Source organism: Molothrus aeneus, chromosome 23, assembly GCF_037042795.1.
Source record: "Molothrus aeneus isolate 106 chromosome 23, BPBGC_Maene_1.0, whole genome shotgun sequence".
Taxonomy (NCBI): domain Eukaryota; kingdom Metazoa; phylum Chordata; class Aves; order Passeriformes; family Icteridae; genus Molothrus; species Molothrus aeneus.
Genome location: NC_089668.1, coordinates 3,293,803 through 3,433,124, shown reverse-complemented (window position 1 = coordinate 3,433,124; position 139,322 = coordinate 3,293,803). Strand labels below are relative to the sequence as shown.

General features: G+C 51.1%; 6 protein-coding genes across 9 annotated transcripts; all 6 read left to right on the top strand.

Annotated features, from left to right (window-relative positions):
• The first annotated feature begins 83,423 nt into the window (after positions 1-83,423).
• Positions 83,424-89,983, top strand: CSF3R (colony stimulating factor 3 receptor). Of its 3 annotated transcripts, none has more exons than XM_066564849.1 (16): positions 83,424-83,526; positions 84,294-84,389; positions 84,666-84,965; positions 85,041-85,164; positions 85,239-85,408; positions 86,077-86,231; positions 86,399-86,558; positions 86,786-86,862; positions 87,094-87,307; positions 87,475-87,663; positions 87,844-87,945; positions 88,211-88,357; positions 88,544-88,684; positions 88,809-88,899; positions 89,035-89,116; positions 89,295-89,983. In XM_066564849.1, the coding sequence occupies exons 2-16, from the start codon at positions 84,320-84,322 to the stop codon at positions 89,676-89,678; spliced, it is 2,406 nt and encodes an 801-aa protein (XP_066420946.1). In that variant the 5' UTR covers positions 83,424-83,526; positions 84,294-84,319; the 3' UTR covers positions 89,679-89,983. The 3 variants fall into 3 exon arrangements, with proteins under 3 accessions (XP_066420946.1, XP_066420948.1, XP_066420947.1); XM_066564850.1 differs by lacking the exon at positions 83,424-83,526 and adding an exon at positions 84,205-84,210; XM_066564851.1 differs by lacking the exons at positions 83,424-83,526; positions 89,295-89,983 and having other exon boundaries at positions 84,168-84,389; positions 88,997-89,099.
• Positions 89,984-90,362: 379 nt separating this feature from the next.
• Positions 90,363-97,509, top strand: MRPS15 (mitochondrial ribosomal protein S15). Its single transcript, XM_066564862.1, has 8 exons — positions 90,363-90,487; positions 91,357-91,419; positions 92,001-92,076; positions 92,796-92,844; positions 93,340-93,424; positions 94,533-94,591; positions 96,567-96,758; positions 97,324-97,509. Exons 1-8 carry the CDS (start codon positions 90,412-90,414, stop codon positions 97,462-97,464), a joined length of 741 nt encoding a protein of 246 aa, XP_066420959.1. The 5' UTR covers positions 90,363-90,411; the 3' UTR covers positions 97,465-97,509.
• Positions 97,510-99,207: 1,698 nt separating this feature from the next.
• On the top strand, positions 99,208-110,870 carry OSCP1 (organic solute carrier partner 1). Of its 2 annotated transcripts, XM_066564702.1 has the most exons (11): positions 99,208-99,357; positions 101,138-101,167; positions 105,395-105,549; positions 106,258-106,425; positions 106,782-106,862; positions 107,425-107,528; positions 108,189-108,317; positions 108,833-108,902; positions 109,431-109,570; positions 110,116-110,179; positions 110,497-110,870. In XM_066564702.1, exons 1-11 carry the CDS (start codon positions 99,246-99,248, stop codon positions 110,611-110,613), a joined length of 1,170 nt encoding a protein of 389 aa, XP_066420799.1. In that variant the 5' UTR covers positions 99,208-99,245; the 3' UTR covers positions 110,614-110,870. The 2 variants fall into 2 exon arrangements, with proteins under 2 accessions (XP_066420799.1, XP_066420800.1); XM_066564703.1 differs by lacking the exon at positions 101,138-101,167 and having other exon boundaries at positions 110,497-110,868.
• A 4-nt stretch (positions 110,871-110,874) lies between these two features.
• Positions 110,875-112,298, top strand: LSM10 (LSM10, U7 small nuclear RNA associated). Its single transcript, XM_066564704.1, has 2 exons — positions 110,875-110,922; positions 111,726-112,298. The coding sequence occupies exon 2, from the start codon at positions 111,731-111,733 to the stop codon at positions 112,100-112,102; it is 372 nt and encodes a 123-aa protein (XP_066420801.1). The 5' UTR covers positions 110,875-110,922; positions 111,726-111,730; the 3' UTR covers positions 112,103-112,298.
• A 1,053-nt stretch (positions 112,299-113,351) lies between these two features.
• Positions 113,352-135,520, top strand: STK40 (serine/threonine kinase 40). Its single transcript, XM_066564701.1, has 12 exons — positions 113,352-113,425; positions 119,378-119,490; positions 121,388-121,507; positions 122,444-122,529; positions 122,979-123,122; positions 124,272-124,499; positions 125,321-125,373; positions 128,209-128,324; positions 131,383-131,527; positions 132,188-132,307; positions 132,580-132,664; positions 133,314-135,520. The coding sequence occupies exons 3-12, from the start codon at positions 121,396-121,398 to the stop codon at positions 133,530-133,532; spliced, it is 1,308 nt and encodes a 435-aa protein (XP_066420798.1). The 5' UTR covers positions 113,352-113,425; positions 119,378-119,490; positions 121,388-121,395; the 3' UTR covers positions 133,533-135,520.
• A 665-nt stretch (positions 135,521-136,185) lies between these two features.
• On the top strand, positions 136,186-138,720 carry EVA1B (eva-1 homolog B). The gene is made up of 3 exons (XM_066564947.1): positions 136,186-136,264; positions 137,483-137,599; positions 137,681-138,720. The coding sequence occupies exons 1-3, from the start codon at positions 136,186-136,188 to the stop codon at positions 138,091-138,093; spliced, it is 609 nt and encodes a 202-aa protein (XP_066421044.1). The 3' UTR covers positions 138,094-138,720.
• Positions 138,721-139,322: the final 602 nt, after the last annotated feature.

The following is a 139,322-nucleotide window of genomic DNA, read 5'->3' as shown; positions in this document are numbered from 1 at the left end:
TCTAAAACCCAGTTTCATTAATAGTTGTATGAAGGGAACAACACCCTTGAAAATAAGGCCACAAGTGCCCAAGGGAGAAAAATTACAAATTTTTTTTTGTAAAAATCACAAAAATTTTGTAATTAAAAAAAAAATAATTACAAAATACCGCCAGTCACTGGTATAAATCATTTATCCATGTGCCCCAGCCCAGCATCACTCTGGTCACTACATTTCACTCCAGCTGGGACCATCTCTGCTGAGCAAATGCAGCCCCAAGGCAGGGGAGGATCAGCAGTTTCCTGGCTTTGTCCAGCTGATTCCAAGCCTGGATTCTTATGAGCTGTGTGCTGGTGTAAGAGGAGCTCAGGAAAGCCCAGCCAGGAGCACTCCTGCAGCTCATGCTGTACCAAAGCAATATAAAAAATATATATTACTCCAAAGATGGAACAGAGAAGCCATTGGTGCTTTGTCCATCTCCTGAGCTCCAATCTGGTGCTGGATGTCAGGCTTTGATATCAAGAAAATGGCAAAAGAGATTTACATATTCCTTCTGCTGACATTCCTATTTCATCAGGAAAATTCCAAATGTCTCTTAATTCGAGTCAGTATAATCTACTCTAAAGATAAAAGCACTCAAAGGCTTTTGTTCTGAGTATTAATATGATGGTCACAGGTCTCTAATTTACTGTAAAATATGAGCAAACAGACAAACTGGATCAGTCCCCAGAGAGCAGAAGGCAGGCAGCCAATTCCAGCTTCAGACAAGGAGAGCTCCATGCCCGGGATCTGTCGAACACCTGCAATACATTGATTGCACTTAAGCAGCCACCATTAGAATGTTAATGCCATCCCTGCCTCCAAAACACGGGATTTTTCACACACAAAGCACGGGCTCTTCGGCGTTCTGGGGTTGGGTTTTGTTGGTTTTTTTTTTTTGCTGTATGAAGTAAATGGAGCAAGTGATTTTTTTCCTTTAACTACAGGCTGGAAACTCCGTTCCTGTTACACTGACAGCAATCTATTCGTTAAGGAAATCAAGTTTTTATTCACTACAGGAGGGGAAAGAGATACTTAAAGCTTTTATGTCTGTTCATTCTCTATTAATGATAAACATTGGAAGCCTGGCTAGGATAGATCATCTTGCACTTATTGCTGTGAGTATATTAAGCATTAACAGCAGCAGAACAGTAATTAAACACCAGATGCCTGAGCCCACTCTGCACACCTGGGCTGGGCAGGAGCAGGGGGACCCAGTGCCCCCAGAAGATGCCAACAGAGTCTGGGAACCCCTCAGCCTCCCTAATGCAATATATGGTGGGGATAATTCGTGCTATTAATGTACGGTATGAAAGATCGTTTCTAACACCTAATCCTGGTGGGAAGACCAGCAGCACCCCCGGGGATCAGCTCCATGGAAAGCAATCGTTGTTGCAGCACTGCTTCTCGTGCTGGAATGAAATTTTAACTTGTCCATTCTGCCATTACTGCGTGGTTTTTTTCCTACTGGTTTCTTCTACCAGTTATTGCCTCAAACTCAGGCTCCAACATTCCAAACATTTATTTATGCTGCCACAAGAAATGTTCAGTGTATTCTGTTTGCATCATGTTTTCCTTTTCCTCCCTTATTCAATGCTTCCAGATTTATTTAATATAAGTCCCCTAAAGCATACCAGGCTTGTTTTCCCTTTGGAAAACCTCAGGACATATTTGGTTTATTAACCATCTTAGATCAAAGCAGTTAATTTATATTAGTGTAAATAAAATACACAGATTACCTTAATGAAAATCTGAAATTTAATTTGATTTTGCATAATACATAATCTGAAAACATCTAAGTTCAGCCTGGATTTTCTACTCAGGCTCAACCATGCCCACGAATTCCCTTATCATCAAAAATACTTAGAAGACCACAAAGAATTTTTTAAAATAAAATGCATATTTCCATTCTGTCTTTTAAGATTACTCTCCCTCCCAAAAGAGCTTTTCTAAGCAACTTTCCACAGCTTAAAAAAGTTCTGTTCAGTTTAAATAAGTGTCCACACATTCTGATGATTATCTGAAGTTCCTCCAAACTGCTGTGGGGAAAAAAAAATAAATCAGATTGAGCCCAGTGTGCATTGTGTCTCTTAAAAGATCCAGCTCCCAGGTCCTGGGAGAAAAGCTTAAAAAGAGATTTTCAAAATTCCAATCCTTCTGCCAAAATGCAGCCAACACACTGGGCTTTGATCCCTGTTAGTGCCCAGCACCCTCCTCTGGAGCTCCAGCCTGACTGTTCACATCACACCAAAACCTCCAGCAACCCAGCCAAAAATCCTGCTTAGTCTGATGCCAAAGCCAGTTTAGAATTTTATTATATCACACATTCAGTCAAGGAGGAATTAAATGCCATTTTTCTGCTTTGCTTACAGAAATCAGTCGTTTCCAGAAGATTTTTTTGTTTAGGAGCCTCTGCAGCAGTTGGGTCCTCCAGAGAGGTGACAGCAGCACCTGGGGGAAGGTGCCACGTGCTGACACACATGGGGACAACCTGATAAAACAGGACTGGAAACCTCTGTGACACAAGATAAGGCTGCTCCAGTTTCACCCTGGTATTTTCTGAAAAATCCCTTCACCAGAATTTCTTCTCCTGGGAAGCTTCAGCTTCTCCCTGTTTTGCTGCTCTGGAATGTGATTTGGAGATTGTTTACCCAGCATGAATTGTTTTTATTTAATGGCCAATCACAGCCAGCTGTGTCAGACTCTCTGGTCAGTCATAGGTTTTTGTTATTCATTCTTGTCAAGCCTTCTGTCTGTATCCTTTCTCTTTCTTTAGTATAGTTTTAGTATATAATATAATGTAATATAATGTAATATAATATAATGTAATATATATATTACATTATATATAATGTAATATATATATTACATTATATATACATTATATATATTACAATATATATAATATAATGTAATATAATATAATGTAATACAATGTGATGTTATATAATACAATGTAATGCTATGTAATACAATACAATATAATACAATGTAACATAACAAAACATAACATAACATCAGCCTTCTGAAAACATGGAGTCAAATTCTCATCTCTCACCTCTTCCTGGGGACCCTCACAACCCCCACGCTCCAGCAGCCAGGTAGCCCAGCCCCAGCCCTGCCTGCCAGGCTTCCTCTGGTGGATGTGCCACAATCACATCCCTGCTCCCTCCCTCCCTCCCTCCCAGGGAGCACTGCCAGCTCAGCTTGAGGGCTGCAGGGCTTCTCCCCACTGCTGCTCACTCTGGCACTGAGCACATTGATGCTTTGTTTGTTCCCTTTTTCTTTGAGCAAAGATGATGATGGTTTTCTCTAAGTGAACTACAAGAACTCCAAGAAGAGGACTCCATTCCAGCTCTGCTGGGTGCACCCTGCAGGACACACCCCAGGAACCAGCCCTGGGAGGAGCAGCAGCTGCCAAATTATGGTCATTTCAAACAGCAAACTGTTCTAAGAAAAGGTAATCGCCTTATTGATGCTCTTGCAGGACTCCAGCCTGCAGCAGTTTCACCTGTCTCTTATGAGATCTGGATTCAGAGCATGTCTGGGGGTGAACAGAACTCTGGCACTGAGCACATTGATGCTTTGTTTGTTCCCTTTTTCTTTGAACAAAGATGATGGGGATTTCATCTAAGTGAAGAGGATTCCAAGAATTCCAGCTCTGCTGGGTGCACCCTGCAGGAGACACCCCAGTAACCACAAACACATCCCTGCTCCTGCCCTCCTTGGGGGCTGCAGGGCTTCTCCCCACTGCTGCTCACTCTGGCACTGAGCACATTGATGCTTTGTTTGTTCCCTTTTTCTTTGAGCAAAGATGATGAGGGTTTTCTCTAAGTGAAGAGGATTCCAAGAACTCCAGCTCTGCTGGGTGCACCCTGCAGGACACACCCCAGGAACCAGCCCTGGGAGGAGCAGCACCTGCCAAATGGTCATTTCAAAAAGCAAATTATGGTCATTTCAAACAGCAAGCTGTCTTAAGAGAAGGTAATCTCGTTATTGATGCTCTTGCAGGACTCCAGCCTGCAGCAGTTTCACCTGTCTCTCATGAGATCTGGATTCAGAGCATGTCTGGGGGTGAACAGAAGCAGAGTTCATCTGGTTCCTACTCTCAGGCAGGTATTCTTGAAAACTCCAGCCTAATCTTCACGTTATTTGCTTTATGAAACACTCTGAAAGAAATCAACTTTGCAAGGACTTCTATCAAATGTACATATTAGCAGTTTTCCTTGTGACCTATTTCTCAGGCATTCTCATGTCAGAGTATTTATAGCAGTTCTGCAGAAAGGACTGAAATTAGAAAAACTCCCTGAATAGAGCACCAGGCACATTGTGGTTCTTTTTATTATTTAAATGCGTTCCTTTCACTCCAAACAGCAAAATTAAATAAGGAGGGAAAAGAAATATTCTAGCAGTGAGAACATTCCGAGGGACTTGCATTGCTATCAGTGTCCACATCTCTATATTCATGCACAGAGGCAATGGCAATGCAGCAATTCTATCTGGCAAACCCAGTTAACTCTCATCCATAAAATGTGCCATTTAAATTCCAGAAGGGCTAATGAACAGCACAGGAGAAGAGACCACAAGAAAAAAAAAAACACAATAAGCAATTGGAAGCAGCTTTCAATGACTACAATGTACTTCTCTTCCCAAACCTGCTCTGTGGGTTTGCATTTGCTGGAGGTGTGGACACCTGCCAGTTTGCTGGAGCAGGTAAGGCAGTGGAAGCCATCAGCCATCTGTTCTCATCCCACACACAGCCCAAAAAACATCATAAATATGCAAAGAACCACAGACCCCCCCCAGGGAACGGCTGGATAACAATAGCTTTAATTTTTCATTTGTTTATTTGATTTGCTGTAATGAAGGAGCTACTGGAGCAACATCTGAAACAAGTGAAATGCAGCAAATGAAACTTTAGGGCAAAATACATCTCTTAGAAGCAAATCTGCTTGTGTTTGATTTGGGGCTGGTTTGGGTTGTTTGAGTTCACACTCTTTGCTCAGGCATCAGCCCCACAGTGCCATGGACAGGGCTCTGGCTTTGTTTAACTCCTGGATTTGAGGGACTCAGTCAGTCTGCAAGGAGACATTTCCATCAAAACATCTGATTTAATGCTCAGAGCAAGCTGGAGGAGCCACTGCCCCAGCCCCACTGAGTGATGTATCACATTTTGTTATCAAAGATGTTGAAAGCATTTTCCCCAGATCTTTGCAATTCAATGGCATCAAAAAGCATAATTACAACTGGAGGGCAGGGATGGATGGATTGATGCAAAATCACTCCAGCAAAACCATCATAATTATTATAAATGACAGGAAGCCTGGGGTAGCCAGCACTGCCATGGAGAAGAGAAGCAACCACAGAAAAAGGCCTTCAGAACAACTTCAAAAACTCCATTTTTTCAGAGAAACAAGGGAGAGAAAAGAGCCTCCAGACTCCTCACCCACCCTTAGGAGCTTCTCACTGTTACAACCAACCAGCAAACACTTACTAAAGGTATTTGCCCAGGAATGACCATCAACGTGATCTTCTTGGACAATTGCTGCAGGACACTGAAGATGATGGGACCGGTTTAATGTTGCCTGGATTTTGCAGGAATAAAAATTGTGTGACTTTTGGGGAATCCGCCTTTGAGGAGCAGAGCAATGACAAGATCCCCCTGCTGGCAGGGGACTCTGAGAGATGAGACAAAAACTCCCTCTGAGCCCCAGCACTCCCAATGTTTCCAAGGGAGCTTTAATGCATCTTACTTCAAGCAGCAATTCTGAAGAGGAAACAGCAATCTTCATTAAGGATTAGGCAAACAATTAACTTATTATGTTCAATCTTTTTAATGTGTGTCTGGGTACACAGGAACAAAAACAAACACAGTTTAAGCACAATACAAGGGGAACACCTATGTTTGTTTCCTCCTTCCAAATGAGCTCCTGGTTTTGCCTTTGTCTCCAACTTAAAACTCTGAAGCAGGTTGATTAATTGGGAAATAATAGAAGAAGTAAGTCTTCCCAGTAAGTTTAAGGGGGCCAGGATTTCGTCCTGCATCACCATCCTTTGGTCTACACATGCTCAGAGTACTCAGCACCCTCACCCTGAGGCCAGATGGGCCTGGCCAGGCTGTAACAGCTGCTTTAATTGTTCTTAGGTCATTAACATGTTTATCTATTCAAGATCTGGTTTCCAAGGAGCAGGTACCACACTGCAATGCTGAATATGAAGCATCAATTTCAGCATAAAACACAGGAGCCACCTTCAATCACCCCCCTCCTCCTCATTCCTTGCTGCTCTGTGTAAAAAAAGGCACTAAAGCAGCAGCAAATGCCTGGTGTTTTCAACAAAACTTTGTCACACTCTAAGATTCTGCTCTAAGCTTTTCTGTCTGTTTTATTTTATGGCACTTTTAATGAGAGGTTTCAACAACACCATCATTAAATGAAAAGGAAAGAAATAGGAAAAAGAAAAAGAATAATTAAATTTTTTAAGATTCTTTCTGAAGGAAAATGGCACTATATCATTTTAAATGTTTAAAATCCAGCTGACTCCAGCATTTCTGCTGATGACTTCAGCAACTCACAGAGCAATTTAAAGAAATTAAGGCAGCTGGGAAATACAGTCTATAGTAAAACTACATAGATTATCCTATTTCAGGGGAGAAACAGCACAACAGATGTTTTTAACTACTGAGGATCTTCCATAAGTCACACATTTGTGTGGAGTTTGACACCAATCCCCACCATTGTGGGTCCCACAGGACAGAGACACCAACACCTGGGACTCCTTCACCTGTGGAAACCAGGCACAGAGAGGGGGAAGAGTCTCACTGCAGCAAATGCATCCAAGGCAGCTGCAGCTCATGCTGAAAAGTGCAGCTGCTGCAAACACCAAAGCCCCAAAGTGCTTTGTTCTCACCCTGCTGCCAGGGCCACAGAACCACTCCCCTCTCCAGGTGCTGCTCCTGTGAGCCAGGCCAGAGAAGGACACCCTCAGCCACTGGAAATACACATTTATAAGGCCTGGGGGTGTTGCTGTCTGTCTGTCCATCTCTGGAGGGCATGGGAAGCACCAGCCCCACGTGAACTCAAGCCATGGATCCCTGCCTCTGACTCCAAATCCATGACTGACCCCATGGAGGACACAGCCCTCAGCTGCACCAAGGGAAGTTCAGGTGAGATGTTAGAAAGAAATTCTTCACTGAAAGAGTGATGGAAAAATGGAATTTTCTGCCCAGGGAGGGGTGGAGTCACCATCCCTGGAGGAGTTTAAAACCAGACTGGAGGTGGCACTCAGTGCCAGGGTTTTGCTGATGAGGAGGTGTTAGGGCATGGGTTGGACTTGATGATCTCAAAGTTCTTTTCCAGCCTAGTTCATTCTGTGATTCTGTATTGTAAATGCACAGCGAGCCCCATGGCAGGAACGATGCATCTGACTCCGTGTTGTCAGAAGGCCAATTTATAACTTTATTATATTATACTATACTAAAGAATACTATACTAAAGAATACAGAAAAGATACTGAATGCTAAAAAGATGATAATGAAAACTCCTGACTCTTTCCAGAGTCCCGGCACAGCTTGGCCCTGATTGGCCAAAGAGTAAAAACAACCCACAGCAGAACCCAATGCAACAATCACCTGTGGGTAAACAATCTCCAAACACATTCCACATGAGCACAACACAGGAGAAGCAAATGAGATCAGAATTGTTTTCCTTTTTAAACACATTCCACATGAGCACAACACAGGAGAAGCAAATGAGAGAAGAATTGTTTTCCTTTTTCTCTGAAGCCTCTCAGCTCCCCAGGAGAAAAACCAGGGTGAAGGAATCATGTTCAGAGAATGTGAATGCCACAATTCTGTGTCACAGGGGCTGCACCTGGGACCCCAGAACCACCAGTTTACAGCTCCCAGGCTTATCCTGCCCATGCCAGTCCTTTGTGGCTTTTTAAAATCCCCAGTCTGAATTTGTCCAGGTCTGGAGAGGAGCCCCAGCAGCAAGAGAAGGATGCAGCAGACCTGTTTTAGCAGCTAAGTGCACTGTCTGTGGCTGCCAAACAAAACTGGCATGCTAAACTGTGAGCTCCTGGAAAGTGCTGAAGTACATCACTGCCCAAGGAATGCTCCCTATCCTAATGTACCCCTCCATTCTGGAAGGATTTTTTGCAGAAAGGTGCATGCAAGGTTGTCCAAGGTAAGAATAAATTATGAATGTGATGCTTTACCAAGGAGGGTGATAAAACCTTATGGTTTTATCCCAAAAGGGATTCTGGGAAGAGACCCCAGGGTTGAAGGGATGCAGGCACTCACTCATGCTCCAGAGTGAGCATTTAGTTTATTTAACTCCCACTGAATACCCCAGTACTGCTGTTTTCCAAGGAGAAAAGCCCAATAAGAATTTGTAGGACTTTGGGGCAGGTGCTCAGCTGTGGACAGGCTGAGCTCACCTGAACTGCAGCTGCTCCCTGAGAGCTTTGTCCAATTCTCTAAAACTGAGATTTGTTACCTGTAAGTGCAATGAAGCTTTGGAAATCACTATGGAAGGAACTCCCAGACCCCAAATCACATGGAAGCCACAGGCAGGATCAAGTGCAGGTGATGGGATTAAACCTTTTTGGGTTTCTCCCACCTGGTTGGGTTGGAGGGTGCCCTGATGGGAATCTGCTGACATTTATTCCCCTTAACCCTGCAGAAATGTTGTGGAAAGTTCTGGCAAACTTTAACAACACAAAGCACTTTTCCCTTTTCTTCCCTCTGAGCTTTTTAGGCACTCATCCACACTTTATTTACGGTTGTGAGGCTAATAAAGCAGAAATACTGCCAGTTGCTGGTGATGGAAATGGAGATCCTCACACAACAAGGTTCCCTGGTGTTTTGAGCAAACATGAAACACAAGTGAAGGGTCTGATGATAAAGCTGAGTGTTGGCACAGGGCAGCCCTGGTTCCACCTGCCAGGAGAGAGGGGAGGGGGAAGAGGGGCACCTTCCTTAGCAGAGGAGATTAAGCAATTAAACCATGCTAGGCTGGAGCTATGAGAGCTTGAAGCAAGGTGCTCAGCCTTGATGCTTTTTGGGCTTTGATGCTTTTAAGTTCAAGAAAGAAGTCTGGGCTGGGGGAGAGAGGAGGGAGGAGCAGAGAGAAGGGAAAATAAAAGAAATGTGGAAGCTAATCCCAAGCACAGTGAAAAGGTCATGTGCTTCGATATGAGTAATTAATTTTCTTAGAGCAATGTTGAAAAGGTTAACCTGATTTATGGAATGCAATTTAATTTAAAATGTGTTGTGTACCTTGTTAAAAGGGTCCAATTATGGCCCCTAATTCTGTGGACTGACACAAGTGACATGGTCTGGTAATACCCTGGTGTGAGTAAGGGGAACACGTGTCAGTCAATAATTAGACGTGGCCTATCGAAATTTGAGGGGGAAGGAAAACTGGTAGAAATGCTGAGAGAATATCTGTTCTCTATGCCCAGGGCCCACAGTGTCCCCTTGCAATTTCCCGCTCTGTGGAGCACTTGGTGATTCATTTTGAGGCAGGTTTGTGCTCAGAGTGGTTTATCATGGTGCTTGGAGACAGGAGTAAAAATGCCAGATTTGTACAGGTCAGCCCACGCTGCTCCTTGACCTTCATTCTGGTAAATCTTCTTGCAAAAACCAAACTAAACACCACCCTCCTTCCCTGGTGACTTGCTACAGCAAGAGGCTGGAAAAACTCCCAGTGATGCTTGTACAGAGAATTTAGTAATAATCTCAATAGCACAGGCTGCAGGGACCCTGGGTGAGAAGGGCTTGACTGAAAGGGAGAGGAGGATGGAAGAAACTCCTCTCTGTCCTCTATAACCCCAACAATTCTTGTGTTCCCTCCTGCAAACAAAGCTCTTCCCCACCTTTACCCAGAGCTAGTTTATTTTGCCATCGCCAAATTAGCTCAGGAAGCTGCATCTTGTGATAACTTCATTATGTTCTATTGACTTCTCTGGGAGCTGAAAGGAATATAATGGCAATTTCCCATAATGGATAACTGGCCAGGGAAATGGCCATTCCCTCCTCGACCCTTATGCAGTCAAATCACTGACAGACATTTCATTTTCTGATGTGCATGTTGGCCTCTTATCAAGCTTTTTTCACCCAAAGAGGATTCCTCCTCAGAGGAACATGAGGATTAGGATCAGATGGGGAAAATGCAGTTAGAATTACCAGAATATTAAAGGGGCAACTGTAATTTTTCAGCTGCAAGGGGACACTTCAAGCAAATTACCTCAATTAAGAGAATAAGAATCAGGGAACTGCTTTAAATTGAAAAAACATTCAGATGGGATGTGTGTGTCTGTTTGTCATCAGGGGCTTAATATTTACTTCTGCTGATGAGACTTTGTCATGCTCTATTACAATTCATAGACTCGTGTTCCCAAATTATGTGCACCAAAATGCTTTGATTTATAGGGTATAAGTCCCTTTTCTCTGTGAATTCCTTTAATATTGTCATAAATGTGGTCAGTGATGCTTATCTCACGGTATTAATGTGCCTCATTTAATTATATTGTCTTGCTCAAAAAGTGCCCTTAGTTTGAAGGAAACTACAAATTGTTAACTTTTGGTAAATGCACATTTCTCACTGGAGAATGGTGAGAGCTGGTGCCTCGTGCAGGCAGCAGTGGGATGGATGTTTGGGAAGGGTCACAAATACACAGAAGGCTCTTGGGTCAGCAATAACTCATGTCCTTTCAGCCTCTGCTCCTTGTGGGAGCCCCAGTTCTGTGCTTTGTCCCACATTCCCTGCCCTGAGGCTGCTCCTGGCTCTCATTCCCATATTTTAGGCTCAGGAAGGTGTGATTCTCTATTGATTACTTGATCTGTGTAATTACAATCAAAACCACGGGGATTTCAAGCCTGATTGACTGCAAAATAGAAATCTATTGGCTTGGCTGGACTCCTAATGACCAGGATTAGGAGAGAACATGGTTTGGGGCTGCTCTTTCTCTGCTGGATTGGTTTTGGAGATTGACAAGGTTTGTGAGGGAAGGCACTGATCCCAGCAGAGCAGGCTGGGGGGGTTTGTCTCCCTCATCCCTGCCTGTGGCTGTGCTTGTGGCATCCTGATTTTGTGACCCTTCTGCAGGACCTGCTGCCTACAGGAGTCAGGAACAGAGCCTGGAGTAACTGCAGCGCAGGCCAAGCGAGAAATCCAGTTGAAACCCCCTCTCCCAGATGTTCTTGGCATCCTTCTCCAGCTGGGTGTCCTCTTGGCCAGCATGTGAGCTCCCAAAATAAGTCCAGACCCTGGAGTTTTGTCTGTCCCCACCCTCAGAAGCTGAAGGAAGGAGCAGCAGCAGGCAGGGAAAGGACCTTTTTCTTTTTTAAAATAGGTTTTCATTTAAAAGATGCCAGAGCCAGCAGATTAGTGTCTTGACTATATAGGTTTCCTACAGATAAGGCAGAGAAATTGATTTCAATTACCAAAGTGGATAGACAGGCTGCTCTGCTCTCCCCAGGATTGTTAACCCTCCAGAGGCAAGGAGTGAAAACCAGGAGGGGGTTTGGAACCTCAAGCCATTTCCTCAGGAGCAGCTGTGCCTCTTGCAGCATAAATCCTCACAAAGGGAGAGAGCTAAAGAAAGGAGGTTTATTTAAGGATGTACAATGATCCTTGTGATACTCTGGGATTTCAGCAAGCTTTCAGATCCTTCAGCGAGGCTCTGGAGGCCAAGGGTTAAAGTGGCTGCAGGGATTAAAGGATTCAGTGCCTTTCAAACACCAGGCTCACCTTTTCCAAGAGCAGCCTGGCTGCTGGGAAGTTTTCCTGGGAGGTTCCAGGGCTGGGGTAGGGTAAGGCTGTGCAGTGGATCCGGGAGGAATTTCTGCATGGAAAGAGTGGTCAGGCATTGGGGCTGCCCAGGGAGGTTTGGGGTCTCATCCCTGGAGGTGTCCCAGGAGGCCTGGATGTGACACTCAGTGCGCTGTGCTGAGGACAAGGTGGGGATTGGGCACAGCTTGGACTCTGTGACCTGGGAGGGCTTTTCCAGCCTCAGTGACCCCGCCCCGGGATTTTGGGTGTTTACACCTCAGGTAATGACAGTGCTGGTAATTCACACACCAACACCAGGGGTTGCATGGCTGTTTCTGCACCCTGTTCCACCTCCTGTACCCTGCTCCACCTCCTGCAACCCTCTGCAAACCTTCACCCCCCCCCCCCCCCCAAATACAGGCCAGGGGTTCATATCCCAGCAGATTTTTGCAGTCAGCAATGGGGCAGGATTTGATTTTTTTTTTTTTAATTACTCCCTTATCCCACACCTTTCTGGCAGCCACAGTTACAAGAACCTCCTCCAGTGGAACTCACAGCATCACATCTCCTTACTGCATCCCAGCTGGGTGGGGAGCAGAATCCCAGAGTGTTGGTGGGGTCCTGCCCTGCTGCTGGGCACCTCCTGTGCTTGGGGCACAGCCCCAGGGGACCTTTGGCACCTGGGGAAAAGAGAGGATGGAGCTGCCAGGGGGGGTGTGGTATTTGCTGGGTCTCCAGAATGAAGGAGGAAATGATGAATCTGACTCCATGTTCTTAGAAGGATAATTTATTATTCTATTCTATTCTGCTATACTAAAACTATACTAAAGAATAGAGAAAGGATACAGACAGAAAGCTACAAAGAATGATAATGAATCTCCTGACTCTTTCCAGAGTCCTGACACAGCCTGACCATGACTGGTCATTAAGTTAAAACAATTCACATGAAACCAATCAAGCAGTGACCTGTTGGTAAACAATGCCCAAACCACATTCCAAAGCAGCAAAACACAGGAGAAGCAAATCAGATAATTCTTGGTTTCATTTTTCTCTGAGGCTTCTCAGCTTTCCCAGGAGCAGAATCCTGGGCAAAGAGGATTTTTCAGAAAATGTGATGGTGACAGGTGTGGACAGAGGCAAAGGGAGGAGCTGGTGGGACTGGGCAGTGCTGAGGGACAGGAGCAGGAGCTGACATTTCCTTGGCACGTGTGAGGAGAGGGCCTCCAGTGCATGCTCAGACCTGTCCCATCAGCTGCTCCTGCATTTACACACCCTGCAATTCCTGAGCTGGCTCTGTAATTGTGTCTGCAGGGTGCCTGTTTCCCTTCCCTCCTCAAATCCAATTTGCTCCTTTTTGCAGCTTGGCTGCTGCCTGATAATGGGCACCTTGCAAGAGGTTTTTCTGCTATTCACTCGCTGGGTCTCTTTTGTCCTAGCACAGGGAAGTTTGCCCCTGTGGGTCTCACAGTTGGCTTCTCAGCTGGGTTTCACACAGGCTTTTATTGCCAGCAGCATCTGCTCTCCCCTCCAATTACTCCAACACATTTCTTTGGTTCTTTGCCTTGCTGGGTTCACCAGCAGCTCCTGCCCTGGCTGAAGTCCCCAGCAGACTCCCCCCAGTGCCTCCAGGTATTTGGGGGGTCTGGCTGTGGTTAGAAATCAGATGTTGCACATTGTTACATCAGAACAGAAGCAATTCAGTGGCCTTGCATGGCAGCAAGACCAGTGTGATAAGCATATTTAAGCAATCACAGGAAAACCCAGCATATAAATAAGATTTTATTTCAGGCCACGGGATACATTTGTTGCTGGAAGCAGCTCAGCAACTGCAGCTTTTGTGTCCTTTCAAACACAATTGCGCAATTTCACAGAATCACCCTGTGGTTGGTACTTTACATTTGTGTTAATGCAGACAGCCCTGTCCTGTGTGCACACAGTGTCCTCTTCTCTTCCCTTTTGCTTTCCCCAGAGCTTGGGATGCTCCCAGGGTGGGGATGCTCCTGCCATGCCCCTGTGGCACAGCTGCACCCAGGTGTGGCCCCAGGCAGGTTCCCAGGGAAGCTGCAGCACAGCAAACAACATTTCTGGAGGTGTCTGGGTAGTTTTTTTTCCTCCCCTAACAAAATTATTTCTGACGTACTGGAAATGTGAATGTACATCTAGATAGAGAAATGTTTAGTTTATATCATGTCTTAAGCTCAAAATAAATGTTTTCCATTCCCAGCAGTGTTTTCTGCAAGGAAAACCCAATCATTCTCTTCACAGCAGCTCAGTTATTTTCCATCTCACTCTGTGGACAGCTCCTGGATTTCAGATTAGGATCTCCTGCTTGAATGCTGAGGGAGGAGGTGGCAAAGAATATGTCAGTGGCAAATACCCTCAACTTCCTCCCCTGCAGCTGTGGGGAACATGATGGGACCTCAGTGATATTGCAATGAACTTTCTGGAAGAGCCAGAAGTAAATTTTACTGAGGTCGAGGTCCTTTGAGAAGGCAATTGGTTAAAACTGGGTTTAATGCCCAACCCAGGATTTCCAATGCACTTGCAGATTTTTCCCCCTTTCCTCTTGGCTGCTGGCATCATTAATGCCAGGATTTAATATGACAGAACTTTAATTGTACAGGACAAAGGCGTCTGGTTCCCTGCTCCACTGATCAATTCCAGCTCATAAATCGTAGCAGGAACAAAACTCTTTAGCAATGCTGACAATTAAGTAACATCCTGATAAACATCCCCTTTTGTTTTATTTAAATGAAAATGCCTTTATTTCCACAGAGTGGTATCTTGTAACAATAAGATTCACTGTCCCTGAAGCTTGGTTAATTAAACACAGTATTTGCAATCTACCAAAACAAGCTGTTTTATGCAAGCTGATAACAGGGTTTCCGTTTCATAATGTGAACAATTGGGTTATGCAAATGCCAGGATTTTAAGCCCCTGTGATCTGTTTTTGTTGCCTTATTATCTGTTTCTGTCTACAAACACCAAATATAGACATCCCAATTAAAGCAGCTAAATGCCATTAAGTCCAACTAAAGATGTTTTTATCAGTTAGGAACTTCCCCCAATTTAATTAAAAATAAGGTTTGAGATTGGCCTTTCTTAACCTAAACTCCACTCCCACACTTCCATCTATTTGACTGATTCTCCCTCTAACTCCCCTGTGGGTTTTATTCCTTGGTGAACCCCTCAGAGGCCTGGTGGGAGGCAGTTCCTGAGCCCAGGTGGTGCTCACCTGTTGGCAGGTGCCCTGACCCCTCCAGCAGCTCTGGTGGGCTGTGCTGGGGGCTTGGGGAAGGACCAGGAGCTGGATGTGAACGTTAAACCTGCCCAGGTGATGTCCCTGGTGGGAAGCCATCCTGCAGGGCTGCTCTGATGCGTTTCACATGCCTGCTCTGTGGGGCCCATCCCACAGCCCCAGGTAGGAAGCAGGAAGGGAATATTACCATGGAATAGAAGGGAATAAACAGAGCAGAGTCATTGCTGTTGGCTCCTGTGAGCTCTCAGATGTTTGTGCTCAGACCATGGCTCGCTTGGAGTTTGCACATCCTGAAGCTCACTGGGGAGGTTCACATCCCTGAGAGCTCAGCTGGGCTGTGCAGTGCCATAATATCACCATGGAAGAGAAGGGAATACACAGAGCAGAGGCATCCTGGTGCAGGTGTTGGCTCCTGTCAGCCCTCAGATGTTTGTGCTCGGACCCTGGCTCGCTCAGATTTTGCACATCCCTGGGAGCTCACTGGGAATGTTCACATCCCTGGGAGCCCACCAGAGCCAGGTGTGGATGTTAAGATGAACGTTTGATAAGAAAGTTTCAGCAGATATTCATGCTTGGCAGAAAGCTCTCTGAATGTAGAACCTGAGAACAGAATAGAGATGGAAGCAAGTTTCGATATAGAAGAAAATAGATGTCTAAATTGACAATTGCTGAGCCAGTCATTACTGGACAACCTAAAAAGCAAATGTTGAGCTGGAAGAGGGTTTTATGACTAGAGCAATGGATATGTTGACCACAAACAAAAAAGATGGTTTTACCAAGCAGAAATAGTTCTTAGGAAAAGCAGAAAGATACCACAGGCACACAAACGTGCCAATGTGGCAAGCAGAAAAAAGGTCTAAGAATGTTCCACTGCAAGAAAACTGAAAAACAACTTTAAGCTTAAACTGTAGCATACTAACTCATGTGATTGGACAGTAATGACCATAATGTGGTAATAATAGCAGTAATGATAGGCTGTAGGTGACAGTAAAGGTATTGATGGGTTTTTAATGTATTAAGATGCTCAGCAAAGCAAAATATATAATGCAATGTAACCAGAACTAAAGGGTCTTCAGGCTTGCCTACAGCTGTAGGTGTGGCTGTGCTACCAAAGACCTGAGACTGCTGCAACACCTTCCACACAATAAAGAGCATTTTGAAGAGCTGCCTGGAGCCCCACATCTCTGGTCTCAGTCTCTTACTCATGGGAGTCTTTTTGTTCCTCCAGGGCCCAGCTGTTGCTAACAGAGACCTCCCTTCCCCTCTGGCTGTTCCTGCTGTGCAGCCCCCACTCCCTGCCCAGGGGATGAGATCAGGTATCTCTGACTGGAGCCAGGGGTGTGCAAGGCTTTTTGTGATGGGGAAAGCTCTGAGCTCTCAGCTTTCCCCAGGAGGATGTAACAGATCCCCCGGCGGCATTCAAAGCTTTGTGCTGCTTCCAAAGTGCAGTAATTTAACTTTATATCAGCCATGTTTGCAGCAGCTGTCAGTCACCATGACAACAATATTAACACTCGTGATGGCTTTGTTGTGAGCACCAGAGAATGCAATATTCTGCAGGGAAGAAGCAGCAATTGCTTGAGCAGTTGCTCACAGCCCAAGTGATTCTGTTGAACTGGGAGAGGTTCAAACTGGATTTTAAACATACAAGAAAAGGCTTGCTTTTGGAGTATAAAATGACTTGAATTAACTTCAGTCTGACAAGAGGAAGCAAAGGGAATCACTGGAATAAATATGTGTGAGACTGGAAGATTAGAAAGACACATTCCAAAATCTCACAGAAATGCAAACTCCCTCTTTTTAAAGGCACTGCCTCTGGAATGGCAATTTACATTTCTTTAAACTTGGGGAGGGGGAAGGAGGGTGATCTAAAGGGAGTTTGCCAGCCTTGTGGTTCTTGTCTTATACATTAAACAGTTACTCATGGAATAGCAAGGGTAGCTCTTAGTCTGTATCCTCTCTAAGAATTAAAACAGGGAAAAAGTGTCCTGGGTTTCAAACACTGGAGTTTGTCTCTTAATCAATTTTCTTTTATGGGGAAAAGCAAATCATTCTCTCTCTCAATATTTAGTATCTTTACTGTTTCTAACCTCCCTCCTTCCCCTCCAGAGATACCCAGCATTAAGATAAGGCATTGATTGTCTACACTGGGAAATGCATTCTAGTTAATTAGTTCATTATTCCTTTTTTAACATAAGATTGATGACTTATTAAGCTATGGTTAATTACAGAGTTTATTACTTTGAAAATAAGGACAACTTCACAACTTCAGCTGATTCTGCTCTTGGCTGATCTGGATTTCTGGCAATGCTGTGTCCTGGAGACCTGTGGCTTCCCTTTGCACCCTATTCATAGAAACCAAATTTTGGGGTCTGCAGCTTCACACTTTGGGGCCTGGTTGAGAAAACATGCCTGTGACCTTGCAGCTGCTGGTTTTCCCTGCAGGTCCAGAGCTGGGATCCCCCAGAACTTTAGCAGTGTGTTTCAGGAGCCTCTGCAGCTCCAGGGCCCCAGTGAGGAGCAGAGCTGGAGCATCCCCACAGGCCAGCAGCACTGGGAGCTCCACCAGGAGCCCCAGCCTGATCCATCAGACAAAGAGAGAGCACCAAGCACCAGCTAAGTGAGGGAAGGAGTTTTGTGTGTCCCCAGCGCACACCCTACCTCCAGCTCCCAAAAATGTGTGACCGTGTTCACAGGGGTTTTCAGATGAGGGAAGAGACAAGGATTTGACTCCATACTTCAGAATTGATTTATTATTTTGATATATTGTTTTATTATTTTGTAATAAATTGTAAATATATAATATTGTTGTTATTGTTATTTTGATTTATTATTTTATTATGTATATTACATTAAAACTATACTAAAAGAATAGAAGAAAAGGTTTCATCTCAGAAGGCTAGCTAAGCTGAGAATAGAAAAACAAGAATGATAACAAAGGTTTGTGGCTCGGACACTGTGTCCAAGCCAGCTGGGCTGTGATTGGTCATTAATTCCAAACATCCACATGAGCCAATCCCAGATGCACCTGTTGCATTCCACAGCAGCAGATAATCATTGTTTACATCTTGTCCCTGAGGCCTCTCAGCTTCTCAGGAGGAAAAAAACCCCAAAGAAAGATTTTCATGAAAAGATGTCTGTGACAAAAATGTGCCCGGCCAGCAGAGTGTCCTGGTGACAGCCAGGGCAGAGATGGGCGATGGAGGCTCAGGGAGTGCCTGCAGACCCCTCCAGCACACAAAAGCTGACATTGCCAGGGGCAGAAATACCCTAAATTTTGTCAAACAACCCAGCCAGACTAGCAGGGAGTGCAGGTCCGAGGTGCCCATGGCTTCAGCAGCACCTGCTACGATTTTGGGAGGAGCTGTGAGCCCAGCCTGACAGTGCAGCAGCAGCACACACAGGGATGCTGCTGCCTCCTGCCGAGGCAGGGCACAGCAACAGTTGGTAACCACGTTATCAGCTCCAAAACAGGAACTTTTCAATCTAAAATTAACACCAAGCAGGCTGAAATGCAGAGAAGTGCAACGTGGATCTGGCGGGTCTGGGCTGTGGGGACATGGGCAGCGTTATTGCTCTGGGCTTTCAGCTCAGCCATTCCTGCTGTGTGTGGGGTGTCTGTGTGAGAGCAGCACCAGTTTAAGGGAAAATTAAAATGTGATAAACATCTGTAACACCAAGTGTGGCACGGGAGGGTCTGCAGAGCAGCAGGGCTGTCATCAGAGGAGAGAGGCAGAGGGACAAGCCAGGAGTGAGGGTGGATTTCTCTCCCTGCACATTTCTGGAGCAGTGGTGCTCCCTCCAGGCTGTGTGTTGGCTGAGACAAGGGACAGGCTGCAAAGCCATTGCTTTCTGAGCTATGTGTGGAAGAAGCCAAGAGGACAAAGTTGTAGCAAGCCCATATTTCCTCACTGTCAGTACTCCAGGTGGTGGAGGAGCTGCGAAGGAGATGCTGCAGCCTCCAGCTCTCTCCTTTGCATCCTCTGCTGTTTCACTATCAGGACCACAATTAGCCATGAACCCCACTCCTGCCTTGCGAAAATGTCAGCTTCCCAACATCCCTGAGAGAACAGATTTTCAAGAAAAACACAGATGTTAAATCAATTCCTCCATCTTTCCGCCCTCCCATTTTTTCAGGCTGCTAACATTGTCCTTTTGGGAATGTACTCATGAACCATAAACATCTGTTGGTTTGCTGCAAACAATTCCCAGCCTTTAGCTGAACATCTCCTCTCTCTCTTTACTCCCTCCCAGCAGCCAGGCTGGCCACACTGGGATGCTGTGACATGGGGGACAGGCAGAGGCTGACTGACATTTTGCCTTTAGACATGAAAGAAGTGTTTGTGGTTTGTTTTCCCCCTCCAGAGGCAGCAGTTTAGAGAAAAAGAAATTAAAGGAGCAGAAATAGCTCCAGTGGCAGCTGATGAGAGTGGATTACAGGATGCAGAAGTTATGGAAATGTCAGTAAGCAAGCAATGGGGTGACAGTTTTAGTGCCACCTGCCTGTGTCCTGCTCAGCACAGGGGGGTTGTGGCCATTGCCACCACATGTCCCATGTCACTGCAAGAGAAGATTCCAAAGATTCCACCCCTGGTTTGTGCCAGCAGAGATGCAGAGAAGTGATACCACTAAAACAGGCACAGGTTTTGTGGTGCCAGCCCAGCTGAGGAGGCACCATGCCCCAATAACCTCCTGGGCACCTTGGAACATCCCAGTGCCCTTTGATCTTCATGCTTAAATAAACAAAATTTGCAATTTCCACCCCCAAGCTCTAAAATCAATTTAAATTTTCATTTTTTGGGGGGGGCCAGGAACCACCATTTCTACATCTCAGATCTTGGTGCATCCTTCAGGCAGGCAGGAGGAAGAGCAGGGAGAGAGCTTCCCTCCAGCTTGGGAATTCAAAGGAATGTGTTCAAGCAGGGGCTATCAGGTCTTGGTTTCCAGCTGTAAAAATCAGAAGCCTCTGGGGGTTTCTGGATGTTTTCCAGCTGCCACCTGCTTTCCTCTATTGTGCATCCTTTGTCCCTGCCAAAAAAATAACTCAGCTGTGTGTCTTTTCTTGGTTTTATGAAGAGTATTGTTATTGGTTTATTTTCTCTTATTTTCCAGAAACATTCAGGTTCAAGGATAAACTGCCATTCACGTAGGAAGATTTAGTCCCTCTTCATAAAGTTATATATTACAAGTGAAAGGGAAACAAGCATGGGCTGGCAGCAGAAAATTGAATTAGCTCAGCAGTACACTACACAAAATAAGACAAATTTTGTACAGAAATATAATTGAAGCTGCATTATTTATCCTCCCTTTTTGGGTTATTTGTCAAAGTGAGCTGCAAGTTGCAAATTAAAAGAGCTATTGATTTTAAAGTTGTTTTTAAAGTATTTTCTGCATTCAGATCCTTGGAAACAATTATCTCAAAGTGGTGCCAAATAGCCAAATCCTTATTGGTGTTGGGTTCACAGACATGATGTTCCAGCCTCTCTCCATCATTTGTGGACATTCAAATTACTCCTTTTTGGTAGAATCATAGAAAAATAAATCATTAAAGTTAGAAAAGACTTCCAAGAGCATCGAGTCCAAGCTGTGCCCAATCCCCACCTTGTCACCGAGTGCCACCTCCAGGAATTCCTTGGACAGCTCCAGGGATGGGCACTCCAAACCCTCCTGGGCAGTTCCAGGCACCCTTTCCATGGGGAAATTCCTGCTGGTGTCCACCCTGGTGCAATTTGAAGCCATTTCCTCTCCCCCTGTCCCTGTGCCCTGGGAGCAGAGCCCAGCCTGGGGCTGTCCCCTCCTGTCAGGAGCTGTGCAGAGCCACAAGGTCCCCCCTGAGCCTCCTTTTCTCCAGGATGAACAACAGAAATTTCTTTTTCTGGGAAGAAATGGGTGCAAGGTGGGATCAGAAGGGTTTGTGCAGGTGTGTTGCTGAGTACAGCATCAGCACCTGCAGGAAGAGCTCTGTCTGTCCTGGAGTGTCCTGGAATGTCACCCAATGTCACCCAGAGGGAGCATCTGCTCCTGCCACAGCACCAACAGCACAGCCCTGGCAGAGCTCAGCCCAGGGTCGAGGTTTTACCACTTTTACATTGCTGTTAAACTTCCCTGCTGCATTGAGAGGGCAAATGTCCCATCAAATCACATCAATCATTCTTTTCACAGATCCCCACAGAGGACAAGGACCAGGAAATGTAGCCCAGCTGTTTTCCCTTCCCAGTCTGGATGGATAACAAGGTGCTGGCACACCTTTCCTGCCTTGCCTGTGCTTGTGGCATGAGAGATTTGGGGACAGTTTGGAGAGGGGGTATTGCTTTTGTTTTGCAAAATAAACAGAAAACAGCCCTTGTGACTACAAAAGAAAAAACCAAAACGCATTAAAAAATCCATCCCAAGCAGCATTTGAGCCATTCTCCATAGGCCCTAGGAGCCTCTTACTGTTTGAGTTAAGGCTCCTTATATAAAGTTTATGGGTCCCAGCGGGGTGTTTTGAGTAGATTACATTCACACCAGCTCATGCAACGCGGGCGTGAGCAGTCAGTAAATCAGGCAGCTTAGCTTGGGAGCTGCTGCTTGTGCTGGCAGTGGTCTCAGGGCTGGGATAACACCTCCTGTTATTAGCTGACAGCTGGTAAACAAAGATCCTGCTCTGGTACACATTGTCAGGGCTTTTACAACCTCAGCACATGCACAGAGCTGGGGAAAATGCTGCTTTCGTAAGGACATGTGTCCCTGCAATGGGCAGAGTGTGCCTGGTTGTGGGAATGCTGGGCTGGTTTCACTGGTTAAATCCAAACCCTAAACCTTGCCTCAACTGTAACCCCAACCCTAACCCTTACCCTAACCCTAACACTAATCCTAACCCTAACCCTAACCCCAACTCTAATCCTAACACTAATCCTAATCCTTACCCTAAACCTTACTCTAACCCTAACTCTAAACCTAACCCCAACGCCAACCCTAACCCTTACCCTAACCCTAACTCTAACCCTAACCCTAACACTAATCCTAACCCTTATCCTAACCCTAGCCCCAACCCTAACCCAGACACCAGGATCTTTCTGCCCTCTGAGGTTAGGGAGGTCAAACTGGCAGGGAGGTGAGTCAGGAGAGCTCAGATCTACTGCAGTTCTTGCCACCACATGGCAGAGATCCTGGTCAGTGAAATTGATGCTTCCAGATTCAGCTTTTTAGTGCTGTGTACTGCACCAGCCTAGAGCCCGTGGTTCAGAGGGATGACAGGCTGGTGTGCATCCCATAAACTCCAGACTGGGACAGCTGATGGGTGCCACAGGGCCCTGAGGAGGATCTGGTTTTGCTGGCCAGAAATCAGGCAGAGGTTTCACTTCCTGGAGACCTCTCTCTCTGTCAGTCGCTTAAACACCAATATCTTGCTTTCAAATTCATGCCCCCATGTCACACACATCTTTTATAGAAAATCCTTTCCTTAGGATTTTTCCTCCTGAGAAGCTGAGAGGCCTCAGGAACAAAATGTAACCAATGGTTATCTGCTGCTGTGGAATGCAACAGGTGCATCTGGGATTGGGCTCATGTGAATGTTTGGAATTAATGGCCAATCACAGTCAGCAGGCTCAGATCCTCTGGCTGAGCCACAAGCCTTTATTATCATTCTTTCTTCTTCTGTTCTTAGCCGGCCTTCTGATGAAATCCTTTCTTCTATTCTTTTAGTATCATTTTAATGTAATATATATCATAAAATAATAAATCAGCCTTCTGAAACATGGAATCAGATCCTCATCTCTTCCCTCATCCTGGGACCCCTGTGAACACGGTCACACCCCCATTTGAATTTAGGCATTTATGGCTCTCAGGTTTGAACATCAGGACTCTGAGCATCTCCTGTCTTACACCTCCCCCCAGCACAGTTCCTGTCCTATCCAGGAGCAGGAAAATGGGAGCTTGCCAGCTGGAAGAAATGCCTTTAATATGAAGGCACAAAACCAATTTCTTTGACATGTGGCAGCAGTAGGGATGTGATTGGCCAGGGAAGTCATCAGCAAGCAATTCTTCCAGTGGCGGATTGTTTAAGTCAACTGCACACTGATTTATTTACTGTGTTCTAATTACTGAGGGAAATTGAGGGGAAGTCTGGTATTAGCAAAATCCCTCAGCTTATAATTACCCCATTCACAGGGTTTGGGTTTCACCACAACACAATCCCACCACTACTCACGAGCACTTCAGCATTTAATTAAGGGCAGATAAAACTGGAGTCGTTGCCGTTTTCCATTCCAGCTCTTGCACAAAGCAGCTTAGGAGAGGCAGGAGAGGCTGAACGCTGAGTGTCTCCTCTGAAAAGCCAAGGAAACATAACACAAAGCAGTTCTCTGTCTCTTTCACCCACTTTCTATGGCCAGAACTGTCTGAAAAAGGCGTATTTTATGATTGGCTTTTCGCAAATATTAAAATTAATATTATATGTGTTATGTTAGAAAGCTATGCTGTATTAATTTTCTTAAGTAGTGTGTTAAATATAGTTTTAGGTTATAACATAATGTTAAAATAGAAATTATGTATGGGGGATATTTTTTTTTAAATAAAGGAATGAGGTACTCACACCAGAGAGCAGCCACAGGACACCTGAATCTTTCAGAGAAACAGAATTTATTGCTCTCTTATCAGAAGAAACGAAATTCTTCCCGCCTCCTCAGCCTTGAAGAGGATTCAGAGGAAGAAGTTGACACTGACCAGACAGAATCCTGTGTTTGAATGGAATTTATGCATCATGTATGAGGTGTATGAATATGCAACAGGTTATTGTTTTTAAGGGTTAATCCTCTGTTAACGTGGGTCCTTTTTCAGGCTTATTTTGCCCAGAAAGAGGTACCTGGACTGTCTGTAACTCTTTGTTTCTATTGTCTCATATTGTCCTAAATTCTAATAGTCCAAATTTTTATTACTCTAATTATATTACTATTTTTATAACCATTCTATTACTATTAAACTTCTAAAATTTTAAAACCAAGTGATTGGCGTTTTTCACAGCTGGGTAAATCTGGTGTGTCAGATGAAGAGAGCAGCAGCTCTCAGAGGCAGCAGCAGGAGCATCCCTGGGGCAGGGGTACCCACGGGGCTCCTGCCCTGCAGCACCCTGAGGAAAACAAAATATTCTGTGCTGTTCTGGAGCCTGAAACATCTTTCCTTTTTTAAGAAGTCGGGAATTTGAAAGATGCAGCCTGGGCCTCCGGAAGAGAAAAAAAAAAAAAAAACAAACCGAATATTTCTACATTTAAAAATGGTTTTGAAGTTCTGAATTTTTAGAAGCAAAGCCCTGAAATGCTCTGTAAAGCCTTTTCTGTGGGGAAAATCTGCCAGAACAGGCAGTTCCGAGCAACCCTGTAATTGCCATGAAATAAATAAACAGGCCTTGCTTATCAGTATCTGAAATAAATTTTGAGAAAAATAACATTTTAAGATACAGAAGCATATCTCTGTTTTGATAAACACCTCTACAAGTGGCACATTCCTCCTCCCTCGGGGTCTGTCCTTCCCCACTCGTCGTGTTCTGCATTCATCACCTGGGAGTGAATCTCCTCATAATTTAGATCCTGCAGCCGATAGTTTATGTGCAGCAGCGTCGCAAATGGAAGCTCCACTTTGATTTCCATTATGCATTACCTTGTCTGACTCCCTTTTATTGTACAGTGGAGTAAATGACCTCCCAGATATTCAGGTTCAGATGTGGATGTGATGGTAAATTTAAGTCCTGAAATTCCCATCCACTGATAAAATTGTATAATAAAAAAAATCACTTTCTTCTGCTAATATCTGCTTTTGGCTGTCACATCAGCGTTATGGCTGGATTGTATTTTGTAATATATCAGCATGGAATCCAATTGTTGTGTGCTGGTTTCTCTTTTGAAAATAATACAGCACAGGCTGAAAAATCAGTATATGAGTCGTCCTGCTTTTATTTCTATCAGCTTTACATGAACTTGAGACATGATTGTTGGTATCAAATTTGCCAAGTATAACACTTAATTAACTATCTTTCCTCTTAGTATTGAACACCACCTTGAATAAAATCACCCACTGTTGTTCTGCTCTTCTAAGTTCTTCTAAGCCTTCTGATGTTTACATTCTTGTAATGAACTTTCTCACGCCGTTTTATGTAAATAATTATTGTTTTACATTCTTTTCTGGAGGAAGAGACATTTGATGAACTGTTGGTTTGTCCAGTGTCATTGGAGAGGTGACACTGTCATCCTCCAATCCACTGTCACTTTTGAAAATCTATAAATGTTAGAATCAGAGATTAAACTTCCCTTCTTTTTACCTTGGAGGTTCCAGTGTCTGCATGGTTTTATTTTGTGTCCTATAGCAACAACCCACCTTGGATCCAGGCTTGGGAAGGTGTTTTGGGAAAGGATGTGCAGTCACACACCCCTGGAGGTGTCCAAGGAACTGCTGGATGTGGCACTCAGCGCTCTGGGCTGGCTCATTGCAGGTTGGATTCGAGTTCTTTTCCAGCCTAAATAATTCTGGGGTTCTGATCCAGCCCCACTGGAGCCAGGGCTGCTCCTGCTCCCACCCAAACCCTGAGCCCACAGCCAGTGTTATCCCACACAGTGTGCTTGTTAGAGCACACACACACACACACCTATGCAGCATTTCTCAGTGGCTTTAGAGGGCTAATTTAATGAATGGCCCTGATTGCTGAGCTTTGTATTTGTGTATGAACAGCGTGGGAGCTGCTCAGTGGGGCTGCCCAGGAGCCCTGGCTGCTGCATTAGAGAGCCCAGAGCTCTGTTATTACGTGGATAAATGTTATCACGTTCATCTCGTGTAGAAATTTATCCAGTTTATGCTGCAACGGAGAAACATTAGTCCTGTAAACTCAAGTAATCTTTCTTCAGAGAACAACTACCCAATTACTAACATTACTTATTGAATTGGTTGCTTTCTCTATTAAAGGGGACACGGTGCCAATCAAATCAGATAATTCAGCCACAAAATCAATGGCACCACATTTACTCAATCAAATGCATTGCTCAGTATCTTATATCCATATGAAATTAAAGAGATGGATGTGCCAGCTGCACACTAGAATTGGGCTTCAGGACTTTGGCACATGCAGGTTAAAAAGAAGGAAATCGATGAGCAAGAGAGAATGTATTTGACATCAGTCACTGCCTTTAATACATTAATTTCTTCACTAGATTAATCAACTATTGATCATCCTTCAGCCTTCCCAGAAGCCAAGCATGTGATCTCTGCTGAGCAATCCCTGTCCAAAGCCTCTGGACGCAGGGATGGAGCATCCTGCCCAGGGTCTCAGGGTGCTGTGGGTTACAGATGTGGCTCTGGAGCAGCACAGTCAAATCCCAGCTGTCCATGTCCTGAGCTGGGTCTGGCTTGTGTTACTGTCATATTTTATGAAAAATCCCTTTGCCAGGATTTTTCTCCTGAGAAGCCTCAGAAAAGAAATGTAAACAATAATTATCTGATTGCTTGGAATGTGGTTTGGAGGTTGCTTACCAACAGGTGCATCTTTGATTGGTTCCATGGGAATTGTTTTTAATTAATGACCAATCCCAGTCCAGCCGTGTCAGAGTCTCTGTCAGTCATGAGTTTTTTATTATTCATTCTTGCCTTCTTGCCTAGCCTTCTGATGTCTCCTTTCTCTTTCTTTAGTGTAGTTTTAGTACATCATTTTCATATGATGATATGATATATAATATAATATAATATAATATAATATAATATAATATAATATAATATAATATAATATAATATAATATAATATAATATAATATAATATAATATAATATAATATAATATAATATAATATAATATAATATAATATAATATAATATAATATAATATAATATAATATGTATCAGCCTTCTAAGAACTTGGAGCCAATTCTCATCTCTCACCTCATCCTGGGACTCACAACAACACTGCAGTAATTAATAACCATAGGCTTGAGCCTGGTTTATTGGACCAGGAGGTTTTTTGGGCCCTTCAGTGGCCCTGGCAGCCTGTGCAGAGCTCTCTGAAGCTCAGTGTGGTGGGTCCTGGTAGGTTTGCCATCTCTAGGTTTGGCCCAGCACCCACCTGGAGACTTTTGGTGGCCAGCATTGGGTGAGTGGGCCACCAAAAGTCACCAAAAGTGGGCCAGGTTTGCTGCTTCAGCCTTGCTTCAGTGATGGAATCACTGCAGGGTTTGTGTGTGCTGTGCCTGCACTGGGAACAGAACTGGGCTCTGTCCTTCTGCAGACGAGTGGAGACTTGATCCTTGCCTTTCCCACTCCAAAATGAAGTGCTCAGAAACCATCTGAATGGGAAATCAAAGTGCCTGCACATACGGGGAGGGCAAGAAATCATCACTTATTTGTAGGCAAGCGACAATTTTTAATCTCAGCTTTGTGAAGGATCTGATTTACACCAGAACCGCTTATCTCTGTGCCCTTGCTGCCCTTCTGCTTCCCTTTCTCAGCACTGTGCCAACAACACAGCTGCTGTTTGTCTCTGAGAAAAGAAAAGAGACGGGAGGGGAAGGAAAAAGACATTATAAAAATACATTGTAAGTTACCAGAATAGAAACAGTCCAAGCACTGTGTCCTACTTTAGAACATGCTGATGCAAATAACAAGGAGCAAGTGCTTGGGATTTGTAACTGGAGTGGCTTTGGTAAGACACAAATATCCCTGTTCTGCCCTGAAATCAATTCTACAAGGCTGAGGATTGCCTGGGTTTGAGTAGAGATAAAATTAATTAGCAAAGCAAGAGGCAGAGCTCGAGCTGGTTTGACTGGCCCAGTGTGTTTCACATCAACAGCAGCCCCAGGGGCCCTGGGGGGGTTATCAAAGGGGATGTGACAGCCACAATTGCTGCCATGTGGAGATCCTGCACCACAGAGCCGGGCAGGTTGTTGAAACTGTGATTTTGCTGGGAACACCTGCTGCCAGCCAAGGGAATTAAGAAATTCCCAGAAAATAGAAAAAAAAACGTGACCAGGCCATGGTCACACTCTGGACTTGTACTGATACCACAGGTGAAGTAGAGCAGCCTCCTTGCTCTATCCCCTGGCTCCTCATCCATCCTGGGGCAAAAAATTGGGTCCAGGAGGAAGTTACCCACACAAAGGCAGCCCAAAACCAGTTCAGGGAAGCTCCTGAACAAAGGGGACAGGCCCTGAACTTCCTACAGACCTCACTCACCATGATCTCACCCCCTGCTCTGCCTTGTAGGACACCAGCAGGCAAAGACTTTCCTTCCCTGGCCTTTTAGAAAGGTTTGGGCTCGGTGGGGATTCTGCAGGTGCTGGGGCCCTGCCCGTTCATTAATGTCAGAGCTCTGATCGATCTCCGAGCTCTCATCGACAGCAGCACCAGCACACCAGGCCCCGGTGAGGAGAGCAGGAAAATGAACACAGACACATCTCTAATAATCACAGCTCCTCTTGGAGGAAACAAAGCTGCTTTTTTTTCTTCTTCTTCTTTTTTTTTTCTTTTTTGCTTTTCCAAAAGCAGAGGCAATAAACCCAAAGAATCGCTTTCCTGATTTCAGTTTTCCGATGCGTTTCCTGATTCGGTTTTCAGAATCGGTTTCCTGATTCTCAGTTTTAGATGGGTTTGACTGGGAGAAAAGGTTCCCTTGCAGAGCTCCAGGATGGGGAGGTTCTGAGTAAGTGAGCCCTTTTCTTGGACCTCCAGCTGGGATTTTGGGAGGTGAGGTGACTCTGTAAACTAATATTTCATGATATAAAGGTGAGGTTGCAATTCTACACTGGAGACAAACTGAGATACAAATCTAGTGGGAACTTCTCTACAAAATATAATCCTCACTTGCCTGGGTAAATCACCTTTTGTTCTCTCAATATGTGTAAATATCACCAGAAATACTCGGATGGGAGGTCAGAGCACAGAGCTGGGACAGGCTTTGGGAGCAGGAGGGGGTGGGCACAGGGATGAGCATGGACATCCCCACTCATGCAATCTCGTTTGTAAATAGGAATGGAGCTTAAGGATTGTAATTCTGCAGGGAGAGCTTCTCTGCTAATTGCCACAGTTTTGTTCAATTGACTGTTTGGCAAAGTGCCCTGTGCTTATCAAAACAATTAAATCCCAAATATCCGCTGCTGATATGTGGATTTTTTTTACAGGAATTGAGGTAACAATGTCACCAGGCAGCTCTGGTGGCTTTCACTGAGTGTCCCCCCTATTTTCCCTGGGCTGGAGCCTAACACAGGGCTGTAAGATAACCTCTGAGCAACTTACATCATTGTTGGAAACCTGGAAAAAAACCAACATGCTCGTATGGAATGTTCCTGAAGTGTCACAGACACAGGTGACTGAGTAGTTTAACCCTCCCTGCTGCCAACGTGCAAGTTCTGCTTTGGGTAACACCTCCCAAATTATTCAAGTTCAATAATTTAAAATAAAACTTCTTCCTGCAATTTCAGCGACTCAGTGGAAGTGTCTTGGTTTGCAGAGTTGAGGATCACACCAGCTCCCAAGGGAGTTGAGCTGTTTGAGTTACATCAGTTAAGCAAGGACCCATCTCTGGATGCAAACTCTGTCCTCAGGCAGTGCTTACTAAATGTGAGATTTATCTTTTGGTCAAATTTAACTACTCACTAGAAATTGCAAGTAGTGGCAGAAGACAAGAGGAAGAGCATCAGGACAGATCCAGGATTGCTGGAAGGGATGAGAGCCTCTTACATGCAGAACAGAGATTGTTTTCTTAAAATGCAGCTCCAATCTCATGCTGATATTGGGCTGCTATTACACAGGATTTGGTAAAACCCAGCTATTTCTCTTCTGCTGCTTTTATTTGTGCTGTGCAGAGCACATTGCTTCCTTCTGCTTCTCTGGTTATCCAAGTGCCAGGCTTTAAAATAAGGAAAATGCAAGTGATGCCTTAGGATTCCAGCTTTTCGATTTTTTATGTATTTGTAATCCTGCAGTTCTTTAGTGTATAACTCCAAACTCCACACACAGTGGGAGCTGCTGCTTTCCCATTTGGGGCAGACACAACAATTCCTCTCCAGGCCTGGCAATCAAGGACACCTCACTGCCTCAGGCCCCAGAGATGGAAACAAAAGTGAGTTGGGGGCAGCAAACTTGGGGTCAATGACTTCATTAGCTGAAGCTGTAATTGGAAGATTCACTCCCCAAAATGCAAATGGCCCAAACTTATAAAAGTGTGAAAAGCTGTGACCCATTGTCCATTTTGGGTGTAGCCCTTAGGGGTCTTTGTCTGCCCTAAATGTACCTGAAGGCCCTTCAATAAACAGAACTGCTTTTTATTTATAATTTTGTCTGGCCTCTGTTTTTAGGTAGCCAGAAAAGGCAGCACAAGGAGCAGCGGCCACTCTGGCCCTGGGGCTGATGTTCAAGGGCTCAGCAGAGGAGCTGCAGCCCTGACCCCACACCTGCTGGTGGCCCTTGGTGGTTGGGGCAGGTGCCAGGGGCTGCAGGTGCCACACGTGGATTTGTCAGGAAAATTAATCCACAAACACCAGAGGTTTATGTCCAAAAAGGAGACAGAGGAGTCCTGGAACTTCATTCTAATCAAGGCAGAAGCCATGGGGCATTCCTCTGGGGTCTCTCCAGTTTTTGGAGGATGCAGCCTCCTTTTTATCCCAATTTCCCAGCTGCATTTCCCTTCTCTCTTTCCCCATTTCTGAGGTACTTGAGAGGTTCAGACTCCCCAGAACACCTGATCCCAAAGATTCCCCTCTAATGTACAACCCTCCCTTTTAATTTTTAATTTTTATGGAATTTAGGGGTTTTTCTTCCTCATTGCTTCTTTCACCTTTCAAAGTCCAATTTCATTTATCACCAAACCTACAGTTTATTTGTAAAAGCAAATATCTTTTTCCATTCATCAATCAGCAGAATCTTTCCCATTGTTTCTTTTATCTCCCAGTGCTGGTTTTATCTACCAGCAGACCCAGAGCTGCTTTGGAAAGACAAATCCCTCATTGCTCTCAGTGCTATCCCCGGTGCTGTCACCCCCTTGTTCAGGGCTCTCTGAGCCCCCGGTCCCCCGGGAGGCTCCTGCTGTGCAGAGCCAGGGCAGCCGCAGCAGCAGCAATAAGGGTGATAGATAACCTCCAAGGTGCTTCCCGACAGCTTTTACAATGCTTAATGAGGTAAACTAATTGTAAATTGTGGCAAAATGGGGGACTTAACGACACTTCAGCTCTTGAAAGGAGTTTAAATACTGAGGATTTGGCTAGTACTTGTAGGGGTTGGGAAGCAGTGGGGAAGCCCTGGAATTCACCCAGACAGGATCCCAGTCTCCCGTGAACTCCACATCCCTTCACCTCACATGAATTCCCTTCCCGCTGCACACCAGATGCAAAAATATTTGCTTTTCGTTTTGGGGATTCCAAAATCTCTGTGGTGTCGCAGACATCTTTCCTGAAAAATCCTTTCTTTAAGATTTTTCCTCCTGACAAGCTGAGAGGCCTCAGGAACAAAATGTAAACAATGGTTATCTGCTGCTGTGGAATGCAACAGGTGCATCTGGGATTGGTCCATGTTGGATGTTTCTAATTAATGGCCAATCACAGCCCAGCTGGCCCAGACAGAGAGCCCGAGCCACAAACCTTTGTTATCATTCTTTCCTTTTCTATTCTTAGCCAGCCTTCTGATGAAATCCTTTCTTCTATTCTTTTAGTATAGTTTTAATATAATATATATCATAAAATAATAAATCAGCCTTCTGAAACATGGAATCAGATCCTCATCTCTTCCCTCATCCTCAGACCCCTGTGAGCACGGTCACACTGCGGCTGCAGAGCACGAGGAGTGAAGAGCTGCCTGTGCCAGAGCCAGCATCCCATGCCCAGCCCTGCCTGTGGCCCCTCCTGCCTGGAGGGTTTGGAATCTCCCTGTCCTGGGGTCTTGACCTGGGACCAGGAGTGCCACCAGAATGGGAAGCATCTTCTTGTCTGAATGATCCCAAGGAATAGGAGCCTTTTCTCACTTTCTCTCTTCTGTTGAAATTTAACTGGCTGCCTGACAAATCACTGAATGAGAATAAAATCACAGCTAAGAATCCTGAAATCTGGAGCAAATTCATGTCATATGTTCCTGCTGAACCAGTGCTACCCCTCGGTTACACATCACCACCCAGCCCCATCTGGGAGACATGAGCAAACTTTTGATATTGTGTGATATGAAATATTCACACTGGCTTTGCAGCAGATGTCAGTGGCTGCAGCAGCTCCTCTGCTCTGGGTTCATTCTTCTGCTTCGGTGAAATTTGCTTCTTTTCCCACAAAATCTGTGAAAGCTGCAGCTGCTGTGGACCTGCAAACAAGGAATAACATTCCCTGGCATTGCAATTCAGAGCTGAGTTTGCTTTGCAGCTTTGCTTTCCATATCTGCAGCTTGGGAGAGGAAGTTCTGAGATGTCACCTGCCCAGTACAAGAGGTAAGCACTGGCAAAGTGTCCCCAGCCTGGACATGTCAGTGTTCAGGAGCACATAATCACAGAATGATTCTCTCCAGGTGCTTTTATTGAAGAGCTCTGGGTGTCAGAGGTACAGACCCAAATCTGACTCTGACATGGGGTCAGGATGAACATGTTTTTATACCCTTATCATTATATAACTACATATTAATTATTAAACTTATATTGTTCTATTGTATGCATTGATCTCATCCAAGCATGGATTTTGTAATTTCCATCAAAGCCCCCAAACATTGTTTCTCATGATTCTTGTTACAATTAAACAATAATTATATCCAATTACCAAACAATCATTGCATTTAACAATCATATCATATAACAATCATATCATTTATCATATAATAATCATATCATTTATCATATCATTAAATGATTATACAGGGGCAATTTCACATGATCCAGTAAAGCCTAACATTTCCCAGGGCCTACCAGGCCCGACCTTTCTTTCCAACTGCCCTGAACGTCCCATGATTTTAGAAACATTTTATCCCAATATTTGATCTCTATATTATCAGACAGACTGGGAATGCTCCTCCCTACCCACTGGGAATGTCCTGGTTCTGCAGCAGCTCACATCAGCTCCTGCTAGGAGCTTGCCCTGTAGAGCAGCAGGCTCTGAGAGAAGGAATCTCAGGGCTTTTGGACACACTGGGGCAGACTCTGTTCCTTCTGTCCTTTCCTGCAGCACGTTGAGACCTCGTTGTGCCAGCAGAGAACAGGAATTCATGGAGCTGCTGCTGCACAGCTGACCACAGCCAGCACCAAAGGAGCCATGTAGAGTTTTTCCAGCTGCTGTCCTCCTTGAGTGGGAATTTAGGCTGATTTTCAGTGAGCTGATGCAGAATCTCTCCCCGCGCTCTGATAGACTTAGTAAGTTTTGCACATTCAAATATTGACCTTTCATAAATCCTTCTCAGCCTCCCACTGGGGCTGCTGTGAGGGGAAGCAGGAGCTGGCAGGGCCTGAGCAAGCTGAATATCATTCTCCTTAAACAGCTCGGAGGTGTTCAGGGGCATAAAACCTTTAAGAGCTGCAAATGGCATTTTTCAACACGATGCCTCCTTCTGGAAAGGTCAGGTGGGAGTTAAACCTGGGGCTCCTCTTCTCTCCATCTTAATCAGCCATCGCAGGCGCTTATCAAATTTCCCTCCTGTCTCCCGACTGAGATGGAATTGATAACCTGATGTGAATTCTCCCAGAGCTTGGCTGAGGGCAGCTCAGCTGTGACAGTGCCGCTCACTGCAAGAGCCACGTGAGATTTGGATGCCTCAGCTGCTTCAGCACCCAGGAGTTTCTGCTTTTGTTTTGTTTCCTGTGCCTGCTGTGATCCTGTCCTGTTCCATCCAGGAGTTTTCTGTCACAGTGACCCCACTGCCCTTCCCTGCACTGCCACAGGTGCTGGGCACAGGGGTGACCAGGCAAGCCACCAGGAACTGCCTCTGCCCCTGCGATGCTGAGAGCTTCATTAACATCCTGCTAATGAGTCACTTCCCAAGCTTCATCCTTGCCTCCCTCCTCCTTTCCCCTCATTACCCACAGACTGCATCACCAGTGACAATGATGAACCAGATATTTAGATCATCTTTCTAGGAGGGACTTTTCCTGCCACCACTTTCCTAAGTGAACTGAAGAAAGGCTATTCTAGAGGTGGTAAACTGACTGAAATTTTAGTTTTTCTTTCTTTACATTATCATTGGGAAAGAAAAGATTGTAGGGAGAGGAGAAGCGTCCTGAAGGTTTTGTTCTGATTCTTATTACTCTTTCTTTTAGTTGCTTTAATAAACTTTTCTTTATAACCTTTCAAAGTTTTGAGCCTGCTTTGCCTTTCTCCTAATCCTATATCACAACAGAAAATGAGTAAGTACATTCTAATTACCAGTGCACTGCTAATTAGCCAGCACTGAACCCACCACCCTCATTGGCTGAGAAATCTCAAACTGGGAAACCAAAACCACTACACTGCCTGACCCAAAAACACAAATGAGTGTGAGGGGAGACCCCAGCAGCTCCTGGCAGCTCCAAGGGATGGGCACAGGCTCCTGCAGGTACCCAGAGGGGACACCCTGGCAACTCCTGGAGCTCCAAGTACCAAGAGGGGACACTTGGCAGCTCCTGGCAGCTCCAGGGCCGGGCACAGGCTCCAGCAGGTACCCAGCAGGCAGCCTGGGAGTGCAGCCACCCTGTTCTGCCTGGGCTGTGATCCCAGCAGCCTCCCCAGGGAGGAGCATCCCTTCCCTGAGCAGCACTCGCGGCTCTGCCGCTGCTGCCACGGGTCCCGCAGGAAGGGAGAGCCCCAGGCTGCCCAAAGGCATCCCAGGGATGTGTTAGAGACCCCCGGGGATGTGTTAGAGACCCCCAGGGATGTGTTAGAGGCACCCCAGGGATGTGTTAGGGGCACCCCAGGGATGTGTTAGAGACCCCCAGGGATGTGTTAGAGGCACCCCCAGGGATGTGTTAGGGGCACCCCAGGGATGTGTTAGGGGCACCCCCAGGGATGTGTTAGAGACCCCCAGGGATGTGTTAGAGACCCCCAGGGATGTGTTAGAGGCACCCCAGCGATGTCTAAGAGGCATCCCCAGGGATGTGTTAGAGGCACCCCCAGGAATGTGTTAGAGACCCCCAGGAATGTGTTAGAGACCCCCAGGGATGTGTTAGAGGCACCCCCAGGGATGTGTTAGGGGCACCCCCAGGGATGTGTTAGAGGCACCCCCAGGGATGTGTTAGAGACCCCCAGGGATGTGTTAGAGGCACCCCCAGGGATGTCTAAGAGGCATCCCCAGGGATGTGTTAGGGGCACCCCAGGGATGTGTTAGAGACCCCCAGGGATGTGTTAGGGGCACCCCAGGGATGTGTTAGGGGCACCCCCAGGGATGTGTTAGAGACCCCCAGGGATGTGTTAGAGACCCCCAGGGATGTGTTAGAGGCCCCCCAGGGATGTGTTAGAGACCCCCAGGGATGTGTTAGGGGCACCCCCAGGGATGTGTTAGGGGCACCCCCAGGGATGTGTTAGAGGCACCCCAGGGATGTGTTAGAGACCCCCAGGGATGTGTTAGAGGCACCCCAGGGATGTGTTAGGGGCACCCCAGGGATGTGTTAGAGGCACCCCAGGGATGTGTTAGAGGCACCCCCAGGGATGTGTTAGAGGCACCCCAGGGATGTGTTAGGGGCACCCCAGGGATGTGTTAGAGACCCCCAGGGATGTGTTAGAGACCCCCAGGGATGTGTTAGAGACCCCCAGGGATGTGTTAGAGGCACCCCCAGGGATGTGTTAGAGGCACCCCAGGGATGTGTTAGGGGCACCCCAGGGATGTGTTAGAGGCACCCCTAGGGATGTGTTAGAGGCACCCCCAGGGATGTGTTAGAGACACCCCCAGGGATGTGTTAGAGGCACCCCTAGGGATGTGTTAGAGGCACCCCCAGGGATGTGTTAGAGACCCCCAGGGATGTGTTAGAGGCACCCCAGGGATGTGTTAGAGACCCCCAGGGATGTGTTAGAGGCACCCCAGGGATGTGTTAGGGGCACCCCAGGGATGTGTTAGGGGCACCCCAGGGATGTGTTAGAGGCACCCCAGGGATGTGTTAGAGGCACCCCAGGGATGTGTTAGAGACCCCCAGGGATGTGTTAGAGGCACCCCCAGGGATGTGTTAGAGACCCCTAGGGATGTGTTAGAGGCACCCCAGGGATGTGTTAGAGGCACCCCAGGGATGTGTTAGAGGCATCCCCAGGGAAATCCTCGGGGATCTCCCACAGGAGGCCTCCTGGGGCTCGTAGGAGGAAGGAGGCAGTGAGAACACTGATGTGGATCTTTCCCTCTGTGCTGTCTGGAAGAAGCTGACTTGAGGGAAAAACAGATTTTTTTCCCAAGAGGAGAATCACTGCCTTCCTCTCTGCTGAGCTTTCATGGGGTTGAACTCACATGTCCCATTGCAGATCCTCATCACCAGGGCCACAAACCCTCCCTGGGTCCTGTCCCCACCACCAGGACAGTCCTGGCACTGCCAATGGAGACTGAAACCCCCCAAACCCAGGTCACCACCCACCAGCTGTGCTGTCCCCATCCTTGCAGATGGAGATGCCAAGGCTCAGAAGCTTTGGGCAAAGCTGGGGCAGGCTTCTGAGAAATGCTGCCCCGATTTTTAAAGGAATTTTAAAAACTATCCCATTTGAGGTCAACATCTGGCAAAGACCTTTCACATAGCTGGTTCACCAGCCACAAATATCCTGAACTACAGAACTTGTTTCATAGCAGCAAGCATTAGCTGGGAAAGTGTCTGTTAAACCAAACAACTAATATTCCAGCAAGAAATGTTTTATCCAGCCCAAATCCCCAGCTTCTGCAGAGGACAGTGGGACAGCAGCAGCTGGGAACAGGCTGGATGACCCTGCCTGGCCATCTGTGCACCATCATCAAGGACACAGCACCAAGGACAGATTCCCCTGGTTATCCGCGTGTCCCTGCCCTTGCCAGGTGGGGAAAGCATTTGTTATGCCTCCTGAAGCTCCCACCTTTGCAGAAAAGTCGTTGCAATCCGTGGACACGCTGGCTGCGTTCCTGGGGCAGGATCTGTCGTGCTGCTCCCCCCGGTCGGTGCCAATCTGCTCCGTTCCTGGGCTGCAGCTCCACTTGCTGAAAGCAGATGCCATGCCCAGATTTCTTCTGCTGCTGAATCTCAGCTGTAGTTTGGCAGTTCCAGGGTGATGTAGTGTTTTCCTCTCTCTCCCTGTCATGCCATCCCTCCTCTGAGGTGAGCTGGCCGCGTTTCCCATCAGCTGTTAATTCACCCTGATGTTTGCATTCCTCTCTCCTTCCAAAGCATCACAAATCACGCTGCTTCTCCCTCCTGCACACACCCCAGGGGAGAGGGAGGCTGCAGGGAAACATCCTGGAAAAGGAGCTTTAGTTCTCTGCCTGCTCCAAACAGAAATGATCTTAAAATGGGAAAATCTCACATGATGTTAATCAGTTCTTTCAATATTTGCTGTGCTTGAAGCACTGACTTACTTGCTTTTCAGATTTTTAGAGGGCAGGAAATATCACAGGGATTTTGAATGAGGAAATTACACTCAAACACACACTCTTCTCACATCCCCAAACCCACCACAGATTCCCCACACCCCTCATAACCCCCAGCTTCTGGGGTGTCCCTGTGGTGTCCCTGTGCTGCTGCTGGCAGTGCCCTGAGCATCCTGCACCCAGGATCCTGCATCCTTCCAGAGGAATCCTTACCCTGGCGCATGGCTGCAGTATTTTAAAAGTCAGGGAGTAACATTATGTGTCAGAAGTGGTCAAATTAAGTTAATTTGACCTTTAAACTCCATTTTTAATCCCTTTCTTTGGCATCCAGCATGATTTGCATTCCACTATACTGACACTCGGCCTAACAAATGACTTTCTTTCCAAACTGCCTTTGAAGTATCTGAACTTAATGGACTATAACATTTATGAACATCTGAGTTCTTCTCTCAGCAGCTGCACTGGGTTATTGATGATCTAATTGAAATGCTGGCAAATATATCCCAGCAGTATATGGGGAGCAGCAGCCGACTCGGCACGACCCCAGAGCCTTGCAAGCGTATGGTTTCTGTGCTATTCATTAGCAGCAGACAGTATATTTTCAGCTATGTTAAAACAACAACAAAGAGCAGAGTAAAGACACCAGAAGAGACCAAAATTTTTTTTTCTAAAAAATAAAAATAAAAATAAAAATGTAAAATCCATATGCAGGAAAAAGGCTGATTTGTTTTTCCTCTGTGGATCCCCAGACAGCTCCACTGCAGGGATCACTGGGGGCAGCTGCTGCAAATTGGGCACCTCTTGGAAGCTGGGATTTATTTACAGAAATAGCCAAGGGCAAGGCAGGTTACCCAGGGCATGCTCATCTTCCTGACTGAACAGGTAAAAATACATGGACCAGCTGAAAACTGGGTACCAAAATATGGGGCGTTCATTATTGGATCCAAAAATCAACACACTCTCTTCTAAGCCCTGTGGGGGATGATCCAAGCTGGAAATGTCCAATTTTTCCATGAGCTGCTCCCAGTGCTCCCCAGAAACACAGCTGGCACACACTTCCACCAGGACTTCACTAATGTGAGGTTTGGAAATGCCCATTTCCGTAGTAATGGCTGGAATCACGTTGCACTCAATATTTATCCAGCAACCAGCTGAGAGCACACTCTGCTCTCCACTGATTGGCACGTAATTAAGCAAAGAAAAGGAAGTCATAATGTTTAGCAGCAGCACCACTTGAGTATTCAACAGTAACAGGAAAGATAGGGATGGTATGCTGCTAAAAATAAATAGGGAATGGGTTATTAGGAGGTGTAGTGAGTTCCCGTGCCGTGAATAGCTTCAGGCAGTCCATTCCCTTCCATTTCATTTCATTTGATAGTCAGGATTTACACCAGGGATAAAAGAGGAAGTAAAAGGATATTGAAAAAGTGCAGAAAATTTTTGACATGAAAATAAAGATGAGGGGGAAATCAAATTTGTATCTTTGAGCAGATGGAAGCTGAGCTGTTTCTGGCATCCTCCACACAGCTGGATTCACTCTCCTGGTCCAGGCTGGCTAAAAGACGCCGATAAAAATGAAAAATGCAAATGAATTCTCTACACCTTACTGGACACACCGGAATGGAGGGTGCCACTCAAAAGGCAATCTCTCCAAAACATTTAAAAACATTGTGCAATTTATATCTTGTGCTTGACAGAGCATCCAAAAGTAATTTCAGCAGCGTGTCCCGGTGCCACCGCGCTCCGCCGAGGGTGCCAGTCACCGTGCCGTGCCTGAGGCCCTGCTGGATCATTTCCCTTCCCTCTCCAAGCTGCAGAGCTTTAAAATGCAATGCAAGTTGGCTGCTGGCCTCTCATTTCTGCTGGAAAATCTGGCTGTGCCAGCATGTGTAAGGTCAACAGCACAAAGCCTGCTTATTAACTGGAAATTTGGGGGATCTGGTGCCAGGAAATAGCTTTCAGCCTTTGTGAGAAGGAATAAAGAGGTTTCAGGGCAGTGGTTTGCTACAGAGGAAAATCAGGTTTGAGCATATTTCATGGTGCAGATTTGCCTCTGTTCCAGGGCACCAAGAGCTGTGTCTTATCCTACCAGGACACTCAATTAGGCCTTTTTAATCCAAGCATAAAGCTCTCCCGAATCACATTACACCACCCACGGCATCTCTGTCCCCCAGAGCACAGGGGACAGCATCCCATGACCCCTGGCACACTGGGGGTGCAGCATCCCCCTCTCTGCCTCACTCCTGGCTGTCCCAACTCCAGATGTTTTGTTATCGAGTGATAAAAAACCACTTTGGGCTGAGCTGCACAAGAGACATTCCCAGCTGCCTTCATGAAAATCCTGTTTCCAGCTGTGCTGGGTGGACACTCAGGATTTCCCACTGGCACTTCCTGCTCCTGCTTGGCCCAGCAGGGATTTGCTGCTGAGAAGAAGCAGTCTAAGCAGGGAGTACTTGGGGGTCTTTTCCCTTTTTTTTTTTTTTTTTCCATTAAGTGGAAATTCACAGCGAGATTTTTGAGCATGAGAAATCTCAGCACCTGGGCTGCAATGCAGGAAGGGATTTTGGGTTATCTGGGAGCTCTTTTCCAGCCTCAGCGGTTCCTTGGTTCCAAGGGCATCCCAAACACAGGAACATCCTTAGCTCCACTGAATTCCATGCTGGCACTCAGATTTACATGTGCCTCGTGGTAGTTTTGCTTTTGGGCCAACAGAGTTAAAAGCAACGAGGTTTGCAATAAGAGAGACGGGAGAAAATCTTTCACTTACCATTTAACTTTGTTTCAGAAAAAGCTCTGCAGGTGCTCACGGCCTGATGGGTTCTGATGAACCAAACCCACCTTGGTTTGTCCATCCCCTGCCCTGTTTCCAGGGAGAAGCAGAGCCAGTGGCAAGCCTCAGGTTGTTCTGCCCTCACGTCCCAGATCCAGATGGAGCAGCAGCAGGACAGAACAACGGTTGTTTCTCTGGCACTCGCTGTGTGAGCACTTCTTAAAGGCTAAAAATGCCTCCCTTTTTTTTTTTTTTTTTTTTGCAACTTTCATCATTTTTAACCTTGAAGCCTCTGCTCCTGTTGCAGTGTGATTTGGGGAATGGACAGCAGTTCACAAATTTAATTTCTCTGGTTCCCACAAAGAGGGGAAGATTTACACTGTTGGTAACAAGAAAAAGGCATTAAAGCAACAGTATTCCACTAATTTTGCAAGCAGATTTTGGACAGAAAGATTCCTACTCCTGGCTAATGTAACATGTAAATTCTGCTGATAACACAGCTCCCCTCTCACTGGAGCTGATTTCCTGAGGCTCCTCACAGAATATCTGCTTCATTTAAATCCCCTCTCTTCTCTCTTGCAAACAATGAATACCAGATTCATCCCATGGATTTGTCACTTATAATTTCTATTAAGAAAGGGAATTCTGATTTAAAAGCAGAGTTTGGGACCAGTTAGCACAAGCTGTGACAGTGCTCCAGTGGTTCTGTTGTCACACTAAACAGATAGGGAGACTCCAGGCATAATGAGCTTTCCTTTGTAGAGCAGACAGAGCCTGGAAACAATGGAACCTCTGAACTGGGATTTGGATGCATTTGGGCTGGGAAATGAGCACACTGGAGAGATAAGGCAGATGAATCATCCAGAAGGGATTGCTGCAGACCAGGCTGTCAGTCTTTGCACGGTTTTGTGGACTCAAATTTTATCCTGATTTGAAATTACGCAAAAAAAAACCCCACACATTATAAATCAAAGGATAAATCAAGGCTGGAGCAGTGTCCGGGTCAAAGGCAGAGGGAACCTGGGAGCCTGGTCCCTTTCCAAACATATAAATCATCCTAAAGTGATTCCAAACTCGCTGGAATGCTTCATGAACCTTGGGAATGTTTCCAGAAGACCTGGCGTTAGTCCCAGTGCAGAATAAAAGCGCCTTGAAAATTAGATGAATTTCACCTGAAATTGCACCCATTTTCAAGGGTTTAGCTTCAAACTTCTTGGCCATTTTTGATGCAGTATTCTCACAGAAAAGGCAGAAATATTCAAGTTTTGCAGGATTCTGTTTAGGACAATGTGTCCTAGTGCCACTGGTTCGTACTGGGATGCCAGCAGACCTCCATGCAACAGGAGCTCAGGGAAATGTTCAACAGCAGTCAGTCATGCTAAAAACAACATTAAATTCTACTGATTTGGACAGCTGGCCATCCAATGGCTGCTGAAGGCCTGGTCAAAGGGGGCTCTGCATCAGTCATACAGAATTTTTTACTTTTTTGCATGAATCTTGGAGGAGTGGATCAAGCTCAGAGGCCCGGAGTGAGGTGGATGCCACGTCTGGGCTGGAAAAGGGAAGATGTGGGAATAGAGATGTGGAATGTCTATTAATGCATCATCCAAGCAGTGCAAGGAGTGGAAAGGTCTGGATTAGAGAAAAATAAGAAGTGATGACGTGATTATGAGGAGTTTGGGGGTGGGCTGGAGCAGCCTCTACCTGCAGCTCCCTGTTGCTGTCACCATGGGGATGTGAGGCGCTGGGGCTGCTGGGGATGGGTGCTCAGGGGATGGTGTGGTACTTGCTGGATCCCCAGGATGAGGGAGGAACTGAGAATCTGACTCCATGCTCTTAGAAGGCTAATTTATTCTTTTATGTTACTATATTATATTAAAGAATGCCATACTAAAACTATACTAAAGAATAGAGAAAGGATACAGACAGAAGGCTAAAAAGATAATCATGAAAAACTCGTGACTCTCAAGAGTCCTGACACAGCTGGACCATGATTGGTCACTAAGTTAAAACAATTCACATGAAACCAATCAAGCAATGATCAGTTGTATAAACAACATCCAAACCACATTCCAAAGCAGCAAAACGCAGGAGAAGCGAATCAGATAATTATTGTTTTCATTTTTCTCTGAGGCTTCTCAGCTTCCAAGGAGAAGAAACCCTGGCAAAGAAGATTTTTCAGAAAACATGACAGTGACAGGATGGATCACCCCAGGGCACTGTCCTAAGGGCCATCCCCCACCCTCACCGCCATCCCCACCAAGGAGCTTTATCCAAACATCAACAGCATCTCCAAACCCAGCAGCAGCTGCTGCCGAGTCCCCCCTCGCTGCTGGGGGCCTGGTAGTCTCATGTACCACAATATCAGACAATTTTTTTTGGTTTTTTACACCATTTCTCGCTCCTAAGCGAACACAGCGCGTCTTCTGATCTGCATTTCCCTGCTTTGATCATCTGTTCTGCAGATCAGTTTTCCTGTTTAGAGGTACAGCAGGACACGTAATGAATGCAAATGAGATGCGGTCGCAGATAAATGTCTAGACTTCAGAGCCTAATCCTCCCAAATCTTACACCCTGATACAATGTTTTCATATTTAATACATTCTGAGGGATTTTGCTTTTATAAATAATGAACTAATCTCATCTTCAAGGCATCACTTTGCAGTTTAGGTGTTAAAAAAAAAATAAAAAAGCAATATTCTGTCCTCAGAAAAAGCTCTTTTAACCAATATTAACTGAGACCTCCCCTCAGATAAAGGCTTTGGCAGGTTTGTTGGGTGATGACTTTAGGAATAAAAACACTGGAAAACGACATTGTGTGAGGCAGGGCAAAAACTGGGCTGAGGAGACATGGAAGGGAACTATTTGTCCAAAATTCCAGGTGTGAGGCTCTGTGGAGCAGCGCGTGTTGGTGCCAGGACAGGGGTGAAGCAGAGAAGTGCACAGATTCCTAAATAAATCCATATTCCCACAGCTGCCCTGTGGTGTGTCCTGCCAGCTGAGCAAATGGGAGGAACTGTCCTGAATGATTACAAACTAATGAATTATTACAAAGGAATGTGCTGCCTGCCCTGTGAGAGGGATGAGCAGCGGCAGCTCCCAGCTCCTGAGCTGGAATCACCCTGCAGGTTGGAAAGGAAATGAGGCAGAAAGTGTCCACATGACTCCTCATGCTCCACCTTCACAGAGCAAGGAGAAGGTGCAAAAGCAGGATGGATGTGGGGGGAATCCACCTGCAGCTCCCTGAGCTCCAGGGATGTAGGGAACAACACTGAAATAACAACAGGAATAACGGCACAGAGTTTACATGGGAGCACTGCCCCAAAAAAAGTTTTAATACTTCTTGTTTACCCAGGAAAGAACATCAATATTGTTCAGAAACTTCTTTGCATCACTAATATTTTAAATTTTTTAATACCTTATAGTTAGCTTTGGAATGCCATAGTTAGCTTTGGAATGCCATGGCTGAGGTTTTTGTCCCCAGCAAAGGAAAGTAGGAGAGATAATTTGCTCTGAGCACATTATTGGTGTAATTCTGCTTCTCTGGCACCAACAGAGGGGTTTGCATTTCCTCCCAGATTAGTGGCATTTCAAAATAAGTGGAATTGAGCCAGCATGAAAAGGGTTGGAACAGACTGCCCAGGGAGATGGGGGAGTCCCCATGCCTGGAGATGTCCAAGGAATACCTGGATGTGGCACTCAGTGCTCTGGGCTGGGTAACAAGGTGGGGATCAATCACAGGTTGGACTTGGTGGTCTTGGAGGGCTTTTCCAACCTCAGTGACACTGATTCTGTGAGAATTCCTGGGATTTTGTGGCTGCTCAAGGCTGGGTAAGGGCACAGCAGAGCCTGGATGTGATGCAGGGAGATGTGGCTCAGACATCTTTTGGAACAAGAATGTCTCTTTTGCTATTTGTCATCTAAGTGGCACAATTAAAGCCTCCCTTTAGCACAGCAAGCCCCAAAATCCACCCAGAGGAGTGGAGAGGAGCGTGGCTGTGGAGAAAACTGCTGACAGCAGAGCTGCTGCTTTTCCATCCTGCACACAAATCCCACCTAATGGCATCCCCAGAGAGGAGCCAGAGCCTGTCCCTCCCTGTTTCCCTGTGCAGACACACACACACAGCTTCAGCAGCTCCTCGAGCACAGCACAGTCCAGGGAGAGGATTTTAAATGATTGACCGTGGCAAGAGAATAGTTTTAAATTGGGAGCAGAAGCAAAGCTGGAGCCTTTCCAGGTCAGAGAGAAAAATAAGTTTCTCCCAAGGATGAGTCTGACTCTCTGGCAAGATTTTCTCTTGCTGCCTCACATGGGGACCAGCTTCAACAACCCACCCCAGTGATGGGATTGGGGAAATCTCAGAAGAAAAGGCCCCTCATCCTGGCCTTGCTGCAAAACTCTTGGACAGCAAAGCAGCAGAAGACATCAAGCCCCCCCAAAACTGTGTCTCTTGCAGGGAACTTTTGGCAACCAGCCACAACCCCCTGGAGTGGGAACCCCCCAGCATCCACCTGTCCTCAGAAATCCCCTAATTCCCTTTGCTGGGTTTCAAGATGCTCTTAACCAGCATTCAACAAATTGAGTTCAAAGGGACCAAGGCTCCTATTTAAGCGATTTTCCTGGGTGGAAGTGTTTTAAGTCGTATGTTACTCCTGTGAGGAGCCCCTGCACACTGCCAGGCTGCTCCCAGGAGTCCCTGTTTGCACAGTTTAGCCATAATTACTTTCTGCTCTTTCTCCAGCCAGCCTCCAAGCACTTCTTTGCAAGGGGAATTGCTATTCCCTTGTCAGGAGATGGGATGCTGGTGTAATTGAGAGAGAACACCAGCCTGGTTTTGACTGAGGCTCTTTTCTCCCTCCCTCCCACTCACTACTTATTGTATGGGAAGGAGAAGCCCTCAAGACATGCTGGACAGACTCTTGGAAATAACCTTTTTCATCTCAAAGATCCTGCTGAATTTTAGATTAAAAAGGAAGCTTTTCTTTCAATAATGTATTTCCCCCTTGGCTCTGTGGCTATCAAGTAACTTTCCCTGAACAGAAAGCTCAAAAGATGAAGCTTCCCCAAATTCAGATTCATGAACTGAATCTCTTTCCTCCCAGAAGCCTGGCTGGAGAGAGGAAAGGCAATCAGGGCATGAATTTCATATTAAGAAGAATAAATAAAGCAGAACCTCTTTTATTTCATTCCTTCTGGCTGGGCAGGTGAGCAGGGGTTATTAAGCACTGCTTAAATCAGCACATCTGGGAGGAGAGGGTCACCCAGCCCACAGACCCTGAGCAGCTGCAGCCACCAACAATGGGAGACCTGAGCCCCTGGAATGGGGGTGCTGGGCCTTGGGGGAAGCTTAAACACAGCACTGCAGTGTGGGCAGTGCTCTAAGGGCCAAAGAACACCACATAAGCTGTGCAATCCTCCCCTGTGGCTCTGCCCTCTCCACATCTTTAAATCTCTGCAGAGCATCAGCAGGAGCGATGGCCTGGCCAAGGGAACCTGTGCCAGATCTGTGTCTGATCTGACACCTGGGTGTGGAGGGGACACAGCGCTGGCAGCACACTGAGGACAGGGCACAGGCTGGTCCTCAGAACCCCTGGAATCTCAGGAAACACAAACCTGCAGTTTCCCCAACACTGCTCTTCACAGGCGCGACTTCAGCGGAGAACCTGAAGGGGAAATTTTTTAGTGAAGAAATTTTTGGGGAACCCCAGGCATTGACACCACCCCCCCCGCCCTTGTGAGAGCTGAGCTGAGCTCTCAGGAGAGGCAGGAGTGAAACAGATCACCTTGATAAAGGCAAAAATGCCACCTGAATGCATTGGGGCCCTGTGTGAGCACTGCAGGTGTGTGTGTGTAACCCCTGCCAGGCTGAGCCCTGCAGGAACACATCCCCAGTGCCCTGCAGGAACACATCCCCACAGCAGAACATCCCCAGTGCCCTGCAGGAACACATCCCCACAGCAGAACATCCCCAGTGCCCTGCAGGAGCACATCCCCACAGCAGAACATCCCCAGTGCCCTGCAGGAACACATCCCCACAGCAGAACATCCCCAGTGCCCTGCAGGAGCGCATCCCCACAGCAGCACATCCCCAGTGCCCTGCAGCTCCTGCACCACTGCAGTCAGTGCTTGTGGGGGGCTCAGGAGTGGGGTGTCCCTGCCAGGATGCTGGGGGGACACATCAGTGGCATGGAAGAGGGAACAAAATGCAGCCACGTAGAAAAAGGAAACATTCCCAACAGGAGCTGCAGGTTTGGGGCTGGGCTCTGCCGGGGCTGCACCAGGTGCTCCGGAAGAGGAGGAGGAGGAGGGGGAAGGCAGAGGCTGGCTGAGCTCATGGCTCCCAGATGGGCTTCACCTGGGATTGGCTCACCTGCTGCTGGTTTTGATGTTCCTGGAAATCCCACCCAGCCTGAAGCCTCAGCCCAGCTGCACATCAGTGAGCCTTGTCAGGGTTAATGATGCCAATACTTGGCTGAACCGATTCCTGCTGCAAGTCCCCCCAGACCAATTGTTTTCCTGCCACTGGAGCTGTATAATAATCACCTGGGAAGCCCAGGTAACCCCAGAACCTCTCATTTCCCTGTTAGCAGCACACAGGTAGCAGTGGCTGTGTCAGGCAGTGTTCTCTCCTCTTGGGCTGAGAAATAATGGGAAACTCCTCGGGAGGTGATCTGACCTGCAATAAGGAGCCCAGCAGCAGGTACACCTGGGGAGAATATTGATGGCTGGATTTCATTTCAGGGGCTGCATTCCCACAGGTGGGCACAGATAGCACAGAGCTGCGATCAATAGATGGACTGGGTTGGTTTTCAGGGCACCAGCAGAGGATTCATTCTGCAGCTGCAGACCCTGTTACCATGCAAACACGCTGATTGCTTTGTTTATACAAGCAGCACAAAAAAAACAGGCACCGATCTCTGCTCTCTGTGACGGGGATGGGTCCCAAGGGAATGGCTGTGCTGGTGAGGGGGGTTAGATTAAATATTAGGAAAAGGTTCTTTCCCCAGAGTGTGTTTGGGCACTGCCCAGGTTCCCCAGGGATTGGTCATTACCCCAAGGCTCCCAGAGCTCAAGGAGCATTTGGAGAACACTCTCAGGGACAAGGTGGGATTGCTGGAGTGTCTGGGCAGGGCCAGGGGTTGAACTCTCTGATCCTTGTGGGTCCCTTCCCACTCAGGACATTTCATGATTCTATATAATTCTATGAAATTAAACAAAGGGCTTGAATTCCTTTTGCTTTTCATTCTGCCTAACCCTAAACTGCCGAGGGCAGGCAGTCCAGACAACAACCATGATTCATTCCTGGCACAGCCTATTTTTGACACAACAGCAGCAGCCAACAATTTGCAACTCCATAAACCGGATGCCTGAGTCTAATTTATGTGTGAGCTAATGGATCGTTGCTCCTGTAATAAACTGCTCAGAGTGGGCTGGATTTATCAGCAAGTGGAATGCCCTTTACACATTTTTATTTAATTTTGCTTTATTTCGTGAGGTGCCAAGTCAACAAATGATTAAATATGAGCAAATATTTTTCCACTGGAGTTTTATCAAGGTACCAAATCCTGTTAAGGGTTGGGATGTAATTGATTCTGGAAGCAAAGCTTGTTTTCCATCAGGGTTCTCAATTAAAATAAATAAAGAAATAAATAAAGGGGGTTTCCCTTCTGAGTAAAACAGGAGGTTACAGAGTGTGTTGTGCTTGGAAAATAAATAGAGAACTTGCTGAGATAACAGAGGTTTTGGATGGGATTTCACACAACCCTGTTCTCACAGTCAGCGCCCTCAGGAGACATTGGCCTCCCTTATCCATTTGGGAAGCTGTCCCTGCCTGTTGCTGCTCAGCAGTCTTCCCCTGTGGGGCACAAATCAGAGTCCCTGCTCCCCAAAGAGTCACTGGTCTCTCTGTGCCCCCTTTTCCCCTCCAGGGGAAGGGAGGAACTGGCACATCCCAGCTCGCACCCAGGGAGAGAAGTGCCGCCTTCAGGAGCCCATCCCCTCCCCAGCTGCTCCTTCTGCCTCACAGAAGGGCAGCAATTGCAGGAGAAGGTTTTAGGCAGCTTGGGGAAGGGGCAGGGGACGTGCAGATGGGGGGCAGAGAGCATTAAGGAGGCTGCTGGCAGTTCATTAAACGCTCCCGGGAGCCGCAGCCAGGCGCAGTTTATGGTGGCCAGGGCAGAGGCTAAAGCACTTCCTTTGGCAGATCCGTGTGATTTAAGGCTCCAGGTCCATCAGGTCGAACCACAAACTGTGCTGGAGTTACTGTCAGTCACTGTTATAAACACTGGAGTCACCAGGGCTCAGGAAAACCCCGCTCCCCATCCTCCCTGCAGCATTCCCAAAGCACCCATGGCAGTATCCCTTCACCCAGGAAAGGATTTGGGGTGAGAAAACCTCAAACCTGCCTGAAGAAGGTGACAGTGTCCCAAACCACAGAGGAGCAGAGGAGCTGGAGGCTCCTGAGGGAGCTGGGGTTGTTTAGCCTGGAGAAAAGGAGGCTCAGAGGTTACAACTTCCTGAAGGGTGGCTGTGCTCAGGTGGGGTTGGTCTCTTTCTCCAGGAACTGACAGAACCAGAGGACACAGTCTCAAGCTGTGCCAAGGGAAATATACGTTGGATATTAGGAAAAATTTTTTTACAGAAAGAGTGATAAAGTTCTTGAATGTTCTGCCTGGGGAGGTGGTGGAGTCACCATCCCTGGGGGTGTTTAACAAAGCCTGGATGTGGCACCGGGTGCCAGGGTTTAGTTGAGGTGTTGGGGCTGGGTTGGACTCTATGATCTTGAAGGTTTCTTCCGCCCTTGTGATTCTTTCTCAGCTGCTCCTGCCCGGCCTTGAGGGCAGCTCAGCGAGGAAAGGGTTCGTGCTCGGGATTACCTGAGTCATATTTGCTGCTGTTCTGTGCCTGAATTTTCCCTCTGGCTCGCCAATGCTGCCACCTATAGTGACTGTGCAGCAGCGAGCAGCTCCGGGAGCTCCTGAAGCCGCACCTGGGCTCGGCAGTTGGGCAGGAGCCTCTGGAGAAGATGTCCAGAGAGCACAGGACAGACCTGGGTATAGAGCCCAGCCTGCCTCCTAACAACCCCTGCAGCACACACAGAAACAGGGAAATGTTTGCTTTTTTGAAGTGGCTGCACTGCATTCCATCTTCAATGCCATTGCAGTGTCCCCCCAGCAGCCAGGCAGACACCCCCCACTCCTGACCCCCCTACAAGCACTGACCCAGGACTATAACAAGAGCAGAATCCTCCTTTGCCATTTTCTACTCAAAGAAATGAAAGGAAATACAACCGGATTAGCTCAGAAATAGCAATGTGTTAACTCATTCTAAATCAGGACAGATTTTCAATAAACAAACACCTGAAATACCAGAGTCTTATAGGGAGCCTTGGAATTCTGTCAGAGCTATGAGAGGGTAAAGGACAGAACCTGGCCTGGTGAGTTTTGTTTGCCAGGGTAAAGGGCTGGTGTTGCTGTTCAGGGGCCTGTGGCCAGGAGTGGCCAGCTGGCTCCTGAAATTCCACATTGCTCAGGATGCCTCCCAGACCCAAGCTGGCACTGTTGTCTTATATATTACAACAGTTCTATTATCATCATATGTTGTCTTATATATCAAGAGTTCTGTCATCTTATGTTGTCTAATATATCAAGCGTTCTTTTATCATTATGGTACAAGGATTCCATAGCCTGAGTTTCATACCTCCTCGATGTTTTCTCACAGGCATCTCCTCTAAGCACTGACTCTTCTTGGTCCTTGCAGCAGCCCTCTGCCTCCTCTGATTCCCACCAATCCACTCTTTTGTACCACTAGCTCTTATTTGCTACAGGAGTTGCCTGTTATCATCTGGCCTGTTCCTAATCTTTAGTAATAGGGTCCAGCTGCAACCCATTGGGGGATAAGATTACATTCTACTTTACCTTCATTTTACCCATACTATGTCCCCCTACATGGCACCACTTGCCATGGGCTGGTTTGACAGTGCTAAGTGGCTCCTGCAATCTGCCATCAGGAACCTGGGCTGGTGAATTTTGTTTCCCTGGAGAAAAGGCTGTTGTTGTTGTTCAGGGGCCTGAGGCCCAGAGTGGCTGACTGGCTCCTGAAATTCCGCAATACACAGGATGCCTCTCAGACCCAAGGTGGAACCACTGCCAACTCAGGCTGCTGTGACAGTGCCAAGTGGTTCCTGCAATCTGCCATCAGGAACCTGGCCTGGTGAGTTTTGTTTACCAGGAGAAAACGCTGGCATTGTTGTTCAGGGGCCTGTGGCCCGGAGTGGCCGGCTGGCTCCTGAAATTCCGCAATACGCAGGATGCCTCACAGAGAGGCTTCCACTACAGCTTTTTCCTTGGATCCAACCTTAGCATAAGGCACTGTTTACTGCCTAGGGTTAGGATAAGGGTTAGAGCAAGGGTTAGGGTTTTTAAACGAGAAAGCCCAGAGCTCCAGGCACCCTGCAGCTGCAAAAGGGGAACACAAAACTGCCAAAATCCGCCATCCTCCACAGCTTTTTCCTTGGAATCAGCCTTAGCCTTAGGCTGCATTTACTGCCAAGGGTTAGGGTTAGGGTTTGGCCTAGGGGTTAGGGTTTTGAAACCACAAAGCCCAGAACTCCAGACACACTGCAGCTGCAAAAGGCATCCCAAGAGGAACACAAAGAACACAAGACCTGCCGTCCTCCACAGCTTTTTCCTTGGAATCAGCCTTAGCCCTAGTCTGCATTTACTGCCTAGGGTAAGGGTTAGGGTTTGGCCTAGGGTTAGGGGTTTAAAACCACAAAGCCCAGAGCTCCAGGCACACTGCAGCTGCAAAAGGTATCCCAAGGGCAACACAAAACTGCCAAGACCTGCTGTCCTCCACGGCTTTTTCCTTGGAACCAGCCTTAGCCCTAGGCTGCTTTTACGGCCCACCCAAGCTGGTGTTCAAGGGCCTGTTTGCAGCTGCAGTGTCCTTGGTGGTCTGGGCTTTGTGGTTTTCAAAACTCTAACCAGGTTGCTGATGTCCATGTGCAGGAGTTACTTTGCGCTGTCAAACCAGCCTGAGTTGGCAGTGGTGCCAGCCTTCCTGGAGTGTGCACCAGCACATCCCCAGCCTTACCGGAGCCCCAACAGCCACTGAGGAAGGGCCAGCAGCACAGACAGCCCCCACCTGCCCTTCCCTCCACGGCTGAGTCAATCCAAGCCTCAGGGAAGCAGCTGATGCTGCCCTTTTGTACCTCAGCCTTCCTCACCCACGCCTGCTCCTCTTCCTTGTGCTTCCCTTTTAGTCTGCTGCCTTCAGAGCTGCCCTCTCCTTCCTTGGATGAATTTTTCTGTTCTGCTGGGCACAGGCAGCCTGTGCACAGTCGGGGTCTGTGCTGCCAAGAAGAAGGAGAAAGACAAAGACACATCTCTAACAATCTGGCTCTCTGGGCAGCCCCAGCTCTGCCATCCTGGCAGGGCCAGGCCAGGACTGCTGCAGGTGCAGACACAGACAAAGCTGCTGATCACTGTCCAGATAAATGAAATCACAGAATGTGTTGGGTTGAAGCTCATCCAGTGCCACCCCCTGCCATGGCAGGGACACCTTCCACTGTTCCAGGTGGCTCCAAGCCCCATCCAGCCTGGCCTTGGACATTTCCAGGGATCCAGGGGCAGCCACAGCTTCTCTAGACAACCTGTTCAAGGGCTTCTCCACCCTCACAGTGAAGAATTGTGTAAATTACTGTAAATATTCAAGATATGCTAATTCAGCCATCCCTGCACCAGCCTCCATTGCTGCTGCTCTGCCTTTGAAGCCAAACTCTGGATGTTTTCAGGTACATTTCTGGTTGTCCCTTCACTACCAGACACGGTGTGTTCCTCTAGGATTTCCAGCCCATGCAGAGTAGCCCATAAATATTGCATATTTTTTTGTTTTAATTTGAAGCTGTCTTGCACACTGAGCTGTCTAATCCATGGAACATCTGCTCCAAGCAGGCAGCAATCTCTTAAATGCCACTGTGCACTTAAGGCAGCTCTGCAGGAGCCCCTGGAAGAATTTAACTGATATAAGGCACCTCCCACAGCTCGAGCTAATGATCACAATACAAACGACATTTGCATGCTATGATATTCCTTTTGTGCAGGAGGCAACCTGCACCCCAGCATCCATTCACTGCTGGCAGCTTGTTTGCTCTCTGGCTGAACATTTTATCCCAGCCCAGGTGATGCTGCCCACTGCCCCAGCAGGTGCTCCTGCTGCCCCTCAGCATTCTCTTCTGGGTGTTGTGGCTCCCTCCATGCTTGGGGAGGACTGTAGGGTTTTGGGGACCCCTGGAAAGGGGATGTGGAACAACACCACAGCCCCCATGGTGGGGAGTGGGTGCTCTCTGCTGGTTTTGTGCTGTGGTGTGGCAGGGCTGCTTCCCGTGGTGTTGGAACTCAGTGCATCCCTCTGGGTGTCCAGAGTGGCCAAGGACCCTGCCAGGGAGCTCGGAGACCCTGGCACACAGCCCAGAACACCTGGGGATTTGATTGTGACCCCTGGAGCGAGTTGCCAGCTTTGTATGAGGACCTGAAAGTCACACAGGTTTGAATGGTGTAATAACAAAATGATCACAGGGTGAAAATGTAGATTTTAGGATTTTTGGTATGGGGGTTTTCAGGACAAGATGGAGGAACTTGGGCATGTCCAGCCTTTCTCCTTCTTCTTCTTGTTCTCCATTTTCTGCAGTGATGTTGGCACTTTGGGATTGGTTTAGAGTAGAAGTGCACTGTCTAACACAGGTGATAGGTATTGGGAATTAAGTGTAAATATGTTATATGTAGTTTGTAGTATAAAAGGACAACACCACCCTTGGGGCGGTCAGAGTGCCTGTGGCTGCCCTGCTGAGCAGACCTCGGCTGGGCAGAAAGAAAATTTTATAGATAAGAATTAATAAACAACCTCAAGAGTGAAATGTGAAGAGTCCAGACTCGTTCTTCGGTTGTGCGGGGTGAAGCAGAGACACCTGCACATCTCAGGGCAGCAATTAACAAACAGCAACCCAAGACCATGGGATGCTTTTGGGATGCCCAAAATCTATCCTGACCCTTAAGGCAGCTGCTAATCCTCCTTTGCAGGGCTGAGACATCAAAATCTGGGAAAGGGAGAAGTGCCAGTGCTGCTCCAGAGCTTCCTACCATGACCCTCAGCAGCACCAGCAAATCCCTTCAGTTTGTGTTTTTCTGCCTGATATTTTTCCACTCTTAATTTGCTTTATTTTAATTGATTGGGGTCTCCTGTGGCGTAGCAGCTTATTGGAAAGGAAGGCAGTAAGGTACAAAAAGAAAAACCAGCCCTAATATTTACTCTCTTGCCTCAGGGATTTGCACAGCTCCCCTGCCCCAGTCCTTAATGACACAAACCTATAATGGTTCAACTACTGCAGCCCAAGGGACTCAAAATCAATGGCATGATGTTGAAATTACAGAAGATTTGTTGAAAAATGTTGTTTCCTATTGTTTGCTCACTGCAAATCCCGGCAGTCTCACCAGAGCCAGTTCATGCTCTGAAAGCTCCCAGCTGGCAGAAGTTTAACAGTGGCATCAGGGCTGTAAAATGCACTTTTAGGTCAGTGTCTGCCAGCAGCATGAGCCATGGGGAGGGACAGTGAGGCAGGAACTGGGGGTCCTGCTTAGAACCAGGCTTACGGGAAATGTTTCCTCTTTCTAAGTGGCTGCATTGTGTTCCCTCTTCCATGCCACTGGCAAGGGTCCCCCACTCCTGAGCCCCCCACAAGCACTGACTCAGGACTGTCACAGAGCAGAATCTTCCTTTGCCTTTTGTTTATTCAAAAAAAAAAAAAAAAAGAAAGAAATTACAACAGGATTAGCTCAGAAATAGCAACGGGTTAACTCACTCTGAGTCAGGACAGACCTTCAGAAGAGAAATACCTGAAATCCCTCTCCCCTGCCTGCCATCCCCGGGCTCCACAAAGCAGCCAACAAGACAGATTCTAATGGGACTTACGTTCAGGAAGACAAAAAGAGGGGAAAATGGAGAAACTGAATTAAAAATGCTTCCAGAGCTGAGATGCCAGACAAGATAAATAGGGATCATCATTCCTCCACTCGGGGAGGTGCTGCCACAGCGCTGCTCACCTGGGCAAGGCAGAGGTAAAATTAATGCCACCACAGGCACATTAATGCCACCACAGGCACATTAATGCCACTCATGCCCCAGCCCATTTGTCTCCTGCTGCTGCATTCCAGGCCAGCCCCAACACCTTCCCTGTGCTGCAGGCAGCCAAGCCAGGCAGGAGTTTGGTTTTTCACTGGCGACCACCACCAGCTGCCACCAGATGTGGGGCTGGAGCTGGGCAGGCCCTGTCCCGGAGCCCAAAGGCAGCACAGGAGGGGAGAGAGCAGCAGAGTGGTGGCAGAGGGATGTACATCCATCCAGGAAGGGGACATGGGGACCTGGGGGATGCCTCCAGCCAGGCAGTGGAGATGAGGACCAAAATTGGCTGCTCTGTGTTGGCCCAAAAGTGGTGCTGGAGAGGAGCTGAGCTCCCCGTGTGAGCCCCAGGCTGTGTCTTGGGAACAAGCCCCCCATCTCTCCCTTCCAGTGCCAGAATTCAGGGCTGTCCCACTGTCAGAGCTCGCCAAAGGCCAAAGGGGCTCTCTCCTGTGCCCTTGTGCTTCTGCAGAGTCCTCCAGGTGACATTTCAGGAGAACTGGAAGCTGTGAAATTAAGCATCGGGAGCTCAATCCATTAGCGTCCTGACAAGCCTTTCAGAGATTTACAACGGGTTTTACCACCTGCTGAAGGCGCAGCAATGAATTTCCATCTCTAACTCATTCTTGGGCCAAGATTTACAGCTGCCATCAGCCCCGTGCTGTCACTCAGTCCCCTCCGACCAGGTGGGGAAAGGTCACTTTTTAGGGACACAAATGACGAGGCTGTGACCAAGCCACCTGCCAGGCTCCACCTGCTGAGCCTGCCCCCAAAGCAGAGACCAAGAGCCTCAGCAGGGGAGGATTAACTTCCCTGTGACCCCTGAGAGACCCTCAGGAGCTCAGGGGATTCGTGTCACTGCTCACCTCTTGCAGGGACTTCCTAAATCCATGGAGTTTGGAGCCAAAAAGAAAAGGGACGTGAAGGAGACAGGGCTCTGCTTGCTCCCAATATTTATTGCCAATGAAACCTCCTGCAATTTGGGATCCAAAATCCCTGCCAGCTTCCCACACTCCACAATATTTTCCCAAATATTGCGATCCCAGCATGGCAGCCCTTGTCTTTGGAAGCTCTTCTGTGCCTGAGGGCCCTCCCTGCTCACACATTTCCCTGCTGTTTAGTGTAAATCTCATCTCTTAATTTCACTCCCTTCCTCTTTCAGATAAATCTCTCCCCATCCTTATGCCCAGGATCTGCCAGGAGGAATTTTATCCTCGCTTTACACACTGCTCTTTTTTTTGGGTGCTACAACATAACATGCTTACTGAAAAATAAACCTTTTCATAACTCACAAGAACAGCAATAGAACACAAGTAGGAGCTTATAAAGGGAGAGAAATAAAAGATGAATCTCCTCCTATTTTACACTGCAGCATTTAATACATGGCAGTGGCTGTTCCTGTTGCCTCTGGAGTTTATCAGCAGCTGTAAAGAGCCCTCCATGTACACTCACAGCAACCTGCCCTGTACAGGGAGACAGAGCAACTGGTAAACTCAGGGGCCAGTGAAATTAGCTCTAAACAAACCTAAAATCACAGCCCTTGGGAAGAGAAGGAGAGAGACGAGACAGGCACAGAGAGTTTTTCCTCGGCTTGCACCAAGCGGAGCTGCCGCGTGTGAATGACAGCAGGAGAAATTTCAACATAAAAATAAAATATAAAAGCCCAGATTAGTGGCCTCTGGGAGCTCCCCCTGAGAAAAACCAGGCTGGGATATCCCAGGCTGCTGCACACGTCTGAGGCTCATTTCCAAAGGGAACCTGGAGCCGCACAGCTGGATATTAAATGGATATATCCATCTCTGCGGGCGGGCAGCCATTAGTGTGGAGCCTTTGTGTTACAGCAATTCCCAGGTGAGGGAAGCAGGGAGGGTCCTCCCCGCACTGGGGCATCCCATCCTCGGCCAGGATCCCCCAGCTGCGGGATTTGCGGGATCAGGGCAGCTCCGAGGGGAATCCTCTGCACGCTCCAGGTGTGCTCACAGGAACGGGGACTGCAGCTCTAGGGCACACCCCAGGTGACTGTCAGGAAAATTCATCCACAAACACCAGAGGTTTGTGTCCAAAAAGGAGACAGAGGAGTCTTGTAACTTTATTCCAATAAAGGGAGAGCCATGGGGCATTTCCCATGGGGTCTCTCAAAATTTTGGAGGACACAGCCTCCTTTTTATCCCAATTTCCCAGCTGCATTTCCCTTCTCTCTTTCCCCATTGGCTGACATACTTGAGAGGTACAAACTTCCCAAAACACCTATTACAGGCCTCCTTCCAATGCATAACCCCCTTTTCCTTTTCCTTGTGTCAATCAGTGGAATTCCTATGGAATGTATAGTTCTTCCCATTGTTTCTTTCATCTCTCAGTATCCAGTTTTATTTATCAGCAGACCTACAGCTTGTTTGCAAAGACAAATCCCTCTCATTCCTATTATCAATCAGTGGAATCCTTCCCATTGTTTCTTTTATCTCTCAGTGCCGGTTTTATCTACCCACAGTTTGTTTGTAAAGACAAATCCCTCATTCCTTTCATCATGAACCACCTCACAAGGAGGTGGCAGCCCCTGCCTGTCCCACGCCCCCCATGCCGTGGCTTTGCTCTTGATTTTCATCTTCAAACCCCTCCTTGAAGCCACACACCCCTGGTGCAGGTGCAGTGTCCCTGCAGCAGTGACACAGAGCTGTGACAGCCCCTGGACATGGGCAGGACATGGCCCTGCCTCTTGGGAGAGCCCCCGGCACAGGATCTGTCTAAATGCTCCAATCTGGCTGGATAAAGCCCCAATCTGGCTGGATCTCCCTTCTCTCCCCTCATTTCTCTCACTGCCCTTGGGTTTTTCCTGCTGCTCTTTTGCCAGATTCTTTGCACAACGCGTTTGGCCCTGGATTGCTGTGGGAGCTTCTCTCCCTTCCCCGATGCCTGGCTGCACCTTGGGGACACACAGGGTAGGACAGGCACCGTGGGGTTCAGGCCTGCTTGGTGTCATGACACCTTCCCATGGGATTTTTGGGGCTCTTTTCTCTCTAACCACAACCACCCCAGAGTTATCTGGAGCAATGGGAGGTGAAAAACGCTGGGGGAAGGGAGATTTGTTCCTTGGCACCGTCCTTATAATGCACATGGGGAAATTAACTTAAAGCCTGGGTTATGAAGAGAGCTAATTAGTTAATCCATGTAAAGTGCTTTAAGACTCTGGAATGAGGGGGAAGAATAGCTAATGAGGGAGCTCAGACAGGGCTCTCCTGATGCAAAGTGAATTTCTGACAAGAAATCCTTACTGTACAGAACAGAATTAAATTCAAGGGCTCATCTAAAAGAAAAACCTCAGAATTGATCACATCCCAGTGAATAAAGACAGTCCATCAGTTCAAGGGCATCTTACATGGATATCCATGCCCACTAATTATTCTGCTTGAAACCAGCCTTCCTGGCAGATTCCCAGAGTCGATGCATCGAGGACCTCTGTGTCAACATTAGCTTTATACCAGACGGATAATTGGTGGTAAGTACCCAGAGCTGGACTGTGCTGGACAACATAATGGCAAAAAATTAAATTCTTCCAACAAAATAGCTCTTTGCAAGCATGTCCAAGCAAACCAGGCTCGGGAGAGAGTTCCTCTGTGAGGCAGCACAATTACAGAGCAATTAGAGGGGTGAACTTCAGCAGCTCACCTGCACAACACCTATTTTTCTCCTCTACAATCGTCTGTCAAGGCTTCAAACAGTTCCTTTGTTCCAAACAACAGTCATTGGCTGAATTACCATCAGCAAGAGCACTGTACAGCCATACAGCCAGCAGGAATCTGGGAATGGTGTTTCACAGCATTTGCCAAAGGCAAATATTCATTTCTGGCCGAATCCTGCACTTTTTAGAAAAATTGTTCTCTCCATGGGCTCTCCCAGGAGAAATGATTTGCAGCTCTGAGCACTGGCCATGTTGGTACCCAGGAGATGATATTAATGTCTCCATTGGGCTCTGCAAGCACCAGTGTGCCCAGTGGGGAGAGCATCCAAACTGGGCAGTGCTCGCTGGGGAGTGGGGCTGGGTGTCACCTGCTGGAGCAGCCCTGTCCCCACCCTCAGTGGCATCTCCAGGGGTACCAGTGCTTGGCAACAGGAACAGGAAACCTTTGTTCCCCTCCATGGGTGCTCAGGGCCCTGCAGCCCTGAGATAAACCCTCTGCATGTTTGTTTTAACCCCCTCCTTCCCTCCCTTTGGCTCTCATGTGAGCAGACGCTGGGTGCTGGTAACCGGCACGGAATGGCTGAGCTGTCCCTCCCTGGGGAGTTCCATGGCAGGGGAAGATCAGGCCAGACCTTAGGAAAAAGTTCTTCACCCACAGGGTGAACAGGCTCCCAGGAAAGTGGTCAAGGAGCAGCTGAACAACACTCTCAGGGATTGTTGGGGTGCCCTGCTCAGACCAGGAGATGGCTGTGATGATCCTCACATGTCCCTTCCAGCCTGGGATTTTCCATGATTCTGTGATTCTTGGCTGTGCCCCGGGAAGCCTGACAGTATTGCCCTTCTCCCTCCCACCCTGCACTGCTGCTGGACTTATCCTTGGGGTGCTGGGACAGGGGGACCCATCCCTGGAGGTGTCCAAGGTACACCTGGATGTGGCACTCTGAGCTGTGTGACAAGGTGGAGATCAGCCACAGGTTGGACTCAACCATCTTAGAGATTTCTCCCCACCTAAATACTTCTGTGTTTCTGTGACCCCAGGATGCTGGAATCTGGAGAACCCCAGGATTCTGCAATGTGGAGAGCAGCCAGACCCACCACCCTGGGGTTCACTTGCTGTCACAGCCACTTGGCCACATGGAAAGCCCGAGCTGTACCGGGCTGTGCAGAGCAGCAGCGAGCTCCCACTCACCCTGAGTGGCACAGGAGGGAAGCAGAGGTGACAGTGATGCAGCAGACTTGAATCAGTTTGGCTGCTCTGTCTAGTGAACGGCACAAATTGGATTATGTTGTGAAGTTTCCAATGAGGACAGCTCTGCTGTTTGAGTGGCATTTCCATATTCTGTCAAGCAACCCACATGCCCATAAAATCTGATAAGTTTTCTCGGTCATCACTTTGTGTATTTTTATGAGTCTATTAAAATGTGATTTACATTTTTCCAATTTCCCCCCCCCTTCTTTTCCCTTCAATATGCCCAAGGGATGGGTGAATTAGATTGGAGGGAGCCCAGGACCATATGGCCAATTGGATTAGGCTCTCCTAAGTGCTCAGCAGAAAGTAATAGGGGTTTTAAACCTGGATCCCAAATTCTGGATGCCTGTCTTGTCTGAATTGCCAAACAGCTCTGTTTGATAAGGCTGTTGTGGAGTGCTGGGGCCAGTGGTGTGGTGACAAGGATGCCCAAGGTGTGTCCTGGCAGCTGACTGGTGACAAGGACCTCAGGGCTGGTGCTGGGATGGCACCTGAGGCACGTGGCCACCTCCACCCCCTTCCTCACACTCTGGAATTAATCACCAGTAAATCGTTGTTCAAAGCCAGTATTTTTAGTCAGAACAACACTTTCTGTTTGAGTCGACAGAAGTGGGAGTTGTGCTTCCCGTGTTTCTGCTTGCTCAGGGCAAACGCTCCGGGTTCCCGGGACAAGACCACAAAGGAGATGCTTGTGCTGCTGGATGGAAATTTCCTTTCAAATTTGAGAGAATATTTGTAGGAATTCCTTTCTCTGCTATTTGCTCAGCTCTGCTAACAACGGGCTGCCAGCCGGGTTCAAGGACAGACGAGCAATGGGCTCTGAGCAGCCGCTGTAATTCTCTTTGCTCTGAAGAGACAGAGGGAGATTAATAGAAAAAGCAGCAGCAGGAGGATTTGTCAAGAAAAATAATCATTTTCAGGCCAAGAAGGCTTTGCTATCTTGATAGTGAGCAAATGGCAAGAGCAAAAGGCCTCCTGAGCCTGCCCCTTGTTACTGAAAGAAGAAAATTAAGGCAATTGCAGTTGAGCAGAAAACTAACATTTGGCTTTTTGCCCCCTCAGCTGCTTTCCTTGTCCCCAAGACCCTCCCAGCCCCCTGCCCAGGGCCAGGAGCTGTTTTCCAGCCCATGTTTTTTATCCACAGAGCCATGGGCAGCTTTGGCTCTGAGTGTCCCCAAGCAGCACTGAGGCACCACAGGTGGCTCCTGCCACCCTACAGGGAGAGCCCGGGGACCAGGGAGGGACAGTGGGGAGCAAGGAGGGACAGTGGGGACCAGGGAGGGGCAGCAGGGACAAGGGAGGGACAGTGGGGAGCAGGGACAGGCAGTGCTGGCCGTGCTCTCCGTGCAGGGGGGGTGGCAGGGAGCAGGCAGGGCAGTGGGTGGTGAGGGCAGGGACGGTGTTTCAGCACCTTCCAGCCCCAAATGTTGGCTGGAGCACCCAGGACCCCCTGGGCACCGTCCCCAGGGGATGCAGGTGTGACACAGCTCATCCTGCAAAAGGGCAGCAGAGGGAGGAAGGCACAGTGCAGGTTTTGCTGCCCCATTCCCCTTCTCTCCATAGACAAGGGAGCAATTTACACTGATTAACAGCCAAAAATGATCCAGGTTCACCCTGCACTTCCAGTGGCAGCACATGTGTTTTGTTTGTTTTCATTCTCCAGCAGCCTCTGTATCCCCTGACACTTTTCTGCTTGTAAACAGTCGAGTATCACATTCCCCCTGTGGAAACTGTGGAAACCAGGGTCGACAAAAACCTGAAATCCACCTTATTCCTTCCCCCCCCGCCCCCTTTTTGCAGCTGTGCTGCAATTTCAATTACCATATGCCTTGTTTTGCCCCCAGGGAATGGTGGTGAGCGAGGAGCAGGGGAAGTGTGGCAGGTAATGAAAGACACGTTCTCATTTCTGCTCCAGCAGATAGTGCAAGTGCCCATTAAAGGCTGAAATTAATTGTTTAAATTGTTCTGAGCAGCATTTACGGCGATCTCCTTGTCGGTGCAGCTGGGCACTGCCTTTCAAAAGCTTTCCCTGCACTATCTGCAGCCCAACATTCCAGCAGCGAGTGTCTCGCCACAGACTAATTTGTTCAACACGCATTTATTGCACAACACTTACAAAAATACGTGGCAAAAATGCAGATTTTTTTTTTTTCTTTTTCCCCCCTTCTTGTGTTCGTGCTGTTCAAGGGACAAAACACTGCAGCACCCAAAGGTGGCACTTTGTGACATGGTGTCGTGGGCACGGGGGTGTTTGGCTGGGGGTTGAGTCTGATGATCTTGGAGAGCTTTTCCAACATTAATGATTCCATGACTGGAGCATTCCAATGCACTGCCTCACACAGCCAGAGCGGCTGCATCTGGAAAACCCAAAAACCCCACTGGAGCTGTCTGAGGGCACTGCCAGCACCTGCAGAGGCACAGGGAGCCCTGAGAGCTGGGAGGGTGAGTGAGGATGGAAGTGCTCCCAGTGCTCCCAGTGTTCCCAGTCCTCCCAGTGCTCCCAGTGCTCCCAGTCCTCCCAGTGCTCCCAGTGTTCCCAGTGCTCCCAGTGTTCCCAGTGCTCCCAGTGTTCCCAGTGTTCCCAGTGCTCCCAATGCTCCCAGTCCTCCCAGTGCTCCCAGTGCTCCCAGTCCTCCCAGTGTTCCCAGTCCTCTCAGTGCTCCCAATGCTCCCAGTGTTCCCAGTGCTCCCAGTCCTCCCAGTCCTCTCAGTGCTCCCAGTGCTCCCAGTCCTCTCAGTGCTCCCAATGCTCCCAGTGTTCCCAGTGCTCCCAGTGCTCCCAGTGCTCCGAGTGCTCCCAGTCCTCCCAGTGCTCCCAGTGCTCCCAGTGTTCCCAGTCCTCCCAATGCTCCCAGTGCTCCCAGTGCTCCCAGTGCTCTCAGTGTTCCCAGTCCTCTCAGTGCTCCCAGTGCTCCAGTGCTCCCAGTGCTCCCAGTGCTCCCAGTGTTCCCAGTCCTCCCAGTGCTCCCAGTGTTCCCAGTGCTCCCAGTGTTCCCAGTCCTCTCAGTGCTCCCAGTGCTCCAGTGCTCCCAGTGCTCCCAGTGCTCTCAGTGTTCCCAGTCCCCCCAGTCCTCCCAGTGTTCCCAGTGCTCCCAGTGTTCCCAGTGTTCCCAGTGCTCCCAGTCCTCCCAGTGTTCCCAGTGCTCCCAGTGTTCCCAGTGCTCCCAGTGCTCCCAGCCTGCCCAGCCAAGCTCCTCTCCATCCTGCTCCAGCTGCAGAGGGAAACACCCAGTCTGCCAGTGGGATAAATCCCCTGCTCCAGCCCATTTCAGAGGCTGGGCAGTGATACAAACCTTTGGCTGGCTGCTGGAAGATGAAATAGCCCCAGGGGCTGGCCCCACCAGGGACCTGTCCCCTGAGTCTGTGGCCACCATGACCAACTCCAGGGGCAGGCACTGGAACCCCCACAGGCAGGAAAAGGTCCTGGCAGGGCAAGGCACAGCTCCCTGCAAGTACTGAGGGTGGCAACAGCTGTCAAGTGATATAAAACTCCAGCATCCAGTAATTCCTTCTGTTTTTCCAAAGCCTCGGTGCCTGGGTGCCAGCAGGGCTGACAGGGACTGTAACAGGCACCAGCTCAGGGCAGGGTTTAACAGACATGGATGTGGCACTTGGGGACATGGGATGGATGGGCAGTGCTGAGGGAATGGTTGGACTGGATTTTAATGTCTTTTTCCAGCTCAAGTGATTCTGGGATTTATCCTGTCAGATGAAAGCTCCATCCAGGAGGGGCTGTGCAGGCTTTTCCCCATCCAGGTGGGTTTCAGTGTTTCCCCCATCCAGGTGGGTTTCAGCCTTTCCCCCATCCAGGTGGGTTTCAGGAGCTGGTTACCCATGGTGCCAACACAGTAATCTCAGGGGTGAGACAAGGAATCCCTTCTGTGCCTGTGAATATTGTATAGCTGCTTAGAAATTAAAATGAATTTGGAGTTGTGTAGCATTTATCTGCACTCCTAATTTATGTTTGAACAGGAGAGGAACTATTTTCTGTCTTGAAATCCAAGCTTAATTTTTATCTTTATTATCTTAAGAGCTTAGTGAATAATTAATTCTTTTTCTTGCAAGTATTTTTTTTTCGATTTGAAGCAAAATTAATTCAGACAAGGCCCCAGTTTTGTTGCCATTGATTTTGCAGGAGGCTCTGGAGGCCCCAGAGTAGCTGGGGCCACAAAATCAGGCAGTTTTGGGGATAAAGAGCCCCTTCATCCAAGCAGAAGAGCCAGGGGAGCAGGGCTGGGATGGAAATCATGACAAGGAGTGGGATGGACAGAGACCAGGACAGAAGGGAGAGGGCGTCAGGGAGTGGGTTGGGCACGTGGTTCCTAGGATTTGGCACCTCTGCAAGGATGGATACTTGTTTCTGATGAGATTTTTATTACTTTTTGTCATTGCCAAATTTGATTTATCTTTAATTAGATGTGAAGACCAGGTATAAACTATCCTGGAGCAAACAAGGATGTGGAAAACACCAACCTTGGGGTGAACCACATCAAAAGGGGCAATAATTTCCTTTTACAGACAAAAAGTCATCACGATTGAAGGTCCCTCATCCTCAGAGAAAGGGCAGGGGAGCTTTGCCTGGCTTTTCCCAGCACAAATTGCCCTTGCAGTCCCCACAGCCCCCTGGGCACTCCCGGCACAGCCAATTCCCATTTACAACCCAATTTTTGCTGACAGCTTAAGGTGCAAATGCACAGAGAAATTCATTCCAAACTTCCTGAATATGGATTTTATTATTAGTGGGAGGAAGAGCCTGTTATTCTGGCAGCATCCCTTTATGTAGGAAAATTAATAAACTCAGTATAAATGCTCTGTTTCCATCAGCTCTGGGCTGTCAGTGCTGGCAGCAGGGAGCCACTGCAGGTTTGGTGTGAGTGGGTCCTTCACTCTCCACATTTAACCCCTCCTGCGCTGCCTCAATATCAATTCTCTCCTAATCAATTGCTGTTTCCAGGTTGTTTTCCAGCCCGATACATCCCCCTGCTGTTATCAGCACCCTGGGCCCGACTGATCCCAGCTCATGGAGCCCCTGAGCCCCCCAGTTCCTCTCAAGGTCCCGCCTGTCTGGAGGTGTTTTGAGGGAGAGGAACCAAGGGAGGGCTTGGGGAGCTTCGTGTGGCACAGACATTGCTGTTGAAGGGGTTTCATTTGCACTGGCAGGAGCTGGTACCCTGCTGTGATTGGCATCTTAATCAATCAAAACACTCAGCTGAGGGCTCCTCCTCCTCCTGCAGAGCCCCATTTCACTCCAACCTGGAGGTAGCTATGAAGCAATGCCTGTGTTTTTATAAGATTATTGTTTCTACCCAGCTGATGGTTTTGCTCCTATGAACACAGGCCAAAATGTCACCACCAGCACTGCCATCTCCCTTGGGTTTACTCCAAGTGGTGCAGATTTTTGTGGATTCTTGCACATCTCAGAGCCTGGAGAGAAGGAAAGCTCTGGATTCTCCTGCATTTAGGATGAGCTAGTACACGGGTCAGACAAATGCCAGGGAGGAGTCCCCATTATTGGGGCAAAACTGCTCAAACAGGGAGTTTTCAGCAGTATTACACTGTGTAGTTAACTTTCAGCAGTATTACATGGTGTAGTTAATTTTCAGCACTATTGTGCTGTGTACTTGACCTCGCTGACCTTAAATAATTGCATCTTAAAACAGTCTTAAAGGAGCTAGTTAAGGGAGGGAGTACAGCTGGCCATATTTCAGCATTGATTTTCTGCCAGCTCGCTGTACTTTGGATAACTTGAGCTCCACAGATCCCTCACTGAGCTCCCCTCCCTGGGATGGGGCTGCCCCGAGTGTGGCAGGACAGAGGGATGGGATGGGCAGTTTGTGTTTCACTTGCTGAGACCCCCCCCCAGATGATGCTTAAACCCAGATTATGCATAAACAGGAAGAATTTCCAAGTTTTTCTAAAAGCTTTGTAATGTTTTGAAACAACTTCATCTCTTAATTCAAAAGTCGGTTTGAATAACCCAAAATGAGATCAGTGTGGAAGGGCTGGAAGATCATCTAACAAAGAGCAGCAATTCCTTCCCATTCAACTCAATTATCCCTGGCTCAGTCTTGGGGAAACAGCCCGATTGCTTTCCTGCCAGCTCCTCGCTGCCGAGTTAATAACATCCCAGGCTGCGTGTGATGCACCAGAGCGTTCTGCAATTACTCCTGCAGAATTTCCCTGGGAAGGGCTGGGAGGGCTGCAGGGGACGGGGGCACAGTGGGAGGTGCCTCGTGCCCTTGAATGTCACCCTGACCTTGCTCCTGTTGAGTGTCACCTTGTCTTTGCTCCAGCTGTCACCCTGTCCTGGCTCTGGTTGTGTCACCCTGTCTTTGATCCTGTTGAATGTCCCCCTGTCCTGGTTCCAGTTGTATGTCCCCCTGTCCTGGCTCCTGTTGAATGTCCCACTGTCCTGGCTCTGATTGTGTCCCCCTGTCCTTGCTCTTGTTGAGTATCACCCTGTCCTGGCTCTGGTTGTGTCACCCTGTCTTTGTTCCTGTTGAATGTCCCCCTGTCCTGGCTCCAGCCACGTCCTCCTGTCCTGGCTCCTCCTTTCAGGGCACTCCAGCACTGACAGACCCCGCTGGCCCCGGGCTGTGCCGGGTGGGATGAGGCACCCGGAGCGATCTCTGTGCTCCCCTCGGATCAGGCACACCGGGATCTCTGTGCTCCTCTCGAATGAGGCACACCGGGCCGATCTCTGGGCCCCTCTGGGATGAGGCACACCGGATCCATCCCCGGGCTCCCCTCAGATGAGGCACACCAACCGATCCCCGTAGCCCCTCTCGGATGAGGCACACCGGGATCTCTGTGCTCCATTCGGATGGGGCACACCAGATCCATCCCCGCTGCTCCTGTCGGATCAGGCACACCGGATCCATCCCCGGTGCTCCTCTCGGATGGGGCACACCGGATCCATCCCCGGTGCTCCCCTCGGATCAGACACACCGGATCCATCCCCGGTGGAGCGGGCCGTGAGCAGCAGCAGCAGCAGCAGCAGCAGATGCAGCAGCAGCAGCGCGCAGCAATTGTGCTCCCTGGCTGCCGCACCGAGCCCTGCAGCCCCGCGGCCCCGGAGCTCGGCACCGCACCGGCGGCAGCACACCGGGGCTGCGAGGGGCTGAGACAGGCTAGAAACGGCTGGGGCTGCCCATTTGGCGTTTTACCAGCTGGATCGGCCCTGTCTCCTGTTGTAAAAGCCGGCACAGCGGTGAGAATGATGGAGGGCAGCACACGGGGAACCCCTGAGCGCAGGGAACCCTCCCTGTGACAACTCCCCGGCCGCTGCCACGCTGCCAGGAACCACAAACCCAAGGCTGTAATCCCTCCTTAAGCACCTCGGCAATGAGAGGATTAACCAGGGATCTGCCATGGCCGTGTGCCATGGCTGAGCCTGAGAAATCCCGACGGGAATTCCCGTGCACTCCCGATCTCCCTCCCGTCCTCCTCTCCCACGCAAGGATGCTCCCGTGTTGCAATTAATATTGCTTGAAATTAATATTGTGGGAAATAATATTGTGGGAATTAATACTGCTTGGAAAATGGGTTTCAAACCTCCTGCAACCACCAGGTTTTTCAGGCTGGCAGCTGAACTGACAGAATCCTTGACGTCTCTCTAATTCACTGTCCCTTCCCTTAGAGGGAAGCCAAAGCGAGGTTTTTGTCCCGTGCCCCCCCCGATCTCCCTCCCGCCCTCCTCTCCCACACAAGAATGTTCTTCCAGTCCCTGCTGTGCTCCTGTCCCGGGCTGGGGAAAAATAAATGGGATTTAGGCAAAGAAGGTTGAATAAATAAACTGATAAACTCAAATAAAGTAAATAAAGATAAAGGGAAAAACAAAACAAACAAAAAAAAAAGTAAAAACCCAACAACAAACAAACAACCACAACAGAGAATGTGCAAACAAACTGTTAAATGAACACAAACTGTAAATTTCCAGTTACAGAGTGTTTCCAGCCCCTGTTGATGAGCAGCGCCCCATTTTCCAGCCCTCACCCAGACCCGTGGGGAGGGGATGGATGGGGCAGCCCCTGTGGGCAGGACACCTGTGCTCAGCGCTTCTGGAGGACAGCTGCCAACACCTGGAGGCTCCAAAATCTATCCCCAAACTAACCCTTCCTGCTACAGACCATCAGAAGGGCCCTGGTCCCCCGCGGGATGTCCCTGGGGGTTCCCTCGGGGATCCAGGCACGGTCGCGCCACTTGCAGCATCCCCGTTCTGCCTCTCTCTGCTCCATCTCCCTGGCCTGCAGGGGCACATCCTCCTCTCAGAGCCCCAGCTCTGCCCCCAGCTCCCCACACCCAGCACAGACATTACTTTTAATGATGGGCAAATTGACTCAGGGCGCAGCGACCAACGCCGGGCTCATCACGTCGGTGAGGGGACCTGGTGGCGCTTTGTTCGGGGGCAGCAGCTGAGGAGGAGGAGGAGGAGGAGGAGGGAGGGAAGGCTGCTCTGCCCGGCGCTCCAGACACGCAGGAATTGATTTGGGATTGTTTCTGAGCAGCAGGCGATCCAACAATCAGATATATTTCTCTTGCAGGTCTGAGTGCTGAGCTCTATTATTCATACTCTGGCTTTAAGTTATGGCCAGCGTCGTGTCAAATGTACCAATTCCAGCAGCTTTAATGGAGTTGGCCTCTGCACCCCTCGCCAAGTGGCAGCTGATATTTTCTGCCCACATCCCTCGTATCTGCAAGGGGAAAATATCGAATTCTCCCTGTGGCTCTTGTTCCAGTGCCTGGGAAAGGGAGGGGAGGGTTCCCGGCCCTGGTGACACCACGTGTGCCACCGTGCACATGGCCAGGCACGTGTGGCATCCTGGCACTGCCACACCAGGGCACCCCAGGGCCACCTTGCGTGTCCTGACCAACTGGGCTTTGCCCCACCTGTTATAAGTAAAAAAAAATCTGCCGGTTTTTTGGAAAAAAAAATGGTTGCAGAACCAGTTAAACCAGTTGCTGCCAAGGTGGAAGTTCTACCTGTCTGTTATTGTAATCACCTGTCTGTTCTCGTTAATTGCTCCTTTTGTATCGGCAAGGCCCTGCCTGGGGCTAAGTTGTCCTTCTCCCCACAGTGAGAGGAGGGGACATGGGGGGGCATTAGAGGCGTGCAAAATAACCCCGAGACCAGCATGCCATGGGAAGATACCCCACCAAACTTACCGAAAGGACCCCAAAAACAACGAGCCAACACAGAATTAAGAGATCAGAGTGATGTCTGAACGTGAGGAACAAGGTACCGAGCCTGCAGAGGTGCTGAGAACCTTTGCTGCCCCTCTCCTTGAGCAAAGACCTCAGCTGGAACCAGAATCCCTGAGCCTGGAGAAAACAAAAGTCATAATACAGGATATATCCCCACTGTTCTTGTGAGGATGGGACCCCCAGCTGTGCCCTTGAGTGGACAAAGCCACACATTTCTCCTCTTCTCAGTGACCCTGGTGACAGTGACAGCAGACCATGGACCTTGAGCTGATCAATTTTTTAATAAAGACATTGAAAGGAGAAAAAGTCCCCTGCCCTGTTTATTTCACACTGGTATCACCCAGGGATGTCAGAGAGGAGAAAAGCCCAGCCCCACGTGCTCACAGCTTTTGTGGCCCCTTGGCCACCGCTTTGCCAGCCCATGGCCAGTGCCAGCTGCCGGGCTGGTGCTGGTGTGACAAGCAGCAGGACCTGACTGGGAGCCTGGGCACAGCAGGGTGAGGATGCTCACTTCAAGCCAGCCCTCACTCATCAACCTCCCTCAGCTCACACCTGTGAAATACCTGACTGGGTGGGAGGAAAAAACTTGAAATCCTGCCTCTGGGAGGTTGAAGGTTTCCCCTGAGCTGCTCCTGCTGCCTTCTCCTCCTGTCCCAGCCATGAGGAGGCTGCAGTGCCAGTGAGTGTTGTTGCTGGGCACAGGGATGTGGGGAGGAAATGCTTCCTGCAGGGGGGATCATCCTCCAGAGAGCTGGAGGAGGCAGGGCTGCCCCTTGGGAGGAGGGCAGGAGGGTGGGTGGTGCCTGGGGTGCTGTGGGAGGCCCTCACTGTGCCACCACATCTTCCTTCCCGTGCACCCCTTCCTGACCTCGGTGTCTGGGAATGCTCCAGGCAGGCCCTGAGCAGCTGTGAGGGGCTGGGAGGGCGCAGGGCATGTTCCCAAATTCCCTGGTGGCTACACATCCCATCCATGCTCCAACACTCCCACTGCAGCTGGGGCAGAGAGCCTGCAGACGTTGGTTCCTGTTCTGCTGCTGCTCAGAGTTCAGCCTTTGGTCCATAATTGAACCAAATGTTTTAAAACAAGCTTTGATCCCTTGGAAAAGGCAATTCTCCTGGCTGCCCCCATCACCATGGCACTGTAAACAACTGGCAACCTGCCCACCTCCTAATTTTAGTAACTAATTACCTCTCGTTATCTCGCATCAGGCCAGTAGCCAGCATGTCACCCAGTGATTAATACAGTTCACACAGCAACGTGAAGCTGCATCCCTCACTCACCAGCAGAATCATCCTGTTTGCCCTCTTGTTGTTTACCTTCATAAAGCAGTGGAAAAGGCAGGAAATACAAGGAATCAGTATTTACTGCTGGATGGGCAGCTGGGAAGGCAAGGGAGCAATAGGGCTGGGCCAGGATCTTCTGGAGGCAGTAGAAGTGGCTTTGAGGAATTTGTAATTAAGATTTAACCCAGGAGCCTCTAATGGGCTTGTAAATCCTCTGCCCCTCTGCATGACCAGTGCAGCCTGTGGGATGCTGACACCCTGCAGAAAGATTTTAAACCTAAAGGTCTTGACCACAACAAGACAGAAGGAGGATTTCTCTTAAATTGTTTTCCACGGGTTTTTTTTTCCCCATAGGTTCTCCCACAAGGCTGGGAAGGATCCACTTGCATCCCATCCCATCCCATCCCATCCCATCCCATCCCATCCCATCCCATCTCATGCCTCAGCTCCTGCACGTGGCTGGTCACAGGATTGTGCACTGAGCCAATAAATTCAATTGTGGTGGTTCCATCAATACCAATTTTGATGACACTAAAAAGAGCCTGACCAGAGGCACCAACCCTGCTCTCCAAATTAAAGCAGACCATTTTTTCACCCCTGAAATTGTCCCGTTCCATCAGCCCATGATAGGAGCACGGCTCAGTCACCTTGGGATAATGGGTGTGGGGGAGTTGGGTGGGCTTGGTAGGAGGAAACAGTGGGTGAGGGTCTGGGGCAGGAGGGCAGCTGAGGGGGACAGTGTCTCGCTTTGGAAAGACAGGAGCCTGCTAAGGAAGGCAGGAGCCTCCTCTGAAATGGAGAATGTAAACTCTCCCCACCCCTCTGAATTGCTATAAATTTTAAATTAAGGGGCTCTCAGGCAAAGATATGGGAGCAGGAAATAACAGTTCTTTATTAGAGAAAAAAAAAAAAGGATAAAATAAACAATGCAGTGAACTAAAGCAACAGTGCCAGAGTCAGAACCCAGCCTGACACCCTGTGGGTCAGGCTGGTGGCAGCAGAACCATTGGAATTGTGGCTCAGCCCTCCTGCAGTGCCAGGGCTGGTTCTGCTGGAGCAGGGATCCTGGAGAAAGGTGCAGTCTCTGCCTCTGCAGATCCAGGGCAAGAGGCAGCTGCTGTTCCTCTGGGCAATCCAGTGCAGAAGCCGTGCTGGTGTTCCAGAATCTCCAGATTCTATCCGGGTAGGAATGCTTGGCTCCTCCCTCTGGGCTCCCATCTGCCAATGGGATGCTGTAGTTCTTATCAGCCATGCAGGGACATTCCATAGCTGTTATCAGCAGGTGTCCCCTCCCGAGGGAGGTGTGAATGTGGTCACTCAAAGAGAGAGATAAGGCAAACTGCCCTCTTGACAAAGGCAATCTGCCATACAGATGGTGATTGAAAACATCTTGCATTGCAGTCTGGAACAGGCAGGAAAGCAGGTTTGGGGTGTTTGGGGCTCAAACCTGCTGAGGGCTCAGTCCCATCCTCACCCAGGCTCCTCCAGCAGCAAGGGCAGGCGAGCACTTGCAATAATGAGGTATTCAGCACTGACACCTTTTAATTCCCCAAATGATTAACTTGCAGCAGATTAGAGCTGGGATGGCTATTTAATTAACAGACACGTCAAGCTTGCTTATGAGTCATTAAAAAAACCCACCCTAATGATTGACTTGTTAATACAGAAGAAATCAATTAGATTTTTTTTCATTCCTCCTCTGAAGTTTTTGGATCCAGCTGAAAGGAGGGAGGAAGAAAGGATGCTGGGATTCAGCAGAGCTTTATTCTCTACCGAGGAGGTTGCAGGATCAGCTGGAGGCAGGGATTTGGAGGAGTTTTGGGAGGCAGGGACTGAGCCCTGTCCCAGGATGCAGAGGAGGATGTGAGCTGAGCAACCCCTCAGCACCAGGTTGGTTGTGTGGCAGAAAAGTTGCCCTGTCCCCCCTCAATCCCCTCATTCTCTCCTCCAGGACCAAGTTCCAGAAGTGAACTGGACTGAACTGCCTGGCTCCCCTTGATGCCCTCCCAAGGGCCTGGAAGAGTGGATGGGAATGGCTGGAGTGGGAAGGGGGATGCAGGGGGGCTGCCCTGGCGCTGGGGCAGCTCCTCAGCCCAAAGCTGGGGGTGACCCTGGTGCTGCTCGGGGTTATTGCAGTGGTTACAGAGGGGTCCTGCAGCTGCTGAGTTCACGATGCATCCAGGGAAAACACAGGAGTTGTCTGCTCAGGGAAGTTCAAGGGCAAAGAGGATTTGGGAGCTGCAGCCAGAGTGGCCCAGAGAGCCCCGAGCTCAGCAGGGTCAGGGAGATCTGAAGTTCTGAGCACCACACGAGTGTCAGGACAGGGGAGAGCCGGCCCGACCCTCCCACTCCCTGGGGAAAGCCCACGAGGGGTTAAATGCCTTTCTCACACACAATTATGTATTGCTGTCTTCGGAGTCTGACTTAATGCACAGGAACCCTGATTGCTCAAGTCGTAGATTGCCTCTTGACATTAATTACTATGTAAATCCGGCAGATTAACATTGTCAGATGATGAGTGGCAAGTCTCACTCGCAGTCAGTCTCCCAGGAGCGCCGCGGTTGCAGAAGTTGCCATAGCGATTTTTTCCTCTTGGGAAAAAAAAAAAAACAACAGATAATAGAATAAACTCAAAACAAGCCAGCATATCCCTGTGCTCCCACCAGGCGCTGCTGCTCTCCCTGCTGATCCCAGAGCTTCAGCTGGACCCTGCTGGGGGAAGAGCTCAAGTTGCATTTTGACCCATCAGTGGGTTTAATGCTCTTCAAGTGCCTGTCTGGCTCCTCTCAGTGCTTCCTGCCTTAGTGGCCGTGATGGGGGGGCTCATCCCCACTGTCCAGGAGCTGCCTGGCTCCTCCTTCCCCAACTTTGCTCATTCTGTGTCCCTCTCGTGCTCCTGGCAGGCAATGCGGTGCTTTTTGGGGAACAGAAAGCCCCTCTGGGTCTGCTTGAGGAGGAGGTTTGATGTTGTTATCCCAGTCTCTGAAGCCAAACAGTGCAAAGAAAAGGGAAAAAAACTCCTCGTTTTTCACTCAGGATTAAAGATGCATGAGCAGAACGAGCAGGGCTGCTCACCGAGGAGTCAGGGGCTTTGAAGGTGAGCTGAAAGCTCCCCACATAAATTGATAAACTGCCTCAGATCTCTGGTCAGGGGAGCACAGGCAGCCAGCTGCAGGCCTCGCTGTGCCCGGGGGTGCTTTGGCCTGGCCCCCCAGCCCTGTGCCCTGGCTCATGTCAGCCCTGAGCTGCCAGGTGAGGGCCTGAGGTGCCCCTGGGGCTGCTCTGGTCCAAGATGTCCTTGCCAGTGCTCTCACACAGATCACCCAGCTGCAAGGCAATGAAACAGGGTGTGGGAATCCACAAAATCAGAGGGTTTGGGGAAAGCTGCAAAAGGCAGGCCCCAGAGACAGCAGAACTGTGATTAGAGCTGAGCAGCAGCCATGAGATTGGTCAGCAGGAAAAGTATTTAAACTGTAGAAAAGCAAGGACAAATAGAACAATGGTCTGTGTATTAACGCTTGTCAGAACAGCTCTCTAAGCTACAGAAAGTTTATCTAGAGAGATATTAGGAAAGTTGAAGCTTAATAATGGAGCTCTGTGCATTGTGTTTTAAAGCTTACAAGTAGGTATCATATTCGAAATAAGCAAGCATTTTTTTAACCAAAGGTACCTGTGCTTATAGTGATTAGATAGAACTACTGTCAATGTGCTTTTGCTTTGTGTGATTGGCCAAAAAACTTATAAAGTGAGTTGTAACATTGAGTTCTTGGTCTGCTGCCTGGGATGTGAGCTGGTGGCATCTTCCCATTGTCATCGCCATGGAGTGAGACTGATGCTGGAAAATAAAACAGCTCAAGGTGCCTTCCCCAGCAGTCCCATCCCGTTTGTGATTTGTACAGAGATCCCAGCCGGCGACACAGGGGTCCCCCAGGACCCCCCAAATCCCACTCCTCCCCCAGGCTGAGCCTTGCACCAGCCTCTGCTCCCCCGGCACAGACCTCGGGGATGGGTGGGCTCTGCAGCATCACCACCTCTGCGTGGTGCCCTGCGGGAAGCTGCGCGACAGAGGTTGTTTACTGCCTTTGAAAGGCAAGAATATGTTCCTCATCCGTGTCATACTTCTAAATATACCAGACGTGTTGCCCCGACTCCCCTCTCGTGCGCTAATGACAGCTGAGGAGCGACGTCTGTATCATAATGGATGAGAAACAAGTGCCTCTGTACCCGGGAGAAGGCTGATTATTTTACTGGCAAGATACATTAAAAAATGCCTTGTGACACAAAGTAACATTAATGTCAGCAAGCGGCAGCGCGGCGCCTCCGGGGAGCCCCGCTCCTGTCACCCTGATTAAATTAGCGCGTTCCCCACATCAAGCCGCCATCAATATTCATCTCGGGGTGTGCCCGAGCCGGGCTGCCGCTGCCTGACGGCCCCGAGAAGGCGAAACAGCCTCAGCCGCGGGATGCAGGAGAGGATCCGGGGGTGATTGCCCTCCAGGCAGTGCCCGAGCATCCCCCTCTCCATCTCCCAAACACCCCCCTCTCCATCCCCGGAGCATCCCCCTCTCCATATCCCAAGGATCCCCCTCTCCATCCCCGGAGCATCCCCCTCTCCATCCCCGGAGCATCCCCCTCTCCATATCCCAAGGATCCCCCTCTCCATCCCCCAAACACCCCCCTCTCCATCCCCTGAGCATCCCCCTCTCCATTCCTTGAGCATCCCCCTCTCCATCCCCCAAGGATCCCTCTCTCCATCCCTCGAGCATCCCCCTCTCCATCCCTTGAGCATCACCCTCTCCATCCCCTGAGCATCCCCCTCTCCATCCCTCAAGCATCTCCCTCTCCATCCCTCAAGCATCCCCTGAACATCTCCCTCTCCATCCCCCAAGGATCCCCCTCTCCATCCTCCACATATCCCCCTCTCCATCCCCCTCTCCATCCCCCAAGGATCCCCCTCTCCATCCCCAGGCCTGAAGAAGGGCAGGGATGTGGCCAGACAGGCGCCCTAGAGCGATGCTCCACAGGGAATTCCTGCTTGGTCCATGGGATATTCCCTCAGCAAAGAGAATGTTCACAGTGAAATGAATTTTGGAATGAGAACATGCCAGACCCCCTGGGTTTGGCTCGGTGTTTCCTGCTTTCAGAAGCCCCAGCCTGTGGGAATTCACAGGGGCTCCTGGCTGGAATGCCCATGCCTGGATCTCCTGCCTCCCCTCAGAATGTAATTATGCCCTACTGGGCTCTGCAAAATTCATGGCTATAAATGTCTCCACGCGAGGAAGGTGCTGTAACTCATGAGGAATCAAATGCCAAAATGCTGCTGAGGAAAGGCCAGAAAGAGCTTTAATTGCCCCAATGAATCAGTGTCATCCCAGGCTTCCAAGGCATCACTGCTGCACACCAGCCCTGCTGGCAGCCTGGGCTGGGGATGTGTTTCCAGAAGTGTTGCCAAACAGGCAGCTGTGGATCCTCCTGCCAGCTCCCACCCCTGAGAGTGCAGCCTTATCCTGTGCAGGGCCAGCCCTGGCTCCCAGGTTGCCCCTATAATCTCTCCTGGACCCAAGAGCAGGATGTCCACGTCTCCAGGAAGGAAAGCAGAGGATGAGCAGGGCCTGGGGAGCTGCAGGGACACCTCAGCACTGCCAGCTGCCAACCTGGGATGGCTATTCCATAACTCTGCAGCTGCTGCTGCTGCTGCAGGGGGGTGGTGACGAGTGAGAACAGGCTCAGGGCAGTTTAAGGAGCTGTGCAGGGGCTGCCCTGAGCTGAACTCTCTGGAAGGTGCCAATCTGCTGGGTGAGGGAGCCTGGACTCGCTTCATTCACATGGGAGCTGCCACCCACCTGAAGCATTGCCTGTAGGACCTCAGACTGGTTTGGGTTGGAAAAGGCCTTAAAAAAAATCCCATTCCACCCCCTGCCATGGGCAGGGCCACCTCCCACCATCCCAGGGTGCTCCAAGCTCTGTCCAGCTTGGCCTTGAGCAATGGGGCAGCCACAGCTTCTCTGGGCAGCCTGTTCCAGAGCCACATCACCCTTCCAGGAAAGAATTTTTTCCCCAATATCTTGCCTAAACCCGTTGTCCTTCGATTTAAAACCATATTTCTGGTGACCCAAGCTCTATCCTCAGTTCAGGGCTGACTTGCCAAGGGATGCAAGCACAGCAGCTGGCACTGGCACTGCTCCTGCTGCCATTGCCACACCTGTGGGCTCCCAGTGGTCAGTGCGGTTAACAGCCTGTTTAAAACTGAACTCCCTGGGAACTTGTTATTCCAGGATTGCAGCCATTAAGGGCTTGTTAATATTTATGAAATAATTAATAGATTGCACCTCTGTTCTTTAATAACTCATGTAAAGTTGTGCTGGGGAAGGCGGTACTGGGTGTTCTGCTCAGAGCAGCTCAGAGCAGGAGGAGCCCTTAATTATGTATTAAACACACACAGATTTATTTCACAAAGTTATGAAAAACAAAGGCATTTAATTCAAGAAATAACGAGGCAAGTTCTGCTACCTGGAGAGCCGTGTTAATGAGGCAACTGGCTGTGGAGCTCTGCTCCAGGGAAAAACCTTTACAGGGGCCCGGCCCCGTTGTGGTGAGCTCACTCTTCATGTAGGAGATTCAGTGCTCAGCAGGGCAGGTGTTGGGAAGGGCAGGCAGAGCCACCCCAGAGCACACACAAGATGTTTTCTGGGAGCTTTCCCAGTGCCAGCTCCTCTCCATGAGCACAGGAGGCTCCTCTGCTCCAGGGACCCCTGTGCAGGTGTCCCCTGTGAAAAACGCCAATCGCTTGTTTTTAAAATTTTAAAAGTTTAATAATAATAAAATTATTATAAAAATAGTAATATAATTAGAGTAATAATAATTTGGACAATTTGGATTAGGACAATATGAGACAATAGAAACAAAGAGTTACAGACAGTCTGGGTACCTCTTTCTGGGCAGCATAAGCCCAAAAAAGGCCCCACGTTAACAGAGGATTAACCCTTAAAAGCAATAACCTGTTGCATATTCATACATCTCATACATGATGCATAAATTCCATTTAACACAGGATTCTGTCTGGGCAGTGTCAACTTCTTCCTCTGAATCCTGATGCCTCTTCAGGGCTGAGCAAGGTGGGAAGAAGTTAATTTCTTCTGATAATGGGGCAATAAATTCTTTTTCTCTGAAAGATTTAGGTGTCCTGTGGCTGCTATCTCAGTTGGAGTCCTTTCTTTCAAAAAATTATCTTACATAGCATAGTTTCTATTTTAACATTTTGCTATAACCTAAAGCTATATTTAACACACTACTTAAGAAAATTAATACAGCATAACTTTCTAACATAACACATACAATATTCATTTTAATATTTGCGAAAAGACAATGATAAAATAGGCGTTTTTCACACCTCCCCATGCAGGTTTAGGGTCTTTGGAGTGGCACTGGAGGCCCTGGTGGCAGCACACCCCCAGACTGCTGCCCAAACCACGATCTGTATTTTCAATTTTCCAAGAGATTATGTTTTCATCTTAAAAGATGTTGTCTGCTGCTTTTTGACCTGAATCAAGTGAAAGACAATAGAATCCAGATGAACTATATATCCACATTAATCTTACACAGCCTGGCGCTGCTTCCAGGTGCTGCAGCGGGAGCGGATCCAGTTGCAATCAGGTGCCCACCTGGGTCTGAGTGATTCCCACTCTGATTTAACAGGATTAAATGCTGCTGTGAAACGCAGCTGGTGCCAGTGCAGGGAGCACAGCTTCTCCCCGGGAGGGGGCTGGAAAAGCTCAGGAGGATGTTTTCCCCAAGAAGCGTCCATGGCAAGGGAGGGGTGTGACCCTGTCACCTCCAGACATCTGAAGGTGACAGTGGGGTTGTCGTGGCAGCTCTGCTCCAGGCTGGAGCTCCACACAGCTGCTGCCAGCTGGGCAGAATGGTGCTGTGCCCTCTGGGATGATGCTGTGCCCAGCAGGATTCTGTTCTGCCCAGTGGGGACACAGCCTCAAGCTGTGCCAAGGGAAATTTGGGTTGGATATTAGGAAAAAGTTTTTTACAGAAAGGGTGATAAAGTTCTGGATTTCACATATCTGGGGATAATGTTCTGCCCGGGGAGGTGGTGGAGTCCCCATCCCTGGGGGTGTTTAACAAAGCCTGGATGTGGCACTGGGTGCCAGGGTTGAGTTGAGGGGTTGGGGCTGGGTTGGACTGGATGATCTTGAAGGTCTGTCCCAACCCAGTAACTCTGAATTCTGTGAATTCTGTGAATGATGCTGTGACGAGGGGATGATGCTGCACTGAGCAGGATGATGCTGTGCCCAGCAGGACGATGCTGTGTGAGCAGGATTATGCCACCTCAGCATTTGGACAGCCGCTTCCAGCCCGATTTTGGATTTTGGCAGCAGGGGAGCTGCCGGGAGCCCACGGCAGGGGCCAACCCGCCCACCTCGGCCAGCAGAGAGCATCCACTTTGCTTTGTATCTCCTCAGCTTCCTCCTGCAATTTGCATTTCAAAGCCTCTCGTGTGCTGCCTGCTCCCCAGACAGCCCTTGTGCAGCCCCAGGAGCTCCAGGCCAAGGTGAGGGGCACTCACGCCCCTCACAGGCACAAATCCCTGCCAGGGACAGGCTGGATCCCCCCAGCCAGATCCCAGAGCCAGGCATGGTGGGGCTCCAGCTGTGGCAGGAGAATACTGGGAGAAGGAGAGAGAGAGAAATTGGATTCAGAGGCAGCAAATGCAGCTCCCAGAATGGATGTACATTTTCATTATACACTGAGTAATTGGTGGTAATACAAGAGATATGGGCAGTATCATTATAGACCAGGCTGTGCTGGAGATGGATTATCATCATCTGTCATTATCTGGGCTTCCTTGTGGCTGCTAAAATTGTAGAACATGATTTTAATAACCCTGGAAGGCAAGAATCATTTTTCTTTTGTCACTTAACAACTTGGCCTCATTCACTGATACCTTTAAATAAGAAGGGGGGATTAATTTCTAGTGGGATAAATGCAGACCTGGTTGTTTCCTCCTCTCTTCATTTGCAAAGGGGCCCCCTTCCATGCCTGACAGTTTTCAAGGAAATTGCAGATAATGGGGACAGGATGTCAGCGTGGAGCAGGGGGCACAGGATCACCCAGAGACAGGTGGTGGTGCTGACACAGTGCCAGCCCTGGGGGCCTCACCCTGTGCCCCCCAGGAGGGCACTGATGGCACTGGGAGCCACAGCCTGAGGCTCAGGGAGTCTTGGCCAGGGGGTTTGGGCAGTGTCAGAGCCATCAGGGTGGTGCAGGCACCCCAAGCTTCAGTCCCACCTGGCAGGGCACAGACACAGAGCCAGGGGAGCTGTGTCGCTCCTGACCCCCCTGCACACTGTCAGGCTCATTTGGGGGTGCTTCATCTCTCACTCCTCTTGGCCATGGAAAAAGCCAGCAGCAGGAGAGGGACAAATCAAATTACAAGGCAGCTAATGAAAATAATGGGGAATAAAGCACTTCTGTAGGCTGCTTGGTTGGATTCCTATTTCCCTGTGTCACTGTGTTCAAGCAGGGATGTTTATAACCTCACGAGGACATTTCATTGCCTTTGTGATTAGCTCAACTGACCGTGGATTTTTGCCCTCCCAGATCTCAGCCCCTGGAAGAGGAGCAGTGCCAGCTCCAAGTCACTCCTGCCCCACAGCTCCAGCACCCAGAGCCCCCCTGTGCCCTCCAGGGGCCTGGCACTGGCAGCATGTCCCAGACTGACATGGATGGGGAATGAAGGGGGTCTCCACAGCCCAGATGGGGGGCTCATACAGCAGCAGCAAGGGGGGAGCACTTGGGAGAGCTTTGCCCCTTTTCCATGCAATGCTCCAGCCACGAGCAGCTGTCAGTGCCTGCCTGGGCTGGCGGCCCCTACCTGCAACTATTGACTCTGAGTAAATAATCCCCAGGTATCCTTTTCTCCTGATAAAAGCTGGGGTTTTTTTTCCTATTATTCTCAGAGGTGTTTATTAGAGCAGAAAAATAACAGTGCTTTGCTTGCAGCCTGATTGCTGGGAAGTGACGGGAGTGGCCAGGCAGCCCCGAGAGCTGGGATCAGAGTCAGAGCTGCTGCCTGGCACACCAGGGGCACAGCCAGGCGAGGGGCTGTGCTGGGGGGGTGAGAAGCCCCTGCCCAGGTGGTTTGATGGGAGGCAGCATCAAAGGGAAATTTCTTTTCAGCAATGGCAGGAGGAGGAGACGCTTCACAAGTCTGAGCTCTGCAGTGACTCAGCAGAAAAGAGCAGGAATTTCCAGGAATATGAGGGGTGAGAGGCCAAAGCTCATGGGCAGGTTCCTCTGCCACAGACACCTGTGCAACAGAGGCAGGAATTTAGGGACAGGCAAGTTCTAGGTGGTGCCATGGAGGATGTCCCCCTCTTGTCCATCCACCCTGTCAAACCACTCTGCCGAGCTGGAGCTGCAGCCCCCTGGCACCACTTTGGCATCTCGCAGAGCAGAGATGAATAATGGCAGCACATCCCACCCCTCCTCCCCTCCCCATGCCCATCAGGGCCTCCCCGGATCTGCCACGCAGAAATTAATCCTCCTGCCTCATTAATTGCAGGAATGTGTCGGGAGCTGTTCAAGGTCAGCCTGGAGGAGCCCTGCCATCAATCCTCTCCAAACTGCAGCTGCCTCGCTGGGGAGGAGCTGGCAGTGGCACAGCAGGGACAGGCACTGGGGACATCTCTGGTGTTTGGGTGACCAGAGCCTGCAGACACAGGAGGGTCCTGCATGGGTGTCCCAGGAGTGGCTCCATGCAGGGGCTTCTGTCCCAGGAGTGGCTCCAGGCTGGCTGCCCATGTCCCCCTGTCCCCTAGTGATGCCATCCAGAGCCAAGAGTCCTCTCCTGACCACCTCTCCCCACTTGATGGGGAGCCCTCTGCTCCCTCCTCATTGCAGATGGCTGAGCAAGGGGGTAGTCTGAACTAATTGCATTGGGCACCAATTAACCAGCCCTCCTCACCCATTAGAGACTGCAGAAGCTTTTGCACTTGGATCTCGCATCTTACGTGACTGGCAATATTCTATTTTTTTAGGGAATGAAAAGAAGAAAGGGAAAATCCCTTTATGGGAGCTGGGCTTTGCTGCCTGCGGAGCTGCTACGCACCAGGAATGTACTTTATTCTGTTTAAGAGCAATGATCCACCCAGCAGGGATGGAATCAGAGGCACTGGGAACAGAGAGATGTCTGAGAGCTCCTGAGCACCGAATGCAGGGCTGCTGCCTGTGCACTGCAACCAGAGCCACCCACAAGGGCTGGACAGGCCCAAGGGCTGCTGTCCAGTGCCTTCAGTCCCCATCCCACACACTGCAACCAGGAAAAGCCCCGCAGCTGCTTCCCCTTTCCACCTTCCCCCTTGCCTGATGGCCTCAGCCTGGGGAGGTTCTCATGTCACGAACTGGGAGCCACTGCCTCTCCACTCACCCCAAAACAGCTTTGTGAGCATCCACCCTCCCTCCAAACTGTGCTCCCCTTGCTGTCCTGCCCCATGGCCTGTGTCACCTGCACCGTGGGACCCTCTGGCACCCACCTGGCTCTCACACCCCAGCAGCTCCCTCTCCACACATCCTCTTGCCCCAGCCCCTCTGCCAGGCTGGGACACACGGCTCGGGACCCCTGCAGGACCCTGCACCCTGCCTCGTGTTCCTGTGTCACACACATCTTTTATGAAAAATCCTTTCCTTAGGATTTTTCCTCCTGAGAAGCTGAGAGGCCTCAGGAATGAAATGTAACCAATGGTTATCTGCTGCTGTGGAATGCAACAGGTGCATCTGGGATTGGGCTCATGTGGATGTTTCTAATTAATGGCCAATCACAGCCCAGCTGGCTCAGACAGAGAGTCCGAGCCACAAGCCTTTGTTATCATTCTTTCTGATTGTATTCTTAGCCAGCCTTCTGATGAAATCCTTGCTTCTATTCTTTTAGTATAGTTTTAATATAACATATATCATAAAATAATAAATCAAGCCTTCTGAAACATGGAGTCAAATCCTCATCTCTTCCCTCAACCTGAGACCCCTGTGAACGCCGTCCCATTCCTGTCCCATGGCAGGGACGGGATCTGGGAGCTTGTGAGCGTGACTCAGAGCCGAAGGGGAACCGAGAGCGCTGACAGGGGGCACGTCTGCTCCATCCCCGCTCCCGGGCGGCTCTCCCGGAGCATTGGCACGCTCGGAGCCGCCTGGAACGAGCCTTTCCCCGCCGAGCAGAGCGAGGCGAGCCCCAGGACGGGCGTGCGGTGGTCAGGGATGCAAAATCCCCTCCCCAGCCCGGATCCCAGCCTGCGGCGGGGCCCCAGCGGCGGCGGGCGCTTGCCGGTGTCCAGCTGGGTGTTTGCAGCGCTACGCCCTCGGTTCCCACGGAGATGCCCGGGTCGCCATGGCTACCCCACGGATATTCCTGCTCGGCTGGTAAACAGCCCGCACGGCACCGGCTTCCGTCCCGAAGTGCTGGAGGTTGCTACACCCCAGGGAAATGTTGCGAGGGCAGCTCCCCCCAGCCCGGGCAGGCAGTGGGCATCGGCCCCGTGCCCCAGCCCAGGGTGCTGAGCCCTCACCCGACCCCTACCAGCAGCCAGACCGTTACAAGCAGGGCAGGTTTGAGGGAAAGTGCTTTGCTTGGACCGTCGGGCTTGTGAGGTCGGTGCTGAGAGCCCCAGGCCGTCCCCTCCGGTTCTGCAGGAGGCAAAGCCAGATCTGCCCAGGCTGCTCTCCCACCACACTGACACACTCTGCCCCCAGGGCGCTGCTCTGGCCCCCCAGATTTTGGCAGCGTGGGGCTATGTGAGCCCTGTAACATGGAAATGAAACACCGCCCCTGGCCAGAGTAAACAGCTCTTTGCACAACAGCCGCCGTGGTTGCGAAGGCTGTGAGTGTGGGAGGGTTGAGCAAACCTCTGTTTACCCCCATGCCAGCCCCATCCCACCAGACACGGGATTCCCCACTGGGGCTGTGCTCCAGCCTGGCACGGGTGGGCACAGCAGCTCGGCACGGCCCCACACAAGGAGCTGTGAAATAACACGGGTTAATGGTCAGAACTGGGAGATACTGGTGAGAACATCACGGCACGGGTTGCCCTTGTGGGCTGCTCACCCTGGGGCAAGCTGGACTATGTGGACGTGGACACAGACACGGCTTGGGGATGTGAGCTGCTCCCAGGTGGCGTCACACAGCTGGGTTTGCCTCCTGCCCCTTGAGTTGCTCATTCCCTGGCCCATGGCCTCCTGCCACTTCCCCCAGCGTCCCTCTGCCGCGTCCCCCAGCCCAGCCGGATGGCCCCAGGGCAGTTGCAGTGAGGAAGTGTCCGTGCCCCCTCCCGGCTGCGCCAAGCCCAGCCCTGGAGCGGGCAGGGTGGAGGCCGGGCGCTGCTCGGGGTGCCCGCGCCCCCTGGGCTTTCCTGCCTGCGGCGAGCGAGGAGGGGGTCGCAGGCTTCAGGGAAGTGTTTTGCAATCACCTTCTTCAGAGCGTCACAGCAACTAACGGCCCTGGTTTTGAGGAACTAACGGGGAAAGCAGCATGTTAGCAAACACTCCGGGCACGGCCAGCCGCCGGCTGCCGGAGCCCCGCGCTCGGAGCGGGCGGTGAGCGGCTCCCGGGCACGCCGGACACGGAGGACGGGCAGGGATGGAGGAGAGGTAGGGATGGAGGTGGGGTAGGGGTGGTGCCACCCAGATCACACAGAGCAGCATCTGGTCCGTGGCTGCTCTGCCCGTCCCCTGCCTGGGACAGCCACACGTGCCGAGTGCCCAGGGCTGGCCGCTGTCCCACTCCCACACTCGAGTGCTTCACCTCCCTCTGGATGTTGGCTTGGGGGTGAGGGGCTGTGGGCACCTGGGCACAGTGTGGGCAGCCCCTCCTGGGCCACGAACGTGTCTGGGAGCCATCCGGGGCAGAGGCGGCCGCCCCTCCAGGGCCATTCCCAGCAGCAGGCAGGGGACAGCCGGGAGGGGCGTGGGCAGGACCCCGCAGCCCCGGCCTGTCCCGCTCTGCTGCTGTCCGTCATTCGCTTCCCTCTCCTTATAGCTTATCGCCCTCCGCCGCCCTCACCCGCCCTCAAACCGCAAATCTCTGCCCGGCAGCGGCTGGAGATAATGGAGATAAAAATCAGCCCGTGCCTGCGGCCGGGCTCAGGGTGCTGTGGTGCCCGGGACGGTGTCGGGGTGCGGGGGGACGGACCCGCGTTCCGGGCTCTCTCCGCTGCGCTTCCCACTCCAGCGGCTGTGGCGGCGCGGGCGGCGAGCCGGGGGCGGAGGTGTCAGAAGGGCTGCGGGAAGGGCTGACGCTGCCAGCGAAAGGACATTCTGCTCCAGGAAGAGCCGGTGACAATGGAGCCCGGCTCCTTCAGCCCACCTCGTCCCCAGCCCTTGCCGACCCCCAGGACAAGCCGCTTTCTCCGTTCCAGGTGATGCCAAAGCCACGGAGGAGACCATGGCCAGGCGCGGTGCTGGGACACCCTTCCTGCGGCAGCTCTCCCTGCTCCTGCTGCTCCACCTGGGCGGTGAGTGCGGGGTCCATCCTGTCCTGTGCCACAGGCACAGCATCCCCAGCAGCCTGTGCCCTGGCCGGGGCCCCGGGGCAGGCAGGAACGGCAGGCACGGGCAGGATGGGGCCTGGCACGTGCCCGTGCCTTGCCCAACGCTCGGCTCTTCCTCTCCAGAGTGGGGGGCCCATCTAAGGGAAGAGGCTCGTCCCTGTGTCCTGCCCGGGCGCTGAGGAGCTGAGATGGCTTTGGCACAGCTGTGCCCAGGATGTGACACGTTTTTCCTGCCTGCAGGGACACTGGGCTGTGCCTCGGTGACTGTGAGCCCCCCCATTGTGCCCCTGGGCTCGGCTGTCACGGCATCCTGCACCATCCAGAGAGAGCTCTGCCAAGGCTTGGAGCAGGGGAGGCTCCGGATCAGCTGGATGCTGGACAGCAAGCCTGTGGCTGGGAGCCAGCACCAGGGTCCAGGGGGCACAGAGGTGTCCAACCTCACCCTGCCCCGCTTCAACCACACCCAGGCCAGGCTGTTCTGCTGTGTGGAGTGGAATGGGACCAAGCAGCGCGTTGGCATGGCCGAGATCAGGGCGGGCTGTAAGTCTGCTGCCACTACAGGTCACCCTCCTTCCCAGCAGGGACGGGCACTTGCTCAGCCTCTTTCTCCCCCAGACCCTCCTGCAAAACCCCTCAACCTCAGCTGTGTCCTGAACCTCGATGACTACGGGCTGACGTGCCAATGGCAGCAGGGAACCAACAGCCACCTCCCCACCAGCTTCGTGCTGAAATGCATGGGGTAAGTGCCAGGACTATTATCCCCTGCCAAACCTCACAGCAAGGAGCCCGAGCTCACTGCCCTGTCTGCTGCAGGAGCAGAGCCCAGGCAGTGACGGGCTGCACCCCACGAGGAGGGCACAGCCACTGCACGGTGCCACGCCGGCTGCTGCAGCTGTACCGGCAAATGGAGATCTGGGTGTCTGCCACCAACGCCCTGGGCACGGCCGAGTCCGAGCACCTCCACATCGACCCCATGGACGTGGGTGAGTGACAGCACACAGGTCAGGGGCCAGGGAAGCTCGTCAGGGGTATTAAAGTGACATTAAAGCACGTGGGGCCCATTTTCCGGGCAGGTTCTGTGATGAATGTCCTGCCGGGATGAATCGGTGCCAGCGCCACGCTGCAGAGCGAGCAGCACGCACGGCGGGTTATGAGCTGCCAGTTGACCTGCTGCACTCCACAGCTCCTGCAGCAATTGATTACCCATTTATTCAGCAGCTCTATTAATAATGGATCCTGTGCCTATAAACTATTTATAAAAGGAGCCTTCCCAGATGGAGAGATTTATCCGCCCTGATCTAGGGCTGGGGAAGGGCTGCCCAGGAACCAGCTGAGCTCTCCCATGGCTGTGCCACACTCTGACCCCCAAGCAGACCCAAATGTGGGGTGTTCCAGGCACCAGGCCCCATGGAATCTGTTTTCTCTGCATAGGCATTAATGCAGAGCTGTGCCAGTGTTGCATTACTGCATCCCAAGCAGGGGCATACACCAGCTCCTGTCCCTTGCCACCAGCCATTCTCCTAAATGTTTTGGGGTGGTTTCCCACATTTCTTGCCGCAGCACCCTGGCAAGACAACAGGCACATGTGAGGTCATGGCTCTGGGCACTGCCCACCACACACCTCTCCAACTCTCCCCTGCCCTTCCTGCAGCCAAGCTGGACCCCCCAACCCTGCAGAGCATCCAGTCCATCCCCTTCCAGACCGACTGCATTGCCCTGGCCTGGGATGTGGCGCGGGGCACAAAGCACATGGAGCTGCAGTGTGAGCTGCGCTACCGGGCACCCGAGGACCCTGCCTGGGCCCTGGTGAGTGCTGCTGGGACAGGGGGCCTGGGCAGGAGCCAGAACCCCCCCTCTGCTCCAAGCAGTGGGAGTGGAGGAGTCCCCATGTGAGTGGGACAGCAAAGAGTCCCCTGAGCCCACAGCAGGGCCCGAGGCAGGAGCCAGCAGAGCCCTCGTTTGGCTGCCCCCAGGTCAGTGGCATCATCGGCCAGGCGGGCACGGCGCAGCGCTGCGGTTTCCTCTTTGGCACTCAGTACCACTTCCAGATGCGCTGCCGGCGCAGCTCAGCCTCGGCACTGGGCTCCTGGAGCGAGTGGAGCCTGGGCAGGAACTACACCACCCACGAGAAGGGTGAGTGTGAGTCACCGGGGGGTGCCCTGTGCCCGAGCAGGCGGCACAGCACTGGGGACACACAGCACAGTGCTGGGGACATAGAGCACAACCTTGGGGACACATGGGACAGCACTGGGGACACATGGCACAGAGCTGGGGACACAGTGCTGGGGACACAGGACATAATCCTGGGGGCAAGGCCACGTGGGCCCCTCTCAGCTTCTCCCGTTCCCCTCCCGTTGCAGCCCCCACAGGGAAGCTGGACGCGTGGTGGGAGGCTCAGCCAGCCGGGGGGCAGCTGGAGGTGCAGCTGCGCTGGAAGGTGAGCAGGGGGGTGGGCGGGGGGCATTGCCTATGGGGCATTGCCTGAGGGGCATTGCCTGGGGGGCATTGCCTGAGGGGCATTGCCTGGGGGGCATTGCTGGGGGGCATTGCCTGGGGGGCATTGCCTATGGGGCATTGCCTGGGGGGCATTGCCTATGGGGCATTGCCTATGGGGCATTGCCTGAGGTCCCCGCAGGGACTGCCACCCACACGCCCTGCCCATACCCAGGCCCCTCGGCAGCGGGAGGCCAACGGGCGAGTTCTGGGCTACCGTGTGACCCTGAGCCCCCGGAGGAGGGGCAGGGACCCCCCCACTGTCTGCAACACCACCCACACCCAGTGCAACTTCTCGGTGCCCGCGGCCGCCAGGAGGGTTTATCTCTCAGCCTACAACGCCGCCGGCGTGTCGGCACCGACCGAGGTGATGCTGCTGGAGAGGACAGGTGAGGGCAGTGCCCGAAACCTCTGCGGGTGCCCCAGGGCTCTGCTCGCCCCGAGCGAGCTGCACAGCCCGGGCAAGGAGAGGGCAGGCTCCAAACCCGGGCGCACAGGGGGACATGAGGGAGAGGTGCTCTCCTCTCCCACCATCCCGGCTGCTTGTCCCACGCAGGTCAGCCCCTGGCCGGGCTCCGGGCTGTGCCCGGGGGTGAGCGCAGCCTCTGGGTGCACTGGGAGGCACCGCTGGCCCCAGTGACCGCCTACATCCTGGAGTGGCAGCGGGTGGCAGCAGAGCCTGGGCACTGCAGGGCGTGCTGGCAGATGGAGCGTGATGGGGCAGCCACCACAGCCCTTATCCAGGGTAAGGGGGGCTCCTGATCCCCAGGTCAGCTGTCCCAGGGGGCTGGCACCCATCCTGACCAAACCAGGACCCAACCCACTCCCCACCCTGCCTCCTCCCTGTGGATCCACCCCAGGGTGGGTGGGCTGGTGCCGTGGTGCTGGGGGGTCTCAGCAGTGCCCCCTCTGCTCTCCATTGCAGATGGCATCGAGCCTTTCCAGCGCTACAACATCTCACTGTACCCCCTCTACGAGGGCACTGTCGGGGTTCCCATCCACACCACAGCCTACTCCCAGCAGAAGGGTACGTGGGAAGGGAGCCCCACCACCAGGACTTTGCCCTTCCAAAAGAATGAACCACCTCTCCCCCGTGTACCCCAAATCCAGGGGCTGTAGCAAAGACCTCAGCCTGGGGGGCTGCATTTGTCTCATCTCGAGTGAGCTCAGGTTTCCTACAGCACGGGCAGGTCCTGATGCCCACACCTTGGGAGTGGGACCCCCCCATCAGTTCCCACCCGAGGCAGTGGCTCTGCTCAGCACTTAGTCCCCCCTTCTCCTGCTCTTTCCAGCACCGTCCCATGCCCCCAAGCTTCACCTGAAGAGGATCAGCAAGTCAGAGGCCGAGCTGTGCTGGGAGCCACTGCCAGTGGAGGTGCAGAACGGCTTCATCACCAGCTACACCATCTTCTGGGCCAGCAGCATCACCAGCATGGCCAGTGAGTCCTGCCTGCAGCACCACTGACCTGGCCCTCTGTCCCACCTCAATATCAGGAGCCCCTGTGTCCTGCTCTGGGAGGATCAGGGAGTTTTGTGGGTCCCTCACAGGGCTCCCTGCCAGCAGAGCCCTGAGGGCTGTGCAGGTGGGGGCACTCTGCCACACCAACAGCCCCGTGTGTCCCCAGGTGCCACCGTGAATCCTTCCCTCAGCTCCTTTGCCATCCGGGGGCTGAAGCCATCGACCCTGTACAAGGTGCACATCATGGCATCCACGGCTGCTGGCAGCACCAACGGCACCAGCCTGACCCTGGTGACCACAGTGCTGGGTGAGGGCTGCGGCCAGCCGGGGCAGGGGGACACGGGAGGGGACCTGGTCCTGCCCTGGCTTCATGGCACAGCACAGCTGGCAGTGCCCACTGCAGCTCCCTGTGACCCTGTCCCTCTTCCCAGATGACACCGAGCTCCAATTCCTCTTCCTGAGCCTGGGGCTGGTCTTTGTCGGGCTCATGGTGTTGCTCATCTGCTTCCAGAAGAACGAGCGGTGAGTGGCAGAGCCCTGCCCCGGGCTGGGCTGCTGCTGGGACAGGGTGGCCTTGGAGAGCTGAGAACCAGTCCAGCACTGAGGCCACCCATTCCAGCCCGCCTCGCTGAGTCCCCTCACCCTCGTGGTCCCCAGGATGAAGGAGCAGCTCTGGCCCAGCGTCCCCGACCCTGCCAACAGCAGCCTGGGCAAGTGGGTGCCAGCAGCGCTGCCACAGGTGAGACCGTTCGCCGCTTCCCCAGTGCCCACCCAGCTCATGGCCCCGGGAGGGACAGCAGGGACGGGTGGCACCGCCCGTGACCTCCCGCTGCTCCCCCGGTGCCCACCCAGCACATGGCCCTGGGAGGGACAGCAGGGACGGGTGGCACCGCCCGTGACCTCCCGCTGCTCCCCAGGAGCCGCTCCAGAGCCTCGCCGCGAGGGAGCCCGGCCCGGCCGCCATCTCCACGGTCACCGTGCTGGAAGGGGAACCGGGCAAGCAGCCGGGGAAGGAGCACCCCGCCCTGGCCGCCGTCCCCCCGGCGCTGTCGCGGCCCTACGTGCGGCAGGAGGGTCCCGGGGAGCCGGTGCAGTACGCGCGGGTGGGCGGCGCGGGGTACCGGGGGCAGCGGCTGCTCCCCGAGCCCGCTCCCCGCTTCTACGAGAACCTGCGGGGCCGCGGCGACGGCAGCGGCGGCGGGGACTGGGCGTTCCTGGAGGAGCCCCCCGCCACCTTCCCGCTGCTGCAGGGGCTCCGCATCGGCGGGGCCGAGGAGCTGCACGAGTGCCGGGCGGACTAGCGCGGGATGGAGCCGGGCAGCGACACCGGGTCCGCCACCGGGATGGAGCCCCGGGGTGCGGGACACCGGGTCCGCCACCGGATGGAGCCCCGGGGTGCGGGACACCGGGTCCGCCACCGGGATGGAGCCCCAGGCTGCGGGACACCGGGTCCGCCACCGGGATGGAGCCCCAGGCTGCGGGACACCGGGTTCGCCCGCGGGGCTCCAGCCGCACCCCGGGGCGCTGCCCGGCTCCATCCCTCTCTGTGTCCGTATCCCCTCCCGACCGCCTCCCTCCGAAATAAACGGGGTCGTGCTGAGAACAACCCGGGCGTCTCTGCGGGAAGGGGATGGGGACGGGGAGGGGGACAGGATGGCAACCAGGGCCGGGACCGGGACCAGACCAGGAAGAGGACGGGGCCGAGACGGGGATGGGGATGGGATGGGATAGGACCGAGACGGGGACAGGACGGGGATCGGGACCGGGACGAGGACGGATAGGGGACGAAACCGAAACGGGGACGGAGATGGAGATAGGGACGGGGTCTGAATGGGCACGAGTACCAGGACGAGGATGGGGACAGTTAGGGCACCGGGAAGGGTCCGGGACCGGAACGAAGACGGGGAGGGGACCAGGATCCTGGACGGCCATCGACGCGCTCGGCGTTCGGTTTCTCCTCCCCGTCTCGGCCCTCGGCAGTCGCGCCTGGGCAAGATGGCGGCGCCCATGGCGGCGTGTCGGTGAGCGCGGGCCATGCTGGCACTGCTGGGCCGCGGCCTGGCCGGGCCCGCCCGTGCCGGGGCCGCCGTGCTGGGCAGGGCACAGCCCGGTGAGGGGCACGGGGGGCTCGGGAGGCCGCTGGGAGGGAGGGTGGAAAGGGAAGTGGATCCCGCTGGAGGAATTGGGAGCGGCCGGGGCCGCGGTGGGAGCTGAGGGTGCGGGGAAAGGACAATCTTGGGGGTGGCCGGGGGCCCTCAGGGGGTCGCACACCGGGCTCGTGGTCTGTCCCCGTGAAACGAGACGGGGCACCTGGTAACCCTGGGGGTAGCCGGGGTGCAGGGGTGCCTCGGAACAGCGTGGGCGAGCGGGGTTGGCCGAGCCGGGCACAGGCGAGCGGCCTGAAGCGGCCCTGGTCCCAGCAGCAGGGCCCTGAACGAGCAGCTGGAAGAGTTTGTTCTTGAAAGGTCAAAGAGGGACCGAGTCCCGGCTGGTGATGAATATTCACATCTGTGTCAGACAAATGTCGCCACGTTGTCCCCAGGTGTTACTGCCCCTGAGCTCAGGCACTGCGGTGGCCCAGAGCAGCCCATCCATGTCGTTAATGAGATTAATTAATCAGTTAATTCAGCAGTTTGAACCCTCTAAATGATCACGTTTGCCCAGGGGAGTGAGCTCTCACTCTACTCAGTGTGTGCAGTCAGCCCTGCTGCTCCAGCCCTGGCATTTGCTCACTCTCAGGCACCACAGCTTGGTTTGTGTTAGTACCATGTGAGAGCCACCTTGAGCCACCCCACACCTCTGGGACTAAAGATCTGCCTGGGCACTGATCACCCAGAGGCTCAGTGCTCTGACCCCACACACCCAGCAGTGTTTGACTGTACAGAGAAGCACACAGTACAGAGCATTGACTGGACTGTACGGAGTATTTGACTGGAGAAGTGCACTCCTCTCTGAATCCTTTCTGTCTCTCCCACCCAGGCTGCAGTCCTGTGCTCCAGGCAGCCAGGGGCTATGCCAGACCTGTGACAAAGAAGAGGAAAGGTATGTCAGCATCCACAGGAGCAATGTTTTGCTGTTGGCATGCTCAGAGCTGTGCCCTCATGGCACAGAAATCATTCCAGAAATAGTTCATTGCAAGCTCAGGAGTTAGTCAGAAGATTCTCCTTCTTCTGAGTGTGGGGAAATGAACAATTGTCAGTAGCAGGAGATCTGTGAGGGTGGGCAGTCCCTGGCACAGGGTGCCCAGAGCAGCTGTGGCTGCCCCTGGATCCCTGGAAGTGCCCAAGGCCAGGCTGAACAGGGCTTGGAGCATCTTGGGATAGTGCAGTGTCCCTGCCATGGCAGGGGGTAGAATCAGATGAGCTTTAAGGTCTCTTCCAGCACAAACTATTTTGGTATTCTGTGACCTCTGAGCTCAGTGGATTGTTGTGAATACATGTACACCATATTGTAAACCCAGAGTGCTGAATGGAAGAGACTGAACCTATTTTTGTCACTCAGTGCTGCCCTCTTGGCTGGATCTGCTCAGTTCTTCTTGTTTGGAGCACACAGCCAGTTTCCTTCAGAGCGTGCCAGAGCTCTGACTTTGTCCTGCTCTTCCTCCAATGTTCCTCTCTCTGTAGACATCCCCAGCCATCTGGATGACCTTCCTCCCACCATGCTGAAGAAGGATTATGCCAATCTCCCAATCATGAACAGGTATGGACAGGGAGAGGGAGTGGCTGCTCTCTCCAGGGGTTTGTACCTCACAAATAAGGTATGTGGAAGCTGTCACCTGCTCACTAATTAGTTATTAATGCTCTGTGGGCACAAAAATGGCAAAGTCAGTTTGAAATCAAATTTACAGACACAGACAGTGGTCAGGGCTTGATTGTTCACTCCATGTGAGATCAAGTGCTGGTTGCCAACATCCTCTGTGGGCTTTGTAGCACATAAGGCAAAAAAAAGGAAATAATCTTGAAATACTAGAAACAGTCATCTTGGAAATAATCTATGCCTGTCCTGAGCTCAGGTGATGGAGAGAGTCATTAAACAACTCCACATGAATTCAGCTGCTGCCAGCTTTGGGCTCTGGGGCTCAGCACTGTTGTGCTCTGATGCAGAGCTGCTCATGTGTGGTGCAGGGAGGGCCCCCAGTGGCCCAAAAGTGACTTTCACTGCTCTCTGAAGGAACCAGCCTTAAAATTAAATATTTTTGCTGCAAAACTACTTTATACTCCTGTAATCTGAGCCATGATTTTGCTTAGGAAAGTGAGCACCAGTTTATGGCTGCCAGGCTTGGGAGGGGGAGAGTCCCTGTAAATTTTTAGAGTTAATTAAAGCTGAGAAAAGGGAGTATGTTCTGAGAAGCTGAGTTAATTTCTGTTGTTAAATAGAATTGTTTCTGGTTTATAAGCTAATTTGCCATCTCCTTGCAGCGTGGATGATGTGGTGAAACGCCTGCTGTCCCTGGAAATGGCAAGTCAGGTCAGTGTCATTCTGCTTGCTTGAAAATCAAACAGATTTAATGAACACCTTCATGTGAAACTTGTCTATGTTGTTAAATATATTTCACTTACTGTATCTCTAAGTGACTGTAAACATGGGGTGATGAAAAACCAGAGTTTGCTCTTAAAATTTATCACACTAAAGTGGTAACAATTGCATATTAAATTGGGAGAAGAAAGTATTCAGGGGTGACAGGGCAGTGAGCTGTTCTGCTGCTGCTCGTGGCTGACCCCCTGTGTTCTGGAAACCATTGCACTGGACAGCAGATGTCCTTCGAGTTATTTTTACTTTCCATATGCCCAAAAAACAAACAGGTAGGAAAGTGGCACAAAGATCTCCATGCCATTCCTCTACGCTTGCCACTTCACCTTAAAAGGATGAGTGAAGGTCTGAATTGCAAAGCCTTTGTCTGGGTGTTTGGGAAGAGAGCTGAGTGTTCTGGGACAGTGACAACCTCTTTTCTGTGCCCCACAGAGGGAGAAGTTGAAGGTAAAGACCCAGCAGCTGGTGGAGAAGGTCAGGAGGTCTCCCCATGACAATGGCTCCTTTGAGGTGCAAGGCAAGTTAAAAAAGGGAAGGGTATTGTTGGCAGATGAAACATCTCTGCTTCTATTCAGCTGTTCCCACCCCAGCACTTCCAGTTTGCTGTAGAATTCAGGAGAATCTCCTCCAGGAGAGCTGCTGAGGGGCAGGTAGCCTGCAGGATGCCCTGCAGGGCTGCTCCAGGTCTGCAAGTGTTGCAGAGGTTGCTGGGGTGCTTCCAAATTCCTGCTCCACATCCACCCTCCAGAGGCACCGTGTGCTTTATTCTGCTTGGAGTGCTTCTGTGACTTGAAGCACTGAGCTGCAGCTGTTACCAAAATGAACCAAATTCAGCCACAGAACCCAAATTTTTCTCTGCATCAGAGAGCTGTGGCTGAGGCACAGTGGGGACAGTGCAGGGACAAAGGTCATGCTGCACTGACCAACACTGACAGCTCCTTTGTCATCAGCAAAGCCCTTCAATGCCTCAGGATGCCACCAGCCCCTCCCTCTAGCACCTGAAATCCCAAAGACCTGGTGCTGCCCTTGGAAAAAAAACCCTTTTATTGCTGTCTGCTCCCCCAGAGCTTAAACCCCATGAGGTGAAACAAATGTCAAATCACTGGGAACTGAATGAATGCAAGAGGAATAAATTCAAAGACAAATTTATATGATGTGTTGCTAAAACCTTACCCTCTAATTAAGCAGCCTCATAGCAATCACAGCCCTGCAGGTTGTGTGTTCTTGTTTGTTGTGCAGTGGGCTGTGGGCAGGGGCTGCTTTGGGCAGTGTTTGCTGTGGGCAGTGCTTGTTGTAGATGGTGTTTAGCTGTGGGCAGTGTTTTTTGTGCTGCTGTTTTGGTTTGGGTGCTGTTTTGTTTTGGGCAGTGTTTGGCCATGGGCAGTGTTTGCTGTGGGCAGTGTTTTTTGTGCTGCTGTGGGCAGTGTTTTGCTGTGGGCACTGTTTTATTTTGGGCACTGTTTTATTTTGGGCACTGTTTTGCCATGGGCAGCCCCTGCTGTGCTGCTGTGGGTCCCTGCAGGAGCAGCAGTGCTCAGCTGGCAGCTTGAGGCAAGGCAGATGATCCTAAATCACCTGGGAAAGCTGCTGCTCTCACACAGCTTCTCTCTCTCTGTCCTTTGCAGTTGCTATTTTGACTGCCAAGATTCGCACGCTCGAGGAGCACCTCCAGAGGCACCCCAAGGTAACTCAGGGATCTCAGCCCACAGCTGCTCAGGTGGTTTTCTCAGTTTATAACAAAAGGAGTTTAATCTTGGGGATTATGGCTTTCCTAAGGAGGTTTATGAAATAGTTACAGATGTTCCTTGGTGCCAGTGTGGGGAGCTGCTGGCTCAGGCACAGCTGGATTCTCGCCCACTCTGCTCTGTGTTCAGGTTTGTTACTGTAGTGGAGGAAACAGCTGAGCAGATTCCTTTGGGCAGACTTGAGCTCCATTTCTCCTCACTGTAGATGTGGCTTCACCCCTTAGTTTTGACTAATTGATGATTGCAGCTGCAGTAATAAACAAAGAGCAAAATCTGTGCTTGTTCTGCTCATGGAAATGTTTGGTGGACAGCACTGTGTGAATGTCCCACTCCCCTGCCTGCAGCTACCTGGGTTCAGGCCCAAATTTGAGACAACTTGCCTGAATTTATATTCATAAAAGAGATATCGAGGATTCTTTATGCAGGGCAAAAGGTGGGAAATGGATTGATAACTGCATTTGAAAGAAGTGCATATATGTTACTCATGAAAACTTGAAGGATACAAGAGAACAGAATTGAGCTTTTTACTATAAGCCACCAGAAGCTGTACCAAGTGTTGAAGTTGGACCTTTTGGAATTCCTTGGCCGAATTTTTTACATAAATCACTTGTATAGGGCAGGGAGATGTCTCCTGTGAGGGATTGCCCTGACTGGTGTGGCTCAGGCTATGCTTGTGCCCTTCCAAAGAACAGCCAGACGGTCAGAGCCAAGTCACAGATTATTTTCATATTTAATTTCTGGCAAAACAAAGGTAAATGCTTCTGTTATTCTGAAGCAGCACACTTAAAGAGAAGCAGGTTTTACCCAGAAGACCTTCCCTGCAGCTTTGGCACAGCCTGAAACTGTGCACAAGCTGGAAACAGTCTTCAGGGAAGGTGAAGGTGCAACCATGGAAGGGAGAAAGCAATTGCAGTGCAAAGTAAATTACATCTCCTTGGATCAGCTTGTGCTGACCTGATGTACTCCCAGCATCTGCCAACAGAAATTGTTCTAAGACTCTGTCCTTAACCTTATCATTGCATTTCAGCCAAAAGCTGCTCTGTTCTCAGTAATTTACTAGACAGGCAGGACGATCTGCTGTGGCAGTCGCATTTTCTGGAAAAATCCCTTCAGCCAAGGATTTTTCTCCTGGGAAGCTGAGAAGCCTCAGAGAAAAAGGAAAACAATAATTATCTGATTTGCTTCTCCTGTGTTTTGCTCCTTTGGAATGTGTTTGGAGATTGTTTCACTGGCTTCTGCTGTTGTTTTCACTCATTGGCCAATCAGTGCCAAGCTGTGTCAGGAACTCTGGAGAGAGTCACGAGTTTTCATTATTATCTTTTTAACCTGTAAGTATCCTTTCTGTATTCTTTAGTATAGTACTCTTTAATATAGTATCACAAAATAATAAATTAGCCTTCTGAGAACATGGAGTCAGATTCATCATTGTGGGATTTCCTGGGTCCCCGGGATGAAGGAGGAATTGAGAATCTGACTTTATGTTTTTAGAAGGCTAATATATTATTATATTATATTATATTATATTATATTATATTATATCGTAAGAATAGAGAAAGGATACAGACAGAAGGCTTAACAAGAATGATAATGAAAACTCGTGACTCCTTCCAAAGTCCCATCACAGCTGGATGGTGATTGGTTATTAAGTAAAAACAATTCACATGAAACTAAGCAAATATACACCTGATAGTAAACAATCTCTAGACCACATTCCAAAGCAGCAAAACAGGCAGAAGCAAATGAGATAATACTGTTTTTCTTTTCCTCTGAGGCTTCTCAGCTTCCCAGGAGAAAAAACCTTGGCGAAGGGATTTTTCAGAAAATATGACAGTAACACATCGTTCCTTCCTACATCTGGGGGGAATGAAATACAATAATCTGCCTGTAGTGGAGTGAACCTTGGGTGCTTTGCAGGACAAAAGCAACCGCAGGCTCATGCTGATGGGTCTGGACAGGAGGAGGAAGATGCTGGGCTACCTGCGCCGGGTCAACTACAGCACCTTTGAGAACACCTGCAAGGAGCTGGGCATCCAGTACAGCCCCCCCCAGCCCTACACCCGCCACATCACCAAGCGCTGGATGGTCAAGAAGGCTTTGTGCATCAAGGTATGGAGCAGGGAAAAACCCCTCTGTGAAAGCGTGGGAAATGGGTTTTGTGGCATTCACGTTTGCTGGAGAAATCCCTTTGGTCAGGAAGGCTTTGTGCATCCAGGTATGGAGCAGGGAAAAACCCCTCTGTGAAAGTGTGGGAAATGGGTTTTGTGGCATTCACGTTTGCTGGAGAAATCCCTTTGGTCAGGAAGGCTTTGTGCATCCAGGTATGGAGCAGGGAAAAACCCCTCTGTGAAAGCGTGGGAAATGGGTTTTGTGGCATTCACGTTTGCTGGAGAAATCCCTTTGGTCAGGAAGGCTTTGTGCATCAAGGTATGGAGCAGGCTGCATAGGGAAAAACCCCTCTGTAAAGATGTGGTCTCAGAAGTCTTTTCCAGCCTGAAAGATTCAGTGATTGACTGGGTGGCTGTAACAGAATAATCTCAGATGGTTTCCTGGAGCAAGGAAAGCACAGAAGGAGGATTTGATCTGGCTCCTGCTGGAGCCACTTTGCCTGCAGCAGACACCCTGGGCAGCAGCTCTGCAGGCAGCTTTATTTCTCTCCCTTCTGCTTCCACAGGTGTTCCAGGAGAAGCAGAAGCTGCAAGCAGCTGAGAGACTGAAGAAGAGGAGAGAGTGGCAGGCGAGAGCAAGAGCTGCACGGGAACAGCAGGAGAAGCAGATGCAGGAGAAGCAGGCACAGGAGGGGACACCTGTGTAGTGGCACAGCCAGGCTGACAATAAACTCCTGCCCAAAGACCTGAAACCTCTTTGCTCATGTGGTGTGGGCACCTGGGAAGGGCAGCTGGTGGTTTGAGTGGTTTAGAAGTTTAATTTCAGGCCAGTGCTGGGCAGGTTGGTCTGTGAGAGGACCTTGGGGGCTCCAGCATTACCCTGCAGGTCTATCAGTGGGAACAGCTCAAGGGCTGCCTGTGCCCTGTCAGCACAGCCAGTCCAGAGGTTTGCACTGCCACATCTTCTTAGATATTTATAAACTGAAACTTAAGACATTTAAATTGGACATTATGAATAAATTCTTCCCTGTGAGGGTGGGGAGACCCTGGATCCCTGGAAGTGTCCAAGGCCAGGTTGGACAGGGCTTGGAGCAACCTGGGATAGTGGAAGGTGTCCCTGCCATGGCAGGGGTGGCACTGGGTGGACTTTAAGGTCCTTTCCAACCCAAACCATTCCTCAGTGTGCTGGGGCTGTGCTTGTGCAATGGGATGATCCACACAGGGACTGGGATGATGGCACAGGGACAGGGACAACGCACACACGGACCGGGGATGATGCACACTCAGATCAGGATGATGCACACTCAGATCGGAATGATGCACACTCAGATCGGGATGATGCACACTCAGATCAGGATGATGCACACTCAGATCAGGATGAAGCACACTCAGATCGGGATGATGCACACTCAGATCACGATGATGCACACACAGAGCGGGATGATGCACACTCAGATCACGATGATGCACACACAGATCAGGATGATGCACTCTCAGATCGGGATGATGCACACTCAGATCGGGATGATGCACACACAGAGCGGGATGATGCACACTCAGATCGGGATGAAGCACACTCAGATCACGATGATGCACACTCAGATCAGGATGATGCACACACAGATCACGATGATGCACACTCAGATCACGATGATGCACACTCAGATCGGGATGATGCACACTCAGATCACGATGATGCACACACAGATCACGATGATGCACACTCAGATCGGGATGATGCACACTCAGATCACGATGATGCACACACAGATCACGATGATGCACACTCAGATCGGGATGATGCACACTCAGATCGGGATGATGCACACTCAGATCACGATGATGCACACACAGATCACGATGATGCACACTCAGATCGGGATGATGCACACTCAGATCGGGATGATGCACACTCAGATCGGGATGAAGCACACTCAGATCGGGATGATGCACACACAGAGTGGGATGATGCACACTCAGATCGGGATGATGCACACACAGAGCGGGATGATGCACACACAGAGCGGGATGATGCACACTCAGATCACGATGATGCACACACAGATCAGGATGATGCACACTCAGATCAGGATGAAGCACACTCAGATCAGGATGAAGCACACTCAGATCGGGATGATGCACACACAGAGCGGGATGATGCACACTCAGATCAGGATGATGCACACTCAGATCGGGATGAAGCACACTCAGATCGGGATGATGCACACTCAGATCGGGATGATGCACACTCAGATCGGGATGATGCACACACAGAGCGGGATGAAGCACACTCAGATCGGGATGAAGCACACTCAGATCGGGATGATGCACACTCAGACCGGACGATGCTCACTCACTCCTGAGCGATGCGCAGGCGCGCCCCGCCCGGCCAAGACGGCGCTCCCCGATTGGCCCCGCGGCTGCCCGGCAACGGCGGCGGCGGCGGTGCGGGGAGCGGGGCCGGGCCGGGCTGGGCTGTGCCGGGGCCATGTCGGCGCGGACGCTGCCGCTGCTGTTCCTGAACCTGGGCGGGGAGATGCTCTACATCCTGGACCAGCGGCTGCGCGCCCAGAGCATCCCCGGAGAGAAGGCGCGCAAAGGTGAGCGGTGCGCGGCTCCCTCCGCTCCCGGTGTGGAGGAGCCGCTGCCGGTGTCCCCGGGCACGGCCCTGCCCCCGCTGCCGGTGTCCCGGTGTGGCGGAGCCTCTCCCGGTGTCCCCGGGCACGGCTCTGCTCCCGCTCCCGCCTCCCCCAGAGCGGCTCGGGCTGCTCCGCCAGGCGGTGCCGCTTCCCGGGATGCCACAGAATCACAGGGTGAACTAGGTTGGAAAATACCTTTAATATCACCCAGCCCAACCCATGCCCTAACACCTCCCCATCAGCTAAACCCCGGCACCGAGTGCCACCTCGAGTCTGTTTTTGAACTCCTCCAGGGATGGTGATTCCACCTCCTCCCTGGGCAGACAATTCCATTCCCCAATCGCTTTTTCAGCATTTTTTTTTCTAATTTCTAACCTAAACTTCCCTTGGCGCAGCTTGAGGCTGTGTCCTCTCCTTCTGTCAGCTGTGGCACAGGGACACACAGGGACACGCTGTGCTGTCACCAGAGGATGCTGCGGGCTCACGGCGCCAGTTTCCCTGCCCCGATTTCAGTAATTACCGCAGTAATTATCACAGAAATCAGCCCTCAGCGCTTTGTGCTCTGCCCTGGGCAGCACAGCCCGTTGGGTTGAGCTCGGTGAAGTTCCTCAATTTCCTTCCCAGCCCCGAGGGTGTTGCTGAGGTTGGTTTGGGAGGTTCTCACCCAAAAGGAGAAAGTGGAGTTTGTGTTGGTGTTTCTGTGCTCAATTCGGGGGTTAAAGCTTCAGAAATGAACTTCTGGACTCAAAATAACCCAGGATTTGGTTATGTCAGCCCAGCTCCTGGACAGTTTGGGGCAGAGCAGGATGCTTTGCAATGGGAAGGAGTTTCCGGGAATAAAATTATAAATCTCATGCAGAGACGGCACATGCAATTATGTGAAATTCAAATACCAGTACAGCTCCTGAAATCCTGGCTTTTATACAATCTCATTTGGCCAAAATCCTTGTACAAACAGAGCCTCGTGTCTTCACGTGGGCCATGAAACTCCAGCTCCCAGCCAAGCATCTTTGCATTTACCACTTCAATTTAAATCTTTGCTTTACAAGTCCTTGCACCTCTCTGTCAGGGCATGGGGAATGTGCCTTGGGAAGCTCTGTGATGTTTTAATAAAAAATCAACTTGGTATGAGCTTGGTATTGTTATCCCTTCTGCCTGTCCTTTATGAAGTGCTAAACAACAAAGGGTTCACTGTGTAATCGTTGTGTTGTTTGTGAGGGGGGATATTTGTAATTATTCATGTGTGTCCTGATGAGGGGATGATGTGACAGAAGTTTACTGCTGTTCATTCAGGGACAAGTTTAGGATTTTAGCTAAATTAAATCTTGGTGGAGTATCTCAGCAGGAGAATTGGGCTGTTTTAGTTTGTCCACGCATGGATTTTTTTTTCCTTCCAAAAAATTGGGTGTTAATTTCACTGAGATGTGGTTCATCCACACTGAGGTGTTTGTTGATGCTTAAAGCTGTTCACTCAAATGTTGGTTACTTCTAAGAGCAAAATACAGCTGAAAACTACCCAAGCTCATGCAAGGGGTAAAATTTGATGTGCACTGAAGCAGCAGAATTTTATCCAAGGGGAGGGTGAGGTTCTCATTCACTGCTGAATGCTGATGAGAAGAGGCAAAATCCATTAGTTAGCTTCTTTTTTTTTAAGTTTATTTCTTTCTATTTTCTTTTCTTCTCCTTGCAACTCTTGTTCTTACATCTTGAACTGCTGTTTTGTTTTGTATGCTTCGTGTAGATGAATGGACAGATGTGGACAGGAAACGAGGTACAGTAACTGCTGGCTGCATGCACACCTGGGGCTCATCGTGCCTGAACACCTGAGGCTGTTCCTGCAGCCTTCAGTCAGTGTCACAAATGAACAAATAATGCTCACCTGCTCCTCAAATTACTGTAAATCAGTGACAAAAATACCCCCAGACCGTATCTTAAAATCATATGGCCTCAAAAATCAGCTGTTAATTTAACCAAGAATGTAAATGGATCAAAGCTTTTTATCCTGGTGGTCTTGCCTGCAAAAATGGTGTTTGTGTTTCTTTACCACCGTTTTCATGCAAGCATGTAATTGTGTGAGCATTGTGCAGGTCGTTTTTCTGCTTAATTGCAGGAATATTGGGTATATTCCATCTTTTTAAGGTTTTATCTCATGCATTGCTCAGGGTTTGGACAGGTGAACTCCAGGGATGATCGAAGGCATTCCCATCCCAGCTGCTTTACCCACCTGTGCTGGTGGTCACACCTGGCAGAGCCATCCCAAAGGAGCAGAAGCCCTCAGCTCATCCTGACTGGAGGATCCTGAGGGTGGGATTGAGCCCTTGGGTGTTTCCCTCTGGAATCTGCCCTGGAACAGGAGCCTGCAGCAGGGGAATGAGGAAATGAATCTCTTGAATCTCAGGTTTTTGTTCAAGTGAGCACGAGCAGAACTTACAGGGTCCTTCTGAGCAGCCCTTTTTTTAGGAGGGATCAAGGCTGTGATTATCAAAGTTGTGATTGGTGTTTTGCAAAACAAACATCATTTTGGTAGGTTTTAACATTTACTGAAGGTAAATGCTGATGTCCTGGGGTCTGCCCCAGCTTTTTTCTTACCATTACATCCTGTTTCCAAGCACACATCCAGGGACAGATTCCATCCCATCCCAAACGAGGAGGAGCTGCCCAGAGCTGCAAGGCAGGGGACAGGGCTGGTGGCTCAGGGGCAGGTGCCAGGCTGACCCTTCCCTTCTCCTGTGAGAGAGAGCACTGTGCTCAGCGCTCCAGGGGATCTCAGGGGGGTTCTGATGTCAGCCCCTGTCAGTGACAAGGTCCCTGAGGAGCCTGTGGCACTCAGGGTGACTGTCCAGAGCACAGAATGTTCCTTCTGCTGCGCCAAACATCCTCCAGTGAGGCAGAGTGGAAATTTTCCAGGGTAGAAATCCATTTTGATTTAGGTGAAATGTACATTTTTGAGTTGAGTCTGTGGTTAGAAAGCACAGCTCTGTAGCCTGACTGCAAAAGCCTAGGCTCAGAGAAACTGCTTCAGTGAAGGACAGAGATAAGGGGCAGGAGACAGAGGGTGATAGAGAGAGACAGAGAGACTGCTGTGAGACCTGCTCAACCTGACCTAAGAATTCTTTCTGATAAAGAAGAACTAGCGGCAAATATCACACAAAATTCGTAAAAATGAATATGTATGAACCTACTGTGAAATTATATGCATATGTATTTGAGAAAGAGATAAAAAGAGACCTGAAGTTTCCAGAGGTACACATGTCATTTTAGAAGAGCAATTCCCACGTGCATCCAGCGCTGCAATAAACATAAACCAGCTTTACAACTTTCACAAAGGTTGTAGAGTTTTGATTATCTCTGCAAAACACCAGGAAGCACCAGCATCACCCAGGCCTAGCTCCAGCCTCCTGTCATGCATCCCAGCCATGCCAGTGACACCAGTCTGTCACCAGAGACTTGGTGTGAGGAGGCCAAAGCCACCATCACCCCCAGCTTCAGTCCTGTCCATCACACTGGCTACACTGGTTCCCCTCCTCTCATCCCAGTGATGACCTCCCCTCTCTGCTCAGTTGCTTTTTCTGTGTTGCTTGTGCCACGTCCCTGGGCCAATGCTCCTGTGTCACCTGCCATGGCCACTCCAGGGCCCCCCTGAGACCTTTGCTGTGTCATTATCAAACATGTGAGAGATTTATTATCGATTTGCCCTTTACCATGATTGATTTTTTTTTTTAATGTCTTTCTCAGTTCTTTTTATAGCCCACACAAGAGGTTTTAATTTCAGAATATAATTTATGACTCTGGTTTTTCTGTTGAAAAATCAGTGTACTGGGAGGTGTCTGTCTCCTGCTGGTTTGGGTTGTTTGTGGCTCTCCAAAGACAGGAGAAGTCTTTCTCTGGGCAGCACACACAAGCAGCTTAAAAAATATTTTCCTTAATAGTAGAATAAAGCAGAAGTTCTTATTTTTGTCGTAATTGATTCCCTGCAAAATTAACTAGATACTAATATCTACTAGTACTGATATATTTTATTTTCTCCATGAAAAATAGGGGATTTCTGCCTGAGATTGCAAGTAGGGATTGTTTTATGGCCAGTTTGTTTAAAAGGAAGGAGGGACTTTTTTTCCCCATTTGTAATTAGGTGTATTCTTAATCCAGACTGCTCAGGAGCTGAGATCTGTCTGTGGTTTTGGGGTGTTTAAGCCAGGACTAGGGAGCCCTGTCAGGTTCAGCAGAGGGGCTGCTGAGCTGTGTGTGAGGAGCCTGGAACCAGCAGGGAGGGAGGTTTAGGGAGAAGTTTGGGGCCACTTCAGGAGGCCTCTGCCCTTGGGAACACAGCTCTCCCTGCCCTGGCTCCCAGCAGTCCCCAGGGAGTTTATCCTCTGGGGAGAGATGAAGTGACAGGGAAATCAGGAAATTACCTTTGTTTTGTCTGCTGGGGTAGGACAGGTGTAAAAAGCCAGGTGTCTGACCCCCCCAGGGAATCATTAAGGCAATAACTCAAACCATTGGTCACTACCACTCTCTCTATGTTCACTTTTTCTTCTTTTCTTTTTTTTTAATTTTTTTATTATTTGCTCTGAGATTTTTCTAATCCACAAGAATTGTCTGGCATTATGAGCTTTGTAACAGTTATCTGCTTAGGAAAATCCACACTTGTACAGTAATCTGTGACCTGATGTATTCATTTACCTTTTTTTTTTTTTTTTTGATAGAGGAATAAATGTTTATTGATGATAACTCTTTAGAGTGTATCAGGGAGATAATAAAAGTGGCAGATCCAGCACAAAAGCTCAGGTGCTGCATCTGCTGGAAGCACTGCACAATGTTTTCCATCTTGTTTGCATTAGAGGCTCAATCACCTGAGCTCAATCACTCAGCACTCCTGAGCTCTAAGAACTCCTCAGTAATAAAACAGTTCCATGGCTAAATTTACACATTAAAAATTAACCACGAGTAAGGAAGTTTGGAGTTCTGCATTTGAAACTCTAGGGCCTGCAGATGTTTCAGCTGTGAGAGCCCTGAGTGGGTTGATGTAGATCCCAGGGATATAAATGCTTTATTAAATACCTGCCAGTGTTAATCTGATTGGAATAAAGATTACAGAGAGCCCTGCAGGGAGCTTCTGTTGAGAAGTTAAAAAATAGACTGGTGGTGTCAGAGGGTGTGGAGGAACAGGCACAGCAAAGATCTACCACAGTGCTAGACTCTCCTTAGGAAGCAGAACTGCAACTTTTTAAGATAATAACACATCAGAGCAGCCTACGAACAACATTATTTAAAAATTAAAACTGCCAACCATAGCTGTAAAACCAGGGCAGCAAAGCCAGCCTTATTCCCACTGGCAAATAGGGCCTGCTGCCTTCAGCTCAGGTGGCATTTGTGCCCTGGGGGACATCAGGTGGCTGAGGCCAGGTGGGGCTGAGACAGAGCTGGAGGCAGAGGGGCTGATCAGGGGGGGCTGAGACAGAGCTGGAGGCAGAGGGGCTGATCAGGTGAGGCAGAGCTGGATGCAGAGGTGATGCAGAGGGGCTGCTAAGGTGAGGCAGAGCTGGATGCAGAGGTGCTGCTCAGGTGAGGCAGAGCTGGAGGCAGAGGGGCTGCTCAGGTGGGGCTGAGGCAGAGCTGGATGCAGAGGGGCTGCTCAGGTGAGGCAGAGCTGGATGCAGAGGGGCTGATCAGGTGAGGCTCAGGTGGGGCTGAGGCAGAGCTGGATGCAGAGGGGCTGCTAAGGTGAGGCAGAGCTGGATGCAGAGGGGCTGCTCAGGTGAGGCAGAGCTGGATGCAGAGGTGATGCAGAGGGGCTGCTCAGGTGAGGCAGAGCTGGAGGCAGAGGGGCTGCTAAGGTGAGGCAGAGCTGGAGGCAGAGGGGCTGCTCAGGTGAGGCAGAGCTGGATGCAGAGGGGCTGCTCCCCCTCTCCCGTTTTGCTCTGTCCCTGGTGTGCCCCTGGCATGGAGCAGGAGCAGGCTGTTCTGGAGCAAACCACAGAGCCTAACTTTGTCTTTGCAGTTATGAACGACATCATCAGCACCATGTTCAACAGGAAATTCATGGAGGAGCTGTTCAAGCCCCAGGATCTGTACTCCAAGAAAGCGCTGCGCACCGTGTACGACCGCCTGGCCCACGCCTCCATCATGAGACTCAACCAGGCCAGCATGGACAAGGTAACACTCCTGCTCCCCAGGTGCCCTTCACCAGGTTCTGTCTCAATATTTAACCCGTGGCTTTTCCATTTTGAAGCATTTTGGAGCAGCTTTCCTTGTGAAAATGGTTCTCTGTCACTGTCATATTTTCTGAAAATCCCTTCGCCCAGGATTTTTCTCCTGGGAAGCTGAGAAGCCGCAGAGAAAAAGGAAAACAATTCTCATCTCATTTGCTTCTCCTGTGTTGTGCTCACATGTGGAATGTGTTTGGAGATTGTTTACCCACAGGTGATTGTTTCATTGGTTTCTGCTGTGAGTTGTTTTCACTCTTTGGCCAGTCAGGGCCAAGCTGTGCAGAGACTCTGGAAAGTCATGAGTTTTTATGAATATCTTTTTAACCTGTAAGTATCCTTTCTGTATTCTTTAGTATAGTTTAGTATAGTCTTCTTTAATATAATATAGTATCATAAAATAATAAATTAGCCTTCTGAGAACATGGCCCAGATTCGTCATTCATCAGGGCACCTTGCAAATACAATAGTATTGCTCACTGAGCACTGGTGCCATTGGAGACCCAGCAGGAAGGCTGGGGATGGGACTGCAGTGCTCTTGTTTTTTAAGAAATGAAGCTAAAATGGTTCCTTGTGTCACAGGCAGGCGCTGGCCTGACTGAATCTCTCTCTCCATGCCCAGGAGGTTTCCAACCAACATTCCTGTGTTTCTTTGCAGCTCTACGACCTCATGACCATGGCCTTCAAATACCAAGTGCTGCTGTGCCCTCGGCCCAGGGACATTCTGCTGGTCACCTTCAACCACCTGGATGCCATCAAGGATTTCATCTCTGACTCTCCTGGCATTCTGAACCAGGTGGATGAGACCTTCCGGAGGCTGATCGAGGTAAGAATCCTCAGGAAAAGGGTGGGACACACTGTGGTTTGACTTTATGGGGTTTTTTACTTCTCAAGAGATAAATTACTGCATTGGAGAGGGCTGTGAGTCAAGTGGTATTCTTTTACTGGCCCAGTTTAAATCAATATGTTGCTTATTCAGCCTGATTTAAGTCTCCACTGATTTCAGTAGAAATTAAATCAGAATTTTAGTGGCAGACAATAATTATTGATAATAACCAGCAGCCCCCTTAGAGCATCTCTGCTCCCCCTGCAAGTGGATCAGAATATTCAGCTTGTTCCCTCTTTCCCTGGATGGATCATGGCACCCCTGTAAACCCTTGCATGATGATTTTCCTTTTCCAGACCTACAACCCTCTCTCTGATGGTGAATTCCAGCTCATCAGGCAAACACTTCTCATTTTCTTCCAGGACATGCACATCAGGGTAAGAGCCCAAACCAACTAGGCAGGGAGAATGATGGAGTTTGGGGCTGGAATATAAAGGGATCTGCTTATAAACACTGCAGGTTTGGGTTTGTTGTTTGTGCTTTTCAATGATCTTGATGTGCTTGTAATTGCACTCGAATTTCACAAATTGAGCACATATTCTGTAATAATGCTGAATAATTCTACAATATTATGAAAAAAGGAATCTCTACTAGTGTGATTTGCTGATTGATAAATCTGTTTTTCCTTTTAGAAGAAACTTGATAGGAAACCTGAGCATGAACTCTTGATGTTCTCTAAACAAGCTGGTCACACTCACGTGCATGAACAGGATGTAGTTTTTAATATAATTTATTTAATGTTAGATCAGTGTGCCCATCTTCAGCGCCACAATTCCACGTCACTGGCTTTGTAAATACATCCCTCCACACAGATCAAGAGCTCTGGGAAACCTTCCCCAGCACAGGCAGAGAGGCTCAGGCTCAGATTTCAGGGAATTTGGACGGGAAGGTCTGCAGGGGATTTCCCCAGGCTGTGATGTTTGTGATGTCCTCTTGCAGGTCTCCATCTTCCTGAAGGATAAAGTGCAAAACTCCAACGGTCGCTTCGTGCTGCCAATCTCAGGGCCCGTCCCGTGGGGCACAGAGGTGCCAGGGCTCATCAGGTGAGCTGGTGCCATGTGTGGGGCACAGGGAGGAGCATCCCATGCCAGAAGGCTCAGAAATCTAGCTCAGACTGACAATCCTGGTACATGGATAGCTGAAACTCCAGGAAATACTATTTAAGGGGCCTTTTAAAATTATTATTTATTATTATTATATTATTATTTGAAACTCCAATAAATACTATTTAAGGGGCCTTAAAATTATTATTATTATTATTATTATTATTATTATTATTATTATTATTATTATTATTATTATTATTATTATTATTTACATATTATATTATATTAATTCTATATGTTTATGTATTATTTATATTTAATACAATTTAAAGGGGAAGATTTGGGACTAAGTTTCCCAGCAATGAAATGCTGAGCTGCTTTTGGGAGTTTTCTATCAAAATTAATTAGCTATTATTAATTTATCCCATAGCAGAGGCATTTAGCAATGTACAGAATTATTATTATTACACAGATTATTATTATACATAATATAATGTATTATTATTATTATTATTATTATTATTATTATTATTATTATTATTATTATTATTATACTACAAAATAGAGTTTTATTCCCCTCGTGCAGAAAGCAGAGGAATTAGGTACTAAAATCAGGACTGAAGCTACTAAATGTTTCAATAATGCCTCATTTTTAAGGATATTCAATCACAAAGGAGTGGAAGTTAAAAGGGCTGAGTTCACCATTGCTGGGAATTATGTTACTCCACAGAGGGAAGGATCTTTTGAGCTTTATGGAGACAGAGTCCTCAAACTTGGGACAAATATGTAAGTAATTTTTGTTCTGTGTAGAAACCTGAACCAAATGCTGATGGATTGGTCAGAAGCACATCTTCAGCCTGGTGTGGTTTTGGCCTCTTTTGCTATTAATTATCAGATTGACTTTGTTACAAGGTGCTGTCCTGTGTGGACAGTGTATAAAGAGCTGCAAAAAATGGGCAAAACTTTGATTTATGTCAGTGGAGCTGAGGAAGGAGTGTTATCACCTGGTGCTGCATCTCATGTGAAATGTGATTTAATGTTACCACAATCAAGAAATCCTCTCTGTTCTCCATGCTGGCCTTAATGTACATTTTCCATCCAAAGAGATCTGTGTTCCTTCTCACAGCTTTGTCCCTCACACACCTCACTGCCTCACCATTGCACCACACTGAGCTGCAACTTCTCATTGCAATTGCTCAGTCTTCAGGGAAATACCCTAAAATTCTGCAGCCTGTGCTGCTCCCTCTGGTTCTGTACCTGGTCCCAGAACAAGCTGTTCTTGACGCGTGTTTTCCCTGCAGGTACAGTGTGACCCGGCCAGTGGAGACACACATGTCAGGATCTTCCAAAAACCTGGCATCCCAGGCAAAGGTCAGTGCTGTCCTCCTCCTGTCCCTGCCTAAACTGGCCAAATTCTGAGTCTATAGATATGGGATAAGGTCAGGGAAGCTTTTCTAGTGTTCTCAGAGCCTCATCCAATCCTCCCCAATCCTTTGAAGCCAGGGGAAGGGCACATTTTCCCAAAGAATCCACAGACTCCTGCAAGGATATTCCTGGTTCCATTTTAATCTCCTCAGAAAACAGAAAGTTGGCTTTACAGATTTCTCATCCGTCCAGTTTAGCTGGAAAAGTATCTTGTGCTGAGTCTATAAATTCAAGCAACCATTTCCAGCCTGGAGCTGGTGATTACTGTGGTTATCTGCACAATCTGTCCTAGGAAAAACAGGGAAATGAATGTGTTTATATCCCTCTGAAGGACATGTATGGAATAGCAGGAATATATGAAGGACATGTATGGAATATCAGGAATATATGAAGGATATATATGGAATATCAAAGCTCCTTGCAGCCCAAATCTCCCAGGTAATTGCCCAACAAACCCATTGCTGTTTCCTGCAGGAGAACATAGCCCCCAACCCTCTTGCTAAAGAAGAGCTGAACTTTTTGGCCAGGCTGCTGGGAGGTTTGGACATCCAGAAACCTGCTGGTGGCGAGTCGGGATTTCGGCTGAACTTGTTCACCACTGACGAGGAGGAAGAGTATGCTGGGGTCCTTTTGGGTTTGGGGTGCCCTGTGGGGAGCCCTGGAGAGCAAAGCTGGCCCTCAAGAGCTTTGGGGTCAGAGCAATATGTTGTTATCCTGCTCCAGATGCCTCCTGTGATGCAGCTTTTCTCCCAGTGCCACTGGACAGAAATATCCCCCCAGCCATTTTAGCAGGATGTTTCTATCTGCTTGTTTCTGCTGCAGAAATATTCCTGCTGTTTCTGCACTTAGTAAAATATCTAGAACAGGGAGAATCCTCCAAACTGGGGTGAATACCTTATTTTGCCAAGTAGGAACAGAGGAATTGCCAAACTTCATGGAATTCCAGAATGGTTTGGGTTGGAAGGGACCTCTAATTCTACTCTGCCATGGGAAGGGATGCCATCCAGTAGACCAGGCTGCTTCAAGCCCCATCCAGTCTGGCCCTGTGAGCATCCTCTGAGCATCATTTGTGCCTACAGGAGCCTGATGAAGCCTGATTTTTATCATTTCCTTATACATCTTCGTGGGATTAACCACTCTTTTCATGTTTTTAACCAAGACACGCTGCACAGACCAGACCAGAGGAGCTGTCCTACAAGGTTATCAACATTGAAGCCACACAGGTACGTAACATGTTTCACATCACTGGTTCTCACCATCCCTGCCTCACTAAGGACTGTGTTTCACCCAGGGTAGGGACTTAAAAATACATTTTCCCCCATTTCACTTAAGCTTGTAACAAAGTAATGCCCAATTTTCTGCCAAGACAGTGGAATTGGTGAATATTTACTAAGAAAATTTGAATCCTGACAAACACCAGAGCAAGTTTTTAGCCGAGTTGGGGGCGTAGAAGGGGCACGTCCCAGCCCAGCCCAGCCCAGCCCGGGCTGCGGGGGCAGCGCTGGGGGCTGAGCGCGGTGTGTGTGTGTCTGTGCCGCAGGAGCCGGCGCGGCGGGCGGAGCTGTCCCGCATCCTGGGCGAGCTGGACGTGGCCGAGCCGCGCCCGGGCAGCGCCGAGAAGGGCGAGGACCTGCTGGCACTGATGGACGGGCTCTGAGCGGGACATGGGGACAGCGGGACAAGCGGACACCGGCTCTTGGGGACATTGAGACACGCGGACACAGGGACGCGCGGACAGCGGGACACCCGGACATTGGGACACGCGGACAGCGGGACACACAGACACCGGGACGTTGGGACAAGCGGACACCGGGACATGAGGACAACGGGACTTGGGGACATTGGGACACACAGACAGCGCGCGTGGCCGCCCCGCCCCTTCCCGCTGTGGGCGGGGCGAGGGGCGGGGCCGCGCGTGCGCGAGGGGCGGGGCGGCGCGGGCGAGCGCGCGGGAAGGCGGCGGCGCGTGAGTGCGGGGGGGGCCCGGTGTGCGGGAGAGGGGGATGGGGACAGGGACAGCGGGGGGACCCGGGAGGGGGGGGTGAGGGCAGGGACAGGGCGGGAGGGACACGGAGCAGCCCAGCGGGCGGGGAGGGGGAAGGAACGTGTGCCAGGGGGGTGGGCGAGGAGTGGGAGTGACTGGGGCGAGGGGCGGCGTGCGGTGAGCGTGCGAGGGGTGCTATGGGAGCAGGGGAGTGTGCGGGTAAGTGTGAAAGGGGCCGTGTGTGAGCGGTGATGCGTGTGCAGGTGAGAGTGCGAGGGGCGATGTGTGTGCGTGCAGGTGAGCACACGGTGTGTGTGCGTGCAGGTGAGCGTTTGAGGGATGGTACAGTGGGCAGGTGTGTGTGCAGGGACTGGTCCATGCACAGGAGTTAGTCCATTTACAGGTGTGTGTGCAGGGTTTGGTCCATGTTCAGGTGTTTGTCCATGTTCGGGTGTTTGTCCGTGTTCGGGTGTATGTGCGGGGGTTGGTCTGTGAGCAGGTGTGTGTGCAAGGGCTGGTCCGTGTTCAGGTGTGTGTGCAGGATTTGGTCCGTGGGCAGGGGTTGGTCCATGGGCAGGTGTGTGTGCAGGGGCTGGTCCATGTTCAGGTGTGTGTGCAAGGGATGGCCCATGTGCAGGGGCTGATCCATGTGCAGGTGTGTGTTCAGGGCCTGGTCCATATTCAGGTGTGTGTGCAGGGCTTGGCCCATGGGAGGGGACTGCTCCACGTGAGGCACAGCGGGCGGGTGTCCCCAGCCCCTGTCCCCAGCCCCTGTCCCGCCGCAGCCGCCATGGAGGTGAGCCACTCGGTGAAGGAGCGCACCATCGCCGAGAACAGCCTGGTGATCCTGCTGCAGGGCCTGCGCGGCCGCGTCACCACCGTGGAGCTGCGCGACGAGAGCGCGGCCGCGGGGCGCGTCACCAGCGTGGACGCCTTCATGAACGTGCGCCTGGCCGAGGTGACCTTCACGGACAGGCAGGGCGCCGTGTCCCACCTGGACGAGCTCTTTGTGACCGGCAGGAACATCCGCTACGTGCACATCCCCGACGAGGTGGACATCCGGGCCACCATCGAGGAGCAGCTGCAGGCCATCCACAGGGTGCGCTACTTCGGGGGCCGCGACAAGGGACGCAGAGAGTTCCTCCCTGCCAAGCACAAGTGAGGGCCTGGCGCTGCCCACAGCAGCCAGGATGGACTTGGGTGGATGTGCCCCTCTGATGGACTGCCAGCTCTCGCTGTCCCACCCAGTGACATCCCCCAAGGAACGTTTTCCCCCAAGGACTTGGGGCTCTGCTGTTCCCCCCACCTGCAGAGGAGCAGGACTGGTTTTTGTAGTGAATAACATCATTTAAAGGCTCTGTGGTCTCTCTGCTGATTTCTTGTTCCATTGGCAACTACTCATGTCCCTCCTCCAATGGCCAAAGGACTCTTGGCCGGAGCTGCCGACCCACTGCCCCTGGCTCAGCCTTTCCGTGCCCACTGAGTAAAGGACTTGCTGTAACCAGCATGGCCACCCTGGGAGCTGGAGCCGCTGGTGTTGAGCTGGGCAGGGGCTGGTTCTGGTCTGTGCTCATCATCCTGCTGAGCCACTATTCTGGAAGTGTTCAGCGAGATGAATGGAGTGAACATGCAGGGGAAGGGGCAGCACAGTCTACCTCAAAAAGCAGGAACATGCTTCACCCAGGACACAGAATGCTGGCACTGCCAACTCCTCTGCTTCCTCCATCACCAAAGTCTGCAGCCCACCATAGCCGGTTCCCACAGGGACCCTGCAGGACACGGAGCGGGGGGCTGTGCCCTGGGGGTGCTCGTTTGCACAGGCCTGGGGCTGGGCAGCAGCGCAGGGCAGACCGGGGGGCCCAGCCTGGGGCGTTCCAACCCCGCCAGTCTCAGCCTGGGGCTCAGAGCGCGGGGGTTCTGTGGTTCCAGTCCGGGGGTCCCAACCCAGGGTGCCCCAGTCCAGGAGACCCAACCCAGGGTGTCGCAGTCTGGGGGTCCAAACCCAGGGTGTTCCAATCCGGGGGTCCCAATCCGGGGGTCCCGCTGCCGCCAGGCAGGGCTCTGTGGGCGTGGCCCGCACGATCTGTGGGTGTGGCCGTCTCGACAGGCCCCGCCCCTTGGCCAATCACGGCTCGTTCGAATCTCCCGCGTGCTCACCAACCCTGCAGGCTCCTGGCCCCGGCCTGAGCCAATCAGCGACGGGTTCATCGCACCACAGCCAATCAGCGTCCGCTGCTTGCTTCCCTCTCTGCTGCACGCTCCAACCAATCAGAGCCCGCCGCAAAACCCGGTCCGGCCCCCGGGCTCTCCTCCAATCACCGCTCGCGTTGTCGCCATCGCCCAATCAGCGCCGCCGTTTCCCCGTTCCGGCGGCGGCCGGCAGAGGGCGGGCTGGTGGCGGGGGGCGGTGGCTGCGCGTCACTTCCGGTGCCAGGCGGCCGCCGGAGCGGAGCGAGGCCGGGCCGGGCCGGGCCCGGGGCCATGGGTGAGTGAGGGACGGGAGAGAACGGGGGGAACCGGGCCGGGGCTGTGGGTGAGTGAGGGGTGAGAGAGAACGGGAGAACCGGACCGGGGTGAGTGAGAGGTGGGAGAGAACGGGAGAACCGGACCGGGGTGAGTGAGGGGCGGGAGAGAGCGGGGGAACCGGGACCGGGCCACGGGTGAGTGAGGGGTGAGACAGAGCGGGGGGAACCCGAACCGGGACTGGGCCGTGACTGAGTGAGGAGGATGAGAGAGAGCGGAGGGAACCGGGACCGGGCCCATGGATATACGTGAGAGACGAGGGAGCTGGGGCTGTCGGTGAATGAGGGCGAAGCGTGGGGGACATGGCCCTGGACCCGTCCCCATCCCGGTCCCACCGTGCGCTGGGCCGGGCCGGGCGCTGCGGGCAGACGCGCCGGTGGTACCGACCGTCCGCCGGGCCGGGGGAGCCCTCCAGGTGCCTTGGCCGCCCGGCTCGGCTCGGTGCTGCCGGTGCTCTCCAGGCTGGGGGCTCGCTTTGAGGCCCGCAGCAGCTCGGGGGCATGACCGGGGGGCTGAAGAAGGCACAGCCCGTGACTGGGCTGGCTTTGCCTCCAGTCTGGGCAGGAACGTTTGAATTTAGACTTCTGGGACCTCTGTGCCGAGGAGGAGCCTCGTGTGCCTCAGCAGTGAGTAGGTGAGGGCTGTGCCTCTGAGTGAGGGTGAGTAACACCAGCAGGTGTTACTCGGAGCAGGGACGGACCCTGCCCTGCGCTCCCTGCAGCTCACCCGGGGCGCTGGGGAACCTCCCACCCCCAGAGCTGGGTTCTCTCCCTCTCTGGTTGTGGCCTTGGGAGCCCTGCTGCTTGTGCAGTACTGAGGGTGTGAAAGGTCTCACTGCTGGGGGGACCTCATTGGGACATCCTCTCCACTGCTTGCACAAGGGGTTTGGGGTTGTGCTCCCTCCTGCCCAGGCTGTGCTGAAATGTGCTGCACCAGAGCTGGGGATTCAGTTCTTTGCTAGTTTAGGGCCTTAATGTGTGGGGTTAACATCTGCCGGTATGAACAGGTGTGCTGGGGGTGTGGGGCTGCAATCCCATGTCCAGAGGGAGCTGGAGAAGTCAGAGCAGAGGCCATTGCCTGATGTGGTGGGGCTGAGCCACCACCCCTCTGCCATGTGCTGTGGGACAGCTGGCTCCTCTGAGGCAGCAGGGGAGGCACCTGGCACCCAGGTGAGGTTGGACCTGGCACCCAGGTGAGGCGTGGCCCGAGGGACAGCAGAGGAGCACTCACCTGCTGGCATGGAGCCCTGGGCTGGCAGCACTCAGGATTCAGGACATATTTCCCCGTTGCTGGAGGGCTCGTGCTGCATCCATTGATTGTTTCTCTGTGCTATCCATGCTGAGGGTTTGATCTCATAATTGTGCTCCTTAAAAGCAAAGTTCAGCTGGGCTGTGACCCTCAGGATGTTTCAGAGCCTGGGATAGGCAAGGGAAGGCTCACAGGCACTGACCTGGGCTGTGATTCAGCACAGAAAGGATATGGACCTGTTGGAGTGAGTCCAGAGAAAGCACCAACCTGATCAGAGGGCTGGAGCACTTCTGCTGTGAGAGACTTGGGGTTGTTCAGCCTGGAGAAGAGAGCCTTCAGGGTGACATGACTGCCCCTTCCAGTACCTGAATGGGCTACAGGGAAGATGGACAGAGACTATTCACAAGAGCCTCAAGTGACAGGAAAAGGGGGAAGGGTTTCACACTGAGAGAGGGCAGGGATGGTTGGGATACTGGGGAGGAATTCTTCCCTGTGAGGGTGGGGAGGCCCTGGCACACGTTACCCAGAGAAGCTGTGGCTGCCTCATCCCTGGAAATGTTCCAGGCCAAGTTGGACAGGGCTTGGAGCAACCTGGGGTAGTGAAAAGTCTCTTTGCCCATGGCTGGAGGGTGGAAGGGTCTTTAAGGTCCCTCCCAACCCAATCTGTTCTGTGACTATGAATAGAGACAGCCCTGGGGATTTTGCCTGAGCTGCCCAGTGAGCTTGGGGGGTGTTACCTGTGCAGGGGCTCCAGGTGCTCCAGGCAGGTGCAGTGTGTGTCTCCTTCCTGCCTGGGAGCTCTTGCTGGACAGAGTAGGCTCTCTCTGGCCATTTTCTGTGTGAAACAGGCTGTTTTGGGTAATATTCTTTTTGCAAGTGTGCAGTTCCTGTCAGTGTGTTGTCACACTGCAAACCCCAGTAGCGTAGGCCTGGCAGTGTGTGCAGGTAACTTCAACACGTTTGTCTCCAGGTAGGGCCAGGTGAGTCACCGCTGAAAGAAACTGCAGCCACACCTCGCTGGGAAGTGTCAGCACGTGTGTGGGTCACACTCTGTGCACACAGAGGTCCTGCTGCAGGGGCTTATGGCATATTGGTAGTATCAGAAGCAATCAATGAGAAATAAAACCTTGTCATACAACCCATCCCTCCCCCCTGGTGGGGTTTGGGAGGTGAGCACAGCCTGACTGCAGGCACAGACCGGGTCAGGGATTTGTGCTGGGGCAGCAGTGCAGCCTCAAGTGCTGCAGCTGCATTTCCAGGCTCCTGCTGTCAGGGTGCTGGGCTGCAACGGGGATTTTTCCTGGTGGATGTGGCCTGTGCTGCAGCACGAAAGGGTTAAGCTGAGGTTGGTGTTTATGTAACCAAAGAGGGAACTCCCAGAGATGAGTCCTTGGCTATCTCATGTGTTGATGCATCAGAAGGGCTTGAAGAAAGCCTGGCTTGTTGCTTGCGCCGTAGTTACGCACTGGAATCCTGTGCTTCAGAGTTTCCCTGGCTGCCAGGGGGGGCAGCCAGGATGGAATTTGCTTTCCCTGCTATGTGACTTGGCCTGTGGAAGCCTTTTTGGTCCCTGAGGAGCTGGAGACTGACCACAGCTGCATGTGGGTGGAGGTAAGGTGTGCTGGGCTCCTGTCGGGACTCCCAGGCGCTGGCTGTGCCTTGTTCACGTGCCTGGGGTTCAGCTGATCCTCAGGCTGGGCTGAGGCAGGAGGATCTGCAGTGGGGCAGTTCAGAGGTGTTCCTGTCTCCCAGCTTGTGGAGCTCAGCGATTCCAGACTCCCCTGGGTGCCTTCCAGCAGCACAGGGCTGTCCCAGCCCCTCGTGCTGCCCCAGCGCCCCAGGATTCCTCCTATTCCCGTGGGCAGAGAAACTCTGTGCCTGGTTTTGAGCGAACTTCTCGCTTAGGGAAGAAGTTGAATGAGTCTCCTCTGGGTTCCAAGAACCGTGTGAGTCAGGGCTCTGTTTCGGGAGCAGGCTTCCCTTCCTGGAAGGGCAGCGCAGCGGAACACAGGCTGCACTGAGTCATCCAATGGGCTTTTTATATATATATATATAAATATATATATACATAGATCTGTTATTGCTTCTCCTGGAGAACTGTTCAACCCCCAGAGCCTTCAGTAACTAACAGTTAACATTCCTGCAGAGGGAATCTCCTCTGTGCTGTGCAGAGGGAGAGGAGTGGAGCCCACCCTGATACCCCCACTCCTCCTCCCATGTGAGCAAGGAGCCAGGGAAGGGCTGAGGCTTCCCCTGTGCATTCCACATTATCTTTAGGGATGAAATTGTTCCTGGCTGATGTCAGGAAGGCTGAGCTGGCTGCAGGAGGAGGGACAGACAGGTTTGGCACTGAAGAACAAAACAAAAGTCCTGTGACTGAAAGTTTGAAGGACACTATGTCCAGAAAGTAACTTTTGCCTGACTAAGAGTCATTTAAATATTAAAATGCACATCAGCTTAATGAAGTACATGCTACCACACATAACTCTCTCTCAATTTCCCCCTAGATCATGCTGTGTGCACTGTGGGAGGAAGAGGATAAGGGTGGGCTGTGGATGAGGGGGGCAGAAATTTCACCTTTTGAGGAGGAGAAAAGCTAAAAAACCCTTGGATACACTTGGCAGGTGACTCTCCCTGCTCCCAGGGTGGGATGATGTCTTCTTGGTCTTCGGGGTCTCTGGATGTGCTCCTGGTCTCTGAGGACCAGCTGGGACACAAGGGGTGTGTTTCTGCCCATATTTCATACACTTAATGCAGCAGCCTGCTTTCCTTGGGATCTGCCCCGCAAACATTCCCTTTAATCCCCCAGCCAGTGACTCCTCCGCAGGCCTGCCCGATCCAAGCTCCGCCTGTTCTCAGGGAAGCTTTTCCAATGAGAGCCGAGCTTTGTCCCTGGGCGTGCTGATGACTCGGCTCTGAGCTGTTCTGGCCGGGTTTGCCCGGGAAGGAGTGAGGCAACACTGGGATCGTTGCTCCTTGCAGTGACACCGACCTGCTGGTGTTCCATGTGGGAAGCTGGGCCGTGCTCCAGCTTTTTCCCATTTAATGTTTTGTTCGTGGAGCTTTTTAGGTCATGTTCAACACAGCTTCCCATGAGCCAGGCTTAAATGTGACCTTGGGTTAACCATCACTGATAAATACTGCCCACTGTGGTATTTGGGTGGGAAAAGGTGCAGCCTGATGCTGCTCATGTGATTCTGTTTTTTTAACTCTATTTTTGCAAACCTGAAGGCTGCACAGAGAGGGACAAAAACCTGTGGAGCAGCTCTGCAGCTTCATCCCAAATGCTCCAGCTTTTGGCTTCAGGAGGGAATGCTGGGCAGGAATGCTGCTGCAGTGGGTGATGGAATGTCTCCATCTGTGGGCTCCAGAGGCAGGTCCCTGGAATGGTGTGAGCTCCTTGAAGGAACTTCTCAGCAGTCCTGAACTTCCAGCAGGAGCTCTTGGGCTCTGTCACCTGCTGCTGGTTCCCAGCCCAGCCACTGCCTTATTCACCACAATCAGCTCATCACAGCAGCAGGGTCAAGCACTTTGGGGTTCCTAGTCCTCACACCAGAAGTGTAACCACCACTGACTTCATGCTGTGCCCTTGGGGCAAGACAAGCCCCCCAAAAGTGCAGTGGGGCCTGGAGCAACTGCTCTGAAGCCAAGAGTGGTTCCTGTGCTGCTGAGTAATTCTGCTCATGCCCCAAAGGTACCTTTTCCATTCCAGCTCTGAGCTGTGGCTGCTGGACTGCAGGACCTGCTTGTTCCTCATTCTGGGATGAAAAGGGCTTTCCTCAGCTCATGTTTTCCATTGTTGTTGCACCGGCCACTGGGACATGCAGTAATTCAGGAATTAAACAATTCCCTTAAGCTACATAATTAAAAGGCATTACATTTAGGTCCCCAAATTAATTGATTCATAATTCTATTAATGCCCTAGCTAGCACACTGAAAGGCTTTGGACTGGCTTCTCCAGTGAGATGTTTGATACATCCTGTGTGTCACATCAAAATTAGGTATAAATTTCTGTACTGGACTTGTAACTTTGTCTGTGTGAGGAACCATTTTTGTTCCAATGGCAGGACAAGGGAGGAGGGTGGTTTGATTCAGCTTGAATTTAGGGGGAAGGGATCCATCTGTCCACAAACAGGTGAGACTTTCCAGTTCATAAGACTGAAAAGAAAAAAATCATTTTAACATCAGCAGCATCAGTCTTGAGAGAGAGCCTCTTACATTGCTGCAAGGAACCAGGACAAACCCATGTTTAAAACACTCCATCCCAGGGAAAGTGATATCAGATACTGATCTGACCTGAACTCTCTTAACTCCTAGCATGATAAAAAGCTGCTGGTGGTGGCAAGGAGTCTCTTGGTGCTCAGTCAGGTGTGTTTGAGATGTTATTAGACCCAGGCAGGTTCTGCATGGTGGGGGTTCAAGTGCAGCCTGTGTTTGTCCCTGCTCCAAAGGCCTGCCCTGCATCACTTTGGCTATGGGTGACATGGGAGTTTGTCCAGCAGTGCAGGAACTGAACTTCCAGAGCCTTTTATTCTCTCACCAGGAGCTTCAATCCTTTTTTCCAAGCCCAAAGAAACAGCCCAAATAAAGGTTCAGTGCATCCTGTGTTACCATAATCAGAATAATCCAGAACCATGCATCAAGTGAATCTCATTTCACATTACAGAGTCCTCGACCTTTTGCCCATCCAGCCTTCTCCAAGGTGACAACTCCTGCCTCCTGAGACGTTGGAAAACCTAGTTTGGAAGAAGAGTAACGATACAGTTGATGCTGAACTACGTGAGTCCTCAGGTTGTTTTGATTACAGTAGCACCATTTACACCAGCAAGCCAAATTGCACAATGGGATTATCTCAGAGCTCCTGTGCACGGGGTTTCTCCAGGGGAAGTGTTACTCACATTTCCAGCTGAGACAGTGATGTGCAAGGAGAGGAGGAGCTCATCAGGATGTTGGGTCAGGGATGCAGAATGAACAGCAAGGAGCACATGGGGGTCAGAGCTGGGTCCTGTTCAGCTCACTGGCATGGTGACACTGCTCTGTGGAGGTGTGAAGGTGCTGGAGTCAGGAGTGCAGGGATGCAAAGTCTGCTGCAAGACTCCTCCCTTTATTTCCTGGCTGTTGCTGGTCCTGGACAGGTGCTGCTGGATGAATCAATGCAGTGAGATCAGCCTGTGTCCACAGAAAGGGCGGGACTGCCAGAGGGTGAACTTCACTCACAGGGAGGTGATTTATCAATCTCTTATGTGGTGAAACACCTGGGATCTTCTCAAACAAATATGTACAACCCAGAAAATGTTTTCCCCTGTCTGCTGTAGTAACCTCTTAGGGCAGAACTCTTGGGATTGGGTTCGAGTAAGAAAATGGAGCTGTGCTTGGTTCCTCTTCTCACCTACCCCCCAAAGTGTCTTTAAAAAGTGAGAGGACAGACGTTGAATGTGTGTTTGCAAAAGTCTTTGAAGCTATTTTCTAAAATCTAGAGATGAAGAGGAGCTGTACTGGGAGCAGAGCTTCCGTTGGCTGGAGCTGATGGATGTGGGGAGCTCACCCCACACCCAGAAGCTCACCTGAGAGATGCTTTTCCAGCTAAACTGAAACAAGACTTTTCTTTCGTTTTAGTCATAAGCCTTGAATTTATTTGGCCCTTTAGATCTTGGCTGTGCAAATTCTCTTTAGATTTCTCAACAGCAGAAAATGGATGTTGGAAATCAGACTTTCTGCACTATCTGAATAAGGAGGAGGTAGTTGAGTTTTTAGTAGTGCTAAATAGTGATGATGTGTGGACCTTGAGTGAATTCCTAGATGCAAACCACGAGATTCACATTTAATAGATCAAATGGGGTTTTGCCCATAGTGGTTGTGCAGGAAAACACACATGTTGTCACCAGTGTTGCCTTTCACTGGAATGTCCATTGGAGCATTTAATAATGTGTTAGTTCTAAACACAGCATTGATTCCTGCACATGGAGGCTGAGGTGACAGGGTTTTATGTGCTGGAGTCCAAATTCCAGCTGCACTGGATGTTGGTAGATGGAAACGTAATAAGGTCAGAGTCTAATGAGGTACAGAGAGAGGGGACTTTTTTCAAGGCTAAAAATACATTTTTGAAAAAGCATTGTGAACTGAACTGAATGTCACAATAACTATTGTGCTTGTTTTCTATGCCCTTGTTGGGAAAGGTGAAAGACACTGATTTTTGTGGTCAGTTTTGTGCATTCTTGGCTGTTTGAGGAACAGACTCAAGCCTCTGAGGGACTCAGTGGGTGGTTGTGATGCCTCATGTGGATCCTCTGTGGAGAAACCCCCAAAAGGCTGCAGCAGCAGCAGACACCCATACACAGGGCTAACTTGGGCATCTTCTTTCAGAGGTTTTAGAATATGTTAATTTGCAAACTTGTTTTTGCTGTAAAACAGGCTTTAATTATCTTGACTTGTTCCCACTATGTCTCTCAAACAACTGTTGTAGGAAATGTTGCCCTGAATAAGAAGGCTGATTTATGCCTTGAGAGCTGCTCTGAGCCTGCAGCCCACCCCTGGTCTGTCAGCAGGGAGCCAGGGCTGTGTGTAGACACACAAGTAGGCAGAGCCACCAGTGCATCTGTAGGTGACAGCCTTCTAGGAGAAATCAGGAATAACAAGAGAAAATAACTCAGAGATGCGATCTCTGTTCTCTTTCAAGAGCCAAGGATGAAGCGGCGAGCATCGGACAGAGGAGCTGGGGAAACATCCGCTAAGGCAAAGGCTCTGTGCGCGGGGATTTCCGGGAATAACGCCAAGAGAGCAGGTCCTTTCATCCTGGGTAAGCAGGGAGGGGGCTCTGCACTGGGCAGGGTGGCTGCTGGTGCCAAAACTGAAAACAAAAGGCACTGTGGAGTGAGGGCAAGCAGGGGTGTAACTCAGTGTCTTACCTGAGAGCGCAGGTCACTGGATGTGCAGAGCAGCAGCCTGGGAGCTCCTGCAGCTGGCCAAGCTCAGGAGATGTGGGATGCCAGTGCAGCAAGGCAGGTGGGGCTTGGGAGAGAAATAGATCCTGATTTTACCCCCTTTGGAGCTTTTTTGGGGGGAGGGTTTGTTTTGTTTCAAATTCATTGGGGGTTTTTTTTTTGATATGAGCTGTGTTCGACCCTGCTGACCTGGAATGTTGTCACATCAGCATGGGGGCAACTTAACAGTTCACTAGTGCTACTCAAAGTGCTATGTACCAAGGCAAGGCCACTCTGCCAGCTCTGGACAGTTCTAGAATAGTTGTTAGTTCAGAACTGTCATCATAGACTTCACAATGGAAAATCAGTTGGAGCTGACTGATTTAAAGTGAGGAGTGGAGACTGTATGTTTACTTGAAATCTGGGCTAATTTGGACACCCCTGAGCCATCCCTGCAGAGGTGGCAGCTGTGTTCCCAGGTGTGGCAGTAACAGTTGCCATGGGTGTTGCTGTGAATGTAAGAGCTGTGTGGTTCAGGCATGCAGAAATTAGGATTTCTGCAAACAGCTGGGCCATGTGTGGGCTTTGATAAATGTTGCTCCAGAAAACAAATGAAACATTATCCCAAAAGGTTTCAGAGTTCAAGACCTTTTTTATTTTTTTTTTTGGCTTTAGATTTGTGAAAATGCACCCAAGCCTCCTGCAGAAAAGGGAACTTGGTGCAAGCAAACATAACTAGTGACAGCTGATGTAACCCGGGTTAGTCACTGCTGCTGGAGGGAAAACAAGTCTGTTTCTGCTTTGTGCTGTAGGTCCACGTTTAGGTAACTCCCCTGTGCCAAGTATTGTTCAGTGTTTGGCAAGAAAGGACGGGACAGATGACTTTTATCAGCTGAAGGTAAGCAAACTGCAGGCTCCCAGACCTTCAGGGCTCTCCAGCTCCTGTGCAGAAGCACCTGGGCAGTGAGTGAGTGGTGTGGGCTGAAGCAGTGCAGTGGGACATGGCTGCTGCAGCTCCCCCTTGGCAGGGCCAGATCCACGTCCAGATCAGCCCTGAGATGAGGCCTCTGCTGCTCTCCAGAGCCCTTGGATCTGTACCTGAATGGGGCAGCTCCAGGAGGGGAAAACCACTTGGGATATTTGCAAACAGCCTCCTTTGCATGTTAATGAAGCTGCTGCTGTGCATTCTGCACAGATGGTGCTGAGTTCAGACAGGCCTGTGGCAAGGACACAACCATCAGAGCACTTCCACCAGCTGTAAACACATGGGAATGCCAAAAAGGAGAGAGGGCTGGGGGCATTTGTGTGCCTCTGGGAACTGTAAAGGCATTTTCCCTTTTCCTGAAGATTCTCACCTTAGAAGAAAGAGGTGATAAAGGAATAGAAACCCAGGAGGAGCGACAGGGCAAGATGCTGCTGCACACGGAGTATTCTCTTCTTTCCCTGCTCCACAACCAGGAAGGAGTGGTCCATCATCACGGGCTCTTCCAGGTACACTTGGTCACCATCCAGGCTGGGGCAATGCCAGGGATTGCTGATGGATTGAGCTGCTTTTGTTTAATGTACAGTTCATGCTGACCCTGCTCTTGTGTGTCCAAGTTGCAGCACTCTGGGGTTAACCACCTCAGAGCTGCTTCAAACAGGAGCTCTGGAGAGTACAGCAGGATTTTGAGAAATATGAGAACATTCACAGGTGGGACAGGCACTCAGCACCCCCCTCTTCAGACAGAACAACAGCTATTTCATTGGCAAATTAATTAGCATATTTTAGAACTGAATTTGTGCTTTCTAGTCCCTCTACTGTTTATAACTTGTAAGAGGGGACAAATAGCCAAGAAACTGTTTCAGCAAGTTAAACCAGTCACTGTGCTGATCAGTTTTGTGTGACTGGATTGTGTTGCTGTTGGTGCCTTTAGGGCTGTTCACTGATGTGAGGGGCTGATAGCAATTACTGGTTTGGGTGTTGGTATTGCCTGACTTGCTGGTTACATTTTGCCAACACACTTTTCACTTGAGACCATCTGTACTAAATCTTAAATAAGCCAAATGTCCAGCTCTGCTGTGTGTTGTTTACTGTCATGGAAGAACTGCTAATTGTGCCTTGAGATTTCTGCTCTTCTTATGAACAGTGTGTTGGATCCTTCTGTTCCCAGAGGCTGCTCCACTGCAGAGCTGTCCTGGGTTCAGCTCAAGGTGTCTGTGTGCATAAAGAGCATTAGTGCTGATGTGCACACAGAGCATTCTGTGTGCCTTCTGTACTCCTCCTCCTAGGAAAAGTTCTTCCCAGTGAGGGGGGGAGGCCCTGGCTGTGGCTGCACCATCCCTGGAAGTGTCCAAGGCCAGATTGGACAGGGCTTGGAGCAATCTGAAATCGTGGAAGGTGTCCCTGACCATGGCAGGGGATGGAATGAGATGAAACTTAAGGTTCCCTCCAACCCAAACCAGCCTGAGACTCTGTGATTCATTAAGTGAGCTCCTGTATCTTTTTGAAATCCTGCTTCAGGACAAAGACCAAGCACTGTGATTGCATTTGCTTATTTTGAGATCACCCCCCAGATATTGAGTTATTTACTCTGCCAGGCTCTGTGCATATGTCCTGAAGCTGCCCTCAGGGGTTGCTTCTGTGTTTGCCTCCCCCAGGACCGAGCTTGTGAAATCATAGAAGATCTGGAAGCCAACAGGATGGTCAGGAAGATGAAGAAGCGCATTTGCCTGGTGTTGGACTGTCTCTGTGCTCATGATTTCAGTGACAAAACAGCAGATCTGATCAATCTGCAGCATTATGTCATTAAAGAGAAGAGACTCAGCGAGCGGGAAACCGTGGTGATATTTTATGACGTGGTACGAGTGGTAGAAGCATTACACAAGGTGAGAGCTTGGAAAGAGAGCTCCCTTCCAGTGCTGGGAGGCAAAATTTTCCCATGTTAGAATAGCAGATGCTTCAAAACTTCCTGGGGCAGGCAGTGTCCAGGTTACAAGGCAGGGATGTTAACAGTGTTCTGCATAAGACCTCGTGCCCCAAGCCCTTCTAACCCTGCTCCTCATGTTTGCATTCCCTTCCCTCCCTGCTCCTCGTGTTTCTGAATGATAATGTGGTGTTTGTGGGCTGTGGAGAGGGACCAGCTGGGCTGAGGGCAGGTCAGATGAACCACAGTGTGGTAAGCTCAGACAGGGGCAGTCAAAGAGGAGAGCAGAGCCTGATCAAACACAGGAAACAGAAACTGTTTCCCTGCAAAGCAAAATAAATCACAATGGAAGAATTGATTGGAGATCAGAACCTCAAGCTACAGATTTTGAGATCAACAAACTAGAAACTATTGTAATAAAAATGGATTCTGCTGATGTTTGACTTGTTCCCCTGTGACACAGGACAGTGCACTGTGGGTCTGGTAAAGGAATGCTCATCAGATTGCTCTAACCAAGCCTGGACACTTCAGTTCCAGGTCTCTTGGATACACTAAGTCTGTCTTTGTGTTCAGAGTAGCAAATTTGCTTGTTCTGTCCTGATCACAATCAAAAGTGAAGGGCACAAAGTACTCAGGGTGAAACCCGATCTGAAACCTTGACCTGGGTTATTTCAGAGTGTGCAGATGCCATGATTTCTTTTTAGTGCTCTTGTGCAAGTATGAAATTTATACTTCTACAACAAATAGGCTTTTGCTCATGTAATACTCCTATATTTTTTACAGAAAAACATTGTGCACAGAGACTTGAAACTAGGAAACATGGTGCTAAACAAAAGGTAAGTGTGCTGGAGAGCTGCTGGCCTGGCAGTAGTCTTGTTTCTTCCTTGAAGCAGATTTCTAATGCAAACACTGCCAAAGGCAGCACTTGTTGAGTACTCTTGTGCAGGAGAGTGAGGAAAAGGGAAGCAGGCTGTGCAAAACCACAAATCCAGCTCAAAGTTATATAAATTAATCTCCAAAACTGAATTTAGCCCCACCTGGGTAGTTCACTTTTCCCACCCAGCTTAGTGGCCCCTTGTCAGGACTTCTTTTTGGATTCTAACTGCTGAAAACTCAATTTTATAGTAATTTAGTAACCTGCAAGAAAAGTATTGATTTTATATATATTAAAAAGAACCAAAAAAAACCGTGGTGGTTGGTTCTGTTCCCATCAATCACCCTCCATCATGCTAAAGGCATTCCCAGCCCTGCTGGCTGTTCTACAATCACAGCAGTGTTAGATCTGACTGCTGCCCTGCTGTGTTTTTGCTAGCAGTGAAATATTGACTTATCAAAACAAAAGCACTTCTGTCCAGTGTGGATTTGTGTATGAAATGGCTCCCTTGTTCCCTTGCTGGTTTGACAGGAGCCTCTGGAGCCTGGCAGGTGCTGGATGCTGGTGCAGACCCAGAGGGACCAGCCCAGAGAGGGGCAGGAGCTCAGCAGGACCCCAGGGCAGGGGGAGGTGGCCTGGCTCTGCTTGGGGGCTCTGAGGAGCTGCTCAGTGCCTTGGGGTCTGTGTTCCTTAGCTGGCAGCCTAGTGCAGCTCAGATCCTCTGCTCTCTCCTCCAGGATTGCATTACTGACTAAATATTTTGCACTTACTTGAAGAATGAGTGGAATTCATCCTTTTCACACTGTCTGGGTTTCTGTGGAATGAATAAAAAGAGGGAAGTCTGGAGTTCTGCAGGCTTTGAGTCTACAAAGCTTGCAGGTTTGCTGAGCTCACAGCTTGCTGCTTTCTCCTCCCTAACACTGAGAGGAAACAGCTTTTATCTATAGAACTTGAACTTCTTGGTTCCCCACACACACACACACAGCTGCTGCTGCTTCTCAGGGCCACCTCTAAGTTGGTTCAAGTTGTTTCTGTAGAGCTGCTTTAAGATAAATCTCTTGTGCTTGCTGCTTTGATTTTCCTCCTTGCTGGAAGAGGCAGACAAAGGTTGGTGCTTTAAAGGATCCATGCAGAACTTCCCTTCTTTTCTGGGCACTGAGTGCAGGGGAGCACCCCACCAGTGGAGCTACACCCAGGGCCCCACTAGCAGGGGGAGGTGTTTGAAGCTTTGAACACACTTGCCAGAGTCTCTCTTTGTGTTACATCTCTGCTTTTGCTTTTTTCTCAGCGTTGCTGAGGGAGAGCTGCAGCCTGTGCAGCAGTGAGTCACAGGGAAGGGTGGGAGAGGCGTAAGCGCCATCTCCATGGAGAGGAGCAGCCCGTGGGGCTGAGCTGAGCCCTTTGTTCTGCTCCAGCCCTGCTCACAAAGAGCCAGGGCCCTTCTCAGGGCAGGGAAGGAAGGTAACAACGTGGCACTGCAAGGTCCTGCAGGCACATCCCACCTGGGGCACTTCCCTCAGATTCTCTTCCCCACAAACATTAAAGCCTCTCAGGTTTCCTCATAAGCCAGTGCAGGAGGAGTTGAGTGATTACAGATTAGATCAAATTTCAGGGACTAAATAGAATCAAGCAACCCTGAACATTTTAGTGTCCTATAGAACACTTAGTCTTTTAAATCCTTAACAAAACCTGCAGCTTGTTATTCAGCCAGGGAAGTCTCCTGACAGTTGAAGCTAACACTTCTTAAACACAAGTCTGTCTGTTTTAATAACCAGCTCTCCATGGCCAACCCACACTTGCTTCTATTTCATTTGTCTGTGAGACTGGCTGGAAATGTTTCTTTGTTACTGTGACTGACTTAATCCATTCTCTCAGGTTCTAGTTGTGAAATACTTTTCAAGAAATCTTCCAGACAGTGTTTTTGTACTCACACCTTTACATTGTAAGTTAAAATCCAAATTATCTGAATGACAGGGAAGATTAATGGAACAATAGTTTTGTAATTAGCTCACTTGCACTGGAAAAAATTGTTAATGGGAGCTGGCAGTACCATAGAGAAGTAGGGGTGAACTAATAAAGAAATTCTGTGTACTTGCAGCTCTCCCTTTCCTGTGTGAGGTTTTTGGGTGTTGATCAGGCCTTGTGTTGTGCACACCTGTGTGTGGAGAGCAGTCCTGTAGATCAGATGGAACTGCCACCTGAAGGCTCCTGTGTGGGATTCTTGAGTGACACAGGCGTGGTTGTGCTGAGTCTGATCACAACTCCTGCAGCTCCTCTGGTGACTGTAAACACCCAGTGCTCAGGGGCCAGGCACAGGCTGTTTTCCCTCAGCTCCCAGAAGATGCTGTGTGGAGAAGATGGCAGCTGGGAAGTGCAGGGCACAATCAGCAGCTGAAATAAATCTCAGCTTTGTTCACACTCCTGCCCTCCAGTGCTCAGGCAGCACCTGGGGCAGATCCTGCAACTCTGGTGCTGCAGGCTGGGATGTTCCTAGGAGATCAGCCCAGGCTGCAGGATGAGCCAGGTACAGCCTGTGCTTGCAGCCACGCTGACACAGGCCACCCAGACATTGTCACAGAGCCTTTTACTGCCCCTGTCAGTGCCTTGCAAGCCTTTCTGGCAGGCATGGAATCCCTCCCTTTTGGGATAGAGTTCATTTTACACCTCTGTGTGTCTTCTCCCAGCACTTCAAGCCCCCTAGAAAGCCCCACAGGCACAGTCCCTGTTCTGGAGTCACCTTGCTGTCTGTGCAGGATGGCCTGTGTCCCCTGACACCCTTCCCTGTGCTTCTCCCCAGGACTCACCGGATCACCATCACCAACTTCTGCCTGGGCAAGCACCTGGTGAGCGAGGATGACCTGCTGAAGGACCAGCGTGGCAGCCCTGCCTACATCAGCCCAGACGTGCTCAGTGGTAGGAATTCCCCTCAGCACTCATTTCACTTATTTGTGCCTCCTGACAGTAAATAAAACCACCTGTTGTGTTCCCATATGCACCTTCATGAGAGCCTCTTAATTAAGGTCCAGTTAGGAGACTTGGTCTGGTTTTCCAGCTGGGAAAGTTGGAGGGGAGGAGTGAGGTTGACTTTTTTCTTAGAGCTTGTCTGAACTTCAAAGCTGCTTCAAATTTGGCTGTTCCCAAATGAATCTGACTGCAGACAACATGTTCTGTTTCCAGTGTCAGAATTCAGTTCTTGAGGCTTTCCTTAAGCTGCAGGTAAAAACCCTGGGCCCAAGGGGCAGCCAGTCCAGATCCCACCAGGATGTCAGTGCATTCCAGCTGTGCCCTAAGAGCACCAGTTCCTCCAGCTGCTGCTCACTGCCAGTGACCCTCTGGGCAGCTTCTGGACCAACTGAGAGGAGTTACTTAAAATTAAAGGAATGATGACAGCAGGCCAAAGCAGTCTGGGCTGGATCCCCAACTCCAGCAGCCTGGCCTGTGCTTTGTCTCCAGCAGAGGCTCTGAGCAGAGTCTGGCTCCACCACAGAGCAGCTTTCCCTGGTGTCCTCCTGCCTTTAACTGTTCCCAGTGCATGGGACCATCAGGAACAGCTGTGCTTTCTGTCCAGTTGCTTCAGGAGGTTTCTCTCCGTGAGCTCTCATCTCTGCTCTGTTCATAAATCTTTGGGACCAGATGGGATCCACCCCAGGGTGATGAGGGAGCTGGCAGAGGAACTTGTGAAGCCTCTCTCCATCATTTACCAGCAGTCCTGGCTCACTGGGGGAGTTCCAGATGACTGGAAGCTGGCCAGTGTGACACCCATTCACAGAAAGGGTGGGAAGGAGGATCCTGGTAATTATAGGTCAGTTAGCCTGACCTCAGTACCTGATAAGATAATGGAACAGTTTTTATTGATTTCATCATGCAGCATTACAGGATGGCCAGGGTATCTGACCCAGCCAGCAGGGATTTAGGAGGGGTAGGTTGTGTTTGAACAACCTGGTCTCCTTTTATGACCAGGTTGGATATTAGGAAAAAGTTTTTTCAGAAAGGGTGGTAAAGTCCTGGAGTGGTCTCCCCAGGGAGGTGGTGGAGTCCCCATCCCTGGGTGTGTTTAAAACAAGCCTGGATGTGGCACTGGGTGCCAGGGTTTAGTTGAGGTGTTGCAGCTGGGTTGGACTCAATCTTGAAGGTCTCTTCCAACCCAGCAACTCTGTGATTCTGTGCTCCTGTACCAGCCTTTGAGCAGGCAGGGGTGGTCCTGGTTGTCAGTGTAGTGACCCAGGCATCATTTTGGGGGGTTTTTCCTCTCATGCAGGTGAGCCAGATTAGTAGCTGCACATACAGGTGGGACTGTGCACACAAAGCCTCTCCCTCTTGTAGATCCAGATATCAGGCACTAACACGAGTTACTTGTTCCTGGTATCCCAAGCAACTGTATTGCAGAAACGCCCTCAGAGGGAGCCAGTCCTGGAGGATCCCACCCCAGTGGACTCCCCTCAGGAGGTTTATTGTCAGGTTTGCAGGCAGCAGCAGTAAATGTAGCAGAGCTCTTCCATCCTGATCTGCCAGGCAGGTTTGAGGCACTTCCCTCCCGGCAAGGAAGGGAGCAAAGGCAGGCGAGGAGGTGGATCCTGGGGCTCTTGCAAGCCTTTCCTGTTCTGCAGGATATCCTGAGGCCCTTGTGACCAGATGGATGATAGAAGCCAACTGCTCTGCAGGAGCTTGGAGCAGTTGTGGCTCAAGTAGCTGAAGGAGGCTACGAGGAGCTGCTCCTTCTGCTCCAGGGTGCTGATCTGTTCAGGCCTCCAGCTACCTTCTCAGGGCACTCTTGTGGTATAACTGGCCACAGGGCACTGAACAGGCTGTCTTGGCTGATACCTGACAGCTGAGGCTGCTTGAGACCCTGCAAGGCACAGCCTTAGCTCAGGACTCATCCTGCTCTCACTGCCATTGTGCTGCACCCCAGTTCTGGTGTGTGCCAACAGCCCATGGGGCCCATCCTGTGCTCTCCAAAACGCTCTCCCAAAACTGCTCAGTCTGCAGCTCCCCTCCAAGTATCAAGGGGGAAGTTACTTGAGGACATTCCACCTTCAGGCTTGGCACATCCCTCCCTCTGTATTGCCGGTGCTCCTGGGCAGGGGGAAGCTGGAGCGCCTGAGGAATTAATCATTGTTGTGGGTCTGCAGGAGAAGCTGTCTCTACTGAGGGATGGCTGCTGAAATGTCACAGCAGGAAAAGTTGGAGGAGGAGGGAGAGGTGCCTTTTTCTGAGCATATAAAGCAAAGAATAATTAGTACAAATACCAAATGCTGCAGCAGTGACTCACTGTGTGAGTCAGAGGAAGTCTCTCCCGAGTCCTGTGCTCTGCTGTAGCACTGGGGCTTGATTTTGTGACCCTATCCATGCTGCTGCTGTGTGCTGATTGTTGTGACCAAAGGGATCTAGAAGCAGCATTTGTATCAGGTGAATCCTGGGGCTGCAGCAGCCTTGGGTTAGGGTTTGTCTGGTGTCTTTGTCTAAATGTCTTTGTGCAGGAAAGCACCTTCTGTGCTTTTACATCTGGCTTCAGTGGCTGTGTGCTAGATTCATCCCACAGTCAGAGTCCCTTCTCCATGGGCTCAGCTTTATCCTGCCTGGTCTTTTTTCCTGCATCCTCCTGCCCTGTCCTTCCTGGTCCTTGAATTCCCTCCACCTTGCAAGCTGGGTGGTTCTGTGTGAGGGACACTGACCTGGGAACTCCAGCACAGCAGTTCCAACCGCCTGATGCCCTTGGTTCACAGCAGGGATGTTCCTGCTCCATAGGAAACAGGAGGACACTTGTGTGGAAATGGACAATTTGCTTATTCACAGAGGATGCACCTTGGAAAGAGTTTTGGTGTCATGTTATGGGAAGCCTTAACTGTTTTGGTTAATGCTTAGAAAAAGGGTCCCATGTGAGGGTTACTCAGCACCTCTGCTGTGGGAGGTGAGGGGGTTGCCAAGGCTGTGCTTTCCAGGATTTTCAGGCTGTGTGTGCCCTCTCCTGCAGGCCGGCCATACCGTGGGAAGCCCAGTGACATGTGGGCGCTGGGGGTGGTGCTGTTCACCATGCTCTACGGCCAGTTCCCCTTCTACGACAGCATACCTCAGGAGCTCTTCCGCAAAATCAAGGCTGCCGAGTACACCATCCCCGAGTGAGTACAGCCTGCCCTTCCTGCCTGCCCACGGGCGCTGACTGGGCCAGCTGCAGCTGGAGGGGCTCCCCTCAGCACCCCAAGGGTCACAGCAGGACTGACAACAGGCGGTGTGCAGGAAGCAGGAGCAGGGGTTGGGACAGTTTGTGGGAAGGTGAGGCAGGCTCAGAGCAGTGGTTGCTCCTGTAGCTCCTGGCCTGTGACCGTGTTCACAGGGGTTCTTGGATGAGGGAAGAGACGAAGGATCTGACTCCATGTTTCAGAAGGCTTGATTTAGTATTTTATGATATATATTACATTAAAACTATACTAAAAGAATAGAAGAAAGGATTTCATCAGAAGGCTGGCTAAGAATAGAATAGAAAGGAATGATAACAAAGGTTTGTGGCTCGGGCTCTGTGTCCGAGCCAGCTGGGCTGTGATTGGCCATTATTTAGAAACAACCACATGAGACCAACCACAGATCCATCTGTTGCATTCCACAGCAGCAGATAACCATTGGTTACATTTCATTCCTGAGGCCTCTCAGCTTCTCAGGAGGAAAAATCCTAAGGAAAAGACTTTTCATAAAAGTTGCCTGCGACACTGGGCTGTGCTCCCAGCATGTCCATCCTGCCACACTGAGCCCACCCCAGGCTCACCCCATGTTGTCTGTCCCAGGGATGGCCGGGTCTCAGAAAACACTGTGTGCTTGATCCGGAAACTGCTGGTCCTGGACCCGCAGCAGCGGCTGACGGCTTCTGAAGTGCTGGATTCCCTCAGCTCCATCATAGCGTCCTGGTATGTGCAAGGGGAGACAGGACACGCTGTCTCTGGCCACAGGCTGTGTTGTTCCAGCTGTGGCTGGCTCACCTCACCAGAGGAGAGTCTGGGAACTGCAGTAAGTCTTTAAATCCCATGTGTCCACCACTGTGTGCTGATGGATACAGCTGGGGAGGCCTGTGCAAATGCTTATGGCAGCCGTGACCATCCCAGTGGGATCACCCTGGGGCTGGGTGAGACTGGCTGAGCCAGTGCCATGCTCTGGATCCCAATGCTGTGCTCTCCTCCAGGCAGTCCATGTCCTCACTGAGTGGCCCTTTGCAAGTGGTGCCGGACATAGATGACCAAGTGGCTAATCCCGAAAACCCCCAGGAGGTAGGTTTCCCTGCTTTCCACAGAACTGCTTCTCTGTGCTGCTGTGCCAATCTGTCTGTGGTGGCACCCCTTGTGTCCCCCAGCTGCGAAGGGGAGGGTGGGGAGGACAGAGCCGAGTCCCTCACGTTGTGCAGCGGAAGGAAAGGCCGATGCTGCTGGGAGCAGGAGGCACATCCAGCTGGCTGAGCTGCCAGGAAGTGAGCTCGGCCCCGGAGCTGATGAGAGCAGCTCACTCCGCTCCCAGCAGCGCTCACTCCCTCTCACACAGCTGGGAATGCTGGGAGGAGGCAGCAGTGTTGGCTCTGGCTCCCAGTGAGCCCTGCCATGGGAGCAAACATCCTGTTTTCCTGCCGGTTTGTTTCATGCTAGAAGCGTTGGCCACAGCCAACAGCCATGCAGGATCTGTGACGGTGCCGCAGGGACAGGGGTCAGGCAGCTGCAGCCTCAGTGCTGCCAGGGCTGGGATGAGCCATGTCAGGACAGAGCTGCTGTGTCCTGGTGGCACTGCTAGCTCACGAGGAGTCCTGCCTGTGTCCCCAGCAGCAGGTCCCTTTCCTGCATTAGGACCCCAGTTATCCCGTGGTAGCTCAGGCCCATCAGAGGAGCCATGGGGCTGCCAGGTGTGGCTCTGACAGGTTGGTCTCTGCAGGTGAAGGTGACGGAGGAGTGCTCCCAGTACGAGTTTGAGAACTACATGAGGCAGCAGCTGCTCTTGGCTGAGGAGAAGAACACCTTGCATGAGGCCAAGAGCTTCCTGCAGAAGCGGCAGTTCGGGAACATCCCGCCCGTGCGGCGCCTGGGCCACGACGCGCAGCCCATGAACCCTTTGGACGCGGCCATCCTGGCCCAGAGGTACCTCCGGAAGTAGCTTCCCCTGCCCCAAGAGCACGAGCACCACCCTGCAGTCTGCCCTCACCTCGCCTGCTCCAGCCTACAGCAATACCGGTGTCCCACGACGGGGAATAATGTAGCAATCCCAAGCTCTGTCCAGGGACACGCACTCACACCCGCCCCGGACGGAGAAGACTTTTGGAAAAGCTAGTTTTGGAAGCAGCAACCTCTTGGCATCTTCTGGAATCTGTTTTTTTAAAATCGAAGCCTAGATGACTAATCTGCTTTTGATCATGACTGTAATCTACCTCTCTTGTCTTTTTAACCATGCTGTTCTCTGGATCGAGCAAAGCCCGTGGGAAAGGAGGAGACTTCCAAGGGTGAAGCTGCTGGCACAGAGCCGTGGCCGTGCAGCGCGGGGCCGGCCCGTGGCGCCCGCTCCGTGTGGTTTGAATAAGCTTGGATTTATCAGGGTTTCTCGAAAGGCAGAATTTCTTGAAACCTCCCACTTCCCTTCATCTGCATCAAATCTGTTTTTGTCCTTAGGTGCCACCTGGTCTGGCCGTGCTGGCCAGTCCTGTGTGACCACCGCTGTGACCGGAGAGCCCGGCCACCGCCTCAGGCAGGAGCTGAGGAGTCGTCTGGGCAGGGATCAGATCCTGTCCCCAGATCAAAGGTTTTGCAGGACTTGGCCTGCCAGGGCCCCTGCCCCCTCTCCCACCTCTCACTGATTCCTTTAGTTTATAAGGATTTATGATTTTATCTTATTTTTCAGTAGCATATCCCAGGTGCAGTTACAGTTGCATTAATTCTGATTTAGCGTTTCCCCCCTCAGTTGTGGTACAGATGTAATATATGAGTTATAATGTGAAAAGCTTCCCAAAATAATTCGCCTAGAGATAGGAGGGGCTGGCTGAAGTCTCTACTGTATTTGTTCCCAGCTTTTCTTGCCATGCCAGCCCAAACCTGGGGCTGCTTCTGCCCTCATGCCAAGGCAGGGGAAGGACATCCTGGTTTGTCACCTGGTGCCACTGGAAGAGCTTTGGCCTGTGCTGAGAGCAGGAACGATTGTTTCTGAGCCTCATTTATGAACTGGATGCCTGTCTTGCCAGATGAACTGTTCTCGCACAGAGCTCCCAAGGCTCCCAGTGCCCTGCCCCGGGCTCCTGCTCAAGGCAGCACCTTCTTCAGCTGCCTCCTTCCCTGCTCCTGGCTGCTCCCAGCCCTGGCATCACCCTCCTGCCAGCCCTGTGAGCAGGGAGGCTTGGAGCTGGGGGGGCTGCCCTGCTTTTTGGGGCTGCAGTGCTCTCTGGGCGTGGGCAGGGAGCGAGTTGCAGATGTTTGTAGCGTTTTGTTGCCTTTTCTTGCCCCGGGCTAGGGAAGGGGACGGGGTCTAAGCTGGGCCACCCCAGCAGTGGCTTTGTGGGGACAGGGGGCTGGACCTGAACCTCCCTGGCCGTGTTGGGCATTACGTCCTGCCTGCGCCTCGCCAAGGCCCTGTGGCCAGGCAGGGCCCCGTGAACACTAACACAGACCAGCTCCCTGCACCACCCCAGCTGAGCCAGTAGCCCCAACTCTTTCGCCTTATTTATTTTATTTTGAAATGGTGGGTCTGTCCTGTGGGCCCATCACCCCCTGTGCCACCAGCAGCAGGGCAGGGATCCCCTGAGCACCCCAGCAGGGCCCTGCTCTCTCCTTCTGGTTCTCTCCTGCCTCATTCCCTGTTTATTTTTACTGTTTTTCCCCAATGTTAAAGCAAAAAGCAATATTCTGGGACTCCCTGAGGCTGTATCACACCAGGATCCTGCAGTGGCAGCACCGGTCAATTCACTTGTGCTAAGGCAAACTGGAAGGGGGTGGTGCAGGGGGCATGGGGGCCACAGGGCCACGGCGGGACAGAGCCTGTTGTAAGGAAAAAAAAAAAAGAAAAAGAAAAAAAAAAAGGAAAAAAATTTGTATAAAGACGTTATTTTTGTACTACATCGGAACTACTCCTGCATGTCGGCAATAAAACTTCGTACGACAGCCCGGTGACCCCACAGGGAAGGGGTGGGAGGGATGGGTAGGATGGGGGATTTTGGGGTACTGATGTGCTCTGGGAGGGGGGCAGGCTCACAGACCAACGGCCCTGAGTGCCCCATGGGACCCCCAGCCCTGTCCTGCCCCAGGGCCCTGAGTCCCGCCGAGCCTGTCCCTCCCAGGCCAGCCTGGAGTGGCCACTGGGGACAGCGCTGGCACGCGGAGCCTCGTGTCCCCGAGGTGCGGCCCCACCAGCCCTGGCGTGTCCCGCACCTCGGCCCGTGGGGCTGAGGGCACCACCCTGCGTGGCCGCCACCTCCGTGGGGCTGGCACCGGCCCCGGCAGCTCCTCAAACGCACGCTGGCCGCTGGGGCTGAACCCCCCAGCCCGGAGCGCTCGCCTTGGCTCCGGCACCGCCCGCCCAGCCTAGGCTGGGCACAGCCAAGCCCGGCCTGGCCGGATGGGCGCTGGACAAGGCTGGGCCGGGGCCTGGAGCCGCCTGTGGCCCCGCTCCGGGGCGGTTCCAGTGCAGGGCCGAGCGTGGCGTCCCGGGGGAGCGGGACGAGCCCCGGCCCCGCGCCCCGCTCAGCACCGGCCGGGGCTGCCATTGGCTCCGGCGGGAGCGCTGACCGCCAGCCGCCTCCGAACTATTTCCTGTTGCTGCAGCGTTAATGCTAAACAGACCTTGCTCTCTCTTCCCTCGCTCCAGCCAAAGTGCAGCGGCTCTGCCGCCGCCGCCTTCCCGCCCCGGTGAGTACCAGCCCCGGGCGCCCCGGGGCACCTCAGCACGGCCCCGGCGGGTGTCGAGGCTCGGTCCCATCCCGCTCAGGTGCTCTGGCGTTGGGGAATTGCAGGGCCGGTGGATGCGGGGCTGGTGCGGGGACACGGGGGCTGAGGGCACAGGGCTCGGTGACACAGCTCGGGCTGCGGGCACGTAGCGATGGAAGATGCGGAGCAGGCGGCTTGGGGACACGGTGTAATGCTCGGGGACACGGCACTGAGCACCTCGGGGCTTGGATCTTGGGGACCCACGGGCCCTACAGCCAGCCCAGCCCTCATCAATGCCCCGCCACCAGCAGGGGATCCCTGGGTTCCATGGGGGGCTGTGCCCCTCCAGCCCCACCGCAGCCCCTTGCCGGGGCAGGGCTGCCCGTGCAGCTGCTCCATGGGGAGGGCACCCCCCCTCCTTGTTTTGGGGTGTCCCACTAGAGGGGCTGCCCAGCCCCAGAATGTGCCGCGGCCCCTCAGCTCTGGACCGTCCGGGATGGTTTTGCTGATGTGTCACATTTTCTGCATTTCTTTCCTCATTCCTCCCTTTCTGGAGCCGTTTCTGGGAATGAGCTCGTCCCCTGCCAGGGCCAAATTTTCTCCCGCCCTGCCCTGCCCTGCCCTGCCTGCTGTCCTGCCTCCCATCCTTCCCACTGCCCTGCTGCCCATCCTTCCTGCTGTCCTGCCTTTCATCCTGACCGCTGGCCTGTCCCGGTGGCCTTTGCACTGTGCCTGGCCTTGTCCCTGCCCCGCAGGGTCCCACGGCAAAGGGCCAAGGCTGGAGCTGGGCCGGAACAGTGTGGGGGACAGGGACAGTGCCCCAGGAGTGTGTGGAGCACACGTGTGTGCCCATGAGCACCGGCAGCCTGGTGCTGGGGCCCTGCTCTGCCCCGTGACCCATCCCATGGCCGGGCAGGGCACACAAGCCCTGGCCCGGTGCCTCAGACCCGCCTGATGCCGTGGCCAGGAGGGGCCGCATCCGTCCCGCTCCCTCAGGAAGGACGGAGGGCAGCGGGAGTGGGACGGCTCCAGCTCGGCATCTCTGGGGCTCCAGCCCTGGATGGAGCAGCGCAGCCCAGGCACGAAGCCCTGCTCAGCTGGAGCTCATCAAGGGCATACCCAGGCACGGCCTTGAAAGGGACGGGGCACTTGGGGGAGATCCCAGCCCCTGCAGAGCCTTGCTCAGCCCGTGTCCCGCAGATGCCCAGCACGTGCCGCCCCTGGAGCCGCTGAGAACCGCCAGGCACAGGATGGAGAGTCGCCGGAGGGACATGGAGCTGCTCAGCAACAGCATGGCCGCGTACGCCCACATCCGAGGTGAGCCGGGACGGGGCTGGGAGGCACCGCGGGCCCCCGGCGGGCACGGGCAGGTCCCTGACCCCCTCCGTTCCCCTGCAGCCAACCCCGAGAGCTTCGGGCTCTACTTCGTGCTGGGCGTCTGCTTCGGGCTGGTGCTCACGCTGTGCCTGCTGGTGCTGCGCTTGTCCTGCCGGCCCTCCCCGCGGCCCCCGGCGCGCCCCGGCGACATCAGCGAGGACGACGAGGACGACGAGGAGGACGAGGACGAAGAGGACACCGTCGACCGCGCAGCGTCTGAGTCGCTGCTGCCGGTGACCGAGATCCCGCTGGAGAGCCACGGCCCCGGGGACGGGGCGCTGGCCGTGAACGTGTTCGCGTCGGCCGAGGAGCTGGAGCGGGCGCAGCGGCTGGAGGAGCGGGAGCGCATCATCCGCGAGATCTGGCGCAACGGGCAGCCCGACATCCTGGGATCCGGCACCATCGGCACCCTGGGCCGCGTCCACTACTACTGAGCCCGGCAACTGCCCTGGCACGGTGTCTGCTCCCCCGCGGCTGATCCCACACCGTGCCAGGAGGGACCAGGCGGACGGGGGAGCTGCCTTGGACTGTCCCTGCACCACGGAGAGCCAGACCCGGCGTCACGGGCACCCCCGGGGCTGGACTCGCCCCCGCCACTGCGGGACACGATGCACTTTGAGCCATTGGTACGACGGCTGGCACCAGCCGAGCAGCCCTGGGACACGCGGGGATAGGGACAAGGACAGGGCAGCCCTTGCCGGATTCACCCGTGGGGCAGGGCCGGGCTGTGCGTCCGTGTGAGCCGTGGGCTCCTGCCCCACAAACATGGTGCTGTTGTACACGAACTAGAGCCCAGCGTGCCGGGTCCAGCGTTCTGGGGGCCCTGGACCCCTCCCCGAGCCAATTCCCTTCCCGGCCCCACTAAAATTAGCCGGGTCTTTTCCGGCGCCGCCCGCCGTGACCCCACGCCCTGCGGCCGGAGCAGGGCGGATGTTCCCACTGGACTCTGGGCCGGCCGCTGCTCCCCAGGGATGCGGCAGCTCCCGCCGGGCCCAGCCGCATCCTGCCCCATCCCAGCCCAGCCCCGCGGGGTGCCGGGCCCCGCTGCCCCCTCCCCGGCAGATTTATAAAAATAGCTCCTTCCCAGGCTGGTTCCCCCCTGCCGCCAGCGCCAGCAGGATCCAGATGTTTTCCAGATGTTCTCCAGTGGCTGGAGGCCAGGATGGGCTGGGGCTGGGACTGGAGCTGGCCTGGGAAACTGTGCGGGGGTGGAGGAGGAGGAGGGGGGGAGGAGGAGGAGGAGGCCCTGCCCCAACCCCGCCACGGGCCCTGGAGGGACCCCTTGGGCCATGGTGAGACCCTTTGTGCCTGGCAGGACCAGCCCAACCCTTCAGGGGCATGGCAGCCCTGAGCAACCCCCACACAGCACTTTGTACCCAAAATAGTTTATTTTAAACAATTTCTATAGGTCATGGGGCTGTTGTGCTTCAGGGAGCAGTGCCTGGGTGTGGGGGTGGCCTTTGGTATCCGATGGGTACAGAACCAGGCTGGGGGGGGCACAAAGAGCCGTGTGCCACCCACCTGCCCTCCATGCTAACAGGGCAGCCCCTTCCTCACCCGCTCGATCTCCGCCTGTGGGGAGAGGCTGTGATTGTTGGGGGGCACAGGGGACCCCAGGACAAGGCAACCCCTGGCAGGGACTCACCTGCAGTGCCTGGCGCTG

Excerpts from the sequence above, each read along its gene's own strand:
- MRPS15 (XM_066564862.1), top strand. The coding sequence starts at position 90,412 with ATGCTGGCACTGCTGGGCCGCGGCCTGGCCGGGCCCGCCCGTGCCGGG. Across the intron at positions 90,488-91,356 it reads GCTGGGCAGGGCACAGCCCG|GCTGCAGTCCTGTGCTCCAG; the intron begins GTGAGGGGCACG and ends TCTCCCACCCAG. Across the intron at positions 92,077-92,795 it reads AATCTCCCAATCATGAACAG|CGTGGATGATGTGGTGAAAC; the intron begins GTATGGACAGGG and ends ATCTCCTTGCAG.
- EVA1B (XM_066564947.1), top strand. The coding sequence starts at position 136,186 with ATGCTAAACAGACCTTGCTCTCTCTTCCCTCGCTCCAGCCAAAGTGCA. Across the intron at positions 136,265-137,482 it reads GCCGCCGCCTTCCCGCCCCG|ATGCCCAGCACGTGCCGCCC; the intron begins GTGAGTACCAGC and ends CGTGTCCCGCAG. Across the intron at positions 137,600-137,680 it reads CGCGTACGCCCACATCCGAG|CCAACCCCGAGAGCTTCGGG; the intron begins GTGAGCCGGGAC and ends GTTCCCCTGCAG.
- STK40 (XM_066564701.1), top strand. The coding sequence starts at position 121,396 with ATGAAGCGGCGAGCATCGGACAGAGGAGCTGGGGAAACATCCGCTAAG. Across the intron at positions 122,530-122,978 it reads ATGACTTTTATCAGCTGAAG|ATTCTCACCTTAGAAGAAAG; the intron begins GTAAGCAAACTG and ends CTTTTCCTGAAG. Across the intron at positions 123,123-124,271 it reads ATCATCACGGGCTCTTCCAG|GACCGAGCTTGTGAAATCAT; the intron begins GTACACTTGGTC and ends TGCCTCCCCCAG.
- OSCP1 (XM_066564702.1), top strand. The coding sequence starts at position 99,246 with ATGTCGGCGCGGACGCTGCCGCTGCTGTTCCTGAACCTGGGCGGGGAG. Across the intron at positions 99,358-101,137 it reads CGGAGAGAAGGCGCGCAAAG|ATGAATGGACAGATGTGGAC; the intron begins GTGAGCGGTGCG and ends TGCTTCGTGTAG. Across the intron at positions 106,426-106,781 it reads CCTTCCGGAGGCTGATCGAG|ACCTACAACCCTCTCTCTGA; the intron begins GTAAGAATCCTC and ends TTCCTTTTCCAG.
- LSM10 (XM_066564704.1), top strand. The coding sequence starts at position 111,731 with ATGGAGGTGAGCCACTCGGTGAAGGAGCGCACCATCGCCGAGAACAGC.
- CSF3R (XM_066564849.1), top strand. The coding sequence starts at position 84,320 with ATGGCCAGGCGCGGTGCTGGGACACCCTTCCTGCGGCAGCTCTCCCTG. Across the intron at positions 85,409-86,076 it reads CATCGACCCCATGGACGTGG|CCAAGCTGGACCCCCCAACC; the intron begins GTGAGTGACAGC and ends CCCTTCCTGCAG. Across the intron at positions 87,946-88,210 it reads AGCCTACTCCCAGCAGAAGG|CACCGTCCCATGCCCCCAAG; the intron begins GTACGTGGGAAG and ends TGCTCTTTCCAG.